The 121,896-nt window shown below is 37.7% G+C and overlaps 1 protein-coding gene across 1 annotated transcript; it reads left to right on the top strand.

Moving 5' to 3' along the window:
- The first annotated feature begins 1,375 nt into the window (after positions 1-1,375).
- UBE2W (ubiquitin conjugating enzyme E2 W) lies at positions 1,376-68,012 on the top strand. Its single transcript, XM_046641852.1, has 7 exons — positions 1,376-1,463; positions 1,822-2,285; positions 37,038-37,129; positions 42,220-42,322; positions 52,243-52,398; positions 55,896-55,971; positions 64,480-68,012. The coding sequence occupies exons 1-7, from the start codon at positions 1,376-1,378 to the stop codon at positions 64,491-64,493; spliced, it is 993 nt and encodes a 330-aa protein (XP_046497808.1). The 3' UTR covers positions 64,494-68,012.
- Positions 68,013-121,896: the final 53,884 nt, after the last annotated feature.

Genomic DNA, 121,896 nt, shown 5'->3' with positions numbered 1-121,896 from the left:
ATCAGGATCCAATGTTAACACACTGCATTTGTTTGATATCTCTCTTAAATATCTTTTATTGCAAATGACGCTCTTAAGAAGATTCTTCAAGGGTATGGGAAACTTTATTATTGCTAAACTGTTTTTGCAAAGTGATTTACCAATTTCTCTCCTATAATTCATGAGGGCTCCACATCCTTTCCCACTTTTGGCATTGTCACTCACTTTATTTTTTGCCTGAGTGTGAACCCCACCCTGTAAAGAAATGAGATGCGAGCCTAGTCATCAAATATTGTGTATAATCAAGTGTTTTAGATATAAAAATTACATGTTCCCTAGAGATAATTATATGCCCCACCCCATCTGAAAGTCATTGTTTTAGCTGTGAGTACATCAGGATCTATCTATTATATTTTAATGAAAGAATGAAGAAGGTAGTGAGGTAATTATGTACTATTTAATATTTCCCAGGAAGGATATGACTGGTACTGACTTTTCCCTCCTACAAAGATCCTTTTCAAGACATACAAAACCCAAGGGACCAGATGTTGACTTTACAGTGAGGCGTGTCAGGATTCCTGTAACCCCCTTTCTTCCTTATTAGTATCTGTCATGGCAGGTTGTCAGCTCTGATGATGTCATAATGCTTTGTTTGTGGGGTCATCTGATGTCACTTATACCTTACGAAGAATCAGCTTTTAAACAAAGTGAACCTTGGATGGTAAAACCTGATCTCCTGGAGTAATTTTCTGAGATCACAGGGATAAAGGACTCCAGAAGAAAACATATCTAGAAAAGCTTTCCTCTTTCATTGCGATATATGGGTTTTACTCACTGTTGAAATTTTGACAACACAACTGGGCTGGCACCTGGTCATGCTTCTGGATGATTCCTAGTTGCCAAGAGCATCCAAACAGTCCCAAGGATGCAGTCATTTTGCAGAACAAAGGGAAAACCAGCCCATTTCTGGGACTAGGGTGGAAGTCTGACAGGAAACAGTTTTTTTTTTCCTTTTCAGACACATTTTACATTAGGGAATTTCCCAGAGAACATAATGATCTAAAGAGTGGGAAGGATGATATCCTACCTTGCTCTTATAGTCAAATCTTAATTTATAGAAGTTTTTTAAAACGTCAGGCTAATAAAATGACAGATTTTAAGCTTTCATTCTGGTAAAGTAAAAGCCTTCTTCTCAATGTATCAGCCACTTTAATTTTTTACTAGAACATGAGGTGCAAGCCTTGGCTTCCATTTTCCCCTTATAAACCAATGACATCTTCAGTTCTGGAATAGCTTTGAAAGACGTGGCTTCTGATAAATGTTGGCAGAACTGGTGCATTCCCGGAATAAATCCTGTACGCTCAGCTTTCCCTACTCAAACACATCCCTAGGTCGAATGACCACAAAACTCCCCACCACGAAACGGGCTGAAGGGAAGTCTAGATGCAACAGAAAGTATACGTGTATTTTACAACGTGACGCTGGTACATTAAAAAAAATTTCATTATCTAGGAAGAAATCTCTAATCAAATGTCAATGCCATAACGACCATAACTATCACTGATACACGTTAAGTTTGAAACTGAGAAACTGGGCTAAAGGGGCGGAAATCGCCCACAAACAAAAGAAAAACTTCAAAATTTTCTCTTCCCTTTCAGGCAAGTTGCAGCTCTTCGAATCCACTCCTGCCTTTATAAATATCAAAGTGCTGTTCTGCTCTCAATTCTCACCTCGTTGTATAAGGAAATCTGTGTTTCTTTTCCCCAAATTAGGAATATGAGAAATCTTCCAGGTCCGTAAAACCTGAAAGCAGCCCCGCGGGAAGTTTTATCTGATCCCAAGGGTGTAAAAGTGGGCACGGTGGGGTGCAAACGACACCAAAGGAAAAATCTGTACACCATCCACCTGCGGGTGGAAAAACAAAACGAAACAGAGAAGACGCCACGGGTCCAGACATCATCAGGATCTCGGAGCACAGACAGAAAAAAGAACCCACAACCGCGTCCAGGTCAGAACTGGAGCGGTCTTCCCTAAGCGATCGGAGCAGCGGGCGGCCTAGCCGCCGACGCCGTACGGCTGTGACCCGGGTACCGACAGCGCCATTGACCGCGCCCCCGCCCGCCCCTCCCCGGGGGCGCCCGGCACGCCAGCCAATCCCCTCGCGCCATCCCCTTCCCATCGCAGGCCCCGCCCCCGCGCCCAGGCTGCTGGGCCCCCGCGGCGTGACGCGAGCACGGCGGCTCCGCCCCCTGCGTCTCTGGCCTCGCCGGCCTTGGGGGGATGGTTCCATCATGGCGTCAATGCAGGTGAGAGGAGTTTGCAGCATCTGGGCGGGCGAGGGAGCCGTCGAGAGGATGCGAGTGTTTCGTCGGGGGCTGTGCCTGGGACCCTGGGGCACCCGGGCGGGTTCGGGAACGGCCCCGGTGGCCCGTCCTTCCTCAGCCTCAGGGCTTTGGGCAGGGGTGAGAGGCGGCAAGAAGAAGGGGGGGGGGGGGGGGGGGGCGGGGGGGGGGGAAGGGGACCCCGGCCGGCCGGGAAGGGGGGGGGGAAAGAAGGCTGGGGGAGGAAAGGGCCGAGCGTGGCGTTGGCTCGGTAGCAGTGGGCTCGGAATCACTTTCCGTTCACACGGACGGCCGCAGCCTAACCGCCCGCCCCAGGGATGCCTTTTCCTCCGCGGTCCCCGGCCGGGCGGAAACAGCTGCTCTCGCCGTTGTCGCCGGGGCAGGGGCGGCCCCGAGAGGGGCTGAGTGTGGGGATCTGGAAAGGCGTTCCCCGAGAAGGCGGCTGGCTGCCCAGGCGCTTCGCGGCCTCCGCTCAGGCCTCCCACGCCCGGCCTCCCTGAATGCTCGGCTCCTCGGCTCTCCTCCCTTTGGCTCTTAATCCTTTGCCCCGTGGGTACCGTTCTGTATCAGCCTCCGCACCCTTAACGAACGTTCGTCCAGCAGCACCCTTTCTCCCTGTCCCTGAAGCCGCCCTTAGTCCATCAACATCATTTGCCGCCTAATAGGCAGTGTCCCCGAGAGCCAAGTCGCCAGTCCCCGTAGACCTCCCGGGATAGCGTGCCCTCAAATTTTTTTCCTACTGTGCCCCACCCTTGCGGTCGCAATAAGGCTACAGCCCTTTGCCCTTCTTCCCCAGATATTTAGTGGAACCTTAGTTTGGTAGGAGACCTCTGTTAAGCCGTGTTATATCTACCTGACTTGGCAGTGCATGGTTTTCTGGCTTTGCAACTTGATGTACTCCTTTTTTCCAAATCCAAGGAGTTTGGTTTTTTCAGGCAAAGATGGCAACCACAATTGCAGTTTTGTAGAGGTTGACTCTGCATTGTCTATGGCTTGCATTTAATTTACAGATAAAGATTAGCTCCGTCAAACCATATAGGAAGAGAAGAAAGAACTGTCGTTTGGAGTGTCAACTGAGCGCTTTTTAGAGTTTTAACAACATCTTTAGAAAGAGACCATGTTTTTCTTAGAAGGATTTTGTGCTTTTGTTTCTAGAAGAATAAGCAAATCTCCCTATGCTCCCTCCCGTTTTTTTTTTTTTTTCCTTTCCCAGGCGAGAACAGTGTTCTTTGATCTCTTTTTTGCATCTTCTTCCTCTTTTGTGCACGTTTGCTTCACGTTTACTTCTGTGCTTTTGTGTTATCCTCTTTCAATCTGTTTTTCATACAGTGTTCTTTTTAACATTTGCTTCTCCCTCTGGACTTTCCTACAGAATAGAAAAATTGTATTTAACATTCCTAGTTGAAAAGATGTCATGAAACGGTGCAGAGAGAAAAACAATTTCAGGAAACGTTATACTTTACACTAATCTCCCCAGAGACGTTGGAGGAGTTTCGTCATTTGAGGCCAAAAAAGGAACTGTAGAACACTAGTTGAACAGTAGATGGGCTATATGACCAATTCAAGATTATTCGTGTTAAGATTAAAACTATTTAAGACTGACAATTAAGATTAAAATCCCCTACACTTGTGATGATATCTCACAAAAGAATTGTAGGGATAACAACCTGGTTACATTTAGACTTCAAGTGTCTGGAAAAGGCAGATTTCAATTTTTAAGAGAAAAAACTGATTTGGTACAGAAGTTAATGTTGATAATCTTGAATTTTACATGGCAACTTAAGCAATGGAAAAAAAATACTTGCTAGTGCAATTCTGCATTTTTCTCACTGTCTTATCATGCTTTATTCCTTTGTCTTAGGATTTGAAGAATAGAAAACTGATGTTTCCTATTTTAATTAAAATAAAACGAAATCTTTCCTTTTAGTTATATTTTTAAAGTAACAGATACAGATTTTCTAGTAGTATCTTGAAAAATATTTGCATATAGATAAATCAAGCTTTTTGAAACACAGCACTGCTTTCTGTGCGGTTATTCTCTGGTGAACAGCATTTTTTCCTCACCATCTTAGTAACGAAGTTTAACTCTTTTCAGAACTAAATTACACATAAAACTGCAACCAGATTATGAAATTTGTTCATTCACTCATCAGTTATTTTGGGGGGGCCTCCTATGTATCAGGTACTCATCTAGGTGCTGGGCATACAGCAATGATCAAGAGCACCAAGATTTCTGCCCTTGTGGATATAATAGTGCAGTTCGGGGAGACAGATAAGAGCAAAATATTTGTTAGTTGTGCGTTATATTAAAAGGTGATAGTGATATGGGGTAAAAGCGTGGAAAGAGGTTAAGAAATGGATATTTTTGGGATTTCAGTTAGAGAGCTTAGGAAGAAGTACGCCATACATCACTGTCACTCAGACCATGTCCTTACCTAGAAAGTTTTCAGTAGATTTCTTTATCTTACCCACACCAGGATATTACTGCTGAAGAGGTTACTTAAACTGTAAGGAGAACTGTATTTTAAAAACATGCATATTATCCAAATGTAACGTAGGATTTGATTACTTAAATTGATAAAATGAAATAAATTAGTCTTCAGGATCAATAACATCAAGTAAGGGTAGACTTTGAATGTCTCGTTGCAGAGGATTGTAAAGTTGAGGTGGTAATTTTTTTAGTGTACTCTATCAGTGCCTTCCAACCTCTTTTCAAGTTGTGGCACACAGAAAATAGTTTTTGAATTGCACACTAAGGTGGGTAAGGTTGTTGGAGGCTGGAAGCACCTGGCCAGGCAGCTGCAGGTGAAACATTGGGAATGGAGATGAGTGTTCTGGTACTCCTGTAATGCTGGAGAAGATCTGCTCTATAATAGTGCTAGAGTCGTTCTTCAATATACAGTTCAAGATTGTGGTTTTCAGGCTTATGTGAGCCCTCTGAGATGTTCTTTCTCATTTTTTTTCTTCCTACTGTTTCTTCCTAGAACAAAGTCACAAATCACCCAGTAAGATTATGGTTAGATTATGTTTTAAGAAACTGTTCTTAGAGAATGGTGGGCTCATGGCAGTACTTAAAATTGGCAGGAGTTAGAGTAAATAAATAGATCTACATTTAGTTTTGATAATTCTAGAAATCTTTAAATAGTAAATGGAAAGTAGCAAATTTCTAGATTTGGCATTTTAGGGATTTTGATGATTTGGTACAAACTTCCTATCTCCAAACTACAAAAGCATTATTAAAGTGAATTTTTGTCTGATTCTAAACATTTCTTACAAGTGTAGCAGTATTGGGATATTCTATTTTCAGCTAGACCGTACAGTTGTATTTTCTGAGTCTCATTTCTTTTTTCATTTTGTACTTAATCTTTTTTTTGCCCCTATTGGTTCATTTCTTATTATGAAATAGTTAACTAATTTGGCCTCCTGGGATATATTGTCTGATTTTAGAATTTAGCTATTTCATTCAAACTTCTCTTATGTTGGAAGCTTTTACATATACCCTGTATACTTTTCTAATTTGACCATCGAGACTTATTTATTAATTTTAGATATGCACTCACCTTACATTGTGTGTTAAGATCTTAGAAAGTCAGTGCATAATAGTTGATATTTGTCAACTCTAAAAACAGTAATAAAATGGAGAGAAATGGTCAAGTGAATTCTTACAGATTTTCTGCATTTTGTTCCTCTGTCTTACATAATTGGGTCTTATACTATTGACTGTTGATTTGGCTAGATGGAAGGAGCTTGAGATTTAGTAACAGGAGATGGATTATGAATGTGTGTTTATTGTCAGATGATTTAGAAACAGTAAATTATTTCCGATTATTCACAGCTCTGCATTGCTCTTTGCTCAAGCAATTGGCTGTAGTGATTGAGAGAGATGGAGTATGGGCTCATACAGACATTTCTATTATTGTAGTCACGTTGCCTTGACAGTTAGATTCCATAGGACTGTCGATGTCATCATGAAGGGTTACAGTGTAATCAAAAGTTAGAAAATTGGCCGTCGTTGTCTTGGATCCTGAGATTTACTAAGCAGTGGGAGCTTGGGGAGAATAGCTAGAATTACAGTATCTGGGAAAGTTGGCTGCATACTCTGGTTAGAAATAGGGCGGTGAGGGAGCTGTTGGAGCAGGCAGCATGGGAAAAGGGGACAGCATAGAAGAGTATTGTGGGTGTTCTGTGTGAATGATAAAGCTAAGTAGATAGTAGACGACATGTGAACAAAAGTGTAAAGCTAGGGTAATCCATCTTCTTAACTCCCAAAGCAGTCATTGCGGTACTTTTATTTTTGCTGTTACTCCATTACTGCTTTATGATACGCCTTCTATTTTTGTCCTGACTTTGTTTGGGTCTTTTATTTAACTTTTCAGGTGTCTTCAACTCCCTTGAACCATAGATTTCCATGAGAATAGGAAAAAGTCTTTCTCTCTATCCCTTAAATGTGCACAGAGTGACTACAGTAAGTGTTTGTCCATCACTTGACACTTCAGAATGGCCCTCCTAAATAACAAATTCTGCATTCGGTTAATTCTGTTTTACAGAAATCCTTTAAGCAATTTTATAGTAGTAATGTTGAGTACCTATAAAAGGATAATTAAAAGTTCATATTTATATTATATATGCATTTCCCTAAAAGTTGGCTTATTTTCCTTATATGTTTGCCGTAACTGTAATGTTTTTCAAAGTATTTTCAAATCCTTTTCTCTGGATTCTTATTCCAGCCTTGTAAAATGGAAAATCAGGTAATCCTATTTCATTCTAATAGTGACAGGGAGAGTGACTTTTGATAAGCAGTCACTCATTTGGAAAGTGACTTAGCCAAAATTACATAGCAGCTGAGTAGGGAAGCTGCAATTAGAAACCACACTCTGAAATCTCATGCTGTGAAGTTGTAGGTAATGAACATATTAACAAGTTTGGCATTGTAGAGAAGTCATTGGGATAATTATTTAACTTTCCTGCCACAAAGTAAGCATTTACTAAAATATTAGAGCTTCTACAGCTAAGAAAATGAGAGGATAATATTCCTTATACTTTATAATATAAAAATACTTTATGCATCAAATTTTAGAAAGAAATTCTTTATGCACATACTTGAGCACTGAGTAAAATTAGAATCGCAAATCTTTACTGTTCAAAGATAATCTTTATTATCAAGGAAAGTTTTAAAAGTAGGGATGATCTGGCACCTTTCTGAAAATATCTTTCTGCATAATATTTACCTAAGTTGAGCATTTGTTAGATGAATTTTATTGCATCTTTATATCATTGCAGTCTGCTTCATTATTTTTATCTGCAAAATACTTATTTGTGTTTGTCAGGTGTTTTAAAATTTTCCTCATTAGATAGCCTTTATTTGTGAATGCAGTTTTTGGATCACCAACAAATGGAGCATGCCTTTGAGTTATTTTATTCTGAGAAAAACTCTGATCTCGTTTAGTTATTTTTGTAAAACTTCATTAGAAAAACAAAGGATCTGGAATCAAAAAATTGTGTTCGGATTCTGTTTCACTACTTAATGGTTATCTTGCACAAAAATTGGTGTGTAGTGGTGAAGACAAAAGCAGATTAACAGGTAAATGTATCAAACTGCCTTTTTGATTTCTCTTCCTCAGACCTGTTCTTTCTGTAGTATTCCCCGTGTTGGTACGTGGCAACTTCATTCTTTAATTTGTTCAACCAGAAACCGTGGTTTCATCCTACTACATAGTCAAACCACCAGCAAATCCTATCCAGCTCTACCTTCAGAATGTCTCCAGGATCCAGCTGTTTGGCTTCTCTCTGAAGTGTTCCCTGATGTAAATCATCCGTATCGCTCATCTGGATTGTATCAGCTGCTTCATAGCTGCTTCCTGTTCCCTTACTGTCTTTTCTCAACCCCTTATTTAGATTCTTTTAGAACAAAAGTCAAATGTCACTTCACTCACATCCGTACTGTGGCTCCCCTGTTTCACTCGGAATATAATCCAAAATCCCTGTTAATGTCCGAGAAGGTCTTCTGTCCTGTATTTCACTTAACACCCTGCCTCAGTACTCACTTCTCTACAGCCTTACTGGCCTCCTTGCTATTTCTGCCTCAGAGTCTTTGCCCTTGTTATTTCCTCTGCTTGGAGTGCTCTTTTCCACGTATCTGGATAGCTCACTTCCTTTTTTTCCTCACATCTTTGTTCAAAGATAGTTTCCTTAGAGAAGCCTTCTTGCTGCCCAGTATAAAATAGCTCTCCCACCCTGTAATTCCCCTGCCCTGCTAAATTCTTCATAGCCCTGACATATTAATTAATTTGCTATTTCTCTTGGCCGTAACCCACTGCGTGGCATGTAGGAGGTCCTCACTAAGTGTCAGAGGAATAAATGAACACAGCTTTTGGATTCACATAAACTAGGTTTGAATTCTAGCTTTGCCACTTGATAGCTGTGTAGCTTTTTTCCCCAACATAAAATAGGGATAAATAATTGTATGGGGTGAAATTGCTATTTACTTCATGTTGTGGATCTTTGGAGTTGTTTGTGAGTTATATCTTACAGTGTGACTTTCCTCTTATTTTAAACTACTGCTATCACTTTAAAAAAAATTTGACTCCTGGTCCTGTGTTGGCTATCATTGGGAAAAAGTAGATTTCCTTTATGATCGTCATATGAAGTCTCTCCTTGTATTTCCATAGCACAGGAAGGAGGGAGGAAGTATGGTTTCTAATTAGTGTGTATCTTTGCCAATCCTCTTCAAAATTTTAGAATTAGCCAAGTAGAACTTTGAGACTTCAACATCAGTTTTAAATGGCACATTCAATTTTTTTCTTTTTTTAGTTGAAATATAATCACATACCATAAGACTTCCTCACTGGGTTTTTTTTGTTGGGTTTTTTTTTTTTTTTGAGAAAGATTAGCCCTGAGCTAACATCTCTGCCTATCTTCCTGTATTTTGTATGTGGGACACCAGCCACAGCATGCTTGATACGTGGTGCATAGGTTTGTGCCTTGGATCCATACTGGTGAACCCTGGGCTGCCGAAGCAGAGCCTGTCAACTTAACCACTACACCAGCAGGCCAGCCCCTCAATAGTTTTTAATGTGACCATCATCACTATCTAATTCCAGAATATTTTCATTATCCCCAAAACAAACCCCTTACCCATTAGCAGTCTCTCCCCATCCCCCTACGCTTGGAAATCACTAATCTGTTTTCTGTTTCTATAGATTTGCCTGTTCTAGGTATTTCATGTGAATGGAATCATTCGGTATGTGGTGTTTTGTGACTGGCTTTTTCACTTAGCATAATGTTTTTGAGGTTCATCTATGTTGTAGTTTGTATCAGTACTTCATTTTTATGGCTAATAGTCTGTTTTATGATTATATGACAGTTTATCTATCAATTGATTGACATTTGGATTTTTTCCTGTTTTCATTCATCAGTTAATTGACTACTTGTATTGTTTCTGCTTTTTGAAGAATGCTGCTTTGAACATTCATGAACGTGTTTTTGTGTAGACAAGTTTTAGTTTGTCTTAGGTATATACCTAGGAGTGGAACTGCTGGGTCGTTTGGTAACTCTATGTTTAACTTTCTAAGGAACTGCCAGACTTTTCTATGGCAGCTGCATCATTTTGCATTCCCACCAGCAGTGTGCAAAGGTTCCAGTTTCTACACATTCTGGCCAATATTTGTTGTCCACTTTTTTTATTATAGCTACCTTAGAGGGTGTGGAGTGATATCTTCTTGTAGGGTTTTTTTTTTTTTTTTTTGGCGAGGAAGATTGGCCCCGAGCTAACATCTGTTACTAATCTTCCTCTTTTTTGCTTGAGGAAGATGGTCCCTGAGCTAACATCCATCTTTCCCTACTTTGTATAGGGGATGCTGCCACAGCATGGCTGACTGAGCGGTGTATAGGTCCACACTCAGGATCCAAACCTGTGAACCCCAGGCCACTGAAGCAGAGTTTGTGTACTTAACCACTGCACTACCAGGCCGGCCCCCTCATTGTGGTTTTGATTTGCATTTCTCTAATGACTAATGCTATTGAGCATCTTTTCTTGTGCTTATTGGTACATTTCTTGGAGGAATGTCTATATGAATGCTTTGCCCATTAAAAAAATTGGTTTTTTTATTGTTGAGCTGTAAGAGTTCTTTATGTATTCTGAATGCAAACCACTTATCTTGATTTGCAAATATTTTCTCCTATTCCGTGAGTTGTGTTTGCACATTCTTGATGATGTCCTTTGAAACACAAAAATTTTTAATTGTGAAGTCCAATTTATCCATCTTTTTCTTTTGTCATTTGTCTTTTGGTGTCATAGGTAAGAAGTCATTGCCTAATACAAGGTCATAAAGATTTACACTTTATTACACCTATGTTTTCTTCTGAGAGTGTTATAATTTTAGCTCTTTCATTTAGGTCTTTGATTCATTTTGAGTTAATTTTTGTATATGGCGTGAGGCATATTTTTGAAGTTGTATCTGCCCAATCGGAGGGTCCATCAGGTTTTCCTGCTGGATTCAAGTTATTTCTCTAGGTGAGTGGAGCTGTTAGCTGTTTTTCAGATGAGAATTTAAAATGCAGCCCCACAACTAAAAAATGTGAGTGTAATCCTAATAAACTACCAAGAATATGTATATATTCATGTGTTCGCTTTTATTGTAATTAAAATAGGCATACCAATTTTAAATTTTAGAATTACTGAGGCTTTGAGCCATAGGGCATTTTAGAAGTCATCTAGTCTAACCCTCATACTTTTTCTTTAAAGCATTGCTGCATTTTGTGGTTAGAGGTGGTTGGTAAAATGTAATTTGTTTACTTTTGTACTGCTTGGAAGGAAGATATATTGAGCAAATTGAGTATATAGATTTTTTTTCTAGTATATAGGTTTGGTATGAGGAAAACTGTTACATTCTTAGGAAAACCAATTTAAGGATTCTAGTGGAAGAAAATTACGTAGTCTATGCGTATTGGTGCCATCTTTGCTTTTTATGTTGCCTAGTGGAAACCTCATAGAATTCATTTCTTTATAACAATTAGTTTGAGCTACCTTGAGGATATTTCTACAGTCCATCCTCATTATTCATGAATTCTGTATGTGTGAACCCACCTACTTGGTAAAATTTATTTGTAACCCTGAAATCAATACTCCTGATGCTTTTGTGGTGATTTGCGCACATGTGCAGAAAGGCTAAATATTTGAGTTGCTGCATGTGCATGTTCACAGCTGAGGTCAAACAAGGCAACTCTCTGCTTTGTTTCAGCTGTCATACAGTAAACAAGTGTACCTTTTTGGGTCTATTTAGTGCCTTTTTTTTTTTTTGCATTTTTCTGCTTTTGGTGATTTCACTGTTTAAAATTGTGTCCAAGCAGTAGTACTAAAGTGCTATCTAGTGTTCCTAATTGTAAGGAGACTGTGATGTGCATTACACAGAAAATATGTGCGTTAGATAACCTTTGTTAAGGTGTCAGCAGTTGGCCTTGAATGCAGTGTTAATGAATCAACAGTATATATTAAGGAATCTTTAAACAGAAACACACAAAAACCAAGGTTATTATTGATTGGTTGAATATACCAGAGGATTGCAGGAACCTAACCCTGTATTTCCCCTAGGAACAGTGGTTCAGTATTTGCTAGCTAAGTATTTGCTGTGGCTTTATAGAACATAACTACTGTGGATAACAAGAATTGACTTGGGCCGGCCCTGTGGCCGAGTGGTTAAGTTCTCACGGTCTGCTTCCGCTCCCCAGGGTTTTGTGGGTTGGATCCTGGGCGTGGACTTAGCGCTGCTCTTCAAGGCCATGCTGAGGTGGCATCCCACATAGCACAACTAGAGGACCTGCAACTAGAATATGCAACTCTGAATTGGGGGGCTTTGGGGAGAAGAAGAAGAAAAAAGAATTGTATCTTGGTTTAAATTTTGGTCCACTTTTGGTTTGATTTGAGACCAGGTTAAAACTGATAAAATGTAATGTTGTTGCTACATCCTGGTTCCTTGTTTGCCTTTTTCTATTTTCTACTGTAGGTCAATAACTTCACCCTTTTTTTTTTTTTTTTTTTTGAGGAAGATTAGCCCTGAGCTAACTACTGCCAGTCCTCCTCTTTTTTGCTGATGAAGCCTGGCCCTGAGCTAACATCTGTGCCCATCTTCCTCTACTTTTTTATATGTGGGACGCCTACTACAGCATAGCCTGCCAAGCGGTGTCGTGTCTGCACCTGGAATTCGAACCAGTGAACCCCAAGCCCCCAAGAAGCGGAATGTGCAAACTTAACGGATGTGCCACCGGGCTGGCCCCTCCCCAGTTTTTTTCTTGAGTTACCCCACAGTTCACGTTAGTAGTTTTCAACATTGGCATTATATTGAAATCACCTGGTAAGCTTTAAAAAAGAAAACAACTATCCCCAGAGATTGATTTAATTAGCCTGGCATGCATCCTGGGTATTGGAATTTTTCTTAGCTCTTCAGTAATTCTAATATGAAGCCTAAGTAGAGAACTCATCTTCACTGCAGTGGGAGAATTTATGTTTGCATATTATGTAAATTGAGTAAGACACAATACATCTCCTTGGACCATATTTAGAGTTCAAGAAATGGTAGACATTTGAAAGTTAATACCTCTGGAGAGAGCTTTAAGAACCAAATTTGAGACTGTGGAAATGTTTATATATGTTCTTGGTTGTCTACATAATCACAGTTCTATCAGAGAACATCCATTTCCTGTACCTATCAAAGCAAGTGCTGAATGCTGACTACCTGATCAGTTTTAGTGAAATCTCTCGTTTGGTGGCTATTTTAGTCAAAGAAACAAAAGTGTCTGCCGTGAGAGTTCTTTGTAGAGGAGGATTATTGAACAAAGTGCTTTAAGATGTGGCTGCTGCATGGTCCCCTAGGCTCAGTTAGGAGCTGAGTGAGTCTTCTGTTCCACTTGTGTACCTAGACAAACAAACACGTTTTATGCCATGAATCTTTGTAGGTGAATACAAATGATTACAATCTCAATTTTTTTTTATTGCTTTAAATAATCTTAGGAGCCCTGTATTAAAATATGAATAGTCCTTGGAATGTTAGTCTTTTGGCCCTTCATTAGGGCCATTATTGTTTCTGACCTTTGTATCTCCCATTCTAAAGCCTATACTGAACTTTTTACCAGTCCATTAAAATCTCGGAGTCAGGTTTATGATTCTAGGTCCTGCGTCTATCTCCTGTGTTCTTAGGTTGAAGTGGATGCTATTGCAAATTTGTAGATTCTGTCAGTATTCTTTACCTAGGAATACTTAACAACTCTTTTAAATCACTTTTTATATTGGACTTCCACTTTTAATTTTGGGTAGTTTTGACAGGTCCTCGTGTTTTCATTGTTCCTGGGATTTTTTTTTTTTTTTTTTAACTTATCTGGCAGGTTATTTAGTTAGCCCTTCGTCTCTTTGTACTGTCTTTCTGAATTCGAATTTTACTCAAAATACACTTTAGTTCTCTACAGCTCTATACCTGACATCATGAATCCACCAAACTTAGCCTCAGTCCTCACAGCTCTGCGCACTTTTTCTTATCTTGTGTGCCCTCATAGCATGTTTTACCTCTTGCGTGGAATTTTTCACTTCTGCCTTGTGCTTACTATAAAGGTACGTGGTCTGTATTAGATTTTTAGCTCACTGAGGGCAGTCTGCTACTGGTGGTAAGCACTCAGATGTTTTCTGAGTGAATAAATAGAACAGAGACTCAAGTAAATACTTTTTTCAAAACAAGTCAGAAGTGGTATGAAAACATTGCTTTCTTTCCCTGTCTCTGATACCTTTGATGTCTTTCGCTTCAGCTTCTGCCGTGGTCCAATTAAAAAAAAATAAAGAATGGAGTTGAATAGGAAAAAGTATGTGTAGTATTTTAAAATGAGTGTAAATTTCCTGTTAATTAGGTGGATGTCTTTCAACTAGACTAATTTGGCTGGTAATTCTTTCACTTTGGAGATAATGCTTCAGTGAAAGTCTGATGTTTTTTCCTGATGGTAGGTTTTTTCTTAAGTTTCCAATCCACAGCCTTTACCTTGACAGCAAATAATCCGAGGTCTTGCTTCATTGATACTAAAGAAAGTGATTGCTTTACCCCTAAACCCAAACATGTTGTGTTTCAGGATACTTCTCATTCCTGAAATTGTATTCCTTTCCCAAATGCTTTATTCTTAGGGTGTCTCTGGGTGTGGTTTGAGTGTTGATATGTCTGTGTGTGCTTGTAGGAGGAGGCAGTATGAGGTGGTATGGAGTGGGGGTGTTTTGGTACAGGGAGTTTGTGATTGGTTCTTTCAGATGTTGCAGAGGACAGAGCATCTGTTGATGTCTATGAAAGGCAGACTGGGCTTCTGATAGGCCTTTTTACCCTAAAACGTAGTGACAGAGCTTTACTGCAGATTCTTCCAACTTAACTATATGGAAGAAATTGGTCAGTTTAGAATACTACCAAAAACAAAACAAAACAAAAAACCACCACCATACACACACACAAACCCCATAAGCATAAATCTTTGTAAGCCTGTAGCTTTTTTCAGAAGTTTGTGATGACAATGACAGAAGTACCAAAGAAAGCTAAGACAGTTAGTTAGGTAATGGCTCAGAAAGGATTATCCGTTATCCTAAGCAGCAAAAGTAGTGTGAATAGGTATTGCTTCTCCCTCTGTTTTCAGCACCTCTTCTACAGTTCACTACTTTTTTGTATCTGCTTCTGAATGAAACCAGATTTTTCTATTTAAAATATGTTAGTTTTTTATTATTTTAGATCCTCATAAACTGACGAAAGTTAAGATACTAAATTTTTTTTTTTAAAGATTTTATTTTTTTCCTTTTTCCCCCCAAAGCCCCCTGGTACATAGTTGTATATTCTTAGTTGTGGGTCCTTCTAGTTGTGGCATGTGGGACGCCACCTCAGCATGGTTTGATGAGCAGTGCCATGTCCGCGCCCAGGATTCGAACTGACGAAGCACTGGGCCGGCTGCAGCAGACCGTGCGAACTTAACCACTTGGCCATGGGGCCAGCCTCCAAGATACTAACTTTTTAAAAATTCAGCAGCTCTAGTTTTTGTAATTAAAAAAATTGTGAAAGGTAAATTGATAAATTTCTTAAACAGGCAACATAGGATGCCAGAATTGCTTTTATAGGTTAATCATTTATGCTTTTAACATTTCTTAATTCCTGTTAGAATGAAACTTGGTATAAATACATTTTACATTCTAAGTTGTGGGGGTTTTTTTGTTTTTTTTTTGCTGAGGAAGATTAGCCCTGTGCTAATACCTGTGGCAGTCTTCCTCCACTTTATATGTGGGTTGCCGCCACAGCATGGTGACTAGTGATGTAGGTCCATGCCCAGGATCTGAACCTATGAGCCTGGTCTACTGAAGTGGAGCACGCCAAACTTAACCACTACGCCACAGGCCCAGCCCCTAAGTTTATTTTTTAAATAGACTGGGTTTTGTGTTATTCTCTGTAAAAATCAAGTTGTTGGTTTTTTTAAAAAAATTAATGGCCTTGTATATCCAGAAATTTTATATATTAATGTTAAAGATGTTGTTGACTTCTGAGTGCATGGAGTAAAAGAAGCATGCTAAAGGTATTCCTGAGACTCTCAAAATCACACTATGGCTATTCTTTGACAACTGAAGCCCAAATATATGTAAATTTGTTAGCAAAGTTGTTTTTAAGACAACTTAGAGATTTGAACTTGATCTTTATTAAAATAGTAGTCTTTATACTGTTGTAGCCTTTTATAACACATTGTTTTTTTTTAGAAGACATATGTTGAAACTATCCTGAAGAAAATCTGTTTTTATTTTGGTCAGTTCTTTATATATGAAATACTTGGCTATCCACCTTATGCACCAGGTCATAAGCATTTTGCCATATTCTTTATGTTAAAAAAATCTTCCTGTAAGTATTAAATGTGATCCCTTTTTTCTTACTTGCTAAAATTAATGGATTTAACTAGTATTATAAAAATTTATACCTGCTATTGTCAAGAGAAAGTATTGATGGAGTAAATCCTTAAAATCATGGGATAGCATACTGAGGAAGAAAACAAACAGTTATGTACCTTCAGTATAATAACAAAGTTGCCCAAACTGTGTTTTCATTAAATGGTTATTTGGGTTTGACAAAGTAACTAACCTGGAATCTTAAGGTTAGTAGTTCATTTTATGATTTTATTCCTGCTGATGGAAATCTTCTTTGTAAACAGTGCTTAGGAATGCATATGGGTATATTTTGTGTATGTTTTAAGTGAATAAGGGGAGCAAGAGGAGGGAGGAAAGTTGTACTGAGTAGCTTTTCCTCTCAATATTTTTAATTAGAAATAGAAATTTCTTTGCTTTAGATGAGATATAAGATAATGATAAAATGAGTTAGGGACCTAGTTGGTTTCATAATTGTAATTTGTTTGTTTGATTAGCTAAAAAAGTGTGTGCTAAAAAAGTCTGTACTAAAACCAGCTTTATACATGCATACCTTGTTTTATTGCGCTTTGCAGATACCACATTTTTACAAATTGAAGGTTTGCAACTCTGCATCGAGCAGGTCCCTTGGTGCCATTTTTCCAACACCATTTGCTCACTCCTGTCTTTGTGTCACATTTTGTTAATTCTCAAAATATTTCAAAGTTTTTCATTTGTTATATTTGTTATGGTGATCTGTGATCAGTGGTCTTTGATTTGGGGGTGTCATGGACCATGCCCATGTAAGATGGCTAACTTAATTGATAAATGTTGTGTGGGTTCTTTTTTGTTTTTTTAAAAATTTTTATTTATTTATTTATTTTTTGAGGAAGATTACCCCTGAGCTAACTGCTGCCTAATCCTCCTCTTTTTGCTGAGGAAGACTGGCCCTGGGCTAAATCTGTGCCCATCTTCCTCTACTTTATATGTGGGACGCCTACCACAGCATGGCATGCCAAGCAGTGCCATGTCGCACCTGGGATCTGAACCGGCGAACCCCGGGCCACTGAAGGGGAGCGTGCACACTTAACCACTGCGCCACCTGGCCGTCCCGTTGTGTGTGTTCTGACTGTTCCACCGAGAGGTTGTTCCCCTGTCTCTCTCCCTCTCCTCGGGCCTCCCTATTCTCTGAAATACAACAATATTGAAATTAGGCCAATTAATAACCCTACAGTGACCTCTAAGTGTTCAGGTGAAAGGAAGAGTTGCACATCTCTCACTTTAAATCAAAAGCTAGAAATGATTAAGCTTAGTGAGGAAGGCATGTGGAAAGCCGAGATAGGCCAAAAGCTAGTCCTCTTGTGCCAAACAGCCAAATTATGAATTCAAAGGAAAAGTTCCTGAAGGAAATTAAAAGCGCTACTCCAGTGAATACATGAATGATAAGAAAGCAAAACAGCCTTAAAGCTGAGATGGAGAAAGTTTTAGTGGTCTGGATAGAGGATCAGATCAGCCACAACATTCTCTTAAGTCAAAGCCTAATCCAGAGCAAGGCCCTACCTCTCTTCAATTCTGTGAAGGCTGAGAGAGGTGAGGAAGCTGCAGAAGAAAAGTGTGAAGCCAGCAGAGGTTGATTCATGAGTTTTAAGAAGCCATCTCCACAACATAAAAGTGCAAGGTGAAGCAGTAGGTGCTGATGGAGAAGCTGCAGCTGGTTATGCAGAAGATCTAGCTGAGATTGTTAATGAAGGTGCTACACTAAACAACAGATTTTCAGTGTAGATGGAACAGCCTTCTATTGGAAGAAGATGCAACCTAGGACTTTCATAGCTAGAGAGGAGAAGTCAGTGCCTGGCTTCAAAGCGTCAAAGGGCAGGCTGACTCTCTTGTTAGGGGCTAATGCAGCTGGTGACTTAAGTTGAAGCCAGTGCCCATTTACCATTCTGGAAATCCTAGGGCCCTTAAGTATGATGCTCAATCTATTCTGCCTGTGGTCTATAAATGGAACAGCAAAGTCTGAACGACAGCACAGCTGTTTACAGCATGGTTTACTGAATATTTTAAGCCCACTGTTGAGATCTACTGCTCAGAAAAAAAAAATCGTTTCAAAATATGACTGCTCGTTGACCATGCATTGGGTGTCAGTGTGGCCACCCAAGAGCTCTGATGGAGATGCACGATGAGAGTAATGTTTCATGCCTGCTCACGCATCCATTCTGCAGGCCTAGATCAAAGAATGATGTTGACTTTCAGGTCTTATTGTTTAGGAAATAACATTTCCAGAGGCTGTAGCTGCCTTAGATAGTGATTGCTCTGATAGATCTGTGCAAAGTCAATGGAAAACCTGGAAGGATTTACCATTCTAGATGCCATTGAGAACGTTCGTGATTCATGGGAAAAGGTCCAAATATCAACTTTAACAGGAGTTTGGAAGAAGTTGATTCCAGCACTCGTAGATGACTTTGAGGGGTTCAAGACTTCACTGGAGGAAGTAACAGCAGATGTGGTAGAAATAGCAAGAGAACTAGAATTAGAAGTGGAGCCTGAAGATGTGAATGCAGCCTAAATGGCTGCAATCTCATGGTAAAACTTTAATGAGTGAGCAAAGAATGTGGTTTCTTGAGATTGCATCTACTCCTAGTGAAGATGCTGTGAAAGTTGTTGAAATGACAACACAGGATTTAGAATATTACATAAACTTAGTTGATAAAGCAGTGGCAGGTTTGAGAGGCTTGACTCCAATTTTGAAAGAAGTTCTGTGGGTAAAATGCTGTCAGACAGCATCACGTGCTACAGAGAAATCGTTCCTGAAAGGAAGAGTCAATCTATGCAGCAGGCTTCGTTGTTGTTTATTTTAGAAGTTGTCACACCACCCCAGCCTTCAGCAGCCACCACCTTGATCAGTCAGCAGCCATCAACATCAAGGCAAGACCCTCCACCAGTAAAAAAAATTATGACTCACTGAAGGCTTAGATGATGGTGAGCATTTTTTAGCAATAAAGTATTTTTTAATTTAGGTGTGTATGTTGTTTTATAGGCATAATGCTATTACACACTTAATAGACTACAGTGTAAACAGAACTTTTATATACACTGGGAAACTAAAATATTCATGTGACTCGCTTTATTGTGATATTCGCTTTATTGCAGTGGCCTGGAACGGAACCCACAATATCTCAGGTATGCATGTATTTAGTTTTTGGCGTATGTTTTAAACCATTACATGTATGTAGGGATATGAATATATATAAATAACACTAGTCACATTGGATGAAGATATTATAATATCATGTAAGATTTATAAGATAATATACACAAGTGCTTAAAACTATAATGAGAATATATATATACATCACTTGTAAAACTACAGAAAAGTAATTGTAGGTATATATGATTTAATTAGACTGAACAATATGTGGAGGAAGCTGCGTATATCTTTAACTTGTGAAAACAAGTACAATACCTTGCGTTCTGAAACTTTTGAACACAAAGGAACTTTAGAGATCATTTGATCTAACCCCCTTTTTTTTCCTAATGAAAAACGGGCCCAGAGGTTAGGTAACTCGCCTAAGTTTATGATACTTAAGGTGGGCCTGCAACTCATGAAATGCCCTCCCTAATTTAAGTAATTATAATACTTTCAGATAATTCTACTTGACAGAATAGAAATGTTCTCCAATAAATTATCTATTGTATCAATTTTATCTATCCAAGATGCGTTCCATTCCAAAACTAGATTTTATGTTCTCTGGAAAATGTTGCACTCAGAATAGTAAAAATTGCAGGAAGAATGCAGTACACCTTTAAAATATATGTATTTGTTTAAAGAATGTTCTAACATTAATGCTCAGTGAGTTACAAAGCACCCAATGTGTGTTTCCTTGGGACTTAATCTACAAGAAGGAAAGATCTATCCAAGTAAGATCCATCTAGTTTTATGGCTTAAAAAGAATCTTATAAAATCTTCTTAAGTTATAAAACTTAAAAGCCCTGGAAGCTGCCTTTTGGTATAGAGAGTTGAGCATAAGTATTTGTTCTAACCGTATGTCATGATCTAACTAGCCATGTTCCTGTTTCCACTTTTTTACCATTATAAGCTACTTTTTTTTTTTTTTTTAAGATTTTATATTTCCTTTTTCTTCCCAAAGCCCCCCGGTGCATAGTCGTGTATTTTTAGTTGTCGGTCCTTCTAGTTGTGGCATGTGGGATGCCGCCTCAACATGGCTTGATGAGCGGTGCCATGTCTGCGCCCAGGATCCGAACTGCTGAAACCCTGGGCCTCCGAAGCGGAGTGCCAGAGTTAACCACTCCGCCACGGAGCCGGCCCCTATAAACTACATGTTTACCGCTTCCCTCACCCCCCCAGCTTTACGTTATACTTTAGGATAAGTTTTCAAGAAAGGTGTTACTAACTCATAGAATCAGTATTTTCTAGCCCTCCAAATACTTGATGGCAGTGAATTTAAAGGAGAAGGAGCTCACGAAAAATGGTGGAAAACTGCTTTAGGGGTGCCTACAAAAAGAGGGGCCATCAAGTAAAACATGCGAAGCGTAACAGAAATAGGAAGAGAGGCAAGTTTCGTATAACAGAATCAAAGGGGAAGAGCTCTTTACAGGAAAGATTAAGTGATGTTAGTGAAATAAGACCCCCAGTGGATTAATAAGCAAATGGCGTTGAACCCCGCGAGGCTTGCAGGGATTGAAGCTTAAGTGAATGTGTTAGAGGGAAAGTAGAGGCAGTGGACAGTGAAAGGAAAGAAAGGAAAAGACAGAGATAGAAGATAAACAATGACTGTTTTGTATGTTTATTTTAAAGCTTGGAGAGACCCAATTGATGACTGAAGGGAAGGGGTTATGGAATGGGAAAGAGTGAAGCTAGTGGAAACCAAATTATTAATTATGAGACTAAGATCCTGGATGAATTGATAAGGCTTGAGGTCCAGAGAGAGATGGGAGGATTTTGAGAAAGGGAGAGAATCTTCTTTGTTTGGGACGTAAGTGAAGGACCAGAGATCAACCATAGGGATGGTGTGATATTGTTTTTTCTTTAAGTTATTGGCTTAATGGGGAAACAAGTTGACGATTTGCACTCTTTGCATATTTAGCATTTTTGCTTAGAAAGGAGCTTCTGATTAATAAATTTTGAAGAACATGGACAAATTTTATATATTTCAGCTGAGAGAAAACCTGAAGTTTGTTAATTAAAAATATTCCCCCAAAGCTCATGAAGCTGATAACATATTTTCATTTGCTTTCTAATAAAGTTGGTTAGAGTAAACTCATAATTTTAAAATAGTCATCTTTTATTTCTTTTTATTTCCTACCTTATTTTTTTCTTTGTTGTCATCTACGAATTTTAATACTACCTTAATGTGTTTATTTGGATCTTTAAACTTTTAAAAATATTCTTCTATCTGCTGGCTCATTTCATTCTGTCCTATTAATTACACTCTGAGGTCGGTATTTAATTGTGCAGAGGTTAAAATACAGATTATTATTTATTCAGACTTGCATATACTATATAATCCTGGGAAGCAGGTATTGAGTTGTCCAACTAAATATATCCCATACAGCACCTAATTTATACTCTAAAGGTTTGTGTTTTGCTTACATTTTGAACAAATAAGTGGCAAATTCTGTTAACCCAAATTCTGATTCCTGTCTTTTTGTGATAGATCTGCAATTTGATTTGTAGATCAAACCAAACTTTCCACTCTTTGAGGACAGTATTATAAGTCATTTAGCGTCTTTATTATTTAGTTATTTATTTTTTAACTTTTTATTGAGATTATGATCGTTTTCAACCTTGTGAAATTTCAGTTGTACATTATTGTTTGTCCTGGTGTAGGTGCACCACTTCACCCGTTGTGCCCACCCCCCACCCCCCTTTCCCCTGGTAAGCACTAACCTGTTCTCTTTGTCTACATATTTAGCGTATTTATTTAAGGCTTGCTGTGTGCCAAACCCTGGCTCTAGTCTACCTTTTCCACTACACAGCATATTTTATGCTTGATGACATTTTACTTGCCAGAGTAGCTTTTTGTTAATACTTATCAAAGTCTCTGGATGTAGCCCAGCCTAGCCAAATCTGGAGGGTAAGAAATTTTGAATTGTGCCTTTACAAGAAAAGAAAACACATTTAAATATTCTTGCAAAGTCAAAAAAGTTTAACCTAAATGAGACATCAACTCTGTCAGGCTTAATGCTGATTACTGCTTTTCATCTACAGCATGAAATGTAGTGATCAGGGGGAGAAAGTAGGCTCAGTACTGTATTTTATTTCATTCAGAGTCAAGGTTTCTGGGTAATTTAAATATTTTATTTTGAGTGTTAATTTCCAAAGATCAGACAGATAACTTCTGAAGTAGCTTGAGAAGTTGAGATTTGATTCTAGGGTTGTAATCTCATTGCCTCCTGGAGCCAAGCTGGTTAAAAGCACGCATGATGCAAACATTGGGTTCACAGTTGAGAGCATACCCAGCTGAAGCAGCAGCCAGGCTTCAGCTCTGGTTGATTCTGTTGTTTTCATCTATCAATCTGAATGTTCACAAGAAGCTTGAACTCCACAGGTCCAAAACAGAATTTAATCTCAGCTGCCTGCAACCCCACATAGAGAGACCGTTTTAACTCTACCTGTTCCTCTTCTGAGTTTCTTTTAGATTCATAGCACCACCATCCATCCAAACTAACATCCTGGAGTCAGCCTCATTTTTCTCTTTCTCCCTCCCCACATCCAATTACCACTAAATCCGATCCATTCTGTATCCTAATTAAGTCTTTTGATTCCTCTGGTTGTTGACTAGTAATGTCTCAACTCTTTATCTTTCTAGTAGTTTTCAGTCTAGCTTCTGGCCTTCATTCTGTCTTAATTTCTCCGGTACATCTGCCACACTGTCATCAGAGTTATCTTTTTTATGAAAAAAAGAAATTTTATGCATGTTCATTGTTGAAATGTTAGAAAATTATAGATTAGTAAAAAGAAAAATCACTACCCCAGAAGTTAAATGAATGGTGAGATTAAAGGGTTATTTTAATTTTTAAATATTTTGGTTTGTATCTTTTTTCCCTCTATATACATAACGTTTACCCTTGAAAAGACAGTTCCCTTGTAAAGTCAGTCCCTAATCCTAAACTCTGGATCCCATCTCCTCACAGGTGTTGTACATGTCAAGTATCACCTTCTTCCTCTTTCCTTGATTCTTCCCATCAGCATTTACATAGTCTTAAATTTCTCCTTAGCAGACACCTCCCTCTGCTGCTTCTGCCCACTGCCACCCTATTGTCTCCCTGCTTTCACAACCGTTTGAGAAGGTCCTAAAAAAAGATTGTGAAATATATCATACAAAAGAATTTAAACGTCATAGGTGAATATTTTAAAGAATATTAATAAAATAACATTAATAAAATACTCATCTAGCTTCAGAAATAAAAGTTACCATTACTTTTGAAACCTCCTCTATGCCTCTTCCTTGTTCCTTATTACTTCCTTCCTAAAGTAAATTGCTCTCCTGGATTTTATGTACCATCCCTATTTTTCTTCATAGATTTAAACAATGTGTCACCTTTTTTTAAATGTTAAATAAATGGAATCATACTGTAAGTGTTCTTTTCTGACTTCTTTTTTTAGCATTTTAAGATGAATCTATCCTAATGGATGTAGCAGTACATTTTTAAGGCTAAGTAGTATGCCATGTGACAAAGTTTATCGTAATTTATTTTACTCCTAACTTATTGTGAACAGTGCTGCTTTAAATATTCACATCTTTCCTGGTGCACAAGTGTATGGTTTTCTCTAGGGTGTATATGTAGGAGTGCACTTGCTGCGTGGTACTTCGTCTTTGTTCACTTTTACCAGCTTCTGTTCTTCCTGTAATACAGGAGTTTCAGGGACACCACATGCTCCCTGATGCTTTGTATTGTCTGACTTAATAATTTTTGCGAAAGGTATCTCATTACAGTTCTATTTTATATTTCCTCCATTATTATAAAGAGGTTGAATATCATTTTATTTGTTGATGGGCCATTTGTGTTTCTTTTAGGAAATGCCTCTTGGCTGTTTTTCAATTTGGTTGTCCTTTATTGATTTATAGAAGTTCTTTTGTATGGCTAAATTCTTTTCCCAGTTTAAGATTTGTTTTTTTCACTTTCACGGTGTCTTGAGAATCCCAAAGAGAATTTGTCAGTCTTTTCCTTTTTGGTTTGTAGTTTTTGTGTTTTGCTTAAGAAATCCTTTTCTACTCTGAGCTCATGAAACTTTTCTCTCTAAAATTTTGTTCTAAAATGCTATCTTCTAAGAGTCTTAATAGTTTAGCATTTCACATTTAAGTCTTTAATCCTTATGGGTTGAGGGATCCACTTTCATTTTTTTTTTTAATGCGTAATCCATTTGTCTTAGCCCTGTTTACTAAGACACATTTCCTATTTGGTCATCAGTCAAGTTTCCAAGCAGGTGTCGATCTGCGTCTGATCTCTCTTTTCTGTCCTGTTGGTCTGTGTGTGTCCATACTTTATGAAATCTTGATACCTGCCAGGGCTAGTCCTGCCACCTTGCAAATTTAGATGTCTTTTCTTAAGCCAGACTTTAAAGGAAATTTGCAAAAATGTAAAATAATGCCACTCATCTTATAATTTTGTATTGGAAATATAGTTATTTTCATAAAATATTTGTATGTTAAGCATTAAGTTTATTTTTATTTTTTTAATTATTAAGTTTATTTTTATTTTGAAATGAATTAACCAATTTTAAAATTTCACAGTTTTAATTTCTAATGTGGTAAATATCAATATATCTTTGTTTGCCCATATGAGCGATAGCTCTTTTGAGTACTCAAAAATTTATAAATATAAAAGAGTCCTAAGATCAAAAAGTTTTAAGACCCATTGCTATAAACATTTAAAACTATATTTTTTTGTTAAGTACACTTCTAGCTATATTCCCTAAGTTTTGATAGGTAATATTTTTGTGATAATTCATTTCTGAATATGTTCTAGTTTCCACTATGATTTCTTCTTTGATCGAGTTGTTTTAAAATTTTCAAATGTGGGTGTTTTTCATAGTTCTTTTTGCTGTTGTTTTCTGACTTACTGTGTTGTGGTCAGAGAATGTGATTTGTATCACACAGTTCTTTGAAATTTGTTGTGGTAGACTTTTTTGGCTTCACATCAGTCACTTTATATAAATGTTTTAGAAGTGCTTAAAAAAATTTTTTTCTCTAATCACTAGTGGCAGTTTTTTAAATGCTCTGTTGATCAATGAACAGGTAGGAAAGTAGTAAGTACTCGAGACATTTTCAAGCCAAGAGAGATGTAATGCGAGTAATTGGTTACAAGGGTGTGGTTAGGATTAGAAGAGCAAGAGAGGAGAGGGTTTGAGAGGAACAGAGGGAGGTTGTTACCCCAAGTTCTGAGAGTTGCTCCTACCTATGGCTGGGACCAGAGAGCCTGCTTGCTGCTGAGCTGCTCGAGGCACTCTGACTTACTGGTACAACCACCCTCCTGCAACTGAGCGGGAACCCAGGAGCTCAACTTGGGCTGATTTTTCTGGAATCTACAGCTACTTGTTCTGGACTACAAAAGGAGACACCTTCAGTTAGAGGCATTATCAGAACCACAGGGAAAAAGGCTGGAGGAAGAATGGCATTTTTCTACTTGTTTTTTTCTGGTACCTCCTATTGCGGAGCCAAGGACAGGGGAGTCTGGCAAAAGTAGTTTGCAGACTGTCTGCTTTATTTGTCCGTTACTTTGAGAGATGTTAATGAAGTTTCCTACTGTGAAGGTAGATTTAATTTTCCTTTGCTTATCTATTTTTGAGGCTAAGTTGGTTATATACAAGTTTTATGCTTTTGGTGAATTGAACCTTTTATCACTATGTAGTTTTCCTCTATCTCTGTTAGTATTTTTGGCCTTAAAATTGGTTTTACTTGATATTAGTATAACTGTGTCAGCTTTCTTTTGGCCTGGTATCTTTTTCTGTCCTTTGAATCTTCCTGTGCCCTTATGTTTGAGTTATGTTTTCAAAAATCTCATATTGCTATCTGTTTTCACCCTCCATTGAACTTTCTTTACTATTTAACTAAAGAACTTAACCTAGGTTTTTTTTATGAGTAACTAATGTAATGAAACTTATTGCCTTTATTTCATGTGATTTTCATTTGTCCTGCTTTTTTTCTGTGTTTTTTCCTTCCCTTATTAGGGATTAATGTCTTCTTCCTTTTTGTCATTCCGTTTTTCCTACCTCTACTTGTTTGAAGTTATACACTCCTGTTCTTTTAAGGGTTACCCTAGCGATTTTTTGCATTTCTTTTACTGTTGTTGTTCTAGTTTTTATTCCAAACTTTTTGTTAATGAATATTTCAAAAATATTCAGAAATATGCAGAAAAGTAGAAAAGATAGTACATCTCTATCATTTGTATAGATTCAACAAACATTTTCCATGTTTATCTTTCATTTATTTTTTATTGTTTAATAATAAATTGTTTTTGTTAACAGCTTTATTGAGAAATCACATGCCATGATCATTTATTTAAAGCATAAAATCTTTTATGGCTTATAATATAATATAATTAATGGCTTTTAATATATTCACAGAATAGGGCCTGGCCCTGTGGCTGAATGGTTAAGTTCATGAACTCTGCTTCTGCAACCCAGGGTTTAGCAGGTTCAGATCCTGGGCATGGACATGGCACTGCTCGTCAGGCCATGCTGAGACGGCGTCTCACATGCCACAACTAGAAGGACCCACAACTAAAAATATATACAACTATGTACTGGGGGGCTTTGGAAAGAAGAAGGAAAAATAAAATCTTAAAAAAAAAATATATATATATATATATATATATATATATATACACGTGTATATATTCTCAGAATAGAGCAACTGTCACCACAATCAATTTTAGAACAGTTTAACAAATTTTTTGTTTTTTCTTTTTGAGGAAGATTAGCCCTGAGCTAACTACTTCCGATCATCATCTTTTTGCTGAGGAAGACTGGCCCTGAGCTACCATCCATGCCCATCTTCCTCTACTTCATACGCAGGACACCTACCACCGCATGGCTTTTGCCAAGCGGTGCCGTGTCTGCACCTGGGATCTGAACTGGCAAACCCCGGGCCGCTGAGAAGCGGAACGTGCACACTTAAATGCTACGCCACCGGGCCAGCCCCCAATTTTTTAATTGAAGTATAACATATAGAAAAATGCACAAATCTAAATGTGAAGTTCACATATTCACAAAGTGAGTGAATGCACACTTGTAACTACCACACATAGAGAAATAGGTAGTTGCATCCCAGGAGCCGCTCTTATGCCCACTCCTAATCACTACTTCCTCTTCTTCCTCCTCGAAGGTAACCATTGTCTTGACTTCTGATACCATAGATTATTTTTGTCTATTTGTGGGCTTATATAAATGAAATTCTATGGTGTGTATTTTTTTTTTTTTTGGTCTGGCTTCATTTGCTCAGTATTAGTTTATGAGATCCATGTTCTGTGTAGAACTAGTTCATTTTTATTACACTGTATGAATATACCACAAATTATTTACCCATATTACTGTTGGTAGACATTTGAGTTGTTTCTAGTTTGAGCCTATCATGAACAATGCTGCTGTAAACGTTCTTGTACATGTGTTTTGTTGAATATATATATATGTTGGGTACATACCGTGGGATTCAATTGATGGGTCAGGGTATGTTTACATTCAGGCTTAGAAAAAAGCACCAAATGGGTTGCCAATTTACGCTTCATTGGCAGTCATATGAGAGTTCCAGTTCCTGCACATACTTGCCAACTTGGTCTTATCAGTTGTTTTTAATGTTAGTCATTATGGTGGATATATGTTACTATCATAATATGGCTTTAATTTGCATTTCTCTGATGAACATGAGGTTGAGCCCTTTTCCTTATATTTTTTGGTCATTAGGATGCTTTCTGTGAATCATGTCTTCTAGTCTCCTGCCAGTTTTTCTGTTCGGTTGTTTGTCTTTTTCTTATTGACCTGTAGGCATTATGATGACTAATGTAACATGCATAATTATAAAAATCTGAAGCTTATCAGTATGTTTCCATTCTTCTCAAGAAGTATAATGACCGTAGAATGCTTTAAGTCCCATCACCTGCCGCCCACTTTGTGTGTTGTTTGCTGTGTATCTTGGTTCTATTCTGTTTTAATCTTACAGATTAGGCATTTGGGGTTCATATCCTTTATAGCAAATCCAAAATCTAGAAAAAGGTTTGGAAACCGAAACTGTTTTTGTATGTTGACCACAATTTTTCTGGTGGCAAAACCTTACCTGAATGGACATGGGATTGCATGTATATTTTTTAAATCCCGTATACTGTCAGTATTCACTTATTTCGGTGCTAAATACTGATTTGTTTGATGAAGTGCTGCTTTATAACATTATTATTATTTTTATAAGATCTAAAAATTATTAATTTTGAAACATGTCTCGCCCCAAGAGTTTTGTCATAAGGAATTGTGGGGCCTGTATTGTTTTATACAGTGTTCAGCTTTACTTACATATTTACATATTTTGCTCACCATTCCTTCTTGCATCTTAGACCTGTCATTTGGAATCATTTTCTGGAAGGAAGTCAAAATTTATTGTTTAGTTGGTTACTGTTGGTGATAAACTCTGTTTTATCTGAAAATATCTTCATTTCACACATGTTCCTGACGTTCAGTTTTTGCTAGATAAAAGAGTTAAAATTTTCAGTTGTTTTCACTTGTATCAAAGATATAATTCCACTGTTTTCTAAATTCTAGTGTTATCTGTCTTCCTTTGTTGCTGTTAAAATGATAGCCATCAGTCAAATTTCCATATCTTTGTAGGTACTCTCTCTTTTCTCCTTGGTTTTAGAATTAGTTCTTTTTTGATTGGTGTGCTGAATTTTCACAGTGATGTATTTGAGTTTGGAATTCTTTTTATTTATGCTTTTTGGAATTCATTGGGCTTCTTGGACCTGAGGATTGTTGTCTTCACAATTGTGGGAAATTCTCAGGCATTATGTCTTTAAATGTTGCCTCCCATTCTGTTTTATGTTCTTTTTATCTCACATTGTTCTCTTTCTCTGTTACATCCTGAATAAATTCTTCAGATCATCTTCCTAGGTACTAATTCTTGCTTCACCTTTGTTTAATCTGCTATTTAATCTATCCATTGAGTTTTTAAAAAAGTTTTATTTAGATATAGTTCGCATTCCATAAAATTTACCCATTTAAAGTGTATAATCAGTGATTTTTAGTATGTTCACCCAGTTGTGCAACCATCCTCCTAATCTGTTATTAGAGTATTTTTGTCATCCCTGAAAGAAGGCTTGTACCCATAAGCACTCACTCTCCATCTCTTCGCTCCCTATCTGCCATCCCCCGGCTGACACCAGTTTACTTTCTGTATCTGTAGATTTGCCTGCCCTGGACATTTCATATAAATAGTATCATCCTATACCTGGACTTTTGTGACTGACTTCTTTTGCTTAATATTTTTGAGGTTCATCTGTGTTGCAAGAGATATCAGTACTTCATTATTTATTTATTTTAAAAAATTTCTTTTTAAAGATTTTATTTTTCCTTTTTCTCCCAAAGCCCCCCAGTACATCGTTATGTATTTTCAGTTGTGGGTCCTTCTAGTTGTGGCATGTAGGATGCTGCCTCAGCATGGCTTGATGAGCAGTGCCATGTCTGCGCCCAGGATTTGAACTGGCAAAACCCTGGGCCACCACAGCAGAGCACACGAACTTAACCACTCGGCCACGGGGCCAGCCCCTCATTATTTTTTATGGCCAAATAATATTCCATTGCAGGGATGCAACACATTTTGTGACCCATTCATCAATTAATGGGACATTTAGGTTGCTTCTACTTTTTGGCTATTGTGTATAAAGCTGCTATGAACATTTGTGTACATGTTTTTATGAGGACATGTTTTTATCATCTGTTGAACCCTTAACTCTATTTTTTAAGTAGACGAGAAATACACTTGTATGTTCTTGTCATAAAAGTAATAATATAAAAGTATATAGTGCAAGTAAGGATGTCCTCTTTCTCCTCTGTTTGAACTGCTATGAGGGAACTACTGTAAAATAGTTGGGTGTGCTTCCTTCTGGTCTCTTGTATGCATTTATATAAAGTTTGTATAAATAAATCTCTTGCTTTTGTTTTAATGTAAAGGGACTGTATGTATTTTTGAGGCTTGTTTTTTCTTTGTTTCAGTATGTCTTGGGGTTCTTTTGTTAATACCCATGGATTCACAGCATTCTTAATGGTTGCATAGTCTTATTTCTGTATGCCATAATTTGTATAATTTAGCTATTGATAGACATATATTGTTTCTGGATTTTGTTCTTACAAACAATGAAGCAGTCAACATTCTTAGTAATTTTTTAAAAAAACATTTACTGAGGCAAAAAACGTTATGTTCCAGGCACAATTTTGAATGCTAGGAATACAAAGATAAATAGACCATAATCTCTGCCTTAGAGTTGCTCACAGTTATATAAATGCTACAAGAACATAAAGTAAATTATTTGGGGATCTGGTGCTTTTCCAGCTAGGGAAGATAGATTTTTATTGCACCAGCTATTGCGTACTATTGCCTTCTGAATAATTTCTCACTTGGGCCTTATTAATTTTTCATATATCTATAGATTTCTGAAAAGCAGAATGGTTGCCTCAAAGGATAGAACTTGAATTCCTCCAGGATTTCTTTTCGCTTCTGCAACTTACCTGGGGCATGAGTTCCTGGACCACGTTTGATTAAATTCTTGCCTAAGGTTCTCAGGTAGCAGGAATTCGGACTGCAAACCTGTATGGGTGTCTGCTTGAGGTTATGACATTTCATGGTGGAACTTTTTTCTTCCTCTACCCATTGCAAAGTTCAAAACAACAAATTTCATTGTTATCTTCTTCTGCGCCCTTTATCTTGTTCACCCTTACACTGAGGAGTCGTAATTCTGTGTAGGTCTTCTGTTGTTTTATGTAGGTTTTCTGTCTCACTTTTTGGTCTTTGGATTTGGTAGAAATCCCCAAGGCAAAATCCAACTCTGATCCTTTTATTTCAGAGCTTCTGCATTCACTTTGTTTTCCTTTCTGTAGAATTATTATCTACTCTGCTGTTGGGCTGGAAATGAGATTCTGTTTAGTCTTTGAAACACATTTTTCCTTTGGCTTTCAGTACACCATGGTCCTGGTTTTTCTCCTCTGTGACCACTCTCTCCTTTGGGTACTACTGTGCCCTGAAAGCGTGTAGAAATTGTTACGTATTTGTCTCTCTTTTTTAGGCTGTGGGCTTCTTTTTCGGTGAGGGAGATTCGCCCTGAGCTGACATCCACTGCCAATCTTCCTCTTTTTTTTTAACTTTCTACCTTTAGTTGGTTGTAAGGTGAAACTGGAGAAAACATTGTTGGCCATTTTATGTACAGTTGCATTAACAGCCATTCTCATATAGCTCTACATTTTTAATGTTTTTTCCTCTCATTTATATTTCTCCCTACCCTAAAGAAGGATTTCTGTCCTTTAGAATAGTTTCTCAAAGTGTCGAATTGAGATAAAACTTTATAAGATGTGAGGCCTAACTCCCCATCCCTTTAACTTACTCCGTTTTCATCACCTTTTAATGTACCATATACTTATTTGTTCTGTTGTTTATTGACCATTTCTTCCCCCATTAGAATTTAAGCTTTACTGGGCCAGGAATCCTGTCAAGTTTGTCCATTCATGTGTTGCCATTATTACTATCTAAGAGGAATGTATTCTGTCCTCGTTTTGATTTACAAACATAAGATTATCATTAAAATTTTTTGTGCCTTGGTTTCAACATATGTTAGTGTAAGATAATACTTACAGAAACACATTAGTTTAGAATCTCAACTGGTTTAGATATGAATGAGCTTTTTAGGGTGCTATTGAGAATACTTAGGTTTTTTTACTAGGAGCATTTCATTTGATGTGGTAGTCTTCAACTTAAGCAGTAATATTCGCTATAAAACAACCAACCATAGTAGTACTTTTTTTGTATCATCATCCCCAGCTGTCTGAAAAAGCAAAAACTCTTGAACTAATATATAAACATGGACCTTGATGAAAATGATGAGGAGCTAAAGAGGCAGAGATTGCATCATTGGGATGAAGCTCCATGATTGAGCACTGTGCTATACTGAGTGGTCTGTGGACCTGTTACTGGGCTGTGCTTTTCATTTTATGAGAACTTGGAGAAATTGTTCCTAATTTCTCCACCTAGTTTCAGTGAGGTGGTATAGTTTAAGAGCACATGAAACAATAAATGTTAGCCAATATTAATGCCAGCACTGAAGATGAGTTGGAATTTGTTACACCAAAATAATGTGGTGTATTCACCAAAACAAATAAGCCCTTTTGCTGGATAATGCCAGGTAGGGTTGGGGAGGAGGAAACAGGAAATAAAGGAGAAACGAAGAGAAAAAGAGGATGTCAGTGGCTAGAGATTAAATATTATGACAAGTTATTGACAAAAAAGCAGATGACAGTAAAAAACAAATGAAAAATGAGGTCATCAAGCTATCAGAACTGTTTACTTAAGGGTAGGTGGGCTTATAGACCTCCCTGTTACCTGAGGCTTTCCCAATCAAGTAATCATTATTAATAGGTTAAATTATGTTTAATACACATAATGGCAGAGATCTGCATTAGAATTTGAAGTTTTACCACATTTATTTTTACGTTTTTGGTCTTTAAAAGTGTTAGTCTTTATCCATTATATTTCATTTCCTGATCATGCCAGGGAGGCATGTGGCATATTCAAACTTGATTTAAACATTATGAGTCTGTGTTTGGACAGGTACTGATATTTTGAATTGGGAGAAAGGAACAGGACTGATTAGAATTAGTGAATACAGGTTTTAAGTGACTATCTTTTAAACTGCTTTTACTCTTTTGTATATAAACTGTGGCTAGAGCCTTCCAAGAGCTTTACGTCTCATAAGGCTAAGAGTAATAATATATGTCTGTTTTTTACTACGTTGGCCTTTTTGTGTGCCGACACTTCACCTTTGGTGTGAAGCAGCTACTGTAGTGATTCTTGGAGAGACTGTAGTGCAGAGAGGATGTGTTAAGCTCCTGAGCACCCTTGTCACATTACTAAATTCTCTCCTGGACTCCTGTAGTAAGCCCCAGTCATAGGGGAAAGAAAATCGCGAAACTAATCCCTTACATGCATTGAGGTAGAAAAACGTTTAGGAACTGAACTGGTGTCACTCTTAAGTTCAGGGTCACAGATCATAGGCTGTTGAGTGATCTAGAGTAGAGATTCTCAACCGTGGTATTATGACATATTGGAGTGTCATTTAGTTTTGTGTTATGTCCCAATACCTTGTCATAGTTAATTGCAAAATTTGTCAGTGGTTGTCTTACCAAAAAAGAAAGTAATAAATTAGAATGGATTCATATCAGTTTGATTCATTTGTTTTCATGAGGAGGGAGCTGGCTGAACTACACACACAAAGCCAAGCCAGTTCTGAAGGTGTTTAATCCTTTCTTATGGTATTTAGGATCTTTCCTATCAGGATCAGGATTCTGATGAGGATCTTCCTTTCTGAGCAATGAACCCACTTGGGTCTCTTAAGAAGAGCTCAAATTCCTTTAAGTTTTCCAGACTTGAGCCAACACAAGATGAGGGCTAGGTAGAGATTTCAGGTTTACTCTAGATTTGAGATGCTTCAAAATATTCAGATTCTGGGCCTGGCCATTTTTGATGGATAAGGGGAGAAAAAGAAATTCCTTTGCTAGTAACCTTTTGGCCTGGGAAAACTGATGTCTGTGTACTGCTTTGCAAATTCTGAGAATAAAGTGCACATTTAAAGTTTGGCTGAGATCATGTGTTTTGGGGTACGTGCTAAATATTGAGATAAGAATCATTTTAGGCATATTGTTTACTCAAATTTAAGTTTTATTTTTCAAATAGTTTTGGTACTTAAGACTTAGGAAAATTAAACTTTTATTAATACCATGTTTCATAGGTTTTTTTTTTCCCTGAGGAAGATTAGCCCTGAGCTAACATCTGTTCAATTTTCCTCTTATTTTGTATGTGGGATGCTGCCACAGCATGGCTTGATGAGCACTGTATAGGTCCACACCCAGGATCGCTGAAGCAGAGCACACTGAACTTAACAACCACACCATGGGGCCAGCCCCTCATAGATTTTTTTTATTTTTTTGGTGAGAAAGATTGGCCCTGAGCTAACATCTGTTGCCAGTCTTTCTCTTTTTGCTTGAGAAAGATTGTTGCTGAACTAACATCTGTGCCAGTTTTCCTCTATTTTGTACATGGGATGCCACCACAGCATGGCTTGATGAGCAACGTGTAGGTTCGCACCCAGGATCCAAACCCGCAAACCCTGGGCCACTGAAGCAGAGCGCGTTAACTTGCCATTCTGCTTACCACTTCTTACCACTGGGCCGGCTTCTCTCATAGATTTTTTTAATGCACATTTTTTTTCATATTTTAACATGTCTGAAATCAGGATATTGTCTTATTGATGTTGTGTCATTGTTTAATTGGAAGCAGTTTTCCCTTCCTAGTGTTACATAAGGTAATGGTGCATTTTATGATTGATGGTGTGTCTTAGATTCAGAGAGCTATAGTACATTTGTAAAGTATGTAATTAGTTTTTCCATACCTCACCAATTTAGGGGTGGACAAGGGTGATATTTGTCTGTGAACCATTGGAACTCTAATTTCTTAGCCCCCTTCCCTCCCAGTGGTTGTAGGTAGTTCTGCTTCTGTAGTTATACCAGTTACCTGCTGCAGCAGTTATCTCAGTCTGTACCTGCCATTTTTACCGCTGTCTGGGAAAACTGTTGCCATAATGGCCTTATAAGCTGGTGGTGTTATTGCTTTTGCTGGTGTTCTATTCTAATACTAGTGTTTCTCATATACTTTTGTAACACTTTGTCTCTTACCATGAGGGACTCTGAATTGGGCTGTTCACAATATGGTGAGTCATTCTAGAGAGAATGACCAAGATGTAAACCATAGTCTTTTACAACCTAATCTTGGAGTTTGGCTACCACAGCTGCCTTCCTTTGTGGACGTGTAAGAAGTAGTATCACGGTGGGGAAAACATTTCTTTTTCCATAGCACCCTGCACCATTATGTTCAGGAGACCTAGGGATAATTATACCAATAAAACTCTTCTTAGTTCTCCTTTATATCTTTTTGTTTCATTTGGTAGCTGTGCACATTGACCCTCCTTTATATCCTTGATTCAGTAACAAGGGCTGTCTTCCCTCTCTTAGAAAAGTTCTCAAGATCTGGAGGATTGCTACAACAGTGTTTCCCTTCCAAGATGCTCTACTCTCAGAGGGTTCTGTTACTTTTGGAAACCTCTTTATGTTACTTTCTTCCCTTGGAGAATCATTGTGCAACTTAGTATATCAGAAGTCTCTGAGAATCCTACGTTGAAGAAATCCATTTTTCCTTGTTGAACCGAGTGTTTTTTAAAGTTTACTTGATCACAGAAGTAGAATAAATTAAAAATTCTCTTCTGGCATAGAAATTTATCACAAATATATTCTTTCTTAATTCAGAATGTCATTTAGACAGCTTTATTTCTATATTTTGGATAGTTAAAATTTTCTCTAATTTTCAATTTGTAATTGTTTTGTATTTTGGAAGGTAGTTGAGGTCAGAAATTGCAAGTAGTTGATACATCTTATTTTCATTGTTACTAACAATTATGATATTGCAAGATCTGCGGAAAGGTTTTCATTCTTGGCAATTTAAAAGAACCATTAAAGTTCTGTTACAGTGATTCTCAGCAAAGAAGGGAGGAGTTTTCTAATCTAGTTTTCTATTCTGTTGGATGATGTTAAGCTTTCTAAAGGTGTCATGAATTGAAAAGATCTAGAAACATTGCTAGATTGATAGTAATATTTCACTCTCCAGAAAAAGCAGACACTAGCCCGTAAGCAGAGAATTTTTGAGTTCTAAACAGACATTCATGCTTCTCTACTTTAATCAAAGAAAAGATGCTCATTAAGAATCTTTATAATGTTGTATGCAATTCTAGTAACATTGGTTATTTGGTTTTTAAAGCCGTAAATTATGGGCTGCTGTGGTTTTTGTTTTGCTTTGTTGTATACTGAAAAAGAATGTCCACTGATGATAACAAGGGAAGAGTTGAACAATAAAAGCTGTGTAAACAAGAATGCAAAATGCATAGCCATTTTGGGGCATTTAGTGTGTGGAAAAATAACTTCACATATCTTGGGCACCAGTATGTTATATTCTGGTGTTGAAAGATTAAATTATGTGCAGATGATCCTATTTAAGAAAACAGAAATATGGACTTTAAATTGTAAACTAAAATTATTTAAAAGTTTTTCACAAGGTTTTTTTGCATGAAAGGTTACTGGTGTAATTCCTCTGGCTAGCTTGTCTGTATGAAATGACATTCTTTAAGGATTTTGGAGAACAATGCTTTTTATAATTGAAAAGCAGTAAAGGAAGCACTGCCAAAACTTTTCAGCACTTATAACCGAGACTGAGACTGTATAACCTCAGTGGAGTAGCTGTGAAGTTTTGTAGGTAGCTGGCTACACTTCATAACCACTTTACAGCATTAGTCTTTACAAATATATTTAGAAATATTTTGATAATAGATTGGAAGTTATAGTACAAGCAATTCAGAATTTGAGAATTAGGCATATAAAATATAGAAATGTAAGGGGATTGTAAAGGAAAAGTTATGAGCATTTAAAGGAAATTTAATCAAGGATTTCAGACTATAAATAGAAGGATATTATGTTTTAAAAAAATAGGTATAAATTATTATTGATAATTCTTTTTTAGAAACGACTGCAGAAAGAACTGTTGGCTTTGCAAAATGACCCACCTCCTGGGATGACTTTAAATGAAAAGAGTGTTCAAAATTCAATTACACAGTAAGTATTTAATTTTTAAAGTATTTATTTTTTTATTATCAGTGTAATATATGAATATATACTTATTTTTAAAAATACGGAATTATTTTCATATTTCATCCCATTCTCTTCCACCAAGAGGTAAATACAGTAAACAGATCTTATTCTATGCATTTATATGGTCAATTATGTTTTAGATAATATCATACATATTGTACATAATGTATAATTTGTAAACCTTTTCTTTTCTTTTTTTCCCTGAGGGAGCTCCACTCTGAGCTAACATCTGTGCCAGTCTTCCTCCATCCTCTATTTTTGGTGTGTGGGTCACCACCACAGCATGGCTGCTGAGTGGTGTAGGTCTGTACCTGGTAACCAAACCCAGGCAGCCAAAGCAGAACACACTGAACTTAGCCACTAGGCCAGCCCATTTTTTTTTTTTTAAACCATATATTTGGTTAGTACTGTTTTTAAAAGTTTTCCTGCTGTGGCAGTGTTTAAAAACTGTGGTCTGACTTTGTTTATGAAATGATCTTCATCTTTAATAGAGCAGTTTGGTATGAGGTTGTTCATCAGATTTTTCAAGAACACATTGAAGGCTTTGAAGAGAATCACAGTCAAGAGGTATTCACATCCCCATCCGCTGAACATATTAATTGCCTCCTGTACAGAAGGGTAGCTAAATGAATGTCACACTCTCAGCAGTGTCATTTAAGAGATAAGAAATTTTTCCATGAAGATGAAAAAGTGAAGGATGAAGGAGGACACTCCTGTAGGAGTCTTCTCTCTAATTCAGCTCCTTCCTTAAGAGTGGAGCAGAAGTCTCTTCCCAGATATGATACCAAGAAGAGTAGAGAGATATGGGTCCCCTCTCTTAAAAACGAGCATTTGAACTAGTTTGAAATGTTTTCAAGAGTATCATCCTAAGATCTCATGACCCAGTATATGGCTTATCCTTAAAACTCCTTTGATTTAATATTTCTGTTAGACAAGGGTAAATGTTCGAAAATGGGAAAATTTTAAATAATTTAAAAAAAATCTCCAAAAACATAAAAGGAATAGAGCCAACAAGACAAAAGTTTATAGACCAACTCACAGGACAGATAGGACGATTCAAATATTTAGCGATATTCTAGGTCCAGAGAGCAAAAGTGACCAAAATTCACACAACAGTGGACATACCCCTTTAGAAGAAACAATTTTGGTTATCTTTGACTTTAACTTTGACATTTGAATTCGTATGTAAGACAGGAGTCAAGCTTTAAGACCAGGAGTATAAAGAATGAGTCTTGACATTTGGATGGGTATATTCATACTTGAAAATGTAGTGCAGAGCTCCGGCTCTATAACAATCTCTTTAAAACATTGCTGGCTTCTCAATTGAGCATTTTTAGGCTCACTGCACAATGGAGCAGAAGGTACAGAGATTTCCAGAATACCCTCTGCTTCAATGCCTGCATAGCCTACCCCATTATCAACATCCCCCACCAGAGTGGTACATTTGTTGGCAATCGATGAACCTATGTTGACACATCATAATCACTCAAAATCATACTTTACATTACAATTTACTCTTGGTGTTGTATATTCTGTTGATTTGGACAAATATATAATGACATGCATCATCATTATGATATCATGCAGAGTATTTCCACTGCCCTTTAAATCCTCTCTGTTCTACCATTTAACCACCCCTGTCCCCGACCCCTGATCTTTTTACTGTCTCCATAGTTTTCCCTTTCTAGAATGTCATATAATTGGACTTATACAATATGTAGCTTTTTCAGATTGGCGTCTTGCACTTAGTAATATGCCCTTAAGGTTCTTCCCTGTATTTTTGTAGCCTTCAGTTGATTTTTCATTTATATCAAACAAAATCTGAAAATGGAGCACACATTTAGAGTGTATGGCATTTGTTCTGTATAATTAAACAAGTGACTTTTCTGTTCTATATAATTAAATAGATTATACTCCAATTTCATCTTTTTTCCTCTCTTCCTTTGTTAACCTTCCTCAGAATATCCTGTTAACAGCTAGCCCTATAGTTCTCAAGCAAAATAGTAATAATCAATTGCTTCCTCTTTCAGCCTTTACTTTCTGGGGCTGAGGAGGGACCACACAACATAATAATTTATAAAAAAGGAATGTTTTGCATTTTTACAAATAGAAACATTTATATAGATTGTCAAGTAGTTATACCACAAATTTATAACTGTGAAAACAACAGTATCTTTATTGGAGAATAAAGCTGTCATTTAGAGATGTTTGTCAAGCAAGAATTTTTCTTTTAAAATAATTTATTGAAAATGAACCACGAGAGCTTTATCATCTTTGGACCATCTTCCAGGATATTAAAAGAGTCTTATAAAAGTCAGATCTTAAAATAATTGTTTGGGGCCAGCCCCATGGTTTAGTGGTTATGTTCAGCATGCTCCACTTGAGCAGCCCAGGTTTGGTTCCTGGGTATGGACCTACACCACTTGTCGGCAGCAATGTGGCAGAGACCTACATACAAAAAATAGAAGAAGATTGGCAAGATGTTAGCTCAGGGCAAATCTTCCTCAGCAAGGACAACAACAAAAAATAATCCTTTAAATGGGATTGTATTGGATGTAGATATGGATAAGGAAGATGATCAAAGCACGTTAACCTTTCTGGAAGACAGTTGAGTAGCATGTTTTACAGCCTTAAAAAATCTGAGTATCATATCCTTTGATCTGAGAAAGAAACCCCTATGGTAGCCTAAGGAAGGAACAGGGATATAGAAAGACTGACTTAGAACTAACTCTACTCATTTCAACATTACTGTTTCTAGGGAAAATTTGGAAGTAGTGTAAATGCCAATAAAAAGGAAATGGTTTCTCAAAGTAGTACAATGACATGGCATAGAGTTATATAAGTCTATAATCAGCATGTAAGGCAAAAATTTTGTATAGTCATAATTACCTTTGAAAGTCCCTTAGAGAGGCCATATTGGTTTGTATCCTGTCTTAATATATCCAACAAAGCTAGTTTTTCCTTCAGAGGGGAATACATGGCTGTTTCTTTGATTAGGAGCCATGAATGTTTAAAAAATACCTTTTTAAACATAAGAATCATAGAGTAATAGCTACTCACAGAAGGTTACGAACTGAGACTTTTCCCATCTCATCCGTACTCTGGGGCATGTGCTCATGCTTGGAATCATAAACACTGATGATTTGAATTTATGTAATTTAAGTGTACACACAATGCAACTCCACTGGACTTAGATTCCATCAATATAGAAACTTCAAAATGTCTAGAATGAAATGTACTCAAAAAACTTTCACAGTGATCATCTTTGGGTGAGTTTGTTTTATTTATACTTTTCTAAATTTTCTGTAGTGAACACATTTTTAATTAGGAAAAAGTTATTTAAAATTATTCTGCACAATGTTGAAAACTATGCCGCCTTTGACCTATCTCACCCAGATATTGGAAGGATTACTGAGATATTTGCTTAGCTCTTATTTAAAAGCTGTACTTGGATAGGTCACATGTAAATTTGTGGTACATTGTGTGTCCTAAAAGTCACCTTCCAAACAGAATGAAAGGGCACCAGGAAATCCTCTCGTTTTTCCTTGGATTATCACCCTGCATAGTGCATGTCGGGGCGGGGGGAAGATGAAAGGGGATTTTGATGGCTAGGAACGACCTGGTTTGTGAAGAAAATAATTTTTTTTAATGCAGCTTTTGCATAGTATTTAATTTACCATGTCCTGGCTCTGATGTCAGGAATGTGCTAGGCTTTTTGTATGGGTAATGTCATTTATTTTTCCAACAACACTTTGAGGTGAATAAGTGTTTTTTAAATTTTAACAGGTTATTTTTTAAAATATCTGTTTCATAGTTGAAGTAGTTAAATTGGGAGAGGTAAAACAGCTTACTCATGACCACACAGCTAGTTAAGGGGCAGACCTGTCCAATTTCACTGTAAAATATTGCCTCTTGGGTCTGTGGTCATATCTTTTATTACCATGTACGGTATTCAGCATACATTCTGAAAATGAATAGCCATGCTCTTAAGGCTCTGTATGTGTTAGCTGATTGCTTTCAGAGAGTAGTACATTTATTATTTTACATACTCCTAAGTCCATAGTGTATGGGGTGATGAATAGAACCCCAACACTGTCTTCTCAATCTTACTTCCTTTTGTTTCCCTGTATTTAAAATAATAAGTTTTTGTACCTGAGAAGTATAAGATTGAAGGAATTGGCCAGATGTACAATAATTAGAAGTGGCAGAGCTATAATTAGGAGCTCATTCTTATGACTTTTTTGGTCCACTTTTGCTTCTAAATGCTGCCTCACCATCTTTACCATCATAATCCTTATTCCTCTGCCCTCTGCCTTTTGTATAGAAAAAAAGAGGTAGTTCACAGAATAAAACTGTAAACAGATTCATATTCATAATTGTTATGTATGGAAACACTAAGCTTGCATAGATGCCATAGAAATCTGTTCTGGGTTTTATGAAACATAACAAGAGACAAAGGAAAGGCCGTATAGAGCCTTCAATAGCCATCAGAGTAAGTGGACTGATGTCAACTTAGTTTCCTTTTTTCTGTTTAGTCTTCTCTAGAATACTGATGAGAAAATTGCTCTCGCTGCTACAATTCTCTGTAGTCATTGCTGATACCTACTTCTCCCATTGCTTCTGAAATACTTGATGTCAGAAAGGCAGTTGATTAGTTTGATGTTATCTATAAAATCGTTTTAGTCATTGTAGAAGTAGTCTTTTGAAAAATTAAGGTAGCATAGATCGAGTAGGAAGAGTGCAAGCTTTGGTGTTAGCAACCTGAGCTGAGTTTTTATTTAGTTTATGTTTTTCAGACCTGGGTTACAGTTTGGCTCTGTCTTTTGCTAGTTGTCTGACCTTGATCTAATTATTTAACTTTTGAGGGTCAGAGAGGGCACTAGGGCTAGGGGTATTCGTACCTATTCTTAGACTTGTTGGGAGGATGAAGAGTGCTGTCACAGGTGAACAGCTCCTATCTCAGTGTCAGGCAAAGAGGAATTACTCAGTGTTCCCTTTTTCCTTCTCATCCAGTCCCTTTTATCTGAAGTTTTTAATGTTGTTTTCTATTCTAGGTGGATTGTAGACATGGAAGGTGCACCGGGTACCTTATATGAAGGGGAAAAATTTCAGCTTCTATTTAAGTTTAGTAGTCGATATCCTTTTGACTCTCCTCAGGTAACTGCCTTGCTTTTAAAAATTATATTTTTAGATTATAGCAAAATGCTAAATTAGTGATTTTTAACTGTTAAAAACTTATAAAAGAAGTGCATCATAATTATGTGAATAGATCTGTTCCTCCATCTTATTTGTAATATAATCAAAATCTTACGAACATTTTACTTCGCTGAGATTAGGGCTTTGCTGCTTTCGTACTTCTAACAACTTAAGACTGTTTCTTATCCATGGATGTTAGTAGGAAAAGGGATGGGAATCTAATCCCGGCCCATGGCTTGTGGGAGAACTTAGCAAGAGGCCCTTATTTCTAGATAAGATGATAGAATACCATTGTAAAGAGGCCAGTGCTTTGCTGAAAGAGCACTTCTTTGCTTTTGCATTGACGTGCTGTCTTTGCAGCCTTTTGGTACCATACTGCAAGGGCAGAACATATTACAAGATATTAAGTATCTAGACATTAGCCCAGAATCGGATCATTATAGGTTGAGGCACAGTCAGTTCAGTTAATGGCTTAGTACTTGGACAAGGGATCATGGTGATAGAGGCACATTTTTGAGAGCTGTTCAACTGTGGTGAATGATTAATCATTGGAGCTTAGAGAAAGGGAGACTCTAGGATGACTTCCAGATTTCTGGCTTGGTAAGATTGGTAAATGAGTTACTAGTGGCAAAATGCTAAGATGTAACGCCAGCTCTATTTAGTATTGCTAGTTAACGAGGTGTTCTAGATGATGAAATTTCCCAAATATCTGAAATTCAACTTTTTAGGTGCTAAAATATGCTATTTTTGAGGGAAATTATATTTCATTCCCACTTTAAATAGAATATACCAAACATAGCTTAATCTTCTCTTGGCCATGTGAGAATAGGGGTGAAAGTTAATTATTGTTTTGTGCTATAGATAAAGAGAGAATTGTTTTAAAGCATAGAGTTAAATGGAAACTGACTCCTTGAGTTCTAAAGTTTTCATGTGAGCAGAAAATTAAGACTTTAGAGGCTCATTTTTATCATTTTCATGAAAATAAAGTGAAGGGATATATGTTGTCATGACCTCTATAATAAGCACATGTAGACTATAATCAAAAACCAAAGCAGGGGCCGGCCCCGTGGCCAAGTGGTTAAGTTCGCGTGCTCCACTTCAGCAGCCCAGGTTTCACCGGTTCGGAGCCTGGGTGGGGACATGGCACCGCTCATCAAGCTGTGCTGAGGTAGCATCCCACACACCACAACTGGAAGGACCCACAACTAAAAACAATATATACATCTACGTACCCAGGGACTTTGGGGAGAAAAAGGAAAAATAAAATCTTTAAAAAAAAAAAACCACCAAAGCAAAAAACTTCCTTCTCTCCAGAAAATGATCTCCACTTTCTGTTATTGCCCTTTTGGCTTATCGACATCATTTCTGAATGCTAATGCTCAAAGACAGTGGGGTCTCAGGTATCCCCTTGCCACCTTCAACCTATTCCTCTACCCCACTTCAGTTAAGTTTGTTGAAGGTCTGTCAAGGAAGAACATGACTAGTCAACTCCGAAGCTTGTGACTGGGGGGTATTAGAGAAGGCTTACTCTGAGAGCTCACACATTTTTCATCAGAGGAAAATAATATCTCTGAACATGAAACTTAAGTCAAAAGTGTTCTCTAAATTCTCTCCTTAGTATTTACTTCTGAATCAACTATCAAACTTAAGCATCATTTGAATTTCATCTTTGATATTTTTGTAGGTTAGAGCTTTTGTAATAAATTCTCTCTGTCATCTTATCTTAAATTCTTTATATTCTCCTTCCCTGGTTTTATTTCTGTCTGCTCTTCTGATTTTGGTGTTCTCCAGGTTCTTATTCAGCACTCCCTTACTCTTCTCACTCTTTTTCTCTAATGTCTTCAGCCATCTTAAACAGCTAACTCCCAGATCTACAGCTCTGTGTACAGCTTCTTCTTTCTGAGGTTTAATGTCACCCCTTGTTGGACATCTCTACTTGAATACCTCCAGATATCTCAAATTTAACACATCTACACTCAATCGTTTCCAATAACAAAATAAGGAAAAAAGGTTTTTATCTTGGGTTACTGTCTACCTATCTGCCTGTGTTAAAATTCTTCCCTTTCCCTTGCTGTTAAATGCAGTTTTTCAAATCTTTTCACAGTGCTTAAGTCAGTCCGCTCTTGTCTTACTGTCAGTGCTGTAGTGCAAGTTTTATCTTTCGTTTGGACTATTACAAAATAGCCTCTGGTTCTTTCCACTCTTAGCCATCCTTTCACAGTGCCTTTAGGTTTCTCTGAAGAACCTACGGTCACCACCATCTTCGCCCTCCTCAGGTTCTTTGTTTCCTGTGGAGTCAAGTCTAAAAACTCTTTAGTTTAGCACTCAAGTCCTTTTTTGGTCAAATCCAGACTTAACCATTTCAGCCACACATTACCACTATGCATTCTACTATAAAGTAATATTTATATTAGACTTGATAATATAATTTCCCTTCTAATTGTGTCTTGTAACAGCTCTTAATGAAGTGGTTAGGGAAGATGGATTCATCCTCATTTTATAATTGAAGAAATTGAAGCTTATAGAAGTAAAATCTTATTTGTGGTTAATATGAAGCTAGTAGTAGCTAGTAGAACAGTGAAGACTCAACCTAAGTTACTTCTCTCCCATACTGCCAATTAGACGTGAGTACCAACATGGGGGAAATGGCTATCCATTCAGTAATGTTATCTCTGAAAGTGAAAGATTATATGTAGAATGATACTTTTGAAAGCTCTAGGGCAGTGATTGCCAATCTTTTGGAATATGAGGATTCCTTTCTTAACATCAATTAATTTTTTAGTCCCTTCCATATTAGAGAAGTAGTATATTCTAATATCCATGATTGAGATGACAGAGCTTCTCTGAATCTAGTAGTACTTTAAAACTATTTTTTAAAATTTTGTTAATCACATCATCTGTGATTATGGATAGATTATCATCACACCCAGAATAATTATAATGGATCCACCATCAGTGCTTGATGTGCATGTAGATTTCAAGATATTTCCAATAACTGAAACTTTCCAGAGGTCCATTGCTCTGGGGAAATGTTTGGAACCACGCTAGGGCAGTAAAATTCCGCATTCACCAAAGGTTGTATTTGATGAGACCCAGCAGCATTGGCACTTGTTAGATAATTAATCTTTTATTTTTCTATGCAATAAGCAGTACTAAATTTACCACTACTTAACAAGAGTAGAATTTGGGGGGAATATCCCTAGGATAGACCAATCTCATTATGAAATTATTACTTTTGTATCTGTAAGATCTGTAAGACCACAGATAAACTTTATAGCTCGCTGTGGTTTTTTTCCCCTACTAGTTATGATTCATTTCTCACGTGTCTCACTGTACAGTGAAAAAGCTATCTAATAGATTGTGTTTAGCCCAGTCATTTGCTGTAAAAGAAAAAAATCGCAAAAAAAAAAAGCTTTTTCCATTAATGTGGGAGCAGAGATGAGGTACCTTTTCATCACTGTTTTCTGCTAATGTGCACTTACCATCAGCCATACAGAAAATAAAATATCTTTATTTATATATTCTATTTTCCTATGCTAGGATACAGGTAAATGGTTGGTTAATTTAATGTGTATTGAGCATGAATTGTGTGTGAAACACTGTCCTGTGTACTTTTAGAGATGGGGGAGAGTACAGAAATTAAAAAGGCGTTGGGCCTGCCTTTAAAGAGCTTATAATCTGTTTAGTATTTGGATAGGTAGACATTTATTTATTCTGTAATATTTATTGAGCACATATCATAGGACAGACACTGTCCTAAGTGTTGACGATTCAGTGGTAAACAAAATGACAAAAAAATAAATAAATAAAACCCTGCGTTTGTGGAGTTTGTAGTCTTATAGAAAGAGACAGACAATAAATAATAAATAAAATACATGCAGAATGAAAGATAGTGGGAAAAAATAGAAAAGGGGAATGACAGTGTTGCAGCATTGGGTAGAATGATCAGGAAAGATTTCACTGAGGTGACAGTGAAACAGAGATCTGAAAGAGGTGAGGTCAGTGAGTCAGCCATGTGAAAAAGATGAGAGAAAGAGCAGGTGAAGACAAAAATGCAAAGACCCTGAATATGGACCTACGTGGTGGGTCCCTGGAGTGGTACATAAGCAAGAGGAGGAGTGTCAAGCTTAGGGCAGAGACAGAATTTGGTCTGGAGGGGCCAGTACAAGATTGTGCAGGACATTTGAAGCCCATTGTAAGAATTTTAACTTTTACTGTGGATGATATTGGAAGTCTTTTAAGATTTTGAGCAGAGGAACACCGTGATTCTACATAAAATTGAAAGGAAAAATCTGACTGTTGTGTGGCAGATTGACTGCTGGGGGCACAGGAGCGCAGGGAGGCCAGATAAGCTCCTGCAGTGATCCGGTGAGAGGTGACGGGGACTTGCCCCGGAAGGGCAGCATGGAGGCTGTGGAAGGTGGCCGTACTTTGCACCTATTTTAAAGGTTGAGCCAACAGGATTTGCTGATGGATTGATGTGGAATGTGAATGAAGGAAAGGAGTCAAGGAAGACTCCACAATTTTTGGCCTATGCAACTGGAAGGACAATAAATTGAAGTATGAATTGTATCCCTTGGCTTGTAAAAGACAAAACAGCGACCGATTTAGACTAGAATGAGGGGGCAAAGAAAAACTTGTTTGCACTGGGACTGAAAGAACAAGGAGAGTGTCTGTCAGAAGTGCAGTAAAGCGTGAAAGGAGGCGGCCTCCTCTGAGACTTACAAGCATGTGCTGTTGTAGTTTTACGTTAGCTACATGGAGAGCTACAGCAGGAGATGAAAATGGAATGATATTTTGGGACCTATGAAAGAGGGTCTTGCAATGTGAAGGAGTTAGAAATTTATCTTGAAGGAACTGGGAGGTATGGTTAGTCTCCATCGAAACTATGAAGTCCTCCCGCTTAGCATCCTTAGTGTTTTGCTGCTTTTCCTTTTTACTTCCTCACGTTAGCAGTTCTTCTCTTCCTTCAAATATCCACTGTCTTACAGCCCCTTCCTCTGTTGAAACATCCCCATTGAATGAAACACATCTATATTATCTTGTAAATGTGCCAGTTATACTATTTTTTAAAGCTTTTCAACTCTAATTTTTGCTGAAGAAATTTTAGGCATGTTAGAAATAAGAGGGGAAGTGTTTTTTTAGGGGGAAGTGGACAATGTCTGTTTAGTCCTGAAGCCATATTAATGCTAAGAGCAGTGCTGAAAATATACTTACCTTGATTATGAAGCTTTAGAAATGCTGGGGCAAAAGAGTAATTACTTTCCCCTCACCCTTTTTCCCTTCCTATTTATGCCCCTTTGACACAGACCGTTTTATTCTGTTGCTCTAAATTAAATTCCCTAATTACAGAACCTGTTTTCGTCCTTCTTGTTCTTGGTTTCAGTCTCCGTGCTCTTTCATGTGATGGTGGCTAAGCTTCCAGAGTCTTAAATAATAATTTTTATTGGCTTAAGTTGTCTGTCAGCTAGGGACCTGACAAGGAGAATGTGAATGTGAACCTTGTTCATTGAAGCCTTGAGGGTAAAGCAGAGGGAAGACGAAGGAGAAGACTGGTAGGCCGGAAGTTCGTGGGGGATGAGGGAGAGAATGCTTACCGTCCAAGGGAACTCAAGTTTAGTTTCATTGTATCTGGGAATTTGGTCTCTGCAATACATGTGAAGCTACGTGGTAGTGGTAATTATGGAAGACCAGGAAAACTATTAACATTGATGCTGCTGATACATATTTGATGACTAAAAAGAGAGTTGAATTGAAAACTTTGCTAAAATTCCAATCCCCAGTTACTTTTGTCAAATATTTACTGTTTATTCTAGACTACCTATATCATATATCATTCATAATTAGATATATGATATAGTTTATTACAATAAACTCTCTGTTTATATGTTTAGTTTTTATAATTGCCCATTAAGTATTGTCATCTACTTGTAATTTTAATCACAGAAAACATTTCCTCATATTGTCCCTGGAGAAACCTGCTAGACGGTTTTTATAATTATTTCCTGTCTTGTTCTGCTCATTCTGTATATATTGTGTTTTGACCTAGCTTGACACCATATTAGGTGTCTGACTTTTCTAAATTACTTCCAGAGCACTAGTTTGAACCCAGTAGTATGCCTTCCTTGTGGTAAGATTGCAATATTGTGAGGTCATTCATTATTGAGCTTGATGTTTAGAAATCCTTATGTTATGAGTACTGTGAATTTCGTATTAGAAACAGTTACCTAATCTCCATCCTTTATTTTGTCACTATTGGTGGCTTTCAGTTTGAATTTTAATAGTTTTATGAAAGACACTACATTTAGTACCCAGAAGTTACCTGGAGGTTGACTTGCTTAAAATTTTATGCTGAATGCGGGATATGCATACTTAAAAAAATCTTGAGCATAATTCTCTTCTAGATCTCACCTGCTCTTTAAAGTGAACCACACGGATAGGGAGATGTTTGGAAATTTAGAGACATCCGAGGACTCCTCTAATGCAGACTGAGTACTTCAGACGTGATTCACATGCATTAGACCTAAGATCTTTTTCTAAAATTGTGACTTTTCCCCCATCAAATAGCTTGTTCTTGAAAATCTGTAATTCCATTTTACTCAGTTTGGTTTATGCATTGGGGAATGTGTGCAATCTCCAGTTGCTAACTGTTTAATCTATATGACTAGTTTGAATCTGAATAAATAATTTTAAAAATAAATTCTCAGAGTTCGTATTCATTCTCTTTGGTTTCAAATTCATTATGTTCAGTTGTCTTTGTCACATCTGTTTTAGATAGTTTTATCAGCTACTTGGAACTTAAGAAAAGGTTTTTGAACTCTGGAAACAGCTTAATCATCTCAGAAGTTTTCAGAACCTACTTGGCTACATTAAAACAACTGAAATATGTGTTTTCTCCTTTGGCTTGTATTGTGTCTTAAATAAGGAGGGTGGTTAAGAGCATGATCTTGAAGAAATGTGGGCTTGGTTACACTCCCCATCACATGCAGAGAACCAGAAAAGCAAGGTTTACATCAAAACTGTGTGTGGAAACTGCTTCCTAGCCTTTTACAGGAATAAACTGTTGAAAAAGTTTTTTTCTTTTACTTCAGGAGTTCATTTCTGGCATGTAAACTCAGTCTTCCCGTGTTTAGGTAAACTTCTAAAATTCTGTATTTGGCAAGTTAGGCCCTAGGGCTTACCTATAATGTGTGCAACTAATTAATTCCCCTGTTTTTGGTTGCTAAGAGTTTCCGGCTGGCTGGATTTGCCCTGTGTGCAACATGTTAGAAAGCTCCAGCTTTCTTTTTTTTCTTAGGGTTATTATTGACATCTGATTTATTTTTATTTCAGTCGCCTCAGACTCCAAAGCTATTTCTGTCATCTTGCTGTCTGGCTCCCTTCTCTGCTTACACAGTGTCTCCTGCTTCTGCTGTCGCTGTCATCTACTGCTACTCATCCCTTTTCTTTCTCTTCACTCCTAATTTCCTCTTGGTTCGTGCATACTTTTTGGCTCTCAGGCCAAGTGATTTAGTTTATAATCGTTTCTCTCCAAGAAGAATACTGCTTTCCTTTTTGGGTTTAACTGTCTGTGCACTTCTTCCTTGATGGTTGCTGATAACGTTGATTCATTTTTGCCAAAGAAGATAACTTGGCATGCCGTTCTTCATTTTGGGACACTTTTCAAAGCACTGTTCTACATGACTTCTTAAAAAAGAGACCTTTAAAAAATAGTTGTGTTCAGGGAATAAGCTCTCAGGTATTGCTTGTGTTCTTAATGAATTATCCTACTGGTCAAATAGCATTTTGTGGCAAAATGAATACCCCAAAGCAGATGCATATTCTGGGAGATCTATGAACTCCCACTCGAAACATCTACAGAACATTGTGGGAATATCAAATGAACAGGATATAATAAACTATCATTCATATTTATAAAAAATAAAATTTATAAAAAAATATAAATAAAATAAAATTATTAAAAAAATTGAATTTAAAAAGTTAAAAAATTGTGGATAGATTCAATGTGGAACTGGAAGACCATTTAAGCAGTCATTTTCTTTTGCAGAGCAGCACTTTTTTAGCAAAAAAGTGATGATAAGGCACTAGCACTGATAAAAATGATCGAGATAAGTGGTATGCTTTGAACACAGCGGTGCCAGAATCTTTCAGGGAGTTTTCTGCAGTTGGGCAGGGCACGTAATTTGATATCTCTTACTTTGATACTGCTTTTATTTTTCAGGTTTATTTTAGCCCTTTTTAGTGGGAATGGACGGTAGATAGCTAGAATTCAAAGAAAAAAATATATGCAAGTGTGTAAAGTCATTCCTTTGAGAAAAAAATCCTTTTATTGTCTTATGCTAGCTTCAGCCAACAAAATGAGTCCCATATGTTCGTAGTATATTTGAAATATTAGAGGACTCCTACTTGTATGAAAGAATGCTTTGTTAAAATGTATATGTCTGTAAAATTGTAGTAAAATCAGATTTGTAGCTAGATATTTAAAAATAAAGCACAAACCTCGCTTAGGGTAATTTCCCATAGCATCTCATATAAACTATGACATACCTTACTCTGGCCACTCTTGTTTCATTGGCTCTCTTTTCTGCTCTATAAAGGAAAAAAAGAGTATGTCTAGAGCAATACATATTTCATCCGTTTCCGTCATAACTTAAAGTAGCGTTTCTTTGTACTAAGATTCTGCTATATTCAAGTGTGAGACAGTTTGCAGGGCTGAGAGAGATACCGTAAGTCTGGTTTAGGAACTATTGGTTTATATATGATGAGCTTTATAAAATACCATCATACCTACTGAATTAGAGTCTGTGAAAGTGGGGCCCTTGAATTTGCATTTTAAATTAGCCAGATCTTCAGGTGATTTTTTTTAAGACCAGGTCAGGAATTAGGAATTACTACTAAACAACAGAATGGAAAATGCTGCATCTTACTGCAATATAAAATTCACTTCAAGATTGGTGGATTAATTTTTATATCAAAATAAATAATTTATTGTGAAGTAGCATTTATATAAACATTCTTAAATATAAGACTTCTACTTTCCTTGACCTACTTTGGGCTGTGTTTATAGATTCCTCAGGATATATGACTTTACCCTCCTGCCTATTCAGATGCTTAGGGTGATATGTTTAAGAAACACTACTATTGAGATATTTGTTCAGTTAATTAGGGCAGAGGAAGAAAATAATAGATTTATTACCTCTTCAAAGCAGTGCTGAGGCAAGTGGAGAAAGGAAAAGCTGTTAGAATTGGATAACAGAAAAAGCAGAGAAAAACAGCAAGTAATTGGGAGACTTATTCAACCTTTGTTTTTTTGTCTAGGCACATAATTATTTGCCGATTAATGAGTAGTAATTTTCACCCATCATAATGGACATGTGAGTTTAGAGGAGGTGGAATATATAGCAGTCGTTTCCTTTTGCATACAGGACCCTAGGTGACTGCATTGTTATAGGTGGAGGGGGTGTTTCTACCACCTGTAACTCATACTGTCTCAACATTGAATACTTTCATCTGGAATTTTAGTGTGTTTGATTTCTGTACGCAGAGAGCAATGAGTAGAATTTGAAAAACCATTCTTATAAATATAGTTGTCTTTTACTAGTCTAAAAATGCATGGTAATTTAAAATTTTTTTATAGGAGTTTGTGAAAAATACCTGAAATATAAAATAGATAATCTGGTTTTTTCCCTACTACATGGTCATTCATACAGTGAAACCAGTACTTACTGAGTTGATGAGAATAAATAATAAGCAGTTGTTTTTCTTGTTCCCGACACTGATTTTGTTTGTTTTTAATTTGGTTTTTAACATTATGTGGAGAATATTTTATTTTTTGGTGATACAGAATATTTGAGTGTTAATGGAATTTTATTCTTTCTTAGGTCATGTTTACTGGTGAAAATATTCCTGTTCATCCTCATGTTTATAGCAATGGTCATATCTGTTTATCCATTCTAACAGAAGACTGGTCCCCAGCGCTCTCAGTCCAATCAGTCTGTCTTAGCATTATTAGCATGCTTTCCAGCTGCAAAGAAAAGGTAGGACTTCTCAGAATTATACCAGGTAATATGTCTTCTTTTAGTTTAGGTAGAGAAACTATTTTAATATATAATTTATTTGAAGGAAGGACTTAATGCTTTTTATCATAAAGTTATGGGCAATGTCATGTTTAGTAATAGATTGGAAGATTATTTTTATAATCTTTTGTTCCAAATATTGTCAGACATTGTATTATATTTCTTAACAGAAAGTTTCTGCACATATTCTTAAATAATCTGAGTTTTATTTCCATAAACATGCATAAGGCAAAAGTGTACAAGAAATTCTTGTTTCTGTATTACACAATGGAAAGCCCCAGGAAGAAGCATCATAGCTCCCTTCTCCCCTCTGCTGGCCCCCGCCCTATGAGCCTCTTTTAGGGAACTTCCCCAGACCAGAGCTCTCCTGTTACAATGGTTAGGTTGAAGGAAGAAGACTAGATTACCGGTAGAATTTTCAGGACTTTTCCTCTTACTCTTCTTTGCTAATCCATAGATTCTGTGTCTGATGGAGAGAAGAAAAAGACCAGAAAGAAAAATCATATGAGTTAAATTTGGGATAGCCTTTTAAAGTCTCTAAATCCTCTGTGCATTTCTGGCCCTCTTGTCATTTCTACGTGAGGATTAGAGTAGGACAACATTCATGTACTTCTACGTTTTAAAGCCTGTCTTCATGAGGTTTTCCTTTTGTATTCTGTTTAAAGGAGAAGCCAATTTACTTTAGAGATTAGGGAGCTGTGGAGTTATTTATTTATTTTAGCAGGATTTTTTCTGTGTCCTCCAAATTGAACTGTGATTTGTATTAAATTAGTATTTAAAGAACTTGTAAGATAGTACTTAATTTTTAAATGGTCAGTTTTCTGGTCTCTGAAACGCTCCAAGCCATTGTTTACAAAGTGAGTTTCTTGGAATGTTAGTTCTAGGAGAGGTTTCTTGGTGTTAGGTTTAAAAAAAAGGACTTTTTTGTCCAAATAAGCATGGGAAATAATGGGTTAAATTGTATTTTTTTAATTGTAACATTAGGAGCTCTTAATAATCTGATTTTATATATCATATAAGAAAGAAAAACCTCTGGCAGTTAAACTATGAGACACCATTAGTTAAAAGAGAAGTATCTCCTTAATTAAAAGAGAAGTATCTCCATTCAGGAATATTAAAATGTACATCTTAAAATAGATGAAACAGGGTATGTGTTATCTAATGTTAGTTTCCTCTTCGCTATTGGCTTTTCTAAGCTGCGTTTTAAGGCTACACTTGAGCTTGTGTTAACCCCAAGGGCTTAGGAAGCCAGTCTGGCTCAGTTACTGCTTCCATATTTTCTCCTTTCTCCCACCTCCGACCCCCAACACACATGCACGTTTTAAACTTTTAGGTGTAGAGCAGAGCAGTTTGCAGTTACAAGTCCCTGTCAATGTTTAATGTCTATAGAAAGGTGAGGCGGTAACCATAGGATTTAGTAAGAAAGTTGAGATGAATAGCAGTGTTGTCTGCACACAGCTCTTGCCTGTGCCTTATGATTATTAGCTTTTGTTTATATTTAAATGTAATGATTTACTGTTAAAAAATTAGAAAATGACTATATTCTCTACCTGTGTCGTCCTTTTCTAACCACCACTATTCCCTCACTTTTTAGGTGTCTGCTACTAGTGTTTCCTGCATACTTAGTATAAGACTAATCGTTGCATTTAATTTATTGATGAACTATATTATGTAATATAAACTCCACCAAGATGGTAATCTCGAAGTCAGAATCTTGACTTCACACAGTAGCATTAGTTCTGTGAAATAAGATAAACTTCAGTGGGCATTTATTAGATACCTACTATGTGCTGTTTTTACGGTGTTAAAATACTAGGTTACAGAGATGAAGAGAATTTGCTTTGGCATTGAGAGAATCTAGCTCCAAATAAGCTTTAAAAAGTCTTTTAAATACTCACCAAAAGCTCTTCTGTTAAAACAGGTGAATTTTATTCTGTGGTGGACATGGTTCTATGAGTTTCACTTTAATAATCGACTCTCTTTGAATACAATTTTTAATTTTTACTCTAGGCATTTGGGGACTTTGATTTAGTCATAATTCTTTCGTTCCAGTTTCCTTTTTCACAGTCAAGAATGGTTTCCTAAGCTGAAGGCATGTAAATCCATTATATCAGTAGATTTCAGTGGATTAAGGATAGTTTCTGATAGATTAAAGAGAGAGGCCCTTCAGTGATCTACCCTTTACTCTCAGTTTCCTGTATAGACAGGCCAAACTTTCCAGCTTGTATTCCATTCCTAAAACAATGTTGGTAATCCATCTTTTTGTGTAGTTAACTTTATTTTTCTAAAAACCACATCTTGATCATTTACCAGTTTGGTTATATTCTTGACTTAAGCAAATAGAATGAGTGATTTTTTTCTCCCTTAAATATTTTTTTTTTTTGAAGATTGAGTTCTAATGAATATACAGATAAAATAAGTTTATGAAATTATTTGCTACAGTAGTAGCAATTTATTCCAAATGAACACTGGTTATGACTTTGCAGGACAAACAATAGCACATCATCTATTCTTTGAAGGAGTCAAGCATCTAATTTCATACTATTAATTTTTCAGGAATTTTCTCAAACTGTGTCAACAGCGTAATCTTGAGACAGTTATTTAACTTCTTATGCTCTACTCTTCCTTTTTGTTAAATTGCTCTTAATATTAACTCATAAGGGTATTATGAGGCTCAAGTAAGACCATTGTATGTTGCTTTTTGGCTGGACCTATCATGTTATCTACAAACCTGCTCTCAGTGGCTTTAGTACAAATTTGACATGTTTTCAAGTCTTTGTAGAGTCACATATTTCTTGTGTCTGATCAATATCCAACAGTTTTCAGGAAAATTCTCTTCTATAATCTATCTTCAGTGTTACTGGCATCACTGTTTCTGATGTAGCTCCCTTGCAGAGCTGCCATGTTTCTAATATTGTGTGAATCGGCATATGTATAGCAGAAATGCCAATATGTCTTTCCTCCTTTTTTCCTCTTATATATTGTTTAGAAACTGAATCCTTTAGTCTGTCCTTGATGGTACTATCTTACAGGAAAAAAAAATTGCCTGTGGAAGTTTATATGTTGCTATAGTCTCTCAGACGAACCTAATTAGCTAGACTTTTCTGTTTTAATTAACTCACAAAAGTAATTAATAAATTACTTCCAGGGAGATAAGATAAATGAAACCAAAATTCTTTACAACCTAATGCTGCCGCATTTCGTTGATAGTCGTTCTCAAGTAATCCCGCTGTAACCTAAACCAAATCAAACATGCGCACCCTTATTTTTTTCTTGAACAATTTCAGTGTTGAGAGTCTACATTTCCTGTTATATATTATTCTTTCAGTTATGCCGCCAGTGTTTATATTGTTTTTTATACATTCTGTAATAGTTTCACTAAGGCTTTTATGAAAACTGTCTCACCCTTATGTTTTTCTGTTTTACAACTTATCTATTTAAACTCTTTTTGGTTTCAGAGACGACCACCAGATAATTCTTTTTATGTTCGAACATGTAACAAGAATCCAAAGAAAACAAAATGGTGGTATCATGGTAAGCAGTTTTACCTTAGAATAATAACTGTTTAGCATTTTGGTTTGAAAGATTATATATCTGTTTGCTTGGGAAAAAGAAGGAAATATATAATTGATATATTTTTGTAATGTAGAGAAGCTTCTTTAAAATATTTTAACATATTTTATGGATAAATTATACTAGATTTTGAATGGGGCACATAAAATTAGCCATCATGCAAGTGAAATCTACAATTGCATTAACATTCTGAAACTCTACCATTTTATTACAAAAAAAGAAGTCCTTAATAATCTTCAGATCAAATTGGGAAACCTGCTGTTTGAAATAGAAGTTTTGATGCCTTGTGTGCTCGTTTAGTTCTGGTGACTGTTCTTGGTGGGGAAGAGGGATGGAATCACACTGTGAGAGACGACCCAGCAAATTAAAGAGAGCTCTTCCTGCTCTAATAGCTAGTCCTCAAACCACTTGAGGTTCTGCTGGTTATAGCTTTATGAATACAGTACTCTCAGGAAGTTTACATTTCTGTTCTTGTTGGGAGGGTGACGGCAGCTTTATAACTGAAAGCTGCTAGCATCTTTTCTCAACTGACCTTACTGCTTCCCAAAAGGGGTATTTGAAATTAAGAACAAAAATTTTATATTCCTCAATGTACTTTTTGAAACAAGTGAATAAAAACCACCCTCTAATTTGTTTTTTTATACATGAGAGCATTTCCTTTTTTAAATGTTATCCTAATAACAAAGTAGAACTCACAAAACTAAATAGTAGGAATAGGGCCTTTCCCCCTTAAACCTTTGTATCCAATGTGAAACCTTCTGTTACCTCAGTTAATTTGAGTCAATTAAAAACCTTTTTAATTATAAGAGTTCTCTGAGTGTTGAGATAAAAGATGGCTAGAGTCAATACAATAGCATTAAAACAGCAGTTCCAGGTTAGAAAACACAGTGAAAGAAGAATGCCATTCCTGAGGGCCACAGAATAGGAATATTTGGGATAAAGTTAATGAGAAATAGAGATGACCTAGAAGAGATGACACATCTTTTAAGAGCTGTGAAAAAATAGAGATACTTTGATGAGAAACCAGTATTATTACAAAAATGTATATTCTTTACAAATTATAGGTTTAATGTAATTCAGTAAAAATCCAGTGTTATGGTGGAGTGAGTGCTTTGAAAGGTTTGGAAAGAAATAACAGGTGAGAAGAGCAGTTTGAATTTTGAACTACAGGATAATGAAGGAGAATCAGTCTGCCAGACACCAAAACATTAATGCAAGAGTAGACATTGAAATAGAATTACTCTTTTCTAGGCCTTTTTTGTATATAAGATTTAAATGTGTTAAGTAAGGTGTCACAAATTGGTGAAATGGAGCAAAATTATTTAGTAAGTATTCCTGTTAGAAAATTAGTAATTATTTTGGGAAAGAAAAATTTACATTTTTATTTCATATATAAAATATTTCCTGTCTATTGAATTAAATATATTTTTAAAAAATACAATAATACAAAAAGTATTTTTTAAAAAGTTGAGTATCAACGGAAGAATTTCTGAAATTAAGAGGAATCACAAAGAAGTTAAACAGTTAATTATAGGAAAATTTAAACCTTTTATAAAAGCACTGAAAAACCTCAAAGCACAGTCAATATAAATTAAAATAAAATTGTGAAAAACATAGCTTATTAAAAGTAAAGATCATTTATGAAAGTTATTTAAGAATAAGCACAGTTCATTAAAAGCATAGGCAAAAAAGTTTAACACAGTAAAATAATTACAAATTTAGCATTTTGAAACTATTACTGAATTGGCAGGGTTTTGTAAAGTGAGTGCAATGCTGGAGGAGAGTAAAGGGTAGAATAAAACAGTTTATTTCCATACCTGCTGGTAGTACAGCAAGTTGTAATCCTTTAAGGAAGCAGTTCAGCAATACTTAACAAGCTTAAAGTTCAAGACCAAACTTTTTGTCTCAGTTACTAAGCTGCTAAGAATCCATCCTAAGAAAATCATCTTTAATACAAGAGATGTTTTATGCGAGAAATATTCAGTGGATCGTATTTATAATACACATTCTTTCCTTATCCTCCACGTTGTTGCCCCTACATGTACTATGTGCCTGGAATGAATCCTTCCACCACACACACCCCTCTCGGGAACTCTCACTAAAGCCTTGTTGATCATTCCCTCCTTTAAGGAATCCAATAAACTTTACGACTGTGGTTTAGAGTCCTGGTTTTGTTTTAGTTTTAAGATTTCCCGAGATAATTCTGATATAGCTGGTCACTTGAGAGCTTCTGTTTCGGGGATTCTTGGAGATAAAAAGACAGGTTTCTAAATAAGATGCATTAATAATCAGGCTTCAGGAATTGTTTATGAGCACTTAAGTTCCCATAGAACTTTTGGCAAGAGCCTACTTTAATGAAATGGCCCTTTACTTCAGTTTACATTGCTGACTTCTCAGTCTTTTACATCCTCTTGCCTTTTAGGTCCAGATACTAAGCTGCCTCTTCCCTCTGTGCCTTTACAAAGAGCCTTTAAAAAAAAACAAAACAAAAATTCCTTGAGTGTCAACAGACCCCTTTATCTTAGCGTTCCCAAATTCATCAAAAATTCAGATTAGTCCAATCAAGAATATTGACAAACACAGCTAAATGAAACACTTTTTTAAAGTGTCAAAGTTCTTAGGAAAGTAGTCATTGTATTTCACACTCAACCTCACTCATAATAGAAAAATTCCCCCATTGTCTTTCCCACAGTGTTTTTAACCACTTTAAGGTTTTTTTTAATAAAACTTGAGAAGAAATTGTCTTTGAGTGATGAATTTAAAAAATCCATACGTGGGGCGGGGCCAGCCCGGGGGCACAGCGGTTAAGTGCGCACCTTCCACTTCGTCAGCCTGGGGTTCACCAGTTCAGATCCCGGGTAGGGACATGGCACTGAGTGGCAAGCCATGCTGTGGTAGGCGTCCCACATATAAAGTGGAGGAGGATGGGCACTGATGTTAGCTCAGGGCCAGTCTTCCTCAGAAAAAAGGGGAGGACTGGCAACAGATGTAGCTCAGGGCTAATCTTTCTTGGAAAAAAAAAAATCCATATATATGTTTTGAAGGTAGAGCCCTCTCTCCCACTCTGTCTCCCCCCAGTGTGAGATGGTGTATTCCTGTTTCTCTCTTCCTTACTCTCTGGTAGGGAAGTTTGAAAAGGACAGCCATCTTTCACGCCCTCTAATGATGCCTTCTACTGTTGAAAGCACTCATGAGAAGTCTTTATCTATCTTGCTTTTGAATAAGAAATAGGGAAGAGTCACATAGTGAAACTAGAAATCTAAAAATTCTTTAAAATAAAATACACTTCATAGAAGTTATTTTTCATAGAGTTATAGTTTTTATCTGTTACTGAGAAATCCATACTTTCATAACTGAAGTAGAAAAGTCTTTTAGTAGTTTGCAGATGGATCATCTCCAGGTTAACCAAGAAGTACCAAGAAAAGAGAGGCTTTTCAAACAAAATTAACCTCTTAGATAATGTAAAATAGTCCAGGGTTTGTGTAGGAATTCATTTTCTCAATAAACAGATTAAAAGTATCCCCAACCCCCCCAAATACAAATTAGCCTTTTTTAAAAGGCACTGGATTCTAATTCAACTAAATCGTGACTATCCTAGTCCAGTTTCTTGTCTCAGATACAGATACATTTTTTCATTTACAGATAATTCTGTTTAAAACATCCTCAGTTCATTGACGTACAGTGTCCGTTTTATCTCAGTACTTTTTCTGCTCCTGCTTGAACCCTGCAAACTTGAATCGTTCCCCTCCTGCGTTCTTCCTTAGATCAACAGTGCTGCTCCACGAGTGAGTCTCCTACGAAATCAAGGAAGGGTAATGTTAGTTCTGCTTTGAGGTGGTAGAGCACCTGCTCTGTCGTAAATGGGAGTGGATACGGAGGATCGATCTTCCTTCAACATTTCCTTCACCTTTAAAAAGCCAAAGCATTTCAGCTGTGTAGCGTGTATCTTCTTCTCCTGTATACATTTCAGAATAACAGTTATAGGCTATGTGAAAAATAGCCCACCTTGGCATTGTAGTTGAATTTGGAAAATCTTATTGAAAAGAGAATCATACTCATAAAACAGAACACATTAGCTTTGTTTTAGAGCTTTCAAGATGTCCGCTTATGTTTTTTGCTTTGCTGCTTTAGTTCCAAAAGATCTTCATTGATCATGTTCTCCTTAGAACACCAGGTTACCCTGAAATATGTACTCTTGTTATTTCTTAGCATCGTCTAATTCTGGAAGGATTTTAAGGTCAGGCCAGTGTCCTGATGAGACCTGCAAACCTAAACAAAAAGATCAGAGACGGAACAAAGACTTCCTTGGAGTTGGATGCGCTCACTGAAACTCTTCAGTTTTTAGAAACCAAGCAGAATTGTAGGTCTCAGGAATCGAGCTCCGCAGTCATCCTGTGTAGTGCTAACCAGCATGCTTGGGTCACCGTGGGTCAGAGTTTATCAAAGAGGCAAGAGAGGTTTTGGTTTAGATTAGTGATATCTGTGTACTTCAGAGGGGGCTTCCTGGGTGCAGGATGGAGGCACTATTAATGAAAAACAACAAATCTGAAATTCGCTTCCTGGTTTTAGAAGTGGACGACGCAGCTGACACACCAAAATTCAGCTGCCACATACCAGTATTGGATTCTTTAAAAAAAGCCTCTCAGCTTAAATTTATGATCTTCCACCTTATTAGCACACCTTGAAAATCAGGCCAGTCACTGTTCCCGTACTGTGGTCTTTGTATACATCCTATTTTCTATTGCATTTGAGGTTGTGTAGCACACAGTAACTTATTATAGTGTAAAAATTCATTGATATGTGAATACCTGTTCCTTATTGTTACTTACTTGAAGTTGACTAAGGTGATTATCTGCATGGGACTGCAAATAATCTCTTTGTTACCAATTAAGGCAAGGGTCCATATGGTTTGAAAAATCAATTGAACAGAGAGAATAGGGTTAAAAAAATAAATAGACCTAACCAAAAATAGGTATTTAAATAGACAACTCATCTCAGATACAAAGGGGCTGAGGAATTTACCTATGATTCAGGGCTAGAATTTTCTGTAGAAAACAGATCTGTATCTGGTTCAGTATATGAATGAATGAATCGGCCTCAAAGTTCTGTATCATAAAACAGAAAATTCTTTTTGAGAAAGATAAAAAGTATGTTTTTGTGTGATCATAAAAATATTTCAATGAGATAGCCAACTGGAATCCATTAATACAGTCTGTTTCATGGGATCAATATTAAACATATACAACTTTGTTTCATAAATGATTGCTTTCCACAGATGGGAGTACAGATCTGTGGTTCCAGAAGCATTTTCCTTAAGGTGATAGAGAATTGAACGGTATAGCTGAAGACTGCTATTGACTATTGGCTCCAGAAAATTAGGCTTATAGGAAGTAAATTGGCATAATGTTTATTTTTATTTATTTATTTATTTTTATTTACTTTTTGAGGAAGATTAGCCCTGAGCTAACTACTGCCAATCCTCCTCTTTTTGCTGAGGAAGACTGGCCCTGAGCTAACGTCCATGCCCATCTTCCTCTACTTTCTATGTGGGATGCCTACCACAGCATGGCTTTTTGCCAAGTGGTGTCATGAACGCACCCGGGATCCGAACCGGCGAACCCCAGGTGGCAGAAGTGGAACATGTGCACTTCACCGCTGCACCACTGGGCCGGCCCCCTGGCATAATGTTTAGATGTTATGTCCGGTAAACTAGTGAGTGTGTAGTTTGGGGAGGAGTAGAGGAATATCTTTTTTACAAAGCTATAGACTACATTCTGGTTCCATTCAGCTGGAACATTTCCTGTAGAATTATAAGGGGATAGGAACATAAAATTCCTCAGACTAATATTAACAAACTCCTTTTCTCCCTTCCTTTTAGCTGGCCATAGATTTACCTGTGTTAGTTGTGAACCTTTTTATTTGTGCTACCTTTTAGGGTTACAAAACCACTTTCTAAATTCCTGAGTCCAAGCTTTTAGTCAGTTTTAAAGTATTTGCCCAGTATTTCCTGCTAGATAATAATTCTGTTGTCTACTGTGAAATCTTTGTTGAATCAGTTCATCAAAAGAAAACTTTAATTCCCTAGCTGTTGAGAGAGAAACCTAACTGTAAAGGTTTTTGTCTTTCTTGGAGGCGGCGTCCCACTTCGTATCTACTGAAGCACTGTGGTCCTCTTCTTCCAGTCTTCTGTCCCTGGGAATATCCAGGGGAGGTGGTTTCCAATATAATGTGATGGTTCTTAGACTCTGGGGAAAACTAAATGACCTCCTTCTAATATAGTTCTCTCATTCACGTTTCCCAGAAGCCCAGTGAAGATAGCCATGGTAGGTGTCGCCTCTTTGGAACTGGTAATTTGTATATTATATTTGAGGGTATAATTTTAGTAGGGGCTTCTGCAGTTCCAGAAAAAACATAAATGGTTAATGTGAGATTTTTTTATCAGGCCATCATCTTGCCACAAATACTTTAGACAAGAGATTAAATATATTACGTTCTTTCACCACCTTTTATAGATGTTTATTTGTCTTGATCCAAGATGGGTTTACTCTAATTTTTTTTCATAAGCTAGTCCTAGTATCCAATAATCCTTTTCATCTAGTTATGAAACTGTTCCTTCTGCTAACAAATGAGTTTTTTTGTTTCTTAGTGATGGGCTTTTTATTTAGAGGAAAAAGAGGCCATGGCTTTGGCTCCCACCTAGCTCCATGCTTAAATATTTGCTCATAGACTCTGGATTACATATAGCCATCATGGATTTGTAATGTTCAAGTCCCCTGTGGTCCAGCTATCAGAGACAATTGAACTCTGTCTTCAGAACTCATTTAGTAAGTTTGTTTCTACAAAGATAAGAGCATTCAAGGCAGGTAGTGTCTTATTAGTCCTAAATTTATGCTAACATCTGACCCAAGATGGGGATTGGGATAGGGAGAATAGCTTCATACGGATCTCCTCTACTCACATTGGTGGGTGGTAACACATTCTACAGCAGCCTTCTGTACTGAAAAACTTCCAGAATGAACAACCTGATAAAGATAGATTTATGGTACCACCTATCAAAGATGGTATGTCTTTGGAGATAAAAGCTGGTGGTTAACTAGGTAACATTATGTTCCAGTTGAATTTTATCTGTCACTTTTCTTACTGTATGCATTGTCTTGTGGTATGATACTCAGGTTTATCCCCAGTAGTTGACATCGTAGGTAGAGTTTAGTGCCACCTCTTAGCTTAGAGATTTAAGTGTGATCAGTTTCAGTATTAATTTTAAGAACTCTAGTATTATAAAATACTCTGCTGGAGAAGTGATGTTTTAAGCAAACTCTTCATGTTTTTGTCTTCTGCATCCGTGACAAATATATCCTCTTTATTCCAAGTTCCACAGTAATTTAAGAAACAGATACTTTGATGTGACATTTAGAGGCTATAAACTCTCCACTTGTTTTTTCTTTAAGATATTCTTATTTATTTATTTAGAGGATTGTCATGATTTAGATATGATTTATTTTAAAAATCTAGTCTATTTCATCCTTTAGATTACCCTTAAGGTGTAAGATTGTGTAATAGTCCATTAGTTTGCTCAGCATAGAAGTCATATTTACCGTTTTTTAACTCTCATTGAGTCTTTATGAATGGGAGTTTTATAAGCAGTATGTCAATCCTAACAAGGGATGGTTTGTAAAATATTTTGGCCAATTTTTCAGAATTTTCTCCTTCAGAGCTTTTACAACTCTTGGGTAGTTACCACTAGTCTAGCTTCTTTCTAAAGCTTCTTTCTGGAGAAGAACCAGTCCTCAAAATAAATCCTTCAGTTATGTTTTGTGAAATAAATTTTGTAAAATAAGTCAAGAGCACAGTTATGTGTGTTAGATAATTATAATATGTTGAGGCTACCAGAAGTCGTTATTAAATAATTCTATAGGATTTTTTTTAATGACCTCCTTTGCACACGTATCTATCCTTGCTGAAAAACCTATTTCCTATAGAGAAATTAATAACTAACTTGATTGATTGATTTGGAGATTGTACTTCATTTTCGAAGTTATTTTCTTCATAAACTAAAGACATGACATGTATTGTTCTGTGTTAAATAGCATGACAGTGTTGGTCAAGAGTTTGCTTCCTCTCTGGTTACAATTTTAAATTGTTGCCCATAAAAGAATTCTCTTAAGACGGATAAATCCTGAATATGTGCTAACGTATATTAATTTATTTTAAATAGAACTAACATACTAATACATCATTTTAAGATTTGTAACTACCATTTCCCTGGAAGAATGGAACTTGAGAGTTTTGTGTCACTGTATAATTGAATGCAAATTGGACTTTTTATTTGCAGGGATTGGGGGAGGCAAGTCAGACATATACACCATGTTCTTCTTGCTACTTGAAATTATTTTTATGTTAGACTAACTTGCAGATTTTACTTATGCATGCTTGACTTTTTTAATTATCTTTTTTCTCCTTTTCTTAAAGATGATACTTGTTGATGCCACTGTTATCATCCTCCTAGCAGAAGATAGTCCTACTGAGAAAATGAGCACTTTGATCATTCAGTCTTTGAACTTTAACCTTTGACTGGAAGTGACCTATAGGCAATGAAGACTACTTCCTTTTACTGCATTTTTACTCGTGTGCATTCTGGGCGCATGTTGATCGCTGGTTCAGTCCAGGCAACTGACATGCTATTATTAGTCATACAGTATTAATGCAGGTGTCAGGAAATGTCAAATATAATTCCATTTTTTATTTTTATTTTTTTAAGCTTTTGGAAAAGCTCCAGGTCCTCATGTATTGTGCAATAACAATGACTTCCTTGGCGGTTTTGGAACGTTCATTGCCGGCAATGGACGTTGTAACAGGAAAAATTTTCATTAACTCCTGCCACCCAGTGATTAATGCATGATAGGGCCTATGAAATGAACTCATCGGTTATAGTGGGATTATAAATAAAGTGAGGGATCCAACATTACTTTGAAAGTCACCCCAACCATTTATATTTGGATTCTATGCACTGTGAAGCTAAGGTTAACAGCATGAATTAACATGCATCTTTAAAGGACTGTAGTGAAAGATCATTGCATATTTATTGAATTGTTTATATCTGCTGTCAAATTGTTTTGACATGGAAGGTTTTCAAGTAACATTGGCAGAGAGGTACAATATGTTATCCCTATGGTGAAAATAAATTCATTTATTGTATATAGTTCCTCAGTCTCTGAAGTAAAGGTCTGAATAATATAGGGTATGAATGATTTAATCAAGGCTTTATTTTGGAAGTAAGAAAAATGGCAGTGGTGATTAAGCTGCTCCAGTCCATAATTTGGGTTTATTTGTACATTAACGATTTTTCCAAGTAGATTACACTCTGTTACTTCCTGCTAGCCATCAGCATGAGCCCTACTGCCTAAACACTATTTTGTTTATTTATGTTTGGAAAATCCATAAACATTTTTGTTTGCAATTTTGTTTCTTTTGTTTGAATGTTACAATACTTTAATTGAAAAACTTCTGTCAAGTTTTTTCTTGTAAATTTTCTTTACTTGTAAGTATCATCTTGTCCTTCAATCCTGTACCCTAAAATAAGAAATACATTTTTGACAGAGGCTTAATGTTTTAACAAAAGAGTGTGGACATTTTTATTTTAAAATTTAGGCAGAAGTACACTGTGGAATGGAATGTTGGCTTGCCTGTCTCACACAAGCGTACAGTTTTACCTGGAGGGTTTGTTTCGTTTTGTTTTCTTGTTTAAAAGGCTTTGCTTACAGCTAGATAAAATTTTTCTATAGGAACAAAACTCTTGAAAGGTCCAGTTCTCAGTACCATGTAGTTAATGATACTGCAACTAGGTTCTCTTTTTAAAAAGCAATTAATGTATTTTATAAATTACCTTTTCACATATGCAAAATCTGTTTCTACTACAATGTTATTTTTACTAATGCCTATTGTTGCACTCTTTTTGACATATCCTGCAGTGAATATATGAATCAATTTGGGCTTAAAAATAAAAGCCAATTGACTGAAAAGTTTGAAATATGTACCCCAGCAAAACTATCCAATCAATAATTGGCAAATAATATTTTAAAAATTGTTTTTATCTCTGTATAGATGACATTTTGTAGCTTTGTACATGTTGTTAATTAAGGGCATATCATTTTACACTCTAAAAAGTATAATTGTTGAACTCAGGGGTGGGTAGACTTCAAAAATATGTCTGCTGCAGAAATAACTTGAAAAAAAAAATTTAAACTATGGCCAGCCACCAAATTGTGGACACTGTTTATACTGCTAGTTAGCAACTACCACTTTTTAAAATTAAAACATTTTTGTTCTATCTTGACTAGATATACGTAAGTTCTCTCAATATTCTTTATCAGTCTTACTATTTGGCCTATTTAACCAACAAAGAAAATGTTTTATGAAATGCTTTGAATTACTCTTAGTTTTTAACTGCTTTTTAATATGAAAATTGCAGCTGTAAATTATGTGTTTTTCATATTTCACATAACTGCTCTAAACTACTGATTGACTTGATCATTTTGTGAGGTGAGGGTGGGGAATCTCTCCATACTGCTGGTCCTCTTACTAAAATCCTTTTATAAAGAATTGACCTGTGACATTTATTCACCAAAGGAATTAATATACCAGGTCAAAGATTAACAATGCTATACTGTAGATTAATAGTTCATATATAGCCTCAATTGAGTTTTTTAATACGAATAACAGTATTTTAACATACCTCTCTCTCTGCATAGAGATCCCATAAAATAAATTAAAATGAAGCGGAGGAAAGTAAAGGAAAACCAAATAATTTCAGTACATTTTATGATTTAATGAGAGGAAAATAAGATGAAATATCCTAAAATATAGAAAGACCATTCAAAATTTGCAATCAGATAACACCTTATTCATTACTCCTCAGAACTTAGAAATCTTTGAAAACTCCTTTGCACTTAGATTTAATAAGTTAGTTTTAAAAGTAAGTTACATTATTCAAAGATGTAAGACGTTTACCTGAGTCATTGCTCTAGAGAGAGCAATTAACGGCTTTGTAATAATAAAAAGAATATTTCTCTGTAATGTGTTGTTGAATGACAACCAAAATACCAAGAAAATGTACATAGGAACATGCTCCTTCCCTCTCCCCTACGTCCCCTCCGTGGGCACTACCTGCTGCCTCGGCACAGAGTTACACTTCACATGTAGAGAACGTGCACTCTCTTCTCTCTTATTTATTTATTTATTTATTGTAAGGCCATTCTGTGTTGCCAAATTATGTTAAGACAGTGATACATTCAGTTCCTTAATTTGCATGCTTAGATCATGAAGTTGGTGCCCTTTCAAAAGAAACTTACTCCATCAAGTAGGTATTAATGTCATAGATTTTAAAGAGAGAAATGGTTTTCAGTTTTTTAAAATAAATTTTTAAAAATAAATTTTATGGCTGTTCTCCTAAGGAATTTAGTATTCACCTCTAAAGGACTGACTTGTAATGTGTAAATTCCTCCTTTTAGCTAGCAGGGAAATAAGGCTTTTTTAATCCCCAGAAGAAATGAGAAAAATAGCTTTTATAAGACAATTCATCTGGAGAAAGATCTTGATCCGTATTGTTTTGACTAGGTATATAAATATTTGGTATAAAGTAACTAGAATAGTTTATTACTTTTTCCCTTCTGAAATTTTAAATATATGCAAATATATATATCATTAGATTCCTGTGGTGGATAATAGTTTCTTCAGATTCTAAAACAGGTATCTAGTGACTGCTCAGTTGTTCCCAGATTGCATCAAAGATGAATTGACAAATAATGGAAATGAATAGTGATTTGAAAATGGTATGTAACCACACATTACTTGTTTCTGATAATCAAGTCTTATTTTTTAAAAAGCTGTTGTTTTTTGAGAATTGAGGTATTTAAAACTTGTTAATGCTTCTTCCTAAAAATAGAAAAGAAGAGGAGGTACTGTGTGTTCAAATTTTTTTTTAAATAAAGAATTCAGTGTCACTAGTTCTAAGCCTTTATGGTTCCTGCTGCTTATATTTCTTGATCTCAATTTTATTTAGTTTTTTGTACGTATTTTAGCTGAATACTTAAGATTTACAATTGTGTATCTAAGTTGGTTTTCAAAAAGAACTGAGTTTAAACCATATGTTTCTCTTTTGAGGATTCCTTGTTATCAAAATCAGCTACTGTACCATTCTGTGTTTGCACTAATACCTTTGGCGTGATTAAGATCTGTGAAGAAGGTGTCCTTTAACCTGCGCCAACTGGCCCTCATCCACTTTGCAGTCATTTTTTTGTTTTGTTTTGTTTTTAAAGATTTATTTTTTTATTTTTTCCTTCTTCTCCCCAAAGCCCTCCAGTACATAGTTGTATATTTTAGTTGTGAGTCCTTCCAGCTGTGGCATGTGGGATGCCACCTCAGCACAGCCTGACGAGCGGTGCTAGGTCCACAGCCGGGATCCAAACCAGTGAAACCCTGGGCCGCTGAAGCAGAGCACGCAAACTTAACCACTCGGCCACAGGGCCGGCCCCATTTTTTTGGTTTTTTGGTTTTTATCCCTCTGTATTTTCCTTCCTGTCTCCTCACAGATGTCCAGTGTCTTAGTCTTCAGTAGTTTCCCTTTCTGACTGCTAAGTTTTTCTTCCTTCCTTCTTTCCATCTTCCTTTTCTTGAGGTTAGGGAATCTAGAGAAGGGAGATTATTAAAATTACATCAGAAATTTTTTAAATAAAAAGACTCCTTCTTACAAATAAAATAACATAGAATTTCTGATATCTAATCTCAGTTCAGTAGATTGCTAAATTTGTTGGCTAATTGACTACTTGATGAATGAGCTGTTAACTTTACTTTAGTTCTTAAATAGTAATATTGAGGGAATTTTGTTCACTTTTCAGATGATGACTCTCCCTCCCAAAGCCTAATTATTGCCTAAATGAATTAAATTACTTCCTTTGGTAACAAGTATTTTTTCATTTAAGTTTCGAAGCCATTTTGAGATTCAAAACTGTTTTTTAAGAATAATTTATGGAAGACTTTTGCTTTCTCAGCATAAATTATGCATTAATTTAAAGACAGGCTTATATATACATCATTGTTAGAGACCCATGGAAGCTAAACATGTACTTCATACTTAGTTCTCTGTCCTTCAAGTTGAAGTTCTGGTTCTGACTATGGTCCTGAGGTGTTTACTGTGATTTTAATTTTCATATGTTAGTATTGGGACTTATATTTGGGAATAAATCTCCAGAATGATACGTAAATATCTTCTTTCATGAAAAATTTTTTGTTGATAAAAAATATAATATCTGAAGCCATCTTGAGTATGTGAAAGGAATGCTGAATAGAAGCCGGGATATCTTAAGCAAGTTGAATGCAGTTGACTGGGAAAAGGAGAAACACTTCTTCTGTTTCTTGGTACATACACTGTCAGGGTTTTGAGAAAAGTTTGTTCCTACCATAGTGCTAAGCTGTTTTCTCAAAGGCAAAAGCGTGATTTCAAAACTTACTGGACTTTCGCTTGTTAGGTGTGACATCACTTGTCAGATTTTCTGGTACATAGAAAGATTGACTACTCTTGCCTGTCTGATTTTAAAGTGGGAAACAAGACTAGTAAGGAATTTGGTAGATCGTATCAGATACCATGAAAATGCAGGTCTCTTCATAGTTAACCACAGATTGTTTACATAAATGCAAATTGATTGTCAGGCTTGAGGTAAAATAATTATTTGAATAGACTATTAATTATCTAGTAGCCAATAATTAAGTGCATGTTTAAGTCGAAATGGATTTATTGTTTTTAGTTGGTCCATTTTTCTCTCAATATTTAGAAATGAAAATTGTGTTTTATTAATAGGAATGGAAGCTTGTGCTTGAGAATTTGAATAGGGTGGATGTATATATTTTATAAATTCAAGTTGTAAAATATGTAAAGCTACTGCTTTTTTAAATAGAATATAAATGTTAAGACAGATAAATCTATTATATATTTTTAAATACATGTATAAAATTTGTTAGTTGAATATAAATCACATTGTGTGTTTATGGAATTCAGTAACTTTTAATAAAGCAGTTGTCATTGATTTTTTCCTGTAGACTCGAATACTAAATTGGACAGATATTAAGCCTCTTTGTAGTTTATAACAATGTAAAAAGGTACATAGTAGTTCCTCTTTACAAAAGACTGTCATCTTTAAAGAGTTCCGGAAACAGTACCGTGTCCATTTTCAAAGTGAATGCAACAGATCTTCACTAAAGCTGTCTGCTTATTTGTTTAACAGATCATCTTTACTTGGTAGGGCAGCCTGATGTAGTATAGTGGTTCTTCATGCTTTAATTAAATAAGTCCTGGTTAAACACTGGGCATTTTCAGAAAAGATGGAAATTGAGACCCAGGCAACTTGCTTAGAGTTACATGAGTCTGGTGTTGCTGAACTTCAAGTTGTACCATACTAAGGACATAGAGTAAAGAATAAGGACATCCCGATGCTGTCCTGAGTGTACAGACAGATCAACTAACTCTCTTGAGTGAGTGACTCCTGAAGCTATGAGAAGAGAGAAGGAAATGAGAAGAAGAAGGAAGGGGCCGTCGCATCTCAGTTATTCCTAACAAGAAGAAATTCAGTATGCTCTGCTGGTACTCTAAGTTTTCTTTTCACAGGGGTTCTGCTTGCTCCACGAGCACCTTACTCCTCATTGTGGCAGCCACACTACCATATAAAACTATCTTATCTCAACAAGGTGTTTCTGCAGTCCTAAACAACTAGATTAGTAGCTGGTTAGGTAAATGCAAGATCCATCTTCCTTTGTACTTTGATGACACTCTCTTCATTGTAATTCTTAACATAATTTCTACCTCTCATAGAAGGTGTGACTTTTCTCCACCTGTTTAAGCTACTGTGGATAAGTGATTCTGTGGAAGTCCTCCCTGTAGTCCTTAGTACTTTCACACTAGTATAACACACAGCAAAATTAAACATGAACCAATTTGAAGGGTCAAATGACAACGGCTAAGGATTTTCTGTGCTTGGATGATATGATCCAAGGCCTCAGTGGTTCTTTGTCTTGTTGGGAACCGCTGTCAATAAATCTTAAATTGCTTATGAGATTTCTTTTACATGTTTGCTTAAGGCAAAATTTGTGAGAAAACTTTGTGCCCTTTACAGTTCAGTGGAGTATACAAATATTTTAATAAGGAAAGTTGAAATAAGAAACTGAAGGAGAAAATATCTTCTCATATATGTGGTTGGCCTTCAAAGGACCTAATGTGGGGAGATATGTGTCATCAGACGAGAACCTAATATGGATGGCTGTGTCCTGCAAAAAAGGTGTCCAATTTAATGTTAGAAACTTTTTATAATCTCCACTCTCATCCCTCCCCCCGCAAAAAGCATGTTTCTCTTACCATTCCTGTCATAATTAATTGCATTCCTATCCAACCTAGTTATCCAAAGGAAGAATCTAACACTATTTACTAGTCCTCTGACATTTGCCATCAAGTGCTCTTGAACCTATCTTTAAAACATCTCTGAAATGTCTCCCTTCTCTCCATTACAGCCTTTCATTGCCTGGTCCTGGTTTTCCCAGGCTACTCGTCAGCTGTTCACACACCTCATTCTATAAGTAGTAGCAAAACAAGACTACCTGTACTTTGCTAATGTTCTTCCCTGTTCCTAGAATGTTCATCATCTACTTTTCTACCTGAAAAGTCCAGTTCAAATGTAGTTATAAAGTTACCTTTGTCCTCCTTGACTCCCCACTCCCTACCAGTCTTCTATCTTGGACTCCTTAACAATAGGGACAGTGTCTCTGTTGTGTTTGTGTCCCAGCACATAGCACATAATACCTATCATATAAGCTTTTAATAAATGTTTGTTGAATTAACTTGGTTGTACTTGTATTTTTGTAAACCTAGCTTTTTAAAAAAAACTTGTTCAGGCTCTGGCAGTTTTGAAACATGCATCTAAACTACCATCTCTGTGAAACGTTAAAGTACAACACCTTACCCTTCTTGTCCCAGCGAGTGAAAAAATTACGAAGTAAATCATTAACCATTCCTCATTGGTTTTGCTTGCTTTTATTTAAAAAAAAAAAACAAACGGGCGTTTCTCATATCCTTGCCTTATCTCTGAGGTAAATTGCTTCTCTTGAATGTAGTCAACAAATTAAGAGTATAATTGTTTTAAACTAAATGCATCTGAGGAACCTGAAGATCATAAAGGTACGCCAAACAATCAGTAAGATTAAAAAAGGACATTAAGCATTACTTAGTACCTCTCCTGTGTCAAAGATGGCAGATAAGAGAAAGCATCTATCTTCAAAGTGCCTATGTAATAGATAAGAAATAGGAAAATGATACAATATTAAAAGTGGTAAACCCAAAGAGGTGTAGATAAGTGGCAGTTTCTGATAGTCACAGAAACGAGTTTGCATAAAGTACTATCATGACTTGAAAGTTAGAAACTTTGTAGGTGGGTTCTAGGCAGGTACAAAGGTCACAAGTCCAGAAGGCCGAGGACAGGACTGTATGAAAGTCAGCCTGGAGGAGGATGTGGCCGGGTGGGGGAGTGAGCCAGTAGGGGAGCAGAAGCCAAAGGCCAAATGATGTAGGGTCTTGTGAGTCAGGCGAAAATTGAAATTGGTCCTAGAGTTTCCAGTAAGCAGAGAAGAGCCTAGCACTCAAAATTCCTTTTGTCCTCAGGGCATTGATCAACTGGGAGGAAATTATGCAACTAAGCCACTGTGTGGGCAATATCACAGGGAAGGTTGCCCAGAAACAAAGCTGAGGATATGCTGAAAACAAGGAACCTGAGCCACTGCGCCAACATCCCATCCATCTAAACTAAGTTAAAGCCAGAACCCAGTAGAGCTCCATCCCCAGAGTAAGGGTCACCAAGGAAGCAGCCCTGGTTCCGATTTATGCCCTGGAGTGGTTTGGGGAATGTTAAGCTTTGGACTTCGATTAAGGTGAGGTCCCTGATTGGTAGTGTCCTCAGGAGGTGACCACAAGCGGATGAAAGTCCTCTCTGGAGGAAGCTATTCTCTTTCTACGTCCCAAATTATCCCTATACATGATTTATTTCAATACAGGGACCAGTACACAAAGGTTATCACATTCTAAAAAAAAAAAAGAAAAGGCACCATGATAAAGAGCCAGCTGAAACAACAGAATTAGAAAGCATTGGAGGTATGGGGTGGGGAGTTACACGATATGTAGTTTACTGGTCTGCGTGCCACTCTGTTGGGAGCTTCTGAAGAACAAGGACCTGTCTCATTCATCTTTATACTCATTCAAATATTGAATACCTGCCGGGTCTCAAGGAGGTTATATCTGGCAGGTAAGACAAATGGGTAATTGAAATAGTGTGACACTTGGTGTGATGGGGTAATCACAGAGTGAGCATCAAGGTAGGAACAATCAAAGGTGTCTAAGGAAGTCCAGGAAAATTCTAGGGGAAGTGATAAGGGTTTCCAACAGTGGGAGAGCAAAGATGAGGGCACACAGCAAGTGCAAAAGCCCAGGATGAGAGAGAACATGTGTGTTTGGAGCATGGAATTTGGATGAGGGAGTGGTAAAAATAAGTCAAGAAATTAAACTATAGCTAGAAGAGAAAAGACCAGGTTATAGAGTTTTGATTTTATCTCATGGGCAATAGAGACTAATGGAATCAGATTTGCACTTAAGAAAAGTTACCTAGGCTGTAGTCTGGAGAGAGTGTTGAAGGGTCGCAAAACTGGAGGGGGGGGAAACAAAAAACAAGAGGCTTTATCCGTAATCCAGACAAAGGATGATAATGACTTGAATTTATTGTAAAGTATTGGCATAAAGATAGACATGTACATCAATGGAATAGAAGAGAGTCTATAAAAAGGGACTGGAGTTTCACAACAGATGCCAAGGCATTTCTAGGGGCAAAGAATCTATTCAACAAATGGTACTAGAGCGTTTGAAAAGCATCCTGCAAAATAGAAATACTGCCTCGTGTCATATACAAAAATCAACCCAAAATGAATCTTAGACCCACAACACCAACCAGAACGAGTTTTGGCGAGGATGTGAAGCAACGGGAACTTTCCCACACTGCTGATAGCCAGGTAGAATGGCATAACCACTTTGGAAAATAGTTGGGCAGCTTCTTGAAAAGTTAAACATGTACCTGCTGTACAAATGAACCACTTCCCTCCTAGAGATTTACCCAAGAGAAAAGAAAGCATATGTCCACGAGAGATTTGTACACAAACATTTGTATCAAGTTTGTAAAATTCCCAAACTAGAAACATCCTAAATGTCCATCAATAGTGAATGGGTAGCCAAACTTTGGTATATCCATGCGATGGAATACTACTCAGCAATAAAAAAGGAACAAACTACTGATACTTCTAACAACATTGGTAAATTTCTTTTCTGCTGAATGAAATTATCCAGACAAAAAAAGAATACATACTATATGGTTTTATTTACATAAAATTCTAGAAAACACAAACTTAGTTATGTGACAAAAGTCAGCTGTTTGCCTGAGGATATGGGGTTGTGGGAAGGGGCATGAACAAACTTTTGGAGTTAATGGATATGTTCTTAATGATCTTGGTTTCACAGATGTATATGTATTTTAAAATTCATTAAATTGCACACTGTAAATATTTGTAATTTATTGAATATTATACCTCAATTAAACAGAATTAGGAGGCTTTCACTAATAAAGACAAAGGTTGTTGATGGCCTGAAATGAAGTATGAGAAAGTGGACAAATTCAATTATAATCAACTTGCCCAAAATCCCAGCTTAAAGGTGATGGAACTGGATTAAACCTGAGTCTGACTGACTCCAAGATCCCAGCTCTAAGTCAATATGCTTATGCTTAGAATGACCTCCATATTTTTTGCTTGGACAACTGAGTGGAGAGTGATGACTTTCACCAAAGCGTGAGGAGGAGAGCAAATTTGGGAAAGATATGTTTGTGTTCCCCCATAGCACTAAGTATGGTAGCTTGTAGTCACATGCCACATAACCATGTTTCCATCAACAACAGACTGCATATATGACGGTGATGCTGAAAGATTAGTACCGAATCACCTAGGTGTGTAGTAGGCTATACCATCTAGGCTTATGTAAGTACATTCTGATGTTCACACAATGACAAAGTCGCCAATGACGCAGTTCTCAGAACATATCCTCGTGGTTAAGCAACACGTGACTGTCTAGTCAGTGAGTGGAGATGTGAACTGAAGTTTCTAGGTGGCAATGGTAGTGAAATATTTAGTGTGATGTAATTTTACTCAGTTCATCAGCTTATTGCCTATTGACTAGCTGGAAAGGAATTTAAAAATATTTTCTATTTAAAAGTATTTAAATATAAAAATATTAAATATTTCTATTTAAAAATGTTTTCTAGTCCAATAACCTAACCAATGAGTTAAGTATTTCTCAATGCCTTTAAGTGATCACCCATAATCACCTTCACTGATGAGAATTAACCTAACTCAGAGAGAAAATTATTGCACTTTTGAATAAATATTAGGACAACAAATATGTTCTTCCAAATAAATGTGCCTCCGTGATATCAGTTATGGCTTGAATTGTGTCCACCAAAAGGATATGTTGAAGTCCTAACTCCCAGTACCTCAGGATGTGACCCTAGTGGGAGACAGAGTCTTAGAAGATGCAATTAGTTAAGGTGAGGTCGTGCTGGAGTAGAGTGGACCTTAATTCAATATGAGTGATGGCCTTCTAAGAATTGGAGAAGACGCAGAGACACAGACACATGGGGGCAGAACACCATGTAACGATGGCGCGATGCATCTACAAGCCAAGGAGCACCAAGGATTGCTGGGAACCACCAGAACCTGGACGAGGCAAGAGAGGATTCCTCCCTGGGGCCTTTGGAGGGAGCGCAGTCCTGCTGACGCCTGATCTTCGGCTTCTAGCTCCAGAACTGCGAGAGAAGAAATAGCCGTTATTTTAAGCCATCCAGTTTGTGATACTTTGTTACGGGTGCCGTAGGAATCATACACATTATCCATCTTTTTTTCTAGTTCTGCCTTCTGGAGACACATAGAATAAGTCCTAGTCCTTTCTCCAGATATTTCCAGATTTTTTGAGAACATGTTTCTTTCAGGAAAACATCTCTCTCACCGGTTTTTCACGTGATAACGTTTTCAAATCCTTTCGTCATTCTTTTGTAGGGTCAAGCTTGTCAAAGATGCTTTAAAAAAGCCACACTTGTCTGAAGCAGCCCCAGCCAGTAACTGAGCATGGTGGGAGCCTGCCGTTTCTGCCCCATGTGGGGCTGCTCTAATAGGCGATCCTTGCTCTCCATCTTCCCATTAGGTGAGTGAGACTTTGTCAGATCTGCATCTCAGTCTCACGCTGTCTCTGCCCAAATCTGCTTTCACCCCTCTTTCCCTTCACAGGTTTCCAGTCTGCATCCTGGTTTGGTTTCCCCAGCCAGATCCTCCTCTTTATCTTTCACAAACATTACACACATCCTTCCCCCAACAAACCTATTGCCCTCCTAACTCCAGTGTCTGCTTCCTCGATGACCCAAATCAACAGTTGGCACTGGGTGTGGTCAAGAAGAAGATGATGAGCCAGCCCTGATGGCCTAGTGGTTAAAGTTCAGCATTCTCACCACTTCAGCTGCCCCAGTTCCCTTCCTGGTCATGGAACCACACCACCCGTCTGTCAGTTGCCATGCTGTGGCTCATATAGAAGAACTAGAAGGGCTTACAAAAACTAGGATATACAACCATGCACTGGGGGGCGGGGAGGGGGGGGGGGGCTGTGCTTTGGGGAGGAAAAAAAAAAAGAGGAAGATTGGCAACAGACGTTAGCTCAGGGCGAATCTTCCCTTGAAAGAAATAAGTAAATAAGAAAGTGATAAGATGGGGTTTTGAGATCCAATCACTCAGTGTCTCCGTGACAGTGAAGACCCTGTGCCAGGTGGCATGTGGGGTATGGATAGGCCCTTCCACAGGTGTTACGTGGCCCAGTTACTAAAACTTTCATGAGTGGTGATTTGGAAGAATGCTCCATTGGAGACTACCTTGGCCAGTAAGTACTGTCATTCAAGCCTTTGAAAAATATGGGGGACAATGAATACAAGGACAATGGAGTTGGCTGTATTAGTTAATAAGCTGTATTGACCTCTGTCTTAGTCTGCTTGGGCTGCCGTAACAAAATCCTGGGGACTGAGTGACTAAAACAACAAATTTATTTCTCACAGTTTTGGAATCTGTGAAGTCCAAGATCAAGGTGCTGGCAAGGTAGATTTCATTCTGAGGCCTCCTCTCGTGGCTTGCAAGCAACTGACCTCTTCTCTGTGTGCTCACAGAGTGACAGAGAGATCGCTTCCTCTTCTTACAAGGCACTAAATACTTCATGAGGGGCCCACTCTCATGACCTCATCTAAACCGAATTATCTCCTAAAGGTCCCAGCTCCAGATGCTGAGGGTTGGGGTTACAACATATGAATTGGGGGGGGAAGGGGGAAACAATTCAGTGCATACCATCCCCTACAGAGGGGTAATGCAAAGTTTGGGCAGTTAACAAGCAAATGAAAACTGAGACTGAATGCCAGAGTGCCTCTTTGGTAACTGACAAAGATGGTCTTCTCTCCGGCAGTGGAATAGCAGGAAAAGCCTAAGATGAAAGTCAGAATTTAAAAGAGACCAGCTTCAAAGACATTTGAACAATTGTCTGAAGCAGTTCTGTTATACAGCCAAGGTCAGGGCCCCAACTGGGAAAACTTGAGACCCTGACACATGGGAGGGAGACATCTGGGTGGATGACTCCAAAGATTGTGGCTCCCTTGACTCCTTTGAAGTTTTAGAGCCTGTAGAGATGGCCCAACCCTCCCTATTAACAACTAGCATATCCTCCACTGTGAAAGGATCCATCAGGGAGCCTCCTCAGGACCTGCCCCCACCTCTTCTCCTAGCTGCCAGGCCCATAGTGCACAGAGCCTAATAATGGAGGAAAATAAGCATACTTTTTTTAATTTGATTTTCTCTAGCATTATTGAGATATAATTGACATAGAACATCGTATAAATTCAAGGTGTAAAATGCGATGATTTGATACACGTGTACTGTGAAATGATTATCGCAATAGGGTTAGTTAACACCTCCATCACGTCGCATAATTAACATTTCTTTTCCGTGGTGAGAACATTTAAGATCTACTCTCTTAGCAACTTTCAAGTATATAACACAGTAGTATTAACTGTAATCACCATGCTGTACATTAGATCCCAGAACTTACTCATCTTATAGGGGGAAGTTTCTACCCTTTGACCAACATCTCCCCATTTCCCCACCCCTCCCCAGGCCCTGGTAACTATCATTGTTTCAACAAGTTCAGCTTTTTTAGATACAAGTGATACCATACAGTGTTTGTCTTTCCCTGTCTGACCTATTTCACTTAGCATGAAATAATGGACATGGCAGGATTTCCTTCTTTGTTATGGCTGAATAATATTCCATTTTATATATATCAGAATTTCTTTATCCATTTATCTATAGATGGACCTTACATTGTTTCCATATCTCGGCGATTGTGAATGATGCTTCAGTGAACATGGGAGTGCAGACATCTCTCTGAGATCCTGTTTTCCCTTCTTTTGCATATATTCCCAGAAATGGGATTGCCAGAACATATGGTACTTCTATTTTTAATTCTTTGAGGAAACTCCATTCTGTTTTCCATGGTGGCTGTACCTATTTTATATTCCCACCAACAGTGCACAAGGGTTCCCTTTTCTCCACATCTTCGCCAACACTTACCTCTTGTCTTTTGATAACAGCCGTTTGTACAATGCAGGGTGATATCTCGTTGTCTTTGCTTTGCAATTCCCTAATGATTAGTGATGTCGAGCATCATTTCATCTACCTGTTGGCCATTTGTACGTCTTCTTTGGGAAAATGTCTGTTCAGTTCCTCACTCCTAAGTATTTTATTGTTTTTGATGCTGTTGTGAATGGGATTGTTTTCTTTGTTTCTTTTCCAGATATTTTGTTGTTAGTGTATAGAAACGCAACTGATTTCTGTATGTTGACTTTGTATCCTGTAACTTTATTGAGTTCATCGATTAGTTCTAACAGTTTTTTGGTGGAGTCTTTAGGACTTTCTATATATATGGCCATATCGTCGGCAAAAAAAGATAATTTTACTTCTTCCTTTCCAATTTGGGTGCCCTTTATTCCTTTTTTCCTACCTGATTGCTCTAGTTAGGACTTCCAGTACTATATTGAGTAGGAGCGGGGAGAGTGGGCACCCTCGTCTTGTTCCTGATCTTAGAGAAAAAGCTTTCAACCTTTAACCTTGCACCATTGAGTATGATGTTAATTGCGGGTTTGTTGTATATGGCCTTTATTATGTTGAGGTACGTTCCTTCCATACCCAGTTTATTGATGTTTTTTAATCGTGAAAATTGTTATATATTGTCAAGTGCTTTTTCTGCATCGAGATGATCATATGATTTTTATCTGTCATCCTATTAATACAGTGTATCACATTTATTAATTTGCATATGTTGAAACATCCTTGCATCCCAGGGATGAATCCTACTTGAGCATGGTGTATGATCCTTTTAATGTGATGTTGAATTGGGTTTGCTAATATTTTGTTGAGAATTTTTACATCTATGTTCATCTAGAACATTGGCCTGTAGTTTTTTTCTTGCAGTGTCCTTTTCTGGCTTTAGTATCAGGGTAATGCCAGCCTCATAAAATGTGGTTGGGAGTGTTCCCTCCTCTTCAATTTTTTCATAGAGTTCGAGATTTGACATTAATTCTTTTTTAAATGTTTAGTAGAATTCACCAGGGAATCCATCCGGTCCTGGGATTTTATTCCTTGGGAGATTTTTGATTACTGACTCAATCTCCTTATTATTGGTCTGTTCAGATTTTCTATTTCTTCATAATTCAGTCTTGGTAGGTTGCATGTTTCTAGGAATTTATACATTTTTCTTGTTTTTCCAATTTCTTAGTGTATAATTGTTCATAGTAGTTTCTTATGATCCTTTGTATTTCTGTGATGTCAGTTGTAATATTTCATCTTTCTGATTTTATTTATTTGTCTTCTCTCTTTTTTCTTAGTCTCGCTAAAGGTTTGTCAATTTTGTTTGTCTTTTCAAAAAACAGCTCATAATTTCATTGATCGTTTCTATTTTCTTCTGGTCTCTACTTTGTTTATTTCTGCTGTGATCTTTGTTATTTCCTTCTTTTTGCTAACTTTGGCCTTAGTTTGTTCTTCTAGTCCCTTGAAATGTAAAATTAGACTGTTTGAGGTCTTTCTTTTTTCTTAATGTAGGCATTTATCACTATAAACTTCCCTCTTAGAATTGCTTTTACTGTATCCCATAAGGTTTGGTATGCGGTGTTTCCTTTTTCGTTTGTTTAAAGATATTTTTATTTCTCTTTTGATTTCTTCTTTGATCCATTGGTTGTTCAGGAGCGTGTTTGTTTAATTTCCACATATTTGGGAATTTTTCAGTTTTCCTCCTATTATTAATTTCTAGTTTTATACCATTGTGGTGTTATTTCATTATTCTTAAATTTGCTAAGACTTATTTTGTGACCTATCATAGTATCTACCCTGGAGAATGGTTATTGTACACTTGAGAAGAGTGCGTATTCTGCTGCTGTTGGATAGAACGTTCTGGATATGTCTGTTAGGTTCGTTTGGTTTAAAGTATGGTTCAAATCCAACGTTTCCTTATTGATTTTCTGTCTGGATGATCTATCCATCGTTGAAAGTAGGGTATTGAAGTTTCCTACTATTCTTGAATATCTATTTGTCTCTTCAGATACGTTACTATTTGGTTAATATATTTAGGTGTTCTGATGTTGGGTGCATATTTATTTACAATTATTATGTCAAATTCACTCCTTTATCATTATATAATAACCTTCTTTGTCTGTTGTTACAGTTTTTGACTTAAAGTCTGTTTTTGTCTGATATCAGTGTAGCTAACCCTGATCTCTTCTGGTTTCCATCTGCATAGAATATCTTCTGTCCCTTTACTTTGAGCCTATGTGTGTCCTTAAAGCTGAAGTTAGCCTCTTAAAGCTGAAATGAGTAGCATATAGTTAGGTCTTTTTTAAAGTTCTTCCAGTCACTCTGTCTTTTGATTGGAGAATCTAATCCATATACATTTATAGAAATTATTGATAGATAAGGACTTACTAATGCCATCTTATTAATTGCTTTCTGGTTGTCTAAAGTTCCCTTGTTCTTTTTTTCCTCTCTTCCGCCTTCATTTGTGAATTGATGCTTTTCTGTAGTGCTATGCTGTGATTCCCTTCTCTTTATCCTGTGTGTATCTACTGTAGGTTTTTGCTTTGTGGTTACCATAAGTCTTACACAAAATATCTGATAGATATAACAGTCTATTTTGTAAAAATTATTTTATTGAGGTCATATTGGTTTATAATATTGAGTAATTTCAGGTGTACATTATTATATATCAGTTTCTGTATAAACTGCATCTTGCTCACCCCCAATAGTCTAGTTTTTATCCATCACCATACATATGGGCCCCTTTACCCCCTACTCCCTCCCCTCTGGTAACTGCTAATCTGTTCTCCTTATCCATGTGTTTGTTTATTTTCCACATATGAGTGAAATCATACAATGTTTGTCTTTCTCTGGCTTATTTCACTTAACATAATACCCTCAGGGTCCAGCCATGTTGTTGCAAATGGGACGATTTTGTCTTTTTTTATGGCTGAGTAGTATTCCATTGTGTGTATATATGTATTTGTTGTTTGAAAAGATATTACTAAGACCGATGTCAAAAAGTATACTGCCTAAATTTTCTTCTAGGAGTTTTATGGTTTCATGTCTTACATTCAAGTCTAATCCATTTTGAGTTAATTTTTGTGAATGGTGTAAGATAATGGTCTACTTTCATTCTTTTACATTTGGCTGTTCAGTTTTCCCAACACCGTGAGAGACTTTCCTTTCTACATTGTATGTTCTTAGCTCCTTTGTCAAAGATTAGCTGTCCGTAGATGTGTGGTGTTATTTCTGGGCTTTCAATTCTGTTCTATTGGTCTGTGTGCCTGTTTTTGTGCCAGTAACATACTGTTTTGATTACTATAGCTTTGTAGTATATTTTGAAGTCAGGGATTGTGATGCCTCCAGCTTTGTTCTTTTTTCTCAGGATTGCTTTGCCTCTTTGGGGTCTTTTGTTGTTCCACATGAATTCTAGGATTCTTTGTTCTATTTCTGTGAAGAATGTCATTGGGATTCTGATTGGGATTGCATTGAATTTGTTGATTGTTTTAGGTAATGTGCACATTTTAACTATGTTTATTCTTCCAGTCCATGTGCATGGAATATCTTTCCATTTCTTTATGTCTTCTTCGATTTCTTTCAATAATGTCTTACAGTTTTCAGAGTATAGGCCTTTTACCTCCTTGGTTAAAATTTATTCCTGGATGTTTTATTCTTTTTGTTGCAATTGTAAGTGGGATTGTATTCTTGACTTCTCTTCCTGCTAGTATAACAGTCTATTTTATGCTGATAACACCTTAAATTTGATTGCATACAAGTAGTTTACCCTTCTACTCCCCTCCTTTTTTTTTGTTTTTGATGTCACAATTTACCTCTTTTTATATTGTGTATTCATTAGCAAATTATTGTAGCTATAGTTACTTTTAATACTCTTGTCTTAACCTTTATCCTAAAGTTAAGTGGTTAACAAACTACATATCACAGTATTAGAGTATTGGGAATTTGACTATATATTTACCTTTACCAGTGTGTTGTATATTTTTATATGTTCTTATGTTACTAATTAGTGTCCTTTCATTTCAGCTTGAAGAACTCATTTAAGCAATTTTTGTAAGGCAGTTCTAGTGGTGATGAACTCCCTCAGCTTTTGTTTGTCTGGTCACATTTTTATCTCTCCTTTGTTTCTGAAGGATAACTTTGCCAAACAGAATATTCTTAGTTGGCAGTTTTTTTCCGTTCAGCACTTTGAATATATTATTCCACTCTCTGCTGGCCTATAAGGTTTCTGCTGAGAAATCCACTTATAGCCTTATGGGTGTTCTCTTGTTACTCATAAGCTTCTTTTCTCTTGCCACTTTTTAAGATTCTCTCTGTCTTTTATTTTTGACATTAGCATTATAATGTATCTTGAAGATCTCTTCAAGTTGAGTATGTTTGGTGACCTATGAGCTACGTGAATTTGGATACCTAAATCTCTCCCCAGATTTGGGGAGTCCTTTGCCCTTATTTCTTTAAATAAGCTTTCTGCCCCATTCTTCCTCTCTTCTCCTTCTGGCACTTCAATAATTTGTAAATTGTTTCTTTTGGTTGTATCCCATAGATCATGTAGGCTTTCCTCACTCTTTTTAATTCTTTTTCCTTTGTTCTCTTCTGATGAAGTTCCTGTCTTCTAACAGATTCTTTCTTCTGCTCGATCCATTCTGATGTTGAGTCTCTCTATTGCCTTTTTTTCTTTTTTTAATTCATTGCATTCTTCAGCTCCAGAATTTCTGTGTGGTTCTTTTTTTATGATTTCTCTCTCTGTCAAACTTCCCATTTTATTCACATATTGTTTTCTTGATTTCATTGAATTGTCTTTCTGTATTTTCTTATAGCTCATTGAGCTTCTTTGAAATGGCTATTTTGAATTCTTTCTCTAATAAATCACAGATTTCCATGTCTTTGGGATCAGTTACTAGAAGATTGTTGTGATCATTTGGTGGTATCATGTTTCTTTGATTTTTCATGTTCCTTGAAGTTTTATATTGCTGTCTTCACATCTGAAGTAGCAGTCACCTCCTCCTTAGTAACTGTCTATGGGAGAGAAATATCTTCCATCAGCCCTCCTAAGGATTCTGAGGCTTTCTCAGATCTTCTATGGATATGCCTGCTCCATGCTTCTTGCTCCCAATTATGGCAGAATTCTTAAGCCTATATGCCTTCTCTTAATCATGCCAAGTGCTGGCAAACTCTTTTGTTTTCCATAATTTGGAGCTAAAGCTCTAGTTTGTGGTCTCTCCCTGGCCTGCAAATTTGGGCCAGCTTTCTGCTCAAGCTCACTGGTCTTCTTCCAAAGTTTGATCTTGCCACCAGTTGGGAGCATGCACAGGGTGCGGGCCACTGGGCATGAGGTAGGGGTGCAAGTGGAGGGCTGGGGGTACCCATGGGTGATTTGGGGGGATCCATGGTCAAGCTGTCCCTAGCAGCTCGTAGGTGGGCTTCTTGATGGAGTCCATAACCCAGTTAGTAGGATCCACATCTCTTTAATGCCCTCTGAGAGTCCTATCTGCCACTCTCCCAGTCTCTTCTCTCCCCCTAGTCATGTAGCTCTTGAGTCAATGCTCTGGATAGAATAAGAGACAGAGTGAGAGAGAAATGGTCTTCTTTGGAGCATCCTGCCCAGCGTAGGAAGACAGCACTCACTCATATGCTCTCACTTTCCCCTGCAGAAGGAATCTCTGACTGAGAAGACATCTCTTCATCCTGAGCTTGTGGGTGGGGTAATGTGGGTAAACTCAAACTCTTCCTTTTTCCCTCTCCAATGCATCCAAAATCATACTTTTTTGCCCCATTGGTGTACCAGAACTTCTCTGCTGGAAACCTGGACTTCCACAAAGGCTCTGTCATTCATGGATGATTGTCTAAGACAGTGTTCTCCAGGGACTCCTGGACTGTGGCTGAAAGGGGCTGGGGCCAGTTCACAGGACACTGCAGGGTCCCAGATGGGACTGAATGCCCATTACACAAAGCACAGGTGGGCAAGACCCCTCCCAGGTCCCTTTGCATACGGTGCTGGATCCCACAGCTCCCACAAAGTTATTTTTGTCTGTGGATGGATGCCAAATTGTTGTTGTTGGGGGGGCGGGCATGAATGAGGGACATCTATTCAGCTTTGTTGCTGATGTCACTCCCCTGGAAAAGAACTATACTCCCAAAGCAGCCACAAAAATTATCTAACATGTGTCCGTGGAGCTGGGTGAGTATCCGTGGGACTGGGTTTTGTAGGTGCTTGAACAAGTGGGCTGGAGCATGAGACCAGATAAGGGAGAGTTTATGGCCTTTAGAATATTCTCCTGGGCTATGGGATTTAACATGCTAGCAAGCACCCCAGACTATGATGCAAACTCCCTACTGAGGTGGATCCCAGAAATCTGGAGAAAAAGCTGCCCACACTAAACTAAACTGAAATGTCTGAATTGCTATAGTATATGGTGGAGGAGGAGAATAAAATGCTCGAAGAAGTGGGCATGCTGGAGTGGATATTATGTGAGGTCAGAAGACTCCCAGAGGATTCTATACCACTGTATGTGCCCAGAGGACAGCTGATCACCAAGGCCCTCGTCTATAAAGTGCTGGCTAGATGGGCACGAGAATCATTGAGAAGTTTAGTGGCAGCTTTCCTCTGCAGGCCAGGCTGCCTATAGGAGATGCTGTCCCAAAACTTGCATAATTTTTAGGAACGGGGGTGATGGGCCCCAAAGCAACCATAAAGGTGGTGGTACGTAACTGCTAGAAGCCAGGAGTTTTAATTATTGCAATAACTGACTAGCTCAGATTTGCAGCTGAGGGGCCTTGAATTGCAGAGATTCTGGAGAGGTTTAGAACAGAGTCCCAAAGGGGCAAAATAGAAGCAACCAAGGATAGAAGCAATGAGGATACTGCTCAGTGCATATAATTAAAAGAAAGCAAGAATAGACCTAATGTACAGCATGATGACTATAGTTAATAATAATGTATTGTATACTTGAAATTGCTGAGAGTAGATCTCAAATATTCTCCCCCCACAAACAGTAACTATGGGAAGTGATGGGTATGTTAATTAGTTTGGTTTTGTTAATCATTTCACAATGTACACATAAATCAAAACATCATGTAGTATGTACAATTTTTATTTGTCAAGAAGAAATAAACAAAGCAACAATGGTTGAACAGGAGGTCAAGAGTGATCAGCTCAATAAAATTACATGATCTTGCCGTGTTTCCAGACAAGAAACAGTATTTAGATCAGGGAATGTTGACTGTAGAGGTGGTCCGGTCCCCAGGAGGAAGAAGCCTGCAACTCAATGGCAAGTATATACTATAATGATTCCACCAGTTCTTCCCCAAAGGCCCATGCAATTACTTATTCAGATGATTATAGAGTGAGGAAAGGGGAATATACACATATTTCTAGGGCTGTTGAACACAGGAGGCCTGAAATGTCATCATGGCTCCCCTATTAGAGGGGTAACAAATGGGGGACCCAGCAAAAAATAGAGTCCTTGGCAACTTCCAGTTTACAGTGAGTCCACTGAGTCTGTGGCCTCACTCTGTGGTTATTCCCCCATACCTGGGTGTATAACTGGGATTGACATATTTGCCAGTTGAAGAAAACTTTACAATGATTCTTCCTGGGGAGTCAAAGCCATCATATTAGGTAAGGCCAAGCGGAAGCCTCTGATAAGGTCCCCCACCACTTTCCCAAAATAGTACATTTTTTAAAAAATCAAAAACTTCTATACCTAGCCGAGATGAAATGACAAAGATCGATTTAAAGAAATAACAGACCTGAAAGAACTAAAAAACCAGAAGAAATATATGAAACAACAATTTCCAAAACATTGGCTATCAGGCAAGGAAGGAGAGTGGTCCCAGAAAGAAGGGCAATAAATGTGGTGAACCCTACAATCGTCACAGCTTCCTGCCTGGATGGGGACTCCAAGCAGCTGTGCAGGAGGGCAAACAGGTGGAGCCCGACTGTCTTCCTGAGGTGAGGAGACAAAGCTGAAGTCAAGGGAGACCCGGGGTGACTAGAGTTCTCAGGTCCAAATACTATAGAGCAGACAGCGCTGTGGAGAGAGCTCTGTATCACAGATGGCAGCCAGCCAGTCTTCAGCACATGAGGAAACTTCCTGAGTCTGGGGAAAGAACCACAGGAAGGAGCAATACACAGAGATCTCGAAAAGCTGGGAAGAGTTTGTGTTCGCACAAGCCAGAGTAGAAAACCTTGTAATTCGTGGGGCATAGCATGGAATGTTCAGAAAAGCATTGCCTCGGTGGTGAGGAAACGTTAATCCTAGAATAAATACTGCTCTGCACCCACTTCAAAAAGCTTAAAAGGCAAATCTCAAAGGGATCAAACTCTTTGGAAGTAATTTAATTGCATTACAGAACAAAGCTCTAGAATATTTATAGAAATATATTATATATATTTCTCCAGCACCGAACAATCCAATTGGTGGAAAAAAGACTACATTGGGATGCTTTTGTCCTCGGAGAGAGTTATGGGTCGAATTGTGCCCCCTCCAAATTCATATGTTTTAGTCCTAACCCCAGTACCTCCGAATGTGACGTGATTTGGAGATAGGATCTTTACAGAGGTAATCAAGTTAAAATGAAGTCATTAGGGTGGGCTCTAATCCAATATGACCAATGTCCTTATAAAAAGGGGACATTTGGACACAGAGATACGCAAAGAAGGAAGATGATGTGAAGATACAGGGAAAATGTCATGTGAACATGAAGACAGCTATCTACAAGCCAAGGAGAGAGGCCTGGAGCAGCTCCTTCCCTCACAGCCCTCAGAAGGAACCAGCCCTGCTGACACACTGATTTCAGACTTTGAGTTTCTAGAAGTGTGAGATAATTTTTTTTTAAGATTGGCTCCCGAACTAACACCTGTTGCCAATCTTCTTTTTTTCTTCCTCTTCATCTTCTTCTTCTCCTCAAAGCCCCCCAGTACATAGTTGTATATTCTAGTTGTAGGTCCTTTTGGTTGTGCTATGTGGGACGCTACCTCAGTGTGGCCTGATGAGCAGTGCCACGTCCATGCCCAGGATCCAAACCCATGAAACCCTGGGCTGCTGCAGAAGAGTGCAAACTTACCCACTTGGCCATGGGCTGGCCCCTACTGCTGCCATTTTCTAAAGTAAATTAACTTACTCATCAGTGATGAAAGACATATCACAGCCACTAAGTGCAAAATTAGACTTTATGTCTAAAGATATTAAATGTTTTGAAGGTCTCAGTGCACGGACTTTTGCAGTGTTAAACCAGTGTCATCCTGATGCGCATTTTAAAGAATGAGGACTCAAATGTTACAGTCGAACTTGATTCCGTGGCCTTGAGTAGCAAATTTTTGTTGTTTAAACCACCCAGTTTGTGGTACCTTTTTTTCACAGCGCAAGCAAACTAATGCAAAGGACAAGTAATTTATTCTCACCAGAATAATACTTATTCTGGGTATCGGTTTACCTTTTCTGCTGGCAGAGTCTATCACCCAACATTACTATGTAGGGTCTTATGGAGCGCCTGCTCCACAGGCGGGGATGCCACACAACATAGTGTCTGACCGGGAGACCTACTTCACAGCAAAGCAGGTGTGGGAGTGGGCCCGTGACCCCGGGATCAACTGGCCACGTCATGTACGCACCATCCAGAAGTAATTGACTTGAGAGTGCATTGGAACGGCGTACTGGAGAACAGCTGATGTGTCTGTTTCAAGGCAATAGTCTGCAGAGATGGATGCCATCTCGAGGATGCTGTATATGCGCTTCAGTCAGAGACCTCCATATGGGGCTTTGTCTCTAATAGGAAGAATACATGGGTCCTGGAACCATGACCCACAACCCAAGGGGTTGCATCCTGGTCAGGTGACATAGCATGAGTCCCATTGTACTCCAAGTTATAGCTACTGTCTTAGCACTTTGGATTCCTTGTGTCCAGGAATAGGCTGGCAAGAAGGCCATCTTGGCAGGGATAACTTACTCTGAGAGCCATGTCAGGCATCGCAAATAGACTCAAGGCAATCTCTTATGGATTTAGACTAGAAGAATATAATCTAATTTTGCTTGAGCATATTTTTTTCCCCAAGAAGTAATATTAAATTTCTTTAGTGGTAATTTCTAGATCGGAATGTAGTTTCTATAGCAGAAGAGAATTTTTGGAGAACATTGCCTTCTGTAGTACAGAGGAAGAATTGAGTGTCAATACATACAACTGCCCAGGAACAAAAATAACAATATCCCTGGAAATTTGACTTAAGTCATGGAAATTTCCTTGACTTTGAGCTTGAAATAGAAAGTATCCCTTTTTACTTATTTATCCCCAGTTGCTTGCATATTGCCTGCTATAAATCAATACAGTAAATGTTTATTAAATGAATGATCAAACTAACAAAAAGCCTGAACTTAAGTTCAAACAGAATTTCCCATTGTTCTTAATTTGATGTTCCTGAAATTGCAGCTTTAGCTCAAACTTTTACATGGCCAAAATGTTTCCTCTGTTCACAAAGCTGAAGAGAGACTTTCATGAGCTCATACATGCCTTACGGTGCCAGAAAGTAAAGAAATAATGTTTTATATCTCTGTCTCTTTGAGGAAAAAGTATGACTTTATTCCATATAACATTGCTGAGAGTTAAATAAATTCAACTCCATCTCCTTCCAGTAAGATTGGGAATGGGGCCAGAATTCATACTTTAGGGGAATAAAGTGCCCCCAGATGATTCTGAGGCTGATCCAGGTTTGAGGATGACTGTTTTCACTCACTTCCAAGGTTCTTAGGTTACAAGCAATGTTATTTCTCATTCAAACACCCATCCAGGGGGACAAAAGACAAAGTAATTTTCAGCTGTAACTCAGCATCAGATGTGTAAATACTTGTCGGGGAGAATACAGCAAGGGAACAATAGCAAAATGTACAAATTTCCACTTATTCTCTTGCAGAGAGAGGGGAAATAATTTAAACCACTAACTAAAAATTAAGAGAAAATATGATTCCTATTCAGAACAAATATGGAATTTTAGTTGAGAGAATTGTTATGAGATCAGTGACAAATCTCCCCAGTCATCAAAGAGAAATGTCAGATTAGAGCATTTTTAATGGTCGTAAACACCCTTCCCGTTTCTCTGCATTTCCAGCTGGACCTGGGCCTTGTATCACGGCTATTTTTTTTTTTTTTGGAGGAAGATTAGCCCTGAACTAACATCTGCTGCCAATCCTCCTCTTTTGCTGAGGAAGACTGGCCCTGAGCTAACATCCACGCCCATCTTCCTCTACGTTATATGTGGGACGCCTACCACAGCGTGGCTTGCCAAGCGGTGCCATGTCCGCACCCGGGATCCAAACCAGCGAACCCTGGGCTATTGAAGCAGAACATGTGCACTTAACTGCTGCGCCACCAGGCTGGCCCCAACCTCTGCCCACTTTTTGATTGGGTTTTTTTTTGTAGTTCAGTTGTGTGAGCTCTTTATACATTATGGAGATTAATCCCTTATCGGATATATGATTTGCAAGTATTTTCTCCCAGTTGGTGGGTTATTTTCTCACTTTGATCTTGGTTTCCTTTGCCTTCCATAAGCTCTTTAGTGTGATGAAGTCCCACTTGTTTATTTTTTCTTTTGTTTCCCTTGTCTGAGTGGACATCGTGTTTGTAAAGATCCTTTTAAGGCTGATGTCAAAGAGTGTACTGCCTATATTTTCTTCTAGAAGTATTATGGTTTCCGGTCTTACTTTCAACTCTTTGATCCATTTTGAGTCTACTTTTGTGTGTGGAGAAAGGTAATGGATCTACTTTCATTCTTTTGCATGTGACTGTCCACTTTTCCCAGCACCATTTATTGAAGAGGCTTTCCTTTCTCCATTGTATGTTCTTGGCTCCTTTGTCAAAGATTAGCTGTCCGTATATGTGTGGTTTTATTTCTGGGCTTTCAATTCTGTTCCATTGACCTGTGTGTCTGTTTTTGTAGCAGTACCGTGCTGTTTGGATTACTATAGCTTTGCAACATGTTTTGAAGTCAGGGATTGTGATGCCTCCAGCTTTGTTCTTGTTTCTCAGGATTGCTTTATCTATTCAGGGTCTTTTGTTGCCCCATGTGAATTTTAAGATTCTTTGTTCTAGTTCTGTGAAGGATGTCATTGGGATTCTGATTGAGATTGCATTCAATCAATCCGTAGATTGCTTTAGGTAGTATGGCCATTTTAACTATGTTTATTCTTCCAATTGATGAGCGTGGAATATCTTTCCATTTCTTTGTGTCATTATCAATTTCTTTCACTAATGTCCTGTAGTTTTCCTTGTATAGGTCTTTTACCTCTGTGGTTAAATTTATTCCTAGATATGTAGTTCTTTTTGTTTCTATTGTAAACGGGGTTGTATTTTTGAGTTCTTGTTCTGTTAGTTCGTTATTAGAGTATAGAAATGCCGCTGATTTTTGTATATTGACTTTGTATGCTGTAACTTTGCTGTAGTTGTTGATTATTTCTAATAGTTTTCCAATGGAATCTTTAGGATTTTCTATATATAAAATCATGCTGTCTGCAAAGAGTGAGAGTTTCTCTTCTTCAGTGACTGTTTGGATTCCTTTTCTTTCTTTTTCCTGCCTAATTTTTCTGGCCAAAACCTCTAGTACTATGTTGAATAAGAGAAGTGATAGTGGGCGCCCTTGTCTTGTTCCTGTCTCAGCAGGGTGGCTTTCAGTTTTTCCCCATTGAGTATGATGTTGGCAGTGGGTTTGTCATATATGACCTTTATCACGTTGAGGTATTTTCCTTCTATACCCATTTTACTGAGAGTTTTTTTCATGAACTGATTTGGGATCTTGTCAAATGCTTTCTCTGCATCTATTGAGATGATCATGTGGTTTTTGTTCTTCATGTTGTTAATGTGGGTATCACATTGATTGACTTGCAGATATTGAACCATCCCTGTGTCCCTGGTATAAATCCCACTTGATCATGCTGTATGATCTTTTTAATGTATTGCTGTATTTGGTTTGCCAATATTTTGTTGAGAATTTTTGCATCTATATTCATCAGCGATATTGGACTAGAATTTTCCTTCTTTGTGTTCTTCTTGTCTGGTTTTGGGATCAGGGTGATGTTGGTGTCATAGAATGTGTTGGGGATACTGCCATCTTCTTCAATTTTTTGGAATAGTTTGAGAGGAATAGGTAATAAATTTTCTTTGAATGTTTAGTAGAATTCTCCTGAGAAGCCATCTGGTCCTGGACTTTTATTTTGGGGGAAATTTTTGATTACTGTTCCACTCTCTTCACTTGTGATTGGCCTATTCAGATTCTCTATTTCTTCTTGATTCAGTTTTGGGAGGTTGCAGGAGTCTAAGAATTTATCCATTTCTTCTTGATTGTTCAGTTTATTGGCGTATGGTTTTTCATAATATTCTCTTATAATCTTTTGTATTTCTGTGGTATCCGTTGTAATTTCTCCTCTTTCACTTCTAATTGTATTTATTTGAGCCGTCTCTCTTTTTTCCTTAGTGAGTCTGGCTAATGGTTTGTTAATTTTGTTTGTCTTCTCAAAGAACCAGCTCCTTGTTTCACTGATCCTTTTTACAGTCTTTTTTGTTTCAATTTCATTTATTTCTGTTCTAATTTTTATTATTTCCCTCCTTCTGCTGAGTTTGGGCTTTCTTTGTTCTTTTTCTAATTCTGTTAGGTGTAATTTAAGACTTATTTGAACTTTTTCTTGTTTGTTAACGTGGGCCTGTATTGCTATAAATTTCCCTCTTAGGACTGCTTTCGCTGCATTGCATAAGAGTTGGTATGGTGTGTTTTCATTCTCATTTGTCTCCAAATATTTTTTGATTTCTCCCTTTATTTCTACAATGACCCATTTGTTGTTCAGAAGCATGTTATTTAGTCTCCATGTTTTTGTTCCTTTTCCAGCTTTTGTCTTGTAGTTGGTTTCTAGCTTCATGCCATTATGGTTGGAAAAGATAGCAGATATCATTTCAATCTTCTTAAGTTTATTGAGGTTTGCCTTGTTTCCCAATATATGGTCTATCCTTGAGAATGTTCCACGTGTGCTTGAGAAGAATGCACATTCTGCTGTTTTTGATGGAGTGCTCTATATATGTCTATTAAGTTCATCTGCTCTAGTTTTTTGTTTAACTCCACTATCTCCTTGTTGAATTTTTGTCTGGATGATCTATCCATTGATGTAAGCAGGGTGTTGAGGTCCCCTACTATACTGTGTTGTCATTGATATCTCCTTTTAGGTTTGTTAATAGTTGCTTTATGTACTTTGGTGCTCCTGTGTTGAGTGGATACATGTTTATAAGTGTTATGTCTTCTTGGTGGAGTGTCCCTTTTATCATTATATACTGCCCCTCTATGTCTCTCTTTACCAGTCTTATCTTGAAGTCTACTTTGTCTGATATAAGTATGGCAACACCTGCTTTCTTTTGTTTGCCGTTAGCTTGGAGTATTATCTTCCATCCCTTCACTCTGAGCCTATGTTTGTCTCTAGAATTGAGATGTTTTTCCTGGAGGCAGCATATTGTAGGGTCTTGTTCCTTAATCCATCCTGCCATTCTGTGTCTTTTGATTGGAGAATTCAATCCATTTACATTTAGAGAGATTATTGATATCTGGGGGCTTAATACTGCCACATTATCGCACGTTTTCTGGTTCTTCTGCATTTCCTTTGTTTGTTTTCATGTGTATTTCAGACTACCAAATTCATTAGGTAGTTTTCTCTGTTGGTTTTCTTCTTTCTCTCCTTGTTTATCATAAATGTCTCTGTTATAATTATTTGTTTAGTGTTTACCCTTTGGTTCATATAAGAAATCTTGTAGCTGAGATAGTCCATTTTCTGATAGCCTCTTATTTCCTTAGACTATACTGATTCCATCCCTTTCCTCTCCCCCTTCTAAGTTATTTTTGTTGTACCTTTTTCCAACTTGTGTTGTGAGTTTGTGGTTAAAGAGATGAGATCATTTTTGTTTTGGTGTTTTCCTTTTCTTTATCCTTGATGTTAGAGTTAAGTGTTTACAAATCTGATCTGATAGAGAGCTGCCATTTCCTGATTATTGCCTACCTATTCATCTCCTTGCTCAGGGCTTTGTGTCCCCTTTCCTATTTTTTTTTTTCAGGTATGAGGGCCTTCTTGAGGCTTTCTTGTAGAGGGGGTCTTGTGGCAATGAACTCCCTTAGCTTTTGTTTATCTGGAAAGCTTTTATTTCTCCATCATATCTGAAGGGGATTTTTGCTGGATAGAGTATTCTTGGCTGGAAGTTTTTGTCTTTCAGGATTTTGAATATATCATTCCACTCTCTCCTAGCCTGTAAGGTTTCTGCTGAGAAATCTGCTGAAAGCCTGATAGGGGTTCCTTTGGAAGTTAGGTTCTTCTGTCTTGCTGCCCTTACTATATTTTCTTTGTCCCTGACTTTTACCAGCTTCATTACTGTATGCCTTGGAGTGGGTCTTTTTACATTGACAAAGCTAGGAGATCTGAAGGCCTCTTTCACATGGATTTCCAGCTCCCTCCTCAGGTTTTGGAAGTTCTCAGCCATTATTTCTTTGAATAAGCTTTCTTCTCCATTCTCCTTCTGTTCCCCCTCTTGAATACCTATAATCCTTATGTTGCATTTCCTGATTGAGTCAGATATTTCTCTGAGAGCTTCTTCATTTCTTTCTAGTCTTAGTTCTTTCTTTTCCTCCCTCTGAAGCATTTCTATAGTATTGTCTTCTAACTAGCTGATTCTCTCCTCCATATTGTCAGCTCTCTTCTTTAGGGAATCCAGATTTTTCTTTATTTCATCCATTGTGGTTTTCATCTCTAACAATTCTGATTGGGTCTTCTTTATGGTTTCAATCTCCTTTGTGAAGAAGCTTCTGAATTTGTTAATTTGTCTTTCCATGTTATCTTGTAACTTGTTGAGCTCTTATGATAGCTGTTTTGAAATCTTTGTCATTTAGGTTATGGATTTCTTGTTCCTTCAGTGTTGGCTTCTGGCTACTAGTCACTTTCCTTCTGGTCTGGAGCTTTAATATACCTCATACTGCTTGACGGGGTCGATTTTTGCTTCCTCATGTTGTTCTTATTAGGTCACAGCTGCCACATACCACCACAGGATGGGGGTCAGCCACTGTGTATTCTGGTCCCAGCACAAGCCTGGGTGACTGATCAATGGCAGATCTGGAGCACCAGGCAGGGGGAGGGGTAGACTTCTTCCCCAGTGCTTCCCCCAGCCCCTGCTTGTCTCTCTGAACAGAGCTCTGGGTGATTGCAGGACTGTGCACTTTCCCCTTCTTTGCCACTGCTGCCACACTTTCCATGCCATGCTCTGGATGATTCTTGGGCTGGAGTACTGGGCAGGGTCTGGGTGCCTCTCTTGGCTGTGCCCTTTCCCCTCTGTGGCTGCTACTCTCTCCGCACTGAACTCCAGATGACTCTGGGGCTGTGCACTTTTCCTGCCACCACCACCAAGCTCTCTGTTCCTTGCTCCAGGCAAACCTAGGGCTGCAGTGCCTGCACCCTTTCCCTAATGCCACTACCCTGCTCACCACACTAAGCTCTGGATGATTCTGGGGCTGGAGTATGGGCAGGGATGTGGTGCCCCTGTCACCTGCACCCTTCCCACTGCCGTGGCCCGACTCTCCACAGAGCTCCTGCGGATCAGCTTCCATTTCCTCCAGAGGATCCAGCCCCACCACCACCTTCAGGCACATGGCTGCATAGGTCTCCCATCTTTTGTGATGTATATATGTCCTCTGTTGGTATGAATGTCCTTTTGGTTGTAACTTAGAGGGGAGAGTCCAAGGGAAGAGCTCACTCTGCCATGATGCTGACATCACTCACCTAGAGTATATATTTTTTGAGGACTATTTTATTCTTTGTATCAACCTGTGTTTTATAAGAAATTACATAAATGACAGAATTTGTGCTAAAATTAGTAAACTAGAAATAACTTTCAAAATACTACTTATGATCATTGATATTATTTAAATTATGCATCATTATCTTCACTTAGCAAAGTTTTGTTTAAACTACAAGAAGAAATTAATTCTGAACATATTAAGAAAGTCACAAAAATGGCAGCTCACTGCAATGAACACCTGGTGATAATCAGAAGACATTTCTAATCATTTGATTTTCGGATGTACTCGACTGTAAAAAAGATAAAAAAGATAACTCTGGAAATTATAAACTTTTTATATTGGCATCAATATTTAGGAGACTTTATTAATAAATAAAATGATTTATAAGCATAAAATAAATGATTTAGTGTATTAGCTAGATTTGTATTAATTTTAAAAATGAAGGTAACAGACAAGTTAGAAAAATCATAAATCCAAAGTCTTAAAAATAATTTTTTCTTTCATAATTTTTAATAAAGTTGGTAAACTGCTCCGTGTACAGGAGAGTAAGGTGCAAATAATTACAAGGATAATAAAAACCGCCCATAATTCCTCTTCTCAGAGATAACTTCAGAGCTTAATATGTAGACACACATTTATGTATTATGACTATACACAGAAATTTAGTATTGGATTGAAATCAAACATAAAAAGCAGTGTGATTCAACATCGTACGTCATTAGGAAATTGCACATTAAAACAAGGAGATATCACTATGCACTTGCTAGAATTAGCTAAAATCCAAAAGACTGACAACACCAAATGCCGGCAAGGATTTGGAGCAATAGGCACTCTCATTCACTGCTGATGGTAATGCAAAATGGTACAGACACTTTGGAAGACAGTTTGGCAGTTTCCTACAAAACTAACAATGTCTTAACCATACAATCCAGCAATCACTCTCCTTGGTATTTGCCCAAATAAGTTGAGAACGTATGTCCACACAAAGACATGTACTTGAACGTTTAGAGTAGCTTTATTCACAACTGCCAAAACTTGGAAGCAACCAAGATATCCTTCAGTAAGTGAGTGGATAAACAAACTGTAGTACGTTTATCCAGACAATGGAATATTATTCAGTGTTAAAAATAAATGAGCTGCCAAGGCACAAAAAGACATGGAGGAAACTAGCTGCATATTGCTAAGTGAAAGATGCCAATCTGAGAAGGCTATGTACTGCATAATTTCAACTATATGACATTCCAGAAAAGTCAAAACTGTGGAGATCATAAAAAGATCAGTGGTTGCCTGAGGTTGGTGTGCGGAGGGATGAATAGATGGAACATTGATGATTTTTAGGGCAGTGAAAATATTCTGTATGATATCATAATGATGGATACATGTCATTATACATTTTCCCAAATCCATAGAATGTACCCCACCAAGAGTGAACCCTAAGGTAAACTATGGATTTTATTTTTTCCTTTCAGTTTTATTGAGATATAATTGACATATAGCAGTGTATAACTTCAAGGTGTAAAGCATAATGTCTCGACTTACATATATTGCAAAAAGATCACCATAGTAAGTTTAGCTAACATTCACCACCTCACATAGATACAAAAGAAAAAAGAAAAAAATTTTTTTCCTTGAAATGAAAACTTTTTAGGCTCTACTCTCTCAAAAACTTTCAAATATACCATATAGCAGTGCTAACGATAGTCATCATGGTGCACATCACATCCCTAGTACTTATTCATGTTATAACTGGAGGTTCATAAATTTTGACCACCTCCATCCAATTCCTCTAAGCCCTATCCCATACTATGGATTTTAAATAATGATAATGTATCAATGTTGGTGTGTCAATAATATCAAATGTACCAAACTAATGCAGGATGTTAATAATAGGAGAAAATGGGAGGGGGGAGGAGGGCGCATATGGGAATGCTCTGTAATTTCTCCTGAATTTTTCTACAAACCTAAAAGTGCTCTTAAACAAAAGAAAGGCTAATAATTTTTTCTTTAAAAAAACGCTATTAACTCTAAAACCCCTCAGAGTGACCAGAGGTGAAAAATTCTCCCCAGACAAAAGTAGAGAATGAGAGGCTCTGGGGTCAGGCTGCCTGGGTTTGGATCTTGTTCCTCTCAGTTCACAGCTATATGTGACTTTAGCCAAGTTACTTAACCTCTGCACCTCGGTTTTTGTGTTTCCAAATATTAAAAAAGGACAGTAACTACTTACTTCTTATCGCCCTTTACAAGATGTAATTGACAGGCTGGCCCCGTGGCCGAGTGGTTAAGTTTGTGCGCTCTGCTTCAGCAGCCCAGGGTTTCACTGGTTCAGATCCTGGGTGCAGACCTAGCACAGCTCGTCAGGCCACGCTGAGGTGGTGTCCCACATGCCACAACTAGAAGGACCTACAAGTAAAATATGCAACTATGTACTGGGGGGCTTTGGGGAGAAAAAGGAAAAAAATAAAATCTTAAAAAAAAAGAATATAATCCCATTTACAATTGCAACAAAAAGAATAAAATACCTAGGAATAAATTTAACCAAGGAGGTGAAAGACCTATACACCGAAAACTATAAGGCGTTATTGAAAGAAATCAAGGAAGATAAAGAAATGTAAAGATATCCCATACTCATGGTTTGGAAGAATAAACATAGTTAAAATCTCCATATTACCTAAAGCAATCTACAGATTCAGTGCAATCCCAATCAGAATCCCAATGACATTCTTCTTGGAAATAGAACTAACCATCCTAAAATATGTATGGAACAACAAAAGATCCCAAATAGCCAAAGCAATCCAGAGGAAAATGGATGAAGTTAGAGGTATCATAATCCCTGAATTCAAACTATATCACAAAACTATAGTAATCAAAACAGCCTGGTACTGGCATAAAAATAGACACACAGATCAATGGAACAGAACTGAGAGCCCACAAATAAAACCACACTCGGTGGACAGCTAATCTTTGACAAAGGAGCCAAGAACATACAATGGAGGAAGGAAAGTCTCTTCAATAAGTGGTGTTGCAAAAACTGGGCAGCCACATACAAAAGAATGAAAGTAGACCATTATCTTACAACATACTCCAAAAGTAACTCCAAATGGATTAAAGACTTGAATGTAGGACCTAAACCATAAAACCCGTAGAAGAAAACATAAGCAGTGCACTCGTTGACATTGGTCTTAGCAGTATCTTTTTGAATACCATGTCTACACAGGCAAAGGAAACAAAAGAAAAAAAAAAACAAATGGGACTACATCAAACCAAAAAGCTTCTGCACAACAAAGGAAACCATCAACAAAACCAAAAGACAGCCCACCAACTGGGAGAAAATATTTGTATATCACACATCTGACAAGGGATTAATTTCCAAAATATAGAAAGAATTCACATAACAACAAAAAAATGAACAATTTGATCAAAAAAATGGGCAGAGTAAATGAACAGATGTTTTTCCAAGAAGATTAACAGATGGCCAGCAGGCCCATGAAAAGACGTTCAACATTACTAATCATTAGGGAAATTCAAATCAAAACTACAATGAGATATTACCTCATGCCTATCAGAATGGCTATAAGTAACAAGACAAGAAATAACAGATGTTGGAAGGATGTGGAGAAAATGCAGCCACTACAGAAAACAATATGGAGGTTTCTCAAAAAATTAAAAATAGAAATACCATATGATCCAGCTAGTCTACTACCAGGTATTTATACAAAGAACATGAAATCAACAATTCAAAGAGATTCACGCATCCCTATGTTCATGTCAGACACATTATTCACAATAGGCAAAATGTGGAAGCAACCCAAGTGCCCCTCAATGGATGAATGGATAAAGAAGATGTGGTATATACATACAATGGAATGCTACTCAGCCTTAAAAAGAACAAAACCATGCCATCTGTGACAATATGGATGGATCTTAAGGGTATTATGGTAAGCTAAATAAGTCAGACGGAGGAAGACAAATACCATATGGTTTCACTCATATGGGGAAGATAAACAAACCCATAGGTAAGGAGAACAGGTTAGTGGTTACCGAAGGAGAAGGGAGTGAGGAGAGAGTGAAAGGGATGAAGGGGTGCATATGGTGATGGATAAAAACTAGACTATTGGTGGTAAACATGATGCAGTCTATACGGAAACTGAAATATAATAATGTACACCAGAAATTTACATAATGTTGTAAGCCAATATGAATAAAGTAAAAAATTCATACAAATTGAAAAGGAGGAAATAAAACTTACAAAAAATAAAAAGGGGAGGGGGTCCTGAAGCTTAAGCTTCATTAAGTTAATGGAAGATATAAGCTGAATAACGGGAGCAGAAGCTGGCCTGCAGGGAGTAAAGGAGTGTCTTATGGATAGGCGGTAGAGTGCTTATAGGAGCCTGAGAGTGCAGCCTCCAAGAGGGAAGGAAGTGGGGAGGGGATGTTCATTTGCAGGAATGTCAAAGAACGCCAAGGGTCCTTGCAACCTAGGGGAAGCCCCTACTGAGCTGAAAGCTAAGACAGTGGTGACTTCATCAAGCCAACACCCCAGGAGGGCAGATAGCGAGAGAAGAGCAAGTAACCTGCAAGAGCATGCAGAAGAAAGCGCCCCTCCCCCTCCACCCACCCAGTGCCATTAGTGCCAGCTCCAGCGACTGGGATCCTGGCAGATAGCAGAGGCTCAGCATATGCGGCCCTTGACACCCACCCAGTGGTGACAGGGGGTAACTATGACCAAATAATACCACAATGGGCAGAAAGAGAGCCACACCCTCCAGCAGTATCAAAAATTATATTAAATCCCCAGAGCAGAAGGAAAATGACAAGTACCCAGAAATCAGTCCTGAGGACACAGAAATATGTAATCTAAATGACAGAGAATTCAAAATAGCCTTCATCATAAAACTCGAGTTAAAAGAGAATATGGAGAAACAATTCAACAAGTTCAGGAGCTACTTCACAAAAGAGATTGAAACTATAAAGGAGAATCAATCAGAAATATTGGAGATGAAAGACACAATGGATGAAATAAAACAAAATATGGATTCCCTGAACACTTGAGTGGACATAATAGAGGAGTGAATCAGCATAATTGAGGATAGACATGTTGAAATGCTCCATATAGAGGAGGAGAGAGAACTAAGACTAAAAACAAATGAAGAAAGTCTCTGAGAAATGTCCAACTCAATTAGGAAATGCAATACAAGAATTATAGGTATTCAAGAGGGAGAAGAAAAGGAGAATGGAGCAGAAAGCTTGTTCAAAGAAATAATAACAGAGAACTTCCAAAACCTGTGGAAGGAGGTGGAAATCCTGTGGAAGAGACTTCCAGATCTCCTAAATATGTCAATGTAAAAAGACCTACTGCAAGGCATATAGTAGTGAAACTGGCAAAAGTGAATGACAAAGAAAAAATACTAAGGGCAGAAAGGCAGAAGAAAATAAGCTACAAAGGGGGGCTGGCCCCGTGGCCGAGTGGTTAAGTTCGCGCGCTCCGCTGCAGGCGGCCCAGTGTTTCGTTGGTTCGAATCCTGGGCGTGGACATGGCACTGCTCGTCAGACCACGCTGAGGCAGCGTCCCACATACCACAACTAGAAGAACCCACAATGAAGAATACACAACTATGTACCAGGGGGCATTGGGGAGAAAAAGGAAAAAATAAAATCTTTAAAAAAAAAAAAAAAAAAAAAGAAAATAAGCTACAAAGGAACCCCCATCAGGCTTTCAGTGGATTTCTCTGCAGAAACTTTACAGGCTAGGAGAGACTGGAATGACATATTCAAATCTTTGAAGGACAAAAACTTTCAGCCAAGAATACCCTATCCAGCAAAAACACCCTTCAGGTATGATGGAGAAATAAAGACTTTCCAGATTAAAAAAGCTAAAGGAGTTTGTAGCCATGAGGCCCACCCCTACAAAAAGCCTCAAGAATGCCCTCATACCTGAAAAAAAAAAAAGGAAGAAAGGGTTACAAAACACAGAGTAAGGAGATAAATGGGTAGACAAAATGAGAAAATTGTAGCTATACATCAGAACAGGTTAGCAAATACTCAAGTATAACATTAAAGATAAAGGGAAAACAAAAACAAAGATAATCTTGTCATTTTAACCACAAACTCACAACACAAGATGGAACAAGACGTGGCAAAAACAACATAAGATGGGAAGAGGAAAGAGACAATCAGTTTAGTCTAAGGAAATAAGAGGCCATTGGAAAATGGGCTATCTTATCTACGAGATTTTGCATACAAACCTCATGGTAACCACTAAACAAAAAAGCAGAACAGAGACATAAAGAATAAATAAGGAGAAAACATAAACCTAACATAATGTCAGCTTTAGCCACACAGCTCAAACTTGGGGCTGTGGGGAGGGGAGGGGACCCTGCCTGTCTCCTGCAGGGGAGCTCTGAATGGGGAAGATGGCAGAAACACCCAGAGCCGACTCATTCCATAGGGGCCTGTTGGCACCTTTCTTCTCAGAGCCTCCAGGCTTTTGGTCCTTCCCCCTACCCTACTCTGCCTCCAGTTGGAGCAGCTGAAAACTCCTTTGGCCTCTCTGATCCTCCCTCACTCCCACCAACTGGGGTATCCATTTTGACTTCTGGATCTGATACTGCAGCATGGCAGGCTTCAAGTCAGCGTCTAAGTATCTCCAAAGTGAATGAGCCACATTTGTATCAATTCAGTGAGAAAACAGCACATATTTCCTTCCTTCGTATTTCAAATCTCAGTCCCTAACCACATACAACCTTCACGCAGGTTGCTGTGTCAATTCTCCTCCTGTCCCCTTCCCCTGCCTGGCCTGGCTACACATGTCCTGGGACATGCAGTGCAGCATGCCACCTTATGGTCACTCCTGGGCTCTGCAGCCTCCCCAAGTGTTGCCACCCCAGGGTAATGGGGTCTCCTTTGTAGACTCTGTCAGGGAGAAAAGAACAACATAGAAGGGGTCACAGCACAAAGAAAGACAACATCACCACTCTTATTCAACATAGTACTGGAGGCTTTGGCCAGAGCAATTAGGCAAGAGAAAGGAATAAAAGGAATCGAAATAGGGAGTGAAGAAGTGAAACTCTTGCTATTTGCAGACAACACAATCTCATATCTAGAAAAACCTAAAGAATCCATTGGAAAACTATTAGAAATAATTAACAACTACAGTAAAGTTGCAGGATACAAAATCAACTTACAAAAATCAGTTGCATTCCTGTACGCTAATAACGAACTTACAGAAAGAGAACTCAAGAATACAACCTCATTTACAATCACAATAAAAAGAATAAAATATCTAGGAATAAATTTAACCAAGGAGGTGAAGGACTTATACAATGAAAACTATAAGACATTATTGAAAGAAATAGATGAAGACATAAAGAAATGGAAAGAGATTCCATCCACATGGATTGGAAGAATAAACATAGTTAAAATGGCCATACTACCCAAAGAAATCTGCAGATTCAGTGCAATCTCAATCAGAATCCCGATGACATTCTTCACAGAAATAGAACAAAGAATCCTAAAATTCATATGGGGCAACCAAAGACCCGGAATTACTAAGGCAATCCTGAGAAAAAAGAACCAAGCTAGAGGCATCACAACTCCTGACTTCAAAATGTACTACAAAGCCATAGTGATCAAAATAGCATGGTACTGGTACAGTATGGAGATTCTTCAAAGAACTAAAAATAGAAGTACCATATGAGCCAGCTATCCCACTACTGGGTATCTACCAAAACAACTTTAAATCAACAATCCAAAGTAACATATGTACCCCTGTGTTCATTGCAGCACTATTCACAATAGCCAAGACATGGAAGCAACCCAAGTGCCCATCGACTGATAACTGGATAAAGAAGATGAGATGTATGTATATACAATGGAATACTACTCAGCCATAAAAGAAAGACAAAATCATCCCATTTGCAACAAGATGGATGGACCTGGAGGGAATTATGCTAAGTTAAGTAAGCCAGACTGAGAAAGACAAGCACCATATGATTTCACTCATATGTGGAATATAAACAAACACATGGCCTAAGAAAACAGTTCAGTTTTTACCAGGGGCCAGAAGTGAGGGGTGGGCACAGGGGTGAAGGGGAGAAATTATGTGCTGATGGACATTAAATAATGTACAACTGAAACTTCACAATGATGTAAACTATTATGAATTCAATTTAAAAATGCATAAATAAATTTAAAAAAAAACAAGACCCAGCAATATGCTACCTCCAGGAAACACATCTCAGTGTAAAGACAAACATAGCCTCAGAATAAAAGGATGGAAGATGAAACTCCAAGCAAATGGCAAGCAGAAGAAAGCAGGTCTTGCCATACTTATATCAGACAAAGAAGACTTCAAGATAAAAAAGATAACAAGAGACAAAAATGGACATTATATAAGGATAAGGGGAACATTCCATCAAGAAGACATAACACATTAATATATACACACCTAACACAGGAGCACCAAAGTATGTAAAGCAACTATAAACAAACCTAGAGAGAGAAATTGACAGCAACACAATAGATAAATATAGAGCATTCCCTCCAAAAACAGCAGAATACACTTTCTTCTCAAGCGTGCATGGAACATTCTCAAAGATAGACCTTATGCTGGGAAACAAGGCAAGCCTCAATAAATTTAGAAGATTGAAATGGTATCAAGTATCTCTTCTGACCACAATGCTATAAAACTAGAGATCAACTCCACAAAAAAAGCTGGGAATGTCACAAATATGCAGAGATTAAACAATGTGCTGCTAAACAACCATTGGATCAATGAAGAAATCAAAGGAGAAATAAAAAAATACCTGGGGACAAATGACAATGAAAGCACAATGTACCAAAACCTATGGGATATAGCAAAAGTGGTACTAAGTGGGAAATTTATAGCAATGCAGGCCTACCTCAAGAAACAAGAAAAATATCAAACAAGCTTACACTATACCTAGAAGAACTATAAAAAGAAGAACAAACAAAGCCCAAAGTCAGTAGAAGGAGGGCAATAATAAAAATCAAAGCAGACATAAACAAAATAAGAGACTAAGAAAACAATAAAAATTATCAATGAAACTAAGAGCTGATTCACACAGATCAGTGGAACAGAAGTGAAAGCCCAGTAATAAAACCACACACCTACAGACAGCTAATCTTCAACAAAGGACCTAAGAATATATGATGGAGAAAGGAAAGTCTCTTCAATAAATGGAGTTGGGAAAACTGGACAGCCACATGCAAAAGAATGAAAGCAGACCATTGTCTTTCACCATACACAAAAATTAACCCAAAATGGATCAAAAACTTGAATGTAACACCTGAAACCATAAAATTCCTAGAAGAAAATATAGGCAGAGCACTCTTTGACATCAGCCTTAGTAGCATCTTTTTAAATACTATGTCTACTCAGGCAAGGGAAACAACAAAATAAACAAGTGAGACTTTGTCGGACTGAAGAGTTTCTACAAGGCAGCAGAAACCAGGAACAAAAGGAAAAGACAACCCACCAGCTGGGAGAAAATATTTGCAAATCATATATATGACACGGGATTAATCTCCGAAATATATAAAGAACTCACACAACTTAACAAAAAACCAAACAAACCAATCAAAAAATGGGCAGAGGATATAAACAGACATTTTACCAAAGAAGATATACAGATGGCTAACAGGCACATGAAAAGATGCTCAACATCACTAATCATCAGGGGACAGGAAATCAAAACTACAATGAGATATCACCTTACCCCTGTCAGAATGGCTATAATTACCAAGACACTAACCAACAAATGTTGGAGAGGGTGAGGAGAAAAAGAAACCCTCATACACTGCTGGTGGGAATGCAAACTGGTGGAGCCACTATGGAAAACAGTATGGAGATTTTTCAAAAATTCAAAATAGAAATACCATATGACCCAGCTATCCCACACAGGGTATTTATCCAAAGAACTTGAAATCAACAATTCAAGAGACTTACGCACCCCTATGTTCATTGCAGCGTTATTCACAATAACCAAGGCATGGAAGCAACCCAAGTGCCCATCAAATGATGATTGGACAAGGAAGATGTGGTATATATATATATATATACAATGGGATACTACTCAGCCATTAAAAAAAAGACAAAATCGTCCCACTCTCAAAAACATGGATGGACCTTGAAGGTATTATGTTAAGCGAAATAAGCCAGACAGAGAAAGACAAACATCACATGATTTCACTCATATGTGGAAGATAAACTAACACATGGATAAAGATAACACATTAGTGCTTATCAGAGGTGAAGGGGGTCGGAGATGGGCATAAGGGGTAAAGGGGCACCTTTATATGGCGACTGACAAATAATATTGTACAACTGAAATTTCACAATGTTATCAACTATTATGACTTCAACAAAAAAAATCACATATAAACTACAAGGCCAAATTTTCCTTATTAGATTAAACAGATATAACATTACTCTGTCAAATTGCTATTAAACTTTCTAAATGTGTATTCTCAATTTATTAACTCATTTCTTCATAGACTGTTAACAAATAGTTCATATGCCAACACAGGGCCATGGATCAACTTTGAAAGGCACAGCTCTAGAAACTGTGTGGACCAGACACCTGACATTGTTTATTAAATCTTAAAATAGTCTCAAAGGCAAGAGGCTACTGGAATAGAAATTTCAAAATAGCAATCGTCCCTGGAAAATAAGAGTCTGATAGTCATTTTTAGAGCATTAAATAAGCACCATTCATTTATAGAAAGGGCTACAATTATTTTATGATGGCAAAAAACAGGTGGCAAACTAAATGGACCTCAATAGAAGATGGTTACAAATTATATACATCCATACTATGGAGTGCAATGTAGCCATTTAAGATAATGAGATATATGTGTATGTATTGGCATGGAATGATGTCCCTGTTACATTGTTGAATGGAAAAAAAAAAGCAAGTTCCACAGCACTGTACTTAGAATGTAGTCCCATACATTAGAGAGTGGGTCCAGGCTGTATGTATATATCTAAATAGTAAAAGTGTAGAAAAATATCTGAAAAGATATGCACCAAATTGTTTATCTTCATTACCTTTAGGGGCTTGGATAAAAGGGACAGAAAGGAGGAAACTTTTACCTTCATTCATTCATTCATTTGACAAAGATAAACTGAGCACCAACTAAATTATAGGTGGGAGGAAAACAATGATGACAGACAATAAGCAAGTAGACAAAGAACTTGAAAAGAAAGGAAGGAAATAGAAAGATAGGTAGGGAGGAGAGAGAGGGGAAGGGGGGAGGAAGGGAGGGGAAGTAAAAGCAAGCTCCAGCACGGTATGTAGTATTTTGTCCCATATATTAGAGGGTGGCCTTGTTTCCCAACATATGGGTGGGTCCAGGCTACATGTATATATTTGCAGAGGGGGAGGGGGAGAGGAGGGATGAGAAGAAGGGGACAGGGGGAGGACAGGAGGAGGAGGAACTTCAGAGAATTAGAAACAAAAGCAATGGAAAGAATAAAGAGGTGACAGAATGAGCCTGGGGCCAGGTGGTGTTGCTTGTTTGCACCATCAGAGAAATTACATTGGAGCTAAGACAATGAACATTGAGAAGAGATATGCAAAGAGGCTCCAGAAGTGTGGTTTGTGTACCAAAATATATTCATCTATCTGATATCTTCAACAGGCACCTACTACTCTTGAAATTTTTTAAAAACCAGTAAAACATTTCAAATACTTTTTTAAAAACTAGGAAAACGGTTGGTTGTAGAAATTCTCTGGCATTTGGAACTTCAATCTCATTTCCTCATGGAAACAATATCCCAAGTAGATTTTGGGTTACTACACAAGACTGAAAAAGGCTATGTGATCATGCGATTTTTATTCCTCATTTTGTTAATGTGGTGTATCACATTGATTGACTTGCAGCTGTTGAACCATTCCTGCGTCCCTGGAATAAATCCCAAGTGATCATGGTGTATGATCCCTTTAATGTATTGTTGCATTCAATTTACTAAGATTTTGTTTAGGATTTTTGCATCTATGTTCATCAGCAATATTGACCTCATAAAATGAGTTAGGAAGCATTCTGTCCTCTTCAATTTTTCAGAATAATTTGAGAAGGATAGGAATTAAATCTTTGAATGTTTGGTAGAATTCACCAGAGAAGTAACCTGGTCCTGGACTTTGTTTTTTGCGAGATTTTGATTGATGTTTCAATCTCTTTGCTTGTGATTGGTTTATTCAGATTCTCTATTTCTTCTTGACTCAGTTTTGTAAGGTTGCATGATTCGAAGAATTTATCCATTTCTTCTAGGTTATCAAGTTTGTTGGTGTACAGCTTTTCATAGTTTTCTCTTATAATCCTTTGTATTTCTGTTGTGTCCACTATAATTTCTCCTCTTTCATTTCTGATTTATTTATTTGAGTCTCCTGTCTTTTTTTCTTAGTGAATGTAGCTAAGGGTTTGTCAATTTTATTTATCTTCTCAAAGAATTCTCTCTTAGTTTCATTGATCCTTTCAACTGTTTTCTGATTTCAATTTCACTTATTTCTTCTCCAATTTCTATTATTTCCCTCCTTCTACTGACTTTTGGCTTTATTTGCTCCTCTTTTTCTAATTCTGTTAGGTGTGGTTTAAGATTGCTTATGTGAGATTTTTCTTGTTTGTTAAGATGGCCCTGTATTGCTGCAAACTTCCCTCTTAGGACCCCTTTTGCTGCATCCCATATGAGTCAGTATGGTGTATTTTCATTTTCATTTGTCTCCAGATATTTTTTTCTCCTTTAATTTCTTCAATGATCCATTGGTTGTTTCATAGCATGTTATTTAGTCTCCACATATTTGTCACTTTCCTACCTTTTTTCTTGTAGTTGATTTCTAGTTTCACAGCATTAAGATCAGAAAAGACGCTTGATATGATTTTAATCTTCATAAATTTATTGAGGTTTGCCTTGTTTCCCAATATATGGTCTATCCTTGAGAACGTTCCTTGTTCACTTGAGAAGAATGTGTAGTCTGCTGTTTCGGATGGAGTGTTCTATATGTATCTATTAAGTCCATCTGGCCTAGTGTTACGTTTAAGGCCTGTTTCCTTGTCAACTTTATGTCTGAATGATTTATCCATTGACATAAGTGGGGTGTTAAGGTCCCCTACTATTATTGTGTTGTGTTAATATGTATTTTTAGGTTTGTTAATAGTTGCTTTATGTACTTTAGTGTTCCTGTGTTGGGTGCATATATATTTATAAAGGCTGTGTCCTCTTGGTGGAATGTCCCTTTTATCATTATATACTACCCCACTTTGTTGCTCATTGCTTCTTTTATCTTGAAGTCTACTTTGTCAAATATACCTATAGCAACACCTGCTTTCTTTTGTTTGCCATTAGCTTGGAGTATCATCTTCCATTTCTTCACTCTGAGCCTATGTTTGTCTTTAGAACTGAGATGGGTTTCCTGGAGGCAGCATATTGTTGGGTCTTGTTTTTTAATCCATCCAGCCACTCTGTGCCTGTTCATGGAGAATTCAATCCATTTACATTTAGTGTGAATAAATATATGAGGACTTAATGCTGCCATTTTATCACTCACTTTCCAATTGTTATATATTTCTCTGTTTCTCACCCCATGTATTTGGACTGCCAATTCAGTTTGGTAGTTCTCTATGATGGTTTTCTCAGTTTTATCTTTATTTATCATTTGTGTCTCTGTCCTGATTATTTGTTTACTGGCTACCATGATGTTTGTTTAAAAGATCTCATAGAAGAGTTAGTCCATTTTCTGATAGCCTCTTATTTTCTTAGTCTAAGCCGATTCCATCCCTTTCCTCTTCCCTTTCTAAGTTGTCACAATTTATTCCATCTTGTGTTGTGAGTTTTGGTTAAAATGATGAGATTAAAATTATTTTTGATGTTTTCCTTCCCTTTATCTTTAATGTTATAATTTGGTTTTTGCTGATCTGTTCTGATAGAGAGCTACAGTTTTCTGATTTTTTTTTTTTTGAGGAAGATTTTCCCTGAGCTAACATCTGCTGCCCATCCTCCTCTTTTCGCTGAGGAAGGCTGGCCCTGAGCTAACATCCATGCATGCCCTTCTTCCTCTACTTTATATGTGGGACACCTACCACAGCATGGCTTGTCAAGCGGCGCCATGTCCGCACCTGGGATCTGAACCAGCAAACCCTGGGCTGTCAAAGCAGAACGTGCACACTTAACCGCTGCACCACTGGGCCAGTCCCTACAGCTTTCTGATTTTGTTTGCCTATTTATCTCCTTGCTCAAGGCTTCATAAACCCTTTTTTTTTCAGGTTTGAGGGTCTCCTTGATCATTACTTGTATGGCGGCCATTGTGGCGATGAATTCCCTCAGCTTTTATTTATCTGGGGAAATTTTTATTTCTACATCATATCTGAAGGATACTTTCACTGGATAGAGTATTCTTACCTGAAATCTTTTGTCTTTCAGAATTTTTAATATATCATTACACTCTCTCCTAGCCTGTACAATTTCCATTGAGAAATCCATTGGAAGCCTGGTAGGAGTTCCTTTGTAAGTTATTTTCTTCTGCCTTACTGGCCTTCATATTTTTCCCTTTTCATTGACTTTTGCCAGTTTACTCATATATGCCTCGGAGAAGGTCTTTTTTACATTGATATAATTAGGAGTTCTATTAGCTTCCTTTACTTGTATTTCCACCTCCTTCCCCAGGCTTGGGAAGTTTTCCACTATTATTTCTTTAAACAAGCTTTCTGCTCCATTCTCCCTCACTTCTCCCTCTTGAATACCCATAATCCTTATGTTGCATTTCCTAATTGAATTGTGTATTTCTAAGAGAATTTCTTCATCCTTTTTAATCTTAATTCTCTCTCTTCCTCCATCTGAAGCAATTCTCTATTTGTGTCCCCCAGATTGATAATTCTGTCCTCCATAATATCAGCTCTGTTTTCCAAGGATTCTGGATTTTTCCTTACCTCACTCGTGTTTTTTGTCTCCAACATTTCTGATTGGTTTTTTTTTGTAGTTTCAACCTGTTTCGTGAAGAATTCCCTCTATTCTTTAATTTTGTTGCCAATTTCATTGAACTGTCTGACTTTTCTTGTAACTCATTGAGGTTTTATTATGAGAGCTATTTTGAATTCTTCGTCATTTAGATTGTACATTTCTGTGCCTTCAGGATTGATTTCTGGGTGCTTGTCATTTTCCTTCTGGCCTGGAGTGTTAATATATTTCTTCACACTATTTGATGGAGTGGATTTGTGCCTTCCCATAGTGATAGTATCTGGCCACAGATTCCACCTGCTGCCACGGGGGGGGGGGGGGCGGTGGGAGAAGGAGCTGTGTATTCTGAGCTCACCATGATACCTGGCATCTGTCTGTCCTTTGGAATCCATGCTGACAGGGCCAGTCTATGATTGACTGCTTGCAGCTGCTGCTTTTCTAAGGTATGCACAGGTGCTCTGGCTGACTGGCCCATCTGGAGTTCTGGGTGGGGCGAGGACACTTTCTTTCATATGCATAATCCTGGGCATTTTCTCACTCTGCCCTTGCTATCTGCCCTCCTGGGGTGCTGGCTTAATGAAGACTTTCCCACTATAGCTTAGCCTCCTCTGTGTGGAGCTTTCCCATGGGCTGTGAGGGAACTTGGAGAGTGAAGGCATTCCTGCAGATAGCTGCCCCTCTGCCCTCTTCTCAGAGCCAAGAATGATCCCAAACCCTAGATCACTGCTGGCAAGTGAGTGGAGATCCCCTTACTTCCTTCCCTTCTTCCCAGGGGGCCCAGCACCTCCACCTTCAGACGTATGGCTGTGTGGGTCTCTCAGACGTCTTTTGCATTGTGTGAATGTCCTCTGTTGGTTTATGCATGTCCTTTTCATTGTATCTTAGTGTGGAGAGTCTGAGGGAAGAATTCACTTTGCCATGATGCTGAAGTCACCTGTATGTGTTTGTTTTTTAATTTCATTTTTCTACCAATTCATTTTTGTTGTACTTTACACAAAGATCAGTCCATGGTTGAAAAATTAAATCCTTCAGCCAGTAGTTTGAGACACAATGTTCTAGAGTGCTTGGTAAGTACTCTCTTTCTGATTGCTTTATTCCTGTCTTCATTTGGGAAGTGAGGATATTTTATAATTTAATATCTCCCTTTTTAAACTTTATTTTCAAGCATAAGTGTTTAAACCAATTTTATAAATAAGGAGCTCTCAGCTCATTTAAGTTTTCATCTGATTTTAGATTTTCATTGGCTTCAAGTTAACTGATGACACCTCTGCTTCTGTACTACCTTTCCCAAACATCTGCCTACATCTTAATTTGAGAAAATATAGTGCAAGCAAGAGAATGGATGCCATTCCTATCCCAAAATAAAAATTAATGTTTTTAAAAAGGGGTTGCATAATTCACTAACATTGTCTTAATTCTACTCCTGGACCTCCATTGAGGTCTTGAGTGGGCTCGAGACATAGTGAAGTTTTGTGGTGGGTTTTTGTTGTTTGTTTTTTGTTTTTGCTGAGGAAGATTTGCCCTAAGCTATAATCCATGCCAATCTTCCTCTATTTTTTAGTATGTGGGCTACCAGCACAGCATGGCCACTAACAGAGCCATGCAGGTCATACTTGGGAACCGAACCCAGGCTGTCAAAGTGGAGGGCACTGAAGTTAACCACTAGGCCACTGAGGCTGGTCCTGAGACACAGTGATTTTTAAAAGTAAATTTTATTTTTATCAAAATAATTTATATATGTGACTTCAAATGTCAAACATATTAACAGACATACAAAGCAGCAAAGCTATGAGCTCCATCACTTCATAGGTGCCAGGACAGCTCTCCAGAGGCTATCACTCTCACCTCATCTAGCTGTGTCTGCTTTTATCCACAAGTATTTAAAACACTGAACTATAATTCACATACCGTAAAATTCACCCTTTTAAAATGTACAATTTAGGGGCTGGCCTGGTGCAGTGGTTAAGTGTGCACATTCTGCTTCAGCGGCCCGGGGTTCACCAGTTCAGATCCTGGGTGTGGACATGGCCCCACTTGGCAAGCCATGCTGTGGTAGGTGTCCCACATATAAAATAGAGGAAGATGGGCATGGATGTTAGCTCAGGGCCAGTGTTCCTCAGCAAAAAGAGGAGGATTGGCAGCAGCAGTTAGCTCAGGGCTAATCTTCCTCAATAAATAAAAATAATAAAATAAAGTGTACAATTTAGTGGATTTTAGTACGTGGCGCAGCCATCACCACTATCTAACTCCAGAATATTTTTATCACCTCAAAAAGAAACCCCACACCCACTAGCAGTCACTGTCCATTTCCCCGTGTTTTAATTTGACTGTTTGTTGTAACAGTTCTTTATATATTCTGGATTCCAGACCCCTATCAGATACATGACTTGCAAATATTTTCTCCCATTTTGTATGTTGTCTTTTCACTTTCTTGATAGTGTCCTTTGATACACAAAAGTTTTTAATTTTCATGAAGTCCTATTTATCTATTTTTTCTTTCATTGCTTCTGGTTTTGGTGTCATAGTTAAAAAACAGTTGCCTAACCCAAGGTCACAAAGATTTACACCTATGTTTTCTTCTAAGAGTTTTATAGTTTTAGCTCTTATTTTTAGGTCTTTGATCTATTTTGAATTAATTTTTGTCTATGGTGTAAGGTAGGCATCCAAGTTCGTTCTTTTGCACGTGGATATCCAAATGGTCCCAACACGATTTGTTGAAGAGACTGTTCTTTCCCCATTGAATGGTCTTAACACTCTTGTTGGAAATCAATACACATATAGGTTTCTTTCGGGACTCAGTTTGATTCCGTTAGTCTGTATAGCTATCTTTACGGCAGTTACACTATTTTGACGCTGTAGTTTTCAAATCAGTAAATGTGTGTCCTCCTGCTTTGTTCTTCTTTTTGAATATTCTTTTGACTATTTGGTGTTGCTTGAATTTCCATACGAATTTTAAGATCAGTTTGTCAATTCCTGCAAAGAAGCCAGCTTGGATTTTGATAGGGATTATACTGAATCTGTAGATCAATTTGGGAGTGTTGACATCTAAACAATAGTAAGTCTTCCAATTCTGAACATGGGATGTCTTTCCATTAGCTTGAGCCTTCTTCATTTCTTTCAACAATGTTTTGTCATTTTCACTGTATAAGTCTTACACTTCCTTTATCAAATTTATTCTTAAGTATTTTATTCTTTTTGATACTATTTTATATAAAATAGTTTTCTTACGTTGAGTTTCAGATTGCTTATTTCTAGTATCTCTAAATACAATTAATTTTTATGTGTTGATCTTGTATCCTGAAACTTTGCTGCACTCATTATTAGCTCTAATAGATTGTATGTGTCCCACAAATTTTTCCACAATATATTTATATCTTATTTTTTGATTTATCAATTTTAGATATTATCTTAGTATGACGTATAAGGATTTAAACAGCTTAACTACTTCCCTGCTCCACTGCTTCTCTTCCCTTCACCCTCCTCATTGCTTATTTGATAACTATGTGAATATTATTCCCCGAGGAACAAAGTCATTATAAGTTTTTTCCATTTTTTCAATTGAGGGATAATTGACATACAACATTATATTCGTTGCAGGTGTACAATATAATCATTCAATATTTGTATATATTGCAAAATGACCACTACAATATGTCTAGTTAACATCTGTCCTCATACATAGTTACAAAAATTTTTTCTTGAGATGAGAACTTTTAAGATCTACTCGCTTAGCAACTTTAAAATAGGGGATACAGTATTATCAACTATAGTCACCATGCTGTATATTACATATTCATGATTTATTTATTTTATAACTGGAATTTTTCACCTTTTGACCCCCTTCACCCGTTTTGCCCATCCCTGCCCCTGCCTCTGGCAACCACCTATCTTTTCTCCATATCTATGAGCTTGATTATTTTTAGATTCCACATATAAGTGATATCATATGGTATTTGTCTTTCTCTGTCTGACTTATTTCACTTAGCATAATGCCCTCAAGATCCATCCGTGTTCTTGCAAATGACAAGGTTTCCTTCTTTTTTATGGCTAGATAAAATTCCATTGCATATATACACCACATCTTTTTTATCCATTCACCCATTGATGGACACTTACATTGTTTCCATATCTTGGCTATTGTAAACAATACTTCAATGAACAAAAGAGTGCATATATCTTTTCAAGTTAGTGTTTTCACTTTCTTCAGATAGATACCCAGAAGTAGAATTGTTGGATCATATGGTAGTTCTATTATTAATTTTTTTGAGGATCCTCAATGCTGTTTTCCATGGTGGTTGTACCAATTTACATTCCCACCAACAGTGAGCAAGGGTTCCCTTCCCTCCACATCCTCACCGACACTTGTTATTTATTGTCTTTTTGATAATACCCACTCTGACAGGTATGAGGTGTCATCAGATTGTGGTTCTGATTTGCATTCCTCTGATGATTAATCATGTGGAACAACTTCTCTTGTATGTGTTGGCCATCTGAATGTCTTTAGAAAAATTTCTCTTCAGATCTTCTGGCCATTTTTTTTTTAAACATTTTATTTTTTCCTTTTTCTCCCCAAAGCCCCCACGTACATAGTTGTATATTCTTCATTGTGGGTCCTTCTAGTTGTGGCATGTGGGATGCTGCCTCAGCGTGGTTTGATGAGCAGTGCCATGTCCGCGCCCAGGATTTGAACCAACGAAACACTGGGCCGCCTGCAGCGGAGCGCGCGAACTTAACCACTCGGCCACGGGGCCAGCCCCCTTCTGGCCATTTTTTAATCGGATTGTTTGGGTTACTTTTAAAAAATTTTTGCTGAGGAAAATTCGCCCTGAGCTAACATCTGTGCCAATCTTCCACTGTTTTGCATGTGGGTTGCACCACAGCATGGCCACCAGTGGGTGGTGTAGCTCTGTACCTGGGAACTGAACCCAAGAACACCAAACTTAACCACTAGGCCGTGGGGCCAGCCCCTTGATTGTTTGTTCTTTGCTTTTGAGCTGTGTGAGTTCTCTCTATATTTTCTATATTAACTCCTTATCAGATACATGACTGCAGACATTTTCTCTCATTCAGTAAGTAGCCTTTTCATTTTGTTGATGGTTTTCCTTATTATGCTTTTCCTTTCTTATAAGCATTTTTTGACATTAATAATTGCCTCTTTAACTTTTTTTACATATTATATTCTTCATGCCTAGGAAAGATTCCTGACATACAATAGGAGTTCAATAAGTATTTGTTAAACAAATGAATGTAATGGCTTAATTTTTCAGGTACCTATCACTAATTCTCCCCACACTCTCGCAATACAGTTTTCCACATGGTCAAAAGTATCAGATAATATATCAGTCAGAACATACTAGGTCATGCTGTTGTAACAAACTACTCCCAAATTCCGGTGACTTACAAGAGCATAATTGTTGTTTTTCTCATGATATAAATCTGTCATAGTTTAGCTGCATGCTGCCTTCAGTCTGGGACCCAGTGAGGAGCAGCCTGTTTTTGGAACATGGCTGGTCTGTGGCAGACAGAAAAGGGCATGTGGCAGCCCACCTCTTACAGTGTCTACTCTGAAGTTACTTATCACCTTGACTCACAATGTGTTGAATGAAGTAGAGCCTTTGGCCAAGCTTGACATCAGTGGGGGCAAGGACCTATAATCTCAGGAAGGGACACGGAAAGGAGGGGCATCATGGAAAGAACCAAAGTATTTGACAGAGGAGTAATAAAACCTTCCACAGATAATGTATCAGATCCATTTTCTCTGGTAGCCATTCCACCTACGCCCTCCATTCTCCTGTTTTGATGTGGATGATTTACTCTCTGGGCCTGCCCCACAGCTGTCATTCAGGGACTTCCCTGTACCAACATCTTGGAAAATCCCTTTGTGTGTCACATGTATTGGATCCCTGCTTACTGGGTCTCGTGTCTTGTCCTTTGCTTACTTTCTCACTGGGTTTCGTCCTCGCGGTAGAAATAGAAAGCAGACACCGGAGGTAAATTTCGAGACATTTCAGGTTTAAAAATGTACTTCCCCGATACATGATTAACAGTTTCACTGAGTATAGAATTTTAAGTTGGAGACAATTTTTCCTCAGACTGTTTTGAAGGTGTTTCTTCATTAACTTCTAGATTTCATTTTTTTTTTTTTTTTTTTGAGAAGCCAATGCTGTTTTTCTCTCCTTCTTTTGTTTGTGATTTGCTTTCTCTTTGAAAACGAAAGCTCTGGAAGCTTTGGGGTTTTTTTTTAATCACTGAAGTACTAAATTTCATGATGATGTGCCCTTAAATGAGTCTTTTTTCATTCATTGTGTGAGGTGCTTGATGGCCTTTTTCAATCTGGAAATTCATGTCATTCAGTTTGGGAAAATTTTCTTTTACTATTCTTTGGTAATTTCCATGCCTTCATCTTTTGTTTTTGGAATTCTCAATAGAAGAATATTGCACCTCTTTGACTGATTCTCTAAAAATTGTTTTCCTTTTTTAAAAAATAGTTGCCTGCCTCTTTCGTACATGTTTTTTTCTGATTCTTCTACTTTAATGTTCACTTCAGTTATCACTTTTAATTTCTAAGAACTATTTTTTCAGATAATTTTTTTATAGCATCCAGTTCTTTTTTCAAGAATATAATTATTCTCTAAACTCTGATTAATGATATATTTATGTATTTTTTTTAAAGATTTTATTTTTTTCCTTTTTTTCCCCCCCCCCCCCCCCCCCCAGGTACATAGTTGTATATTCTTCATTGTGGGTCCTTCTGGTTGCAGCACGTGGGACACTGCCTCAGCGTGGTTTGATGAGCAGTGCCATGTCCGCACCCAGGATTCGAACCAACAAAACACTGGGCCGCCTGCAGGGGAGCACGTGAACTTAACCACTCGGCCAGGGGGCCAGCCCCTAATGATATATATTGTTTAAAAGCAAACTTCTGTTCCTTGTACTGTCCCTATTTCTTCTTAGTCCCATTTCTTTTCCTTTCCTTTTGTTTTTTTTTTTTTTTGAGGAAGATTAGCCCTGAGCTAACTACTGCCAGTTCTCCTCTTTTTTCCTGAAGAAGCCTGGCCCTGAACTAACATCTGTGCCCATCTTCCTCTGCTTTATATGTGGGACGCCTACCACAGCATGGTGTGCCAAGTGGTGCCATGTCTACACCGGCAAACCCCGGACCGCCGAGAAGTAGAATGTGCGAACTTAAACCACTGAGCCACCAGACTGGCCCCTCCTTTTCTTTATTTTCTTTTTGTGAGGAAGATTGTCACTGAGCTAACATCTGTGCCAAGCTTCCTCCACTTTATGTGGGATGCCACCACAGCATGGCTTGAAAAGCGGTGCTAGGTCCGTGCCCAGGATCTGAACCTGTGAACCCCAGGCTGCCAAAGTGGAGTATGCAAACTTAACCATTATGCCACTGGGCCGGCCCCTTTTCCTTTTCAGTTTTGGTCTTTGTCTTTCGTGTTAGATGCTTTCCTCCTCTGTCTGGGAGGCACTAAACCTGACTAGTCTCTGTGCGTGGGCATGGCTTCTTGAGGTAGGATTTTCTGTAGTGTGATGAAACCAAGCCTGATTGCTGTTGCTGCTGTTGTTGGGCAGCTCCAACAGTATCTGTAACTTGTTTCTCTGCAGCCAACCAGATTCTCCAGGGAAATCTTTGGTCTCTTGCCAGCAGTGTGTCAGCTTGCCACTTCCAAGAGCTGGGCAAAGCCGTTAATTAGGATAGAGAGCATCTGCTGAAGAGATCCAAAAGTGCAGTGGCTTGAAGAACAAAGTTCTCTCTCACATAACTGTTAAGGTTGGGTAAACGGACTGCTCATCTCAGCCTGGTCATTCAGGGAGCCAGTTTCCTTCTATTGAGGTCCATCCCTAGGGCAGTGGTTCCCAAACAATGGTCTCTGGACCAACAGCATCAGCATCACGTTGAGTATTGTTAGAAATGTAAGGGCTGGCCTTGTGGCCAAGTGGTTAAGTTCACACACTCCGCTTTGGTGGACCAGGTTTCACCTGTTTGGATCCTGGGTGTGACAAGGCACCACTCACCAAGCCATGCTGAGGTGGTGTCCCACATAGCACAACCAGAAGAATGTACAACTAGAATATACAACTATGTGCTGGGGGGCTTTGGGGAGGAGAAGAAGAAGAAAAGACAGAAGATAGGTAATAGATGTTAGCTCAGGTGCCAATCTTTAAAAAAAAAAAAAAGAAACGCAAATTTTCAGGCCTACCTCAGACATACTAAATCGGAATCTTTGGGAGTGGGGCTTGTTGTTTTCATAAACTCTGGTGATTTTGATCCATGTCAAGGTTTCAGAATCAATGCCCTAGGGCATTGTCCTTTTCTATGCAGTTGAAACAGGGTCTCAGACTAAATGATGTTCCAGCCCCAGGAAGGCGGAAAAGCTAGGAGCAGTTCAGGGGTAGGAACGTGTCTCTACGTTCCTCAGGTGAGAGCTTAGTCCTCTGGCTACATTTAGCTGCAGTGGGGCTGGGAAATGAGCTCCCTCCCTGGCCCCTACTCTCCCAGCTACAACTCGGTTATCACGGAGGAAGAGAGAATGAATTTTGCTGGACAAATAGCAGTCAGCCAGAGAGAGGGAGGGTTTGGTGCATGCGTCATGCAGTCACTTTCCCAGAAGCCCCTGTGGTCAGCCCTTTACCTCTGCCTACACTATGCCTGTGTTCCTGAGCCCTGGGCTTCCCTGGATATTTCCCCAGAGAATAAACCTCCCACCTCCTTGGGGGGTTGAACAAAAGAGCTGCTTAGCTGTTTGCTGCAGAGTTAGAAACTAATTTAGTGGCTCCTTATATAGATTTTTCAATCAATTCTTATGTTGTAAACCTAATGCATTATCCCTTCTAAGCATCATCTGGTACTTTTGTTTGTGGGCTGTGGCAGGATTCGTCTTGTTAAATCTGTTCATTTTTCACTGGGCATTTAGGTTCAGCTTCCTCGACTCATTAAATTCCTTATCACTTCACCATCCACTTCACATATTCTCAACTTTCTTAAACGTTTTTTTACCTTAATATTTTTTATTAAGGGCTATAAAAATATCCAGAAAGATAAATAAATGTGATGCAATGATATATGTCCTAAAATGAACTTTCTTCCACTGCATTGTTTTCCTTCACAATGGCCTTCAAATCACAGGAGGAAGGTTTTTTTTTCCCCCCAGAATGGTTTTTGACTTGCTCTTGGCAAAGCAGACCATGGACAGGAACATGGTGAGGGGACCCCTGAAGTCTCTGTAACCTTGAATATTTTTTATTCACTATTGTTTTTTCTATTTGTCTTCATGACCTTAGGTCCTTTAAATTCTTTGACTTCAGTATAAGATTTTGGAGGTTCAAGAGATAAACAGATGTGTTCCATCTGCCATTTTTAACCAGAAGTACCAATCTGAAAAAATGGTTTCCATGTACCTTTCATATGTAGGAGATGGAGGTTTATTATGGGAGAGTAGAGGAGTCTCTGAGAAAAGAGAAAGGAAAATTTTCAGATTACACAGAAATGGCTAAAGGGCACAAAATATAGTTAATTGTATTATTTCAAGCTTAAGTTAGCAAAATACACTGAAATGTGACTTTGAAAAAGACATATATATTGAGCACTGAACTAACACTACCTTTCATGTTCTCTTTTAAGTAGGAGCCAGCAAACTTTTCCTATAAAGAGTCAGCTAGTAAATATTTTCACTTTTAGGGGGCCCTGCAGTCGGTGGCAACTGCTCAACTCTGCAGATGCGTAAAAACTGCCATAGACAATTTGTAAATGAAAGGATGTGGCTGTATTTAAAAAAAGAGCTCTATTTACAAAAACAGGCAGTGGGCTATTTTTGACCCACAGGCCATAGTTTGCTAACCGTGGTTTAAGGCATTGGAAATTATCTTTTTAGACATTGGCCATCAATGGTCTTTTCAAGATGACATTTTAGACTTAGATCTAAGAAAATAGAGCTACTAGAAAATGGAGATAAACACCTAAGAAAATATGATCAGTTGGTGGAAATATGTCATTACACATTTGAGCAAACCCATAGAAAATATAATCAAACAGCGAACCCTAATGTAAACTGTGGACTTGGGTGATAATGATGTGTGAGTGTAGATTCATCAGTTGTCACAAATGTACCACTCTAGTGGGGGATGTTGATAATGGGGGGAGGCTGTGCATGTGTGGGAGCAGCGAGTATGTGGGAAATCTCTGTACCTCCCTCTCAATTTTGCTGTGAACCTAAAACTGCTTAAGAAATAAAGTATATTTAAAAAAATGATCAGTTGATGATAAAAGATGTAGGGGGAAATTAGCAATGTAATGAATTTTCTTATTTTATCAGAAATCTTCCAATTCCTGGCTGGGAATGGGAGCCTTTAGCTCCATCTACAGGGAGATTCCCTCTGCTTGTCTCCAACTGTGCCTTAATGTTTCTCAAAAGTGCCCCATGAATGTGCTCCCTGCCGAAAAGTTCCTGTGCTCAAACGAGCTTGGGAAACAGCACATATTACATCCTTCTTGGAGACTCCATCCATATTGGCAGAAGAAAGGCTCTGAGAAGTTCTGCAGTAAAGAAGCCTCTTAAACTTTGCTGAACTCACAGCATCTTAGACGTATTTAATCAAAGAATCCTTTCATCACCTAACATCTATTAATGTCTGTTGAAATGATTCCACAGAATTACAGTACATGATATTCTGGGTCAGTCTTATTTATGATCTGGAATTTGGGAATCCACAGGTCAAAAGTTTCCATACTTGACATTCTTAATCCTGTTTTAGACTAGGGTTCTGCTTGGTGTTCTGTATTTAGGGGATCGAGGATCATTCTGAAAGTATTCATTGAGCCTGCTTCTAAAAGAAGTGCTGGGGAAAGTGTGACTTGATAGGATCAGGTGAGGAGTGTTTTAATTCCTTTTGTTCTATAAAGAGGGGACAGACACTTACTCACTGGATGGAAGTGGAAGAGTAGTACTAACCTGGGAGCAGGATGGGAGGGGTTAGGCCATTTCTGACTTAAGGGTATCAACTAAGCCACCAGTTGGTTTAAGGGAATTGACAGAGTCCCTCAGCACAGAGACAACATGCCCACTGTTTTGCTCTGCCTGTTCACAAAAGCCCCAGGTGAGGGGCTAGTAGGGCTGGAAATCCAGTGCATCTTCTGCTCACTTCTCTTTCCTTGGCACCAAGGTGACATCTACTCAATAACACTCGTGCTTATGGAGCTGTATCCACCCAGAGGGGGCTGCTTAAAAAATTCCTACAGAGGCTGGCCTGATTTCCCATGCAGAAAGTTCCTCAGAGTCTTGAAAGTGAGCAAGACTGTTTCTTAGCAGAAGTACTG

The sequence above is a fragment of the Equus quagga genome, chromosome 16, assembly GCF_021613505.1.
Source record: "Equus quagga isolate Etosha38 chromosome 16, UCLA_HA_Equagga_1.0, whole genome shotgun sequence".
NCBI classification, from domain to species: Eukaryota; Metazoa; Chordata; class Mammalia; order Perissodactyla; family Equidae; genus Equus; species Equus quagga.
Note: the sequence above shows the minus strand (reverse complement) of the source record. Positions and strands in the feature narration are given on the sequence as shown.

Coding starts and splice junctions, on each gene's coding strand:
- UBE2W (XM_046641852.1), top strand. CDS start 1,376: ATGACCACAAAACTCCCCACCACGAAACGGGCTGAAGGGAAGTCTAGA. Junction 1,464..1,821: donor TATTTTACAACGTGACGCTG/GTACATTAAAAA, acceptor TCTGATCCCAAG/GGTGTAAAAGTGGGCACGGT. Junction 37,130..42,219: donor GTTCAAAATTCAATTACACA/GTAAGTATTTAA, acceptor TTTCTATTCTAG/GTGGATTGTAGACATGGAAG.